This window comes from Melanotaenia boesemani, chromosome 6, assembly GCF_017639745.1.
Source record: "Melanotaenia boesemani isolate fMelBoe1 chromosome 6, fMelBoe1.pri, whole genome shotgun sequence".
NCBI lineage: Eukaryota > Metazoa > Chordata > Actinopteri > Atheriniformes > Melanotaeniidae > Melanotaenia > Melanotaenia boesemani.
In genome coordinates this window covers 12,832,995-12,941,481 of record NC_055687.1, presented here as the reverse complement: position 1 = coordinate 12,941,481, position 108,487 = coordinate 12,832,995, and the positions used below count along the sequence as shown (strand labels likewise).

Here is a 108,487-nt window from a genome sequence, read left to right as displayed (position 1 = left end):
CAATCTGCAGAAGAATAAATAAAATGGGAAAAGACATTGTTGAATAAGATGAAAATACAGATATGAGTGGAAATTCACAACTTGTTCTTTTGATTAGTTACATTGAGAGTGAGGATATTTATGAACAAATCCTATTCTGCAAATGTTTGGAGAAAATCTTTAATGTTAACATTTTTTACATGAAAATGGTTCGAGCTTTTAGTGATGACAAAAGGTTTGCTTTGAATTTAGTGGTGGATTATTGACATACAACATGTTTGAAATATGTGATTTTTCATTTGTTTTTATTTAAATGTATTTAATTTTGTTAAAATTTTAGATAAATTTCCTTTTAAACTGTTTAGATATTAAGACAGATGGCAGAGAATTTCCTACAGCTCAACCAGGACAAAACTGAAGTTTTAATTTTTGGTCCTGAAGACGAGACATCATTTTACCAAAATTCCAACATTTTAATTCTTGTCATTGTGTGAGAAATCTGGTTGTCCTTTTCGACTCAGAGCATTGAAATGTCACAAAGACACGATTTGTTTTATCATTACGGCCCACATCTATCGAACGGTCTGCCAGAGAACTTTAGGGCTGCAGAGACTGTTGGTGCTTTTAAAAAGAGTCTCAAAACCTACCTTTCTAATTTAACTTTTAACTGAGTTGTTACCTTGTTTAAGCAACTCCAATTTATACTTTTTTTTATATATATCAATTTTGTTTTATGTTACTTATTCATGTACTTATTTGAAAACTGCCTGTTTTGTAATTTCCTAAATTCATTTTTTTTTTTGTTATGACTATGGCACATTTTATATGAGCTCCTTTAGTTAAACTTTCATACTCATTTTTATTTTTTCTTATTGTTTTTTTTAGATGTATTTAATTTTCTACTTTTAACATTTTAACTCCAGTGTATTCCTTCTGTATTCCCTCCATGCCTGGACCATTGTCTGATTGGTCTGCAGGGTTGTTGCCATGGGGATGGCTGGAGTCTGGTGGGCTAAGGGCCCTGCATTCAGGCCAAATGGCTGTGGTGTGTGCCCCAGCCTACCCGGACCTGGGCTATCCCTGTGATGGCAGCCTATGTGGTCAAGGTGGTTCCTTGTGTGGACGGGTCCCCAAGATATCATTCCCTCACAGTAGTGTCAAGCCAGATTATATTCTTACTATGTTAAGAGGGGTGGGGCGAGGGGTTAGAAATGGTGCATATGAACTTGGGATTTTTTTTGTTTTTGTTGTGCAAGATTTTTGACAACTCTATTTTTATTTAGTGTAAAAACATGGAAAAATCACCTGCACATGATTTTGTTAAATATGTGGGAACTGTCAATAATTCAAATAAAACAAATGTTTGGCAATACTGTACTTTTTTTTTTTTTTTTTTTTTTTATCAACGTGGGCATTCTATGAGATGACAATATCACTAGTGGCCCTTGAGCAATTTGACTTTGAGACCCCTGAGTTAGAGACAATGGCCACATCTACCTGTCTTACAACCTTAGACCAGTAGGGGGATTTGTGTGAGCATGAAGCCTTGAGACTGTTGACTGGAGCGCTTCAGGACTTCATGAAGCCTCATCTGGTCATCTGAGAGTGTATGTATCAGATACAATCTCAGGTCAACAACAGCAGATGACATATGACACCATGCTATTATTTCGATCGATCAGCATACCTTTGCTCAAGAACAATTAACTAGTCTTCATTTAAGGGCTGGGATATACTTGCTGTGAATGATGGAAGCACTGCAAAAAAAACGCTTAATAGTAGAGGTCACTTCAATAGGGAGTACATAGCACTTGTACTTTTAAATAGTGAAAAGGTCAATCTGCAGGTCACATTGTATTTATGGGGCATCAACCCCCAAAATACTTCTAATTGGTTGCCAGCTGTTAAGGTATGAGTGTTTATTACTGGGCAAAGAGTAGGAAAAATCATACAGATGGTAGTAGTTGCGGACAAGGTTCAAGAGAAGGTTTTCAAAACTATCTGCCATTGTATTTACATTGTGATCATGCTCTTGTTTGCATGAGTACCTCTAGCATTCAAATCAGTATTGCAACTCACACATGCAACATGTTACCTTGCATCAATGCAAGCGGCCTACGTGCCAAATGAACACTAGGAACACATGGCAGCCATGATACGTATGTGGATGTATCACTTAGAGCAAGTATATCCCAGCCCTAACAGTTCCTATGAGCACCCATCCTTGGATTATGGAGGCATGGCTCATTGGTCTAGAGGCCAGGTCTAATGTAATTTGTCCTGTTTTCAGGGAACTTAGCTATCTGTCGGAGCAATACCACTGGAAATTGTGGGGGCAGTGCTGATTAGAATAGCTGACATGTGACCAGCGAACGAAACAAACCAGAGAAGAAGAAGCTCAGATAGGAAACAAAAAAGCTAAGAAGAATGAAGACGAGAACAACTGTAGGAATTGTGCAAGCTTTTGAATAAAGACTTGGGTGGTTGGATACTGTGTCTGAAACTGACGTCGGCTTGCGGGAATGAACTCTGAACTAAGCGCTGCCCACTAGTGAATAAATTGACTCAACAACCCTAGCAATGCAAAAGACACATGAAAGTATGTAAAAGTAGTAAATCTAGTGGTTACAGAGGTGGGCTTGGGTCTGGACGATGGGGGTTCAAGTCTCTGGGCGCTAGCAACTGAGGTGAACCACCGTGGGCCCTTGAGCAAGGCCCTAACCCCCAACTGCTCCCCGGGTGCCGGAATCTGGTCTGGTCCTGGTTTAACTAGGATGGGTTAAAATGCAGAGAAGGAATTTCCCAGCCAGAAAGTATAATAAAATAATAAATAACAATAATGAAAAAATAATAATTAAAAAAATTAATCACAAAATCTGAGTCAGAATGCATGAGGACTGTTTGAAAATCTAAGCACATCGTCAACCACATCAAGAGGGCAGTTTGCAGCCAGATTATGATAATTAAACCCAATTAATTGATGAGCAGTGAGTGAACTTCTGTAAAAAAAGAAGTTTCAGCAGTTTGCTGGTTGTTCTCTTATATGAGCAATTGTTGCTTCCCATCAGTCTTGAAAGGATTATATGGTTGTTTTTAATTACTATGGAACTCATTATTTTACAATGAGAATAATGAATGAGAAATTCACAAGTGAAAACATTCAAGACAGCTGCCAGTCTTCCCAGGAATAGATGTCAAACAAGTTAATCTCAAAGTCAGATTGTGCAGAGAAATAGTTCAAAACCCAAAAGCTACATCTCAGACTCTTAAAAACCTCAGTCGGCATTTTGAATATTGAATTTCATGATGATGCGTTTAGAAAAGGAGCTAAAGAAGTATGGTTTATTTCTATCAGCTGGCAGAAGGTTATGGAACTGAACACTGATCCTAAACACAGCTGCAAATCTACAACAGAATAGTTAAAAAAGACAAGCATTAGGGTTAAAATTACCCCAAGCCCAGATCTTAACACCTTTGCATAAACATATGCTAACAAATGTCAGTTAACCAAAGCAAAGTTGGGGTCAAAATTCCTTTACAGTGAGGTGAGCATGATGGCATAATCTAGAAAAATATTTCTGCCGCTAAAGGTGGTTCCCCACGCAATTGAATCACAGGAAGTACTTACTGTTTGTTTTTTGTTTTTGTTGTTAAATAAACAATGAAACAGTGTAATATGCCATGTGCTGATTACTTCTTCCTTTTAAAATGTTAAACCTTAAAATTGAATGCGAATGTTCTTGTTTTTCATTTAGCTGTGTTTGCAAAAATAAGTAAACTCCAGTCATATTTATTCAGAAACCAGATGGAGCTGGAGCTTCTTAAATATGACTTTATGTGTAGTCTTGCATAATGGAATATGAGATGAACCTGGGAGGCAATGGGATGATTAATGTGAGAGGAAAGAATAAAAAACATAATCTCATAATCAAATCTGATTCAAACTTCGATCAAATCTTTTGTTGAGGGACTAGATTGCTGAATATTTATTAAAGTAGTAAAATAGCAGGAAATATTACTCTGGAATTAACATTAATATGTCTAAAGTGTATAAAACATCATGAGAGGTTGAAAACTGCCTGTTTAATCTTTGAAAAACAAATGTTCTGGAGTAGAAAACACTATTTTAATCTTCTGTGTTACTGTTCAATAAAACATATCAATAATACGTTAAATATATGTAAATACCTCAGAACTTGTATTAAAACAGTACTTGTGTTAGTAAAATGACGTTCCACTTCTGCTACTGCTAGATAGGAAACAGAAATTAAATAAAACAAAACACAAAAGGATTCATTTTAAAGTGTTTGGACAAAAGATCATGTGAAACCGATTCTCTTTCTGTTCTTTCCAACTTCTCTTTATTTATACGTCTGGGTATTTCACACATTTGAGATCACTTAAATGGCAGTGAAACCTTTACTTCAGACTATTTACACTCAATACCAGTCATGAATGACCAGCCTACTTTAGAAATCCATTTCTCACACGAGACTACGAAAGAAAAAGAGGATTGAGAAGTTTTTGCATTTTCCATTCTGCTTTTTGAGCTCTGGTGCACTTTCACCTTGCGACGTGTTTACACTGCCAACCTTTGCAAACAGCCTAATAGGTTGTGTGTAACCTACAGAAGCCTCAATGTGACCTACTTTCCATACATAGCTTACTCTTGATGGGTGCAACCCCCTTTCCAAGGCAGCTTTGCTATGAATTTCCTTCCATGGCCAACCAGCTGTCTAGTTGACATACACTATGTTGCATAACTCTTTTAAATCCCAGACTCTTTGAACAAAGAGAGTTGTATGGACCATGGACTTGAATATTCTTTCAAGTTGGCTGTCTAATTTTTAGTTGACTTGGACCTGCACACTCCCATAAAAGCTACTCAAAGACTTTGCAGTAGGCTATAAAGTTACGGGTCAATGTGCTTAAACAGAAAAGGAGAAACGTAAAACTTGCATTTCCAAACGTAAACTTTAAATAAAAATAAAAAAGAAAGTAGATAGAACTCTATGGCAATGAGACTGAAAAGCTTTTTATTCTCCAAAAGTAAGAAAATATTAATAACCAAAAATAAAATAAAAACTATGCTTAAGAACATCATAAAGTATAGTTACAACTCTTGACATACTTCAGTAGCCAAATTTAAGAAACCCATCAAGATAACTACTTCCTGGTGTTCATCACTAATCATCACGTAATTTATTGCCTCAGATTTATAACATTAAAAAAATTACTTAGGACTCATTTGCATAACTTATTTAGACTTTTGCAACTCCTTGTGGCAGTCCTTATAAAGGACTATTGTATATAGGAAATAGGACATATTACATCAATATTTAGAATTCACCAAGTTATTCATCCAACAAATTTCTTTAAGTTTTATATCATTACTCATGGAACTTTAAATATAACACTTGGCTGTGAAAATGGTATGATGGTGAGTTTTAGTAAGATAATCCTAAGTTGTTTTACAACCAAGACAAATAACATGGGGGGATGGGCAGATCTCAGGCATGATGTTATTTGAGCTCGTTGCAGCTGTTGCATATTTTACCTAAACAACGCACATAGGAGCTCTAAAACTTGGTCGCTTCCTGTGGTAGGAAATGTATAAAGCGTTATGACTTGTTTATCTTGTTATTGCATAACATAAAAACGTGTCTGATATTAGATCAAACCTTCATACTGCAGTGTTTTGTCATGTTTGTGCTTTATCAAATTGATCATTTTATACGTTGTGTCAAGTAGGGGGGAAGTTTCAGTGATCGAAAGTGGTTGTTTTTGTTATTTTCTCCACTTCTCTCAGGACATACCCGAACGAGCTCCAACAAAAGAAGGGGGAGGAGGATCGGAGATTGACGTCATCAGTCTGGCAACAGGAATGAATGCGTCTGCTTCTCTTGATACCGATTGGTTGTTCAGCTCACTCCTGGTTCACGATTGGTCAGATCTATGTGCGGACAGACTACATATCACTGCTGTGGATTCCATTTTGTTGCAATTCAGAGTCGGGAGGGAGAAGTGGTGTTTCTACGACCACTGTTTACATCACATTAAGCCTCGAGGGAGTCGGATTTGTAGGAAATATAGCTTGCTGTGCTTCCTACACATTCCGTTGAGGGATATCTGAGGCTAACTATATATATATTTCTGACGAAAGGCTTCACCAACCAAGCCTGAAGAAGTCGGTAAGAGAACCCGTTTCGTGCATCGTCGCCATATTGAGTTCAGTTTCTTTGTTTTGGTTTGGTGCCAAAGTAGAGTGACGCAAATTGTAAAAACGTTATTTTTTTATTTTTTCAAGTATTGATCGTGGATTTACGTTAAAATTGACTGAACTGTGATTAATAAAGCGTCCCTTTTTGTTCGCATATATACACATATATTAAAAATAACTGCACAAAGCCCAATCCAAACGGCTGGAACTAAGCTAATCGTGCGTCGTACATGCAGAAGTAGGACGGCGTTTCATTCTCTTATGTAACATTGTTTTGATGGTCGGGATTGCTAAAAATGAAATTATGGCAGTCCAAAAGTTTAATGAAGAGATGATGTAATGATTTGTTAATAATCAACGAATTTGTTTGATGACGCACTCTTGTCAAAGTAATCGAATTAAAGTAATTGTATTGCACGACAATATACTTAAACACAATTATATGCGATCACGTCTGTTTTAAACATGTCTAACGGATATTTTCATGATTTAAAGGCCGTCGACTTCTTGGATCATCGTGCGCCGAGGTGAATTAATGTTCAACTCGGCTCCACGGCATAACTACGCTCATTGGCACATGAAAACTTCAAACCTTGCTGGACACACAAGTGCAGCGAGAAGTAGACGAACTACTTCGAGGACCTGGGGACCGATTGGAGGTGAAAGATTGAAGAGGGATCTCTGCTTCGTCAACTTTCTAACAACAAAGAGGTGAGCTGGGGCTTTTTAGCGCTTGGCTGTGTGGGGGAGGGGCGTGGCGGCCCTGGCTGTCTGCTGTTCCTGCACGTAGCGCAATTTGTTTCATGTTAAATATGTGCAAGATTGCCTCTGAGGGTTCAGCGTTTTACCCCGCAAATCTTTTTATTATAGAAAAATAAGTCTTAATTTTGTAATAAAATTTGTGCAATTGACTTCACAATGCGTTCTTAATCTTTTAGGTGACACGTAGCACAGAAACATGGGAGGTGGAGAGAGGTACAACATTCCAGTTTCCCACCCTGAACGCCCCAAGAAGAACCATCAACTTGGCAAGGCCAAGCAGAGAAGCCGTGACCAGAATGGAGCAGCAGCATCTGCTGGAGTAGCAGGTGGCCTTCATCATCTCGGCCACCGGCGGAACGACAAAAGCTCAGCCTACCACAGGTCTCCAGAGGCGCGGCAGGCCGCGTCTGCGGAGAAAAATGCTTCTGTCCGTTTTACAACCAACTATGATCAGAACTGGGAGGGTGCAGTGTCCCACCTTAACACATTACTGGCAGCACAGGGCAGCCCAAGCTATGCAGGGCCTAAGTTCAGTGAGCCGCCTTCACCCAGTGTGTTACCCAAACCCCCCAGCCACTGGGTATCTTTCCCAATAGGTGCCTGTGACCACAGGGAGATGATGGCCTTCCAACTTAAGAGCCTCCTGAAGGTGCAGGCTTGAGAGAGATACCCACACAAAAAGAGCCAATGCATGTACTGGGACTCAGAGGTACTCACCTACCGGGAATGCCCCAGAGCTGTAATAACTTGGTGTTGGACTGAAATTCTTTAAAGTTGGGCATTAACAGCATTGATTTGCTGTTAAATCCTATCTCAAATCAAGATTATTACAGCCTTGCAGTCTTCCTGGTTGGTGATGCCTTTAGTGGAGCCAGTATTTTGTGACTGATGAAATACTGGATTTTTGTTCTTTTGTTTTGTTGTTTTTAGTGTTGGCTGTTAAAGCAGATTGAGTGTGCTTTTTTTCCACCCCAAACAAGGTTTTTCGTATAAACCAGGTGAAATCTCAGAACTTTTATAGTCCATTTTTGTGGACAGACATGCCTTTTCATTCCCACAAGTGTTGAAGATAAGCCTTTGAAGTGATGTTCAAAGCTTAGTACTGAAGCTCAAATTGGTCCTTTACCCAATCTTTTTTTTTTCTTCCCTTAAAACTATCACATTCCTTGTTTCGGGTTTAAAAAGGGCACTCAGTTGCAGTTCTGCAGGGAAAAGAAACCTCTTTTTCTAGTTTTCCTCTTCTTGGATATAAAGAGCTCGTGGGTAAGTAGAGGTCAGAAGAATAACCTCAAACGAGACCATCGCACATGGGCCTTGGATCACCACCTCCTGTATCCCTTTTTTTTAAACTGCGCTGTGCGCACATGCACTATAGGAGGTGGGTGTTGCAAAGGTCCACAACACTCTTATCATAGCATTATTTTGTAGAAAAAAGTCCTTTTTTTGTTGAAGTTGAAAGGTGTTTGAAGCGCTGTGTGTAACCAAAGTAATGTTGCTGCATTTCTTTTGGCACTGTGTGGTTGGCATCATTGCCACTCCTACCTGAAAGCGTCTATGATGAATGAAAGCTGTTCGTCTGTTCAATCAGCACTGTTACTGCCTCCTCCCACAGCAATGGTGTAGCCTTAACTTGCGGAAGAGGGCCTAATTTAAATAATGTGGTCCTGTAAGCTATATCCAGCTGTTCCCAAGGTGAGGCAGACATGAGGGCCTCTAGAGGGAAGTAGCTCAAAGGCAAGACGCTGGTGTTTGTTTACAAATTTGAAAAGGCTGGCCAGCTGATAATCAGCACACTTGCTGCCCACTATTTACCCTCTTGCACTGCAATCAGGCTTTTTTTTTCTCTTTTCCTCCATAAGTAACATGCTAGGATGTTATTGAAATGAAACAGATTATCTTGGATGGAACATGGATTTTGTTTTGGTTCAGTCCTCTATTGAGGTTCTGTGTGTTTTTCCCCTTCTGCAGAGTTCAAGCTGTTAATGGCCAGCATAAAAGTAACAAAACTGTTAAGAGTTAAAGAGCCATGTAAATAGTGACATGTATAAAGTACTTGTAGCATATGTACATTTGCAGGCAGTTTGATGCCTGTATGACAAAAGTATTTTTAGTAATAACACTGAATGTATAAGACATGCTAAGGACATGTCTTAACTTCAATACTGAAGAATATTTTTGTTAAAAAAAAAAGTAAAACATAAACCTGCCTGTAGCATTTGCCAGTACCCCTACACTGTTATCTTTCCAGATATCTTGCACATGTTTTTTTTAAGTTTTTTATAACACAGTGTAGGGTGAAAAATGCTACGCATGAATCAAATAGAACTTCAATAAAATATCAATTGGGCTCATGGAGACTTGCACATGTCGGATTTAAAGCACAAAAGTGCTTGCAGTTTGTAATTCTGGCCCTTATGTTACATTTAGTGTCTCATTTAAAGCCCATGCTGAAACAGATTATTCATTTCATAACAGGTCTTTTTTATAATGCACTTTCAGCTCTCAGCTGTACTTCCGCCAGCTGATAGTTGAATTTGGTCAGTGTTTTTTTTCTTTTTGTCAGTGATTACGCATGGCAAAGTCTCCTCATTCTAAAGTAAAACATTTAATGAATTGGCTTTTAATTTATCCCCCTGACACGTCACTGAATTTGAAGCTATGTGCCCTGTTTAGAATTGGTAATAATTTGTGATCCAAAAATGTAAAAGAAACTACTCTGAATTGATAACAAAGTAAACAAATTAAATAAATCCCTTCCCCTCCCCCCCAATGTTGTTTTTCTCTTGTGTATATCTGCACTATAAGAAGTTGGCCTATTCCTGATTTGGTAAGAAAGGTTGGTTTTACTACCCAGTCTCAAGGTATACTGAACACAATACCATTTGCTCTAGTAATTCACCGCTATTATGACAGTTTAAGCTTCCCAATAGGCTTTAGTTATCACTAAGTCAAGGCATCGAGTTAAATTTATCCATATTCAACAGGGACAAGGAGACATTATTTTATTTTATTTGGTACTAACTAAAAGTACAAATGGTAAATCAAAACCTGTAAGACCTCCCACATTTGCATACACACACAAAAAAAAAAAAAAAAAACCCCTCTACGACGTTGATAAAAGTAGCCCAGGGTCATGTTGTAGTCTTCCCTTTTACAATGACATTAACTAAAATATCAACAGTAGGCATAATACTAGTTAGTACAAAGTTAAACAAAAACACTGGGTACATGTCTCCTCATATAAAATGGAGGAAGACTCAGTGGCCGCCAGATTTGCGGCCAGCCCAGGACCTGGAGCGAGAACGTGATCGAGACATGGATCGAGAGTAGGACCGTGATGGGGACCTCCCCAAAGACTGTTTGTAGGAGCTGGAGGTCGGGTGGAAGTCTTCAGCTGGGCTGTCTGACTTAGACTGACTCTTTTTATCTTTGGGCCTTGATCTGGATGGTGAAGGGGTGTGGCTGTGTGAGCCGGGCTCCTGATGTGTCCTATGGTGGTCACGGGGAGGACCTCTGTACCTGCTAAATTAATAATATTAGTGTTCAGAAGAGAAACTGAGATTTTCATTTAAATAGTGCAAGATGGAAAAATAGCCCACTTCTCATTTTCATAGCTTCTGTTCTGTCTATGTCGGCTGTAGGATCCAGAGCTATAGAGGGGACAGAAAAAAAACTTAAATACTTGGCAGGGTTAGAACGGACCTATGTTACGTAACAATTCCTCATAATAATTATCCACAGCATTGTTAATTTTACGGTTTATTTTTTGTACTTTTATTTTTATATATATATATCTATAGATATATATATCTATATATCTATAGATATATCTATATATAGATATATATATCTATATATCTATAGATATATCTATATATAGATAGATAGATATAGAGAGAGAGAGAGAGAATAGAAATACTTTATTAATCCCTTTGGAGAGCCCTCAGGGAATTTTGGGTAATATGAGATTATATATATATATATATATATATAATCTCATATTACCCAAATTTCCCTGGATATATATATATATATATATATATATATATATATATATATATATATATATATATATATATATATATATATATATATATATATATATATATATATTACCCCGACACCTTTTGTGAGTGTCAGGGTAATAAAAAAACAAAAGTATGAGTTCATACCTACAGATGTAAATACATTGTTCTAACATCATCTAATTTTACACAGTATTATGGTGTAATTGTGATATATGGTGTAATTGTGATATGTGCCAACAGACAGCTACTTATTTTTGTGCAGTTTGAACACAGACTGGCACAGAATGCCAAGTTGGTCCAACAAATGAACAATGCTGCATTTGGTACTGTTAAGGTACAACATAGGGGTGCTCGAAAACACTGATATTGAGTTATATTTACAAATATGTTCGGATACTTTATCTGAAAAATCCTTTAAAAAGGGCAATCTCACTCACTCTCTGGGGCTCTCTGATCTCCGAGGGCGACGCTCATAAGAAGGGCTTCGGGATCTCCGACGATCATAGCTGCGGCTGCGTGAGCGTCTTCGGTAGCTATCCCGATCATCATCATAGCGGGAGGAACTGCGAGGTGAAAGTCGCTCCTTGGCCTTCATCTGGTTTGGTGCTTAATAGAAAAATTGACAAAATATTTAGTAAGAATACACCAGGTTTCCAGCACAGTTTCTTATGTGGCATTGTGGTTTCTATGTTTAAATGGGAATGTCGGTTCATACTCTTGCGGTCTCCCTGGGCAAACTGGATCTCGATCTGGCGACCACAAACCCATTTACGATCCAGGTTGTGAAGAGCATCTTCTGCATCCCGGACATCTTCGAATATGCTGGATAGTTAAGGCCATTCATTTTGAAATTTTGATAGTTGAGACAGACTGGTGCGCACACACACAAACACACACACACAGACACAGACACTTGTGCACAAAAAGACTGGGATATAGCTATTGGATCAATGGGAGCAGGGGAGGAATCAGTTATTCAGTAAAAAATATAATTTATAGTTCTGGTAACATTTACTAATCAGAAATAAGTATTTGGTAAAACAGCAAAAAAAAATCAATTGGGGAATCTGATTTCAGATTATGCAGACAAGACAAGTATGTATGGTGATCAGATTCTGGAGGATACAAAAGTTTGGCTTTTTACCTTTAACATGTTTGACTTCAGCGTGACCTTTATTGTCTTGGCAGAAGAACTTGGGGGGTTCCTGCTTGTCTTTGCCCAATAAACACTTTGCTTTTCGTCCCTTTGGTAGACAAACGGAAGTCTGCTGCTCACATTTTGTCCTCTTTGCATCTTCATGCTTTTCACTTTATTTTCCAAATTCCACTATTGCTTGTTGCCTGGGTGTCTTTGGTTGAATCTACTCTAATATCACCTTTCAACTTTGATGTGGGGTCTCCAGAACTGTATCTTTAACATTCTAAGGCAACAACAGGAAAAATAATGGTTAGAAATAGATGTGATGTCAAATACATATCTCTAACAAACTGAATTACATTAACATTGCTATATATTAATACTGAGATGACCAGTCTTGAAGTCTGAAATTTCTTCAACTTTAGGTTCAGGCATCATGTTTTGCATTTTCAAATCAAAATAAAAAGAATAAAGGATATTGAACGTAAGCAAATCCTCTTGGCCGCCGTGTATAGAAGTCAAGTGGGATGTAGACATCTACAATTGGTCCATAACGACCAAACTCACGTCGCAAATCCTCTGGCCTGAAGTGTCATGAAATAAGCACATTTATTCTGCTGGGTACCATTTAAATTTGGCTGAAGCCCAGCAGACAGGTTATACACAAAAGCTGGTGCCAGCACAGCACATGGCACAACAAATAGCAGGCACATGTTACAAAGTGATTTGAAACCTTAATAGTTTAGACACTGTACAAGTAAAAACTCAATTAAGTCAACTTAATTACAGTAGCCAGGTAAAAAGAAAAACCTGAAATTCCATGCACTATTACTTTCCAGGAGGCTGAAAAGTTCAATACTTATTTTTTGTTAATTACAGTAGCTAGGTTAATTTCTCATTTTAACACCAAGTTTTCATACCAATTAGGCTATAAAAGTTCCTGAGTTTAAATTTGCCAAAGTGCTCCTTATATATTTTAATTGTTTAAAAATAATAATATTAAAGAAAAACAGCTCTTGTAGCAGCTCATATGTCGAGCCCATTAGATGTGCACATGGGGCTTGCGATACAGGAAAATAGAAAAATGTTAAATTTTTGTCGCTACTGCATGGCACTATAACCAATCAGTGAGGGGCTTCATGGACGGACCAATGATCTGAGAGAAGGCTAGACAGTCTGGAAACACTTTCAACATGGAGGAACAGGTCATTTTAGCTGTGTCCGACTTCCACATACTTTACGATGCTTCACGCAAAGATTATAGAGATGTAAAAAAAAAAGGCAGTCGTGGACGTAGGTTCTGAATTTATTTGGATCAGCCTTGATGTCCTCCATCAAATGATATTCATCACACCGTTTCCCTCGTTTGTAAAATAGGATGAATCCAGGGTTGTCTTTCTTTGTACAGTAGGGTCAAAAGCAACATTTTGATTTCAGCAAAATCTTCTGACTCTTCACTCTTCATGCCTTGTATGTCACAGACTGCTTTGAAAATGTCAAAATTCCCTCCAGTTTCATAACCAATCAAATTTCTGTGCGTCTGGTGTGTTTGGTTTTACCAGGGCGGCGATGAGTTTCACCTGTTGCTGTTGTTGGTCGCCCCCCATGTGTCGAGCCCATTACAGCAGCACTTCCTGCAGCTGCCACAACCTGCCACGAGTCTCCACAGCTTTCCAAAGTCTGCTGGAGCTGTTGACAGGCCAGCTAAACAGTGCTAACAGCTCAGACTGATACCGTTCAAGACCACCTTGTTTATGTGTAGCTGAGAATATTCAGGGGGGAAAGTCTTCCACCTCAAATAGGGCTCTGTGGTAACGCTGGTCCCGCCCACTCTCCGCTCACTGATCACCTCAACCCTCCTACCACAACCCTTGCAGTTTCAGACTTTTTCTAATTCAGCAGTCGGTGGAATTACGCAAAAAGTAGGCGTGTGTAGTTACACTTTAATGCGTAGATAAGCCTCTGTGAAACACGTCTGCAGACTTTCATTAAAAATCAGAAATTATAAAAAAAAAATCAGAAATTTGTTTATGGCTAACCTGGTTCAGTTTTGGTCTTTAATAATTTTCTGAAACTTAAATAATACAAACTTTTAAAAGTCTGAATTTATATTTATGCTCATAACAGTACTCACTAAAAACTCACTAAAAATAATTTATAGATATTTTACAATTGTCCACTTGTAAATATTTTAATGTTTAACATGCCTATTTGAATGCTGCCTATAAATAAAATATTGTTTACAACATATCAGTCTGGCTGTTTTTATTATTATTTTCAGATTGGCATTTATGAACAAAATAAAAACAGATTATTTTACAAGTGTAACCATTTACTCAGGCTTCGACACCTAATCTCTGATTCTTGTTTGCTTACTTGCTAATAGCAACGCGTGTGTACTGAGAGTGTGTTAGATAATAATTCTTAATCATCGTCATAAGTAATATTGGGTTAAAAAAATACTTCCAAGTCTACTCTAAACCCGAATCAGACATGAAGTTGACGTAAGTTAGCCATTTGGTGATGATGTCTGCTTTGCTAATTTGCTAGCATAACGTTAGCTTTAGCACATCTGCGTACAATGCAGCAACACGAAAATAGCAGCATACCTTGATTCATCAGAGATGTTTCTTACGAAGAGAGACGTGTTGGGAGGCCTCATATACCTCGCCATTTTCAGCCGTGGACTTGTTTAAGTAGATATTTCTCCCTCACCGTTTAAATTCGAGTGACACGAGCTACGTTGTCACCATTTCCGCAATACTGCGCATGCTCAAATATTTACAGCCAAGGTGCCATATATATGGTGCGTTCGTTGTCTACTCGGAAGTCGGACTTTCCGGGTCCTCAGTCGGAAATACAACGCGAACGCCCCCTCAAGACGGCTATACGACTCGGAAAGTCGGGGCAAACTTATTATTATTATTATTATTATTATTATTATTATTATTGAACGTCTGTACAAAAATGTGGCATGCATTAACACAAAACAGCAGCTCGTAGCCTCAACTACAAGGCACACACAACAATAAGATCCAAGACAGGAACCAGTAAATGTCTCAAAAGGCAGGAGAGTAAGGAGACAAACAACCGGGATGAAAAGGAAATACCTAAAAAACAGTAAATATAAAACGAATACATAACTAGATGACAAAAAAAACAAACAAAAAAAACATAGACACAGGGGAGTTAGTTCTTTTTAAAATCTTCATAGACATGAAGGAGTTGTTAATGTTTTTTTTTTTTCTTTTTTTTTTTTAAATCATTCTTAAGGGACTGAGGTGGTTGTCTACAAGGTATCTTATAAAACTGTTTTTTTTCCCTCTTACATGTGTGAATAAAGACTGTCTTCCATACAGTACATATCTATTATTCCAGACAGGAGTTTGGTGAGGAGTAAAATTGTGCGTGTACATGAGTTTCCAACATAACAATACCTGTCTTTGAACAGAGGATAACTTAACATGAAGTCTGTTTGTACAAAAATCACATGTAAGAACAAATTCAATATTTCCCATCTTTTTGAAGAAACCTTTGGGAAGACCATACCAAATGCTATTTTTATTAATCAAAAAGGATTTTAACCAGTTTAGTGAAACATTCACAAAGTCATTTGCTTGTAAACCCCGATCCTTAAAGTCATTTACCATTTCATTATATGCACTGAGCCAGTGACTCCATTTTGGTTAAGTAAATTCTACCAAAGAGTGTCAGGTCTCTCTGAAGCCATTTATTAAACTGCGATTTTCAGGTCTGGATTTTATTTTCTATGTTAAAATTTTCTCTGAGTTTACATTTACAACATTTACATTTACATTTAATGTTAAACCTTTTTTTTTTTTTTTTAATATATTTATTATTTCAAGAACACAGAGGACTGGTTCCAGATCTTTTAGGAAGATGGTGGTGTCATCAGTTACAGGCTTGGACAAAAGTGTTGGTACCCTTCGGTTAATGAAAGAAAAACTCACAATGGTCACAGAAATGACTTGAGTCTGACAAAAGTAATAATAAATAAAAATTCTATGAAATTTAACCAATGAAAGTCAGACATTATTTTTCAACCACACTTTAACAGGATTATTAAAAAAAAAAAACTCATGAAACAGGCCTGGACAAAAATTGTGGTACCCTTAACTTAATATTTTGTTGTACAACCTTTTGAGACAATCACTGCAATCAAACAATTTTGTCCACGTCTGTAGTTGACTATTTATGATTTGGTCAACAAACACTCTCCATTTTTGTATTTCAGAATTTTTTAATTTAAATGGCTATTAATTCAGCTGACACAATGAAGAGAAACGGGGAGATGTTACATCTTTGTTTTACACCTCTGTCAATAGTAAAACACGGACAGGTACCATGTAGAAGTGCTACTGAGCTTGTACTGTTCTAGAAACTTTCTACTACTGTACAGAAGTTTGGCCCAAAGCCATAAATATGTAAAACTTTGAAAAGAAACTGATGCTTTAACTTATCAAAAGCCTTTTAGAAGTCCAGCAATAGAATAAAACCTTTGTCTTCAGTCCAGTCGCTGTACTCAAGTAAATCCTGCACCAGTCTGATATTATTGTGTGTGGATCTTTCGCTCTTAAAACCAGTTTGTGTCCTAGTAATTACATCCATAAGACCTTTCTTTAGTCTGTTAGTGTAAATATACGTCAATAATTTGTAGTCACAGTTCAAGAGAGAAATTGAACAGTTATCTAGAATCTTGTTGTGTCTTCCTGGTTTTGGGAAGAGTGATGATACCTTGTTTAATACTTTCTGGAAGTGAGTAGTTACTCATTATCTCATCAAAGACCTGAAATAGGAAGCCTCTAAGACATTCCCAGAAATACCTATAAAAGTTGGCAATTAAGCCATCCTGGCCTGGAGATTTATAAGTTTTTAGGCACATGCTAGCATCATCAAGCTCTTCTATAAAAATGTTTTTATCACATTTTCCCTGAAATCTTCAGTGATTTGTGGAATAAATTCTTTGATTTGACCCAGCAGGAGGTCGCAGTCTTGGGCGGAAAAGGATGAGCAATAGAGGTTTTGTCAGAAGCGACTGATTTCTTTTGTGATTAATTTTCGGTTTGTGCACGCTGTGTTATCAAGGGGATTTTATATAGTTTTGTTATTATTATTATTAAACCTTTATTTAACCAGGAGGTCCCATTGAGATTCAAAATCTCTTTTTCAAGAGAGACCTGGCCAAGGTAGCAGCCAAAGTACAAATTATAGTAAGACAAGTACATAGTCATAAAAACATCTAAAAAAACAAGCACATGTCTCCATCACCACATTCTTTCTGAAAGCTTTAAATTCATTTATGGACATAAGTGTTTCTAGTTTAAGTCTAGTTTGTTGTCGCCTTTTCTCAAATCTGCAAAAGTATGCAGAATTTCTCTCTCCTTCCTCAGTTCATCCGGCCCTCGATCTGATAAAAGCTCCACAAGCCTTTCTTTCATAAACATTGTCTAATTTAGATTGTAGGACCGCAAGGTTGTCTTTTTCAGTATCCGTTAATGTTTGTTTAATAAAGATTAAATTCAGTTCTTTAACTATTCTTTCTTCTTCCAGGTTGAGTTTTATAAGACTTAATCTAATAGATATAGAACGAACATGTATTTTGTATTTCAAGTATTCCCATTTTTTAGTGAAGTAAAAAATAATTTTTTAAACTAGCCACCTTACCCTGAGATCTGGCATTTTTAATTTTTGGCCACAGTTCCTCTTGTGCCTGCTGGTCTTCTTTGATGAAATTTTGGATAAAGTGAAGGCCTTTTTCTTTGCACACAGTTTTTCCAGTACGGTAAGATCTTTGAGAGAAGATTTTCCACATTTTCTCTAAGATTTTCTCCTTGTTTTTTGAGGCCTGACATGCTGAATGCAGTGCCAAGTGAGTTTTGCTCGACTCGCTGCGTGATGTGGACGAACATTTCTGGAAATCATCCACCTCGCTATCCAGATTTTTGATTGCAATCAAAACAGCAGCTTAAGAGACCTCGGTCTCAGTCGCCTGTGTTTTAGCAGGTGGGAGGTTTGTTGGAGTTGTTTTCAGTTGCCGTCTTGTACTGGAGGCATTTATTGATCTGTCCATCGGTGTCACGGTGGAGCAGGTGGAGTTAGTAACAGAAGCATAGTTATGCATCTCTAGCTTGGTAGCTGTGTTAGCATTAGCACTCTTTAAAGGAGGAAAATCTCTGTCATTAACGATTGCCATTCTTCACAAACCTCTTATTTCATTGCTACTTGTGAGCATAGTTTTGTGGGTCTTTAAAAGCGAAACAGCTTGTCAAGTCCCAAGTCGGGGCGATCTTACCAACCCCAACTTCACTTAGTAAAGATGGCTGCCCAACAAATCAATGGTTTACAACTGCATAGATCTTATCTACACTAAACAAAAACAAGCTGCATACGTGTAAAACTGTCAAAAGAAGAAGAAACAGACTGAAGTTCCAGTCAAAACGTGCCAAGGTAAAATTACAACTCCTTAAAAAACTCTTTGTCTGATCAGAAAAATTCTTATAACTACAGTCAGAATAGATAACATGAACCTAGTCACACTACCATGTCAGAACAACTGCTCTCTTTTTCATATAGTAAAACACATTCACATTTTTGTTATATGTGAAGTCATGCTTTAACTTCAATGTCTTATATATTCTTTAGTGATAAATTCCACATACTGGTTTAATAAACTTTCTGGTGGTGTACCTTTGGGTTTTGCAAATTTTCCATCTTTGTCAACAAAAACACTCTTAGCTGGGATGTGTCTAGACCTTAGAAAAGAGGTCTCATTTGTGCCCCCCTTTTCCAGTGCCCCTGCCTGGCCCCCATCAAAACTTTTCTAGATCCGCCCCTGCATAGCTGAAGTATAAATCCTTTAACCACCTGTCAGATACTGTGCTAGAGATGGGTTCTACCAAAAAGGATAAGTTGGAGTTAATATGTGATGGTGTGAACCATGAACCACTAGTTCTACTCCTCAGCTGACCAAAAAATCACACAACAAGAGAGAAAAGTCAATCAGCTGATCACAGACAGCCTTAATGAGAGGATGTTGCACAGACACAGACGAACAGAAAGCCACTAGAGCAGACGTCTGTGCAAAATGCAGGAAATTCTTTTCTTTCTTTCTTTCTTTCTTTCTTTCTTTCTTTCTTTATGTATGTATGTATGTATGTATGTATGTGGGAAAAGTGTTGAGTGTTCCTCTCACCAGGAAAAGAGTGGGTGTTAAAACAACATCATCCTCCATGGGGCAACTCCCATGGGCTCCACATCCAAAGAGCCGGCTGGCTCATCTTGTTTCATTGTGCCTCTAGACGTCTCCATCTCAGGACGAGAACTGACGGATGTATTGGGCTTGTGATGCTGCACATTCATTAATTGTGTTAAAAATATTAACACAATTAATTATATATATTAGTTACTGCCATCAATGCATTCATTTTGACACCCTTTATATATATATATATATATATATATACACACACACACACACACACACACACACACACACACACACACACACACACACACACACACACACACACATATAATAAACACCAGCAATTTAAATAACACAGGCTAAGCATTAAAAGGGATAAAAGTCCAATAAAATGGCTAAATAAAATAAAGATTAAAACAAAATAATAGTATAAAATAGACAAAACATCATAAAATAAGACACTAGAAAAATAAAAAGCCAAAAAAAAAATATATTCCAAAACTATCTATTAAAAATCTAATAAAACAAGTTAATTAATAATGTGAAGATTGTTAAGATTATCTTTTATGTGTGTGTGTGTGTGTGTGTGTGTGTGTGATATGGATCCCCCTGGGTCTGAAATAAAAAATAAAGTATAGTGTAAGTAAAATACCAATTAAAAATGCTAAAATGATATTTAATTAAAAGCTTTATGAACATGACTATTGTTGCTTGTTTTTGATCAAACTGTTCACCATGTTGCTATGTCTTACTTTTTATTCCCCAAAGCAATAGCAACTGGCAAAAAAAGTCTCCCAAAGACATGAATTTTAAAGAAAATCTCCACTACCTCATTTTTCATTTGACATATGGCAAACCATCCAAAACATTTAGTGTATACTTTGAATATTCCCATTTGCCTGGTTCACATATCATTGTATTACATTTTATACATAGAGAGCTTTGGCTGCCACAAAATCATGCACTGACATTTGCACAAAGACACAAACCACACTTAGTTAACCACACTTTATTTAAATATACATTGAGTTTATTTTTGCTGCCAAATTTAAATCTTTTTGCTCCTCCTGACAAGAGTTGTTGAGCCCACAGTCATAGTCTGGAGAGGAAAAGGAAAAAACAAACAAACAAATGCAATGAAAAATTCACGCATGTGATAAAGGTCATTACTTAAGTTTATATAATTAAACAGTGAGTACTTTTTTTTAATCATTTTTGATTTCAGACATGTACTGTAAGATGAACAGAAGAGTGCATTGTACCTCAATCATTTCTCCTCCCTTCAGCTCTTGCATGTGACACATCTTGCCAGTTTTGCAGACCAGTTTGCCACCCTCAATATTGACAATGCACTGGGGGTGAGTCAAAGAACAAGACAATAAAGTGCATTTAATGCTTCACTCAAAACAGGCAAAGGCCATTTAGACACTTAACTGAACACTCACATGAGTAAGAATATTACCATGACTTTATGAGAAATTAAACTTCTCATATAGTTATTGTCCTGCCTTAACATAGCTGTGGAGCCATTTCTTGTTAAACAAAAGTAAATCAAAATTAGTAACCTTTAGCTTCTTGCCATCCATTGTGGTAATTTCAGCCTCCTCGCCAATGGTGAAGGAGTTGGTCACAGACTTTCCAGGCGTCTTGGAGGTAATGACAAAGTCATTGCCAGTCTGCTTGATCTCAGTAATTGGCTTGACTTCTTTAGCCATCTTGATGACATCTTCTGAGAGTTCTGTTGAGTAAATGAGTTATTATGTCGTGTACCACTAAATTAACAAGCAATGATGATTATTTGCTTTGTAAACCTGTGCTCTAGGCTTATGGTTAACCAAATCTAAATGTGTCTTCAAGTTATAGCTTTACATGCCAACTATTTTCTCACCCATGGCCCTGAGGAACTCCTCATAGTTCTCCTGAGAATAGACCTGCCATGTTCCACTGAAGTCCATCTTGTTTTTTAAGAGCCTGGGTTCTCCTTCACCAAGGTGGCTGGAGGCTGTGTGAAGCTCAACACAATGTGAGGAAAGGGTAAGGTGCACCCACACCTTTTTATACGCAAACCAGAGGGAGTGCAGTGCTATGTGTAGTGGGTGACAAAGTCCTCCAGGGCAACCACTGCTGTTTGAACAACCTGAAGTTCACTTACTCCTTTTCAGCCAAACCATAGTCTCCACCATGGAAGAATTAAAGTGTTATTTTAATGTTTTGTATAACTTTTCATGCAGAAATGTTTTATTTATAAGTTAAGCATGCAGTATATATTTAGATGCAACTGTTTTCATAGCTTTTGTGATGAATGCAGAACTGGATGCAGAGGGGAGCAACAGTTAATCGACAATTCTGAGGTTCACAGATCTCACTGGAGTTGAAAATGCAAAATTAAAGGCGGAAAATGCCTAACCATTTTAATCCACTTGAATTTTAATTGTTAAGTCAATGATTCATCATGCAGTTTTCAATTAATTTTATTAGCTGCCTGCCCTGTGTGCCATAGAACCTCCTAATACAAATCTACCTGATAAAGTGAGGTCCTGTAGTAGGGTTGATGACACTGCGGACCGTTTGCTTTTAACTCAAAAGACAAGATAAGTCATTGCAAAATTATGGTCAAAGCAATCAAATGTCTAATTTTTAAAAGATTTTGACCATTACGTTTAGTCAGTAAAAATACAAAGAGAAAAGATTATATCAGAGTATTCCAAAAAGAGAAATACAACAAAGATAGAATAAAAATAGCTTTATTCACAACACGTACAAATGACACATCTGCTTCACCAAAAGCTCAGTAGCATAAGGTTTTGCAGTGTATGTGTTGTAACACAAGCACTTAAAGCTGCATTATCTTTGTTTCTAACTGAACAATGGCCACAAATTAATAAGTGCCAGAATGAAGTTCAAAATAAGCACAAACTTAGGAAATTTTAACAAATTGTCTCAGTGTCAGCTATAAAATTATATCTTATCAGCTTAATTTAGCTAATTAATTTTGTTTTTTACTTAATTTATGAGTTTTAACCCATTTCCACTGCATTAGCTGGAGGCTTCTCTCCATGCTTGTACACACTCACTGTCACATCAACAGTTTCTGACCCAAACTGATTGCGCACAAATATGCTGTACTTTCCAGAATCTTCCACATTGACCTTGTTGACAGTGATAGAGCTGCGCTTGGGCTCTTTAGTAATGGTAAAATGGGTCAGATCAAGGATTTCCCTATCATTACGAAGCCAGAAGATCTCTGGAGCTGGTTCACCATCAATGAAACATGTCAGACAGAGAGACTGGGGAAAGGAGGGAAGAAAATACCAAATTACATATTATACAGAAGGTCAAATATGAGGCAGGTATAGTCACAGCAGACAATGTCATACCTTGCCCTCCATGATGGCCACAACATCTGGAAGACCCTTTGTCACTTTGGCACGATCTGAAATAAAAAGTCAACAATAAATGATCAGAAATCCAAACAAAATCTTTTGATTTATGATTAACACATAAAATGTGGCTCACTTTTCTCAGCAATGGCCAGTTGCCTGAGGGATGAAAACAAAGGGTTAAATTACCACAACTTTATAGTGTAGTAAAGTAAGGAAAGCTACTAACAGTTTTCCAATAAAACTCATCAAGTCACATGCATGTCTGCTTGTAACGTATGACCTCAGAGTCTTGAGTATTTCATTTTAGTGACACAGCAAGCCATGCTAGATGCACATGGTTTTGCACTTACTTCAACCTCTGGTGCTCCAGCAGGGCTTCAGCAAAAGCTGATGAAAGATTTAATAACAACCCCAATGAGGATTTAAATGACATCCAATCACACTGGCTGCATTCTTACTTATAAACATTTGTTTATTTATTTTTTTTGTTAGATCCTTTATAGCAAAAAGGCACTTCCACACACCTTCACCAGACAGTTCAAGATGACGTCTATGTGTCTCTTTGCCATCAAACATCTCCAAGGTGTACCGTCCTTTATCATTCTCTGTTGGGTTTAAGATTTCAATCCAGAGTTTTTGCATGGTGCAGCCAGGTTTTGTCCTGGCCTCCTGGTCAATTCTCCTCTCCCTAGGTGGGGAAGGAAGGAGCAAAAGCAAACTGTTTTTATGCTACTGCTGCAGCTATATGATTTATATAGATCCCTGGCTAGATCCTTTACAAAAACACAAATATTAGGATTATAACTAATTTTTTGCTGTTGACCTATTGATATGCAATGGAACATAAACTTGTTTGTGGTTAAAAGAAATCATCTCTGCATCTCCTTAAATACTGCAGCAGGTGGTGCTATTAGTCTTACTTATGAAAAAACCTGCTGTGTGTGTGTGTGTGTGTGTGTGTGTGTGTGTGTGTGTGTGTGTGTGTGTGTGTGTGTGTGTGTGTGTGTGTGTGCACCTAAATTTAGGCCAATGTCAGTTAAGATGCAAGCATCAAACAACAACTGGTGAATTATTTAGCTGGTTAAACACATTAATCTCTGTGTTTGTGTGCTTACAGACAGTTTAGTAGGTGAAGTGTAAAAGAGGCTTTAGAGGCTGAAGATGTTATAAAATAAACTTCAGGCTTTGCCACAGCAAAGAAAAGGGCACCATAATGCTACAGTAAATGGATGCACAGTGATGGGAGAGGTACTCATACTTCACTTATGTTAAAAGTACTAATAGCACAATCCAGTACAATATTGTACTTTTAGTGGATACTGAGGGTAAAAGTCTGAGTAAGTAACCAGTGAAAAAATAGTCCATTTAAAATATTAAAAGCAGTTCATGCATAATGATGGCCTTTGTGACTGTATACTATCATTTATCACACCTGAGTGAATTTTATCTCTCAGTGTTCAGTGTGTGCATGTGAAGCCTGTATTTATGGCATATCCTGTATGAGCTGCAGCTGCGTCTTCTGGCTGACAGTTTTCCTGCACTACTAAAATTTATGTACAATTTCTAGCCCTGTGGATTCAAGTCAATAATGTGACCACAGAGCTACTAGATGGTGCCAAAACTGAAAAAAGAGAAGACCTGCAATCTTATTGATTTAGTAGTGCAGAAAAATAATTTCAAATACTTTATTTCAGCAATAGCTTTTCAAAGGATGTCAGGACTCAGTATGTGGACTCACTTGAAGTACCAGCTGGTCTTCAGGAAGCTAATGTAGTATTTGAGAGAGCAGTAGAGCTTAAAACCTTCAGCAGTGCTCTGGATCTTCAGTGGAGTAGCTGACAGTGCTGCAGAAAACCAGAGTTTGTGGTTTTATTAATGACACTCTTTGCACACATTTCAGTTTGCTTTGCAGTTGAATACTTGCATTTTCTTTCTTATCCGAGGAGCACACCACACTTAACACACCATAACATGGCTTTTGGGTTTATTAGCCTCATCCCAACACAGCACACCTGACATTACATAACGGCTGTTCTTATAAATGTGTGTGACTCACCACATTGCTTACTCAGCTGCTGGAGAAGCTTTTCATACTCTGCAAACCATGATAACAAAAACAGCTTTTTATATTGCTGTTGTAACTTTAGAAACACTAAAATGAAATATTAGGAAGAAAAATAAAACACAGCAACTGCCTCGTGTCTGTTATGGATGGTACACTGAACCCCTGGCTATTATTCTATGTTAATGGAAGGTTACATCTCACCATCGTCCAGTAACGCCAAGGTGCTGACATCCTCTCCTCTCTTGTCAGACACCACAGCTTTGTATAAACCAGCTTCCTTTTTTGTTACCTGAGGGAAAATAATTAGTTCAGTATCTCTGTTAAAAAAAACCCTAATACTAAAATTTGACCTTTTATTTCCAAAACAAGTTAACATAAAGCATTGACTTGAAGGTGAACCCAAGAACACCTCCTTAAAAGACCTGTCAAGACTTAATCCTTTAAATATCACACCTGTCACTGTGTCTATCTCCTTTATTTCTTTACTCCAGTTAAAGTCTATGAACGTCAGTTTCCATTAGCGGGAGCTCTTATCTGAGAACAGACCAGGGAAGAATCAGAATTATGCAAACCTGTGAGATGTTGAGCGAGCTGGCTCCTGATGACGGATCGTACACAACCTGAGTCATTTCCACAGCTTCCTTAAACCACTTGAAAGACGTTTCCTTGTTTGTGTTTGTGACCTGAGTGAGATGAGATGCACAAATCCTGTAAAAACATTAAAGGTACTGGGGTGTATTCCCTCTTTTATAATTGGATTTAATGACTTTGAACAGCTTCTGATTTATATTGAGAAATCAGTCGGGTTGTTTGTAAATAAAGAGAAATTAAGTTACAAAAACAATAAAAACAGGTTGCAGTGAGAGCCTTTTAGGATTTCAGTGAACTTGGAGAAGAGTTGAAACATGGACGAACCCAATACATGCTGATGTGAACTGAACAAAATTTAGTTAACAGCAGACTTTTCAAGCTAAATCTATATATGATTTTTTTTATTCAGTCTTGAATACATATAATTTTAGATGCTTTTGTTTCATTTAGCTCATTTGTAAATGTACCTCAAATAGAGGGAATAAAGGTAGAACACGTACTGAAATTTTCTTAGTTCTGTTGCAAACACAATAATACTGCTAACATGAAGTATTTGGTTAATAATATTAATATTTGTACTGTCTAAAATAGTAAAATGTCCTCTTTTATATGTTGTTAGGTTATTGCCATCAGGAAATTTTAAAAAGTACCTTGCACTTTATGATCAATTCACAATCCTCATTCACGCTCCATGTCAAGAATTCCTGGAAATAAGGTCCTTGGAAAACAAGAGAAATGATTATTCATCTGTACAGAGCTGCAGCAACATTGACTACATGGCAGGTACAATCCAGAACATGTGATAAGAACACATATATTTATGGGATTTATCAGTTGAAATCATGACAATGTGACTCATCGTGTTTCCAGAAAAGCATAAACATAAATTCTACTATTCCACTCGCCACTATTCAGTTTCATTATATTTAGAAAATCTGATTAAAATCTGAGTTTGATGCCAGCAACATGTTCAAAAAAGATTGAAGAAAAAGTAGATTAAAATGAAAGTTTATACAATATCCAAGCAGCTATCTTCTGGAAGATTCTACAATCAGCAGGTTGATAAGTATCAGGTGAAGGTGTCAGGACTTAAAGGGAGCATCCACCAAAATCGCCTGCAATTCTCCAAAGGAAGATGTATGGAGTGTCATGAAGAGCAAAGTCAAATAACGAGAACCACAGACTGACAAGCAGCTATAACTTAGGACAAAAAAGGAAATTTCTTTTGCAAGGCTGCAGCAATTAGTATCCTCTATTCCCAAATAATTAAGAAGTTCCAGTTAAAAAGAGCAACAATGGAGCATAATGGACAGTTTTTGAATGTGCTATTGGCATTGACTTTAATGTTTTTATTATATTTCTTAAATACAACAGAGCTGGTCAGTGAAGACACTGAAAATTGAAAATCATTTCTTTGTACTTGTCTATTAAACAGATGTTAAAAAAATAGTCATGTTTTTGTTGTGCTTCAGCAACCCTGACAACTGTTCAGCAAATGTTTGTAAATCAGAGTTCAGTTATTTTTTAAATGGTATTTTAGGTACAAGTTTCACCCTTTTCGAGACCTACCTTTTTTAAATTATAAAAAACAAAAATAATCTGAAATGGGAGCTATGGACTGATTTAATCTGCATGCTGACAGAAAACCTTATCCCATTTATTATGTTTGCCTTAACCAGTAAAGAATTCTGCATGTAACATGCTCGGTGGAGTCTCATTTGGACTTTAAATAGTGAACATGGGGTAAGATAGTATTGCACAATCAGACATTGGGGCATTGACTTTTAAACATACAAAGGAGTTTGTAGAGTCTTTTTAATCACATTTTAGAGAACTGAACTATCAGACAGACAGATCAAAATGAGACAATAGCGAGAAGGAGCCACTCAATTACTGTATAATAAACTGATGCAGTGCAGAGACCACAATAAATACTTCATTTTTTCTGTTTGTTGGTTTTTAGTGTTTGAAGATCTCTCACCAGCCTTCCTCTGATTGTCCCGTCGGTTTGCATCAGCCAAGGCCAGAGTCTCTCGGAACTCTAAAGACACAAACGTTATCAGAGTGAGATAAAAAAAAAATCAAACACCTCAAAGGTTAATGTTAAGCACAAAAGTGCACATAAAGGCAGAGGATAGTTGCATTTATATAGTTGCATCAACTCTTTAGATAAACATGAACACTATATATAAATTTATAATACAAAATTATAGTCTTTGCATGCAAATAAACATTTATATAGCTGATTTATTTATTAATTGGATGGTTCCATCTATTGTGGTTGAGAAGTGCATCTCAGGAAGACTACATATATATTTTGTTTCTGAGTAGTCTGTTTTTTATTTATTCATGAAGCCTCTCTGGGGAAATGCCAGATTTTTCTGTGCAACTACTCCATGTTTGTTGAGTTCTTTACTTTTCCAGTCAATTAGAGTTGATTATTTATTATGATGTGCAGCATAATGCGGGCAATGAGAGAACTTTGTGGGAGAGTGAATGCACGACTTACTTTGATCCACAAAGACCAAAGTGAACTGATTCTTGGCACGGCCATCCCTCAGCTGAGCCGTGTATGAGCCCTCGTCCTCCTGAGAGAGCTGATCAAACAGTAACTCCACCAGACCTTTGGCCTTGTCAAAGTTGATCTTACAGTGCTGCAGAAGAGCAAACAAATATTGCCACATATATGGTCCTCATCAGCTCATAACCAGACGAATGATCCCAACATGAGATTAGAGATCTATTGCATAGATGGCATGTTGCACAGAGAGAATACTTTATGAACCTTAGTGCAAAGTCTCTGAAATGACATATGCACATTAGATGAGCTATTTCTTCTTTCTAAAAGATGCACACACATAAACAAGCAGTAACACAGAAGAAAACACGCTTGAAGCTCATTTTCATGACTTTTATGTTCATCAAAATAAGTGTATGCCTTGCACGTTGATAGGTCACAGTGGTGGATGGGATTTGTGATGTATGGCAAGCCTGAGGGCCCTAATCAGCTAAATGGCTACGGAAATCACAAACCTCAGCTGTGATCATTTAGAAATAATGTATAATCAGTACTGTTCAAATGGAGCTCTGATAATGGGAAATAATGGAAAAAATGAAAATGAAACACAGGCGATGAATGGGAACTGCTGAATATAAAGCAATGCACACAAAAACAAGACAGCCCAAAGAGACACAGTGCAGCCGAGTTGTAAAACCACAATAAATATTCTGGGTTATATCAGCTTTTTTCCTGTGGCCATCCCAGTGCATGGTTCAATAAACCTGAAGACAGTACAGATAATAGTTTAAACTTTAAGATTCCTGGTGGAAACATCTGCTCTCCAGATTTGTTGTTGCTGTAGCATAAAATCCTTTTGTCATTAGCAGGGTGAGAATTTTATTTATTTATTTTCTTTATATAAAACCAGTTTTTCAGCAACTTCTCTGACTGCCAGCCGGTTGTTTGTCCGCTGATGGCGATGTGTTTGCATCAGGGAGGAAAACCAGACAGCAGGGGAGAAATGACGTGCTGTCATGGCAGAGGAAACACTGGATTTTATTCCCAAGAGCCAAAGCATGGTTAATTTTGATGAAAAGTGATCAATCTGACACTAAACTGTACGCACACCATGTTGTTGTCCAACTTAACATGACACAACTATTTGTTATACTAATTAATCCCAATAGACTAAGAGACAAGGGGCTGGGGTTGCTGATGGTGAGTGACTAATTTGGGAGATATTGTGAAATAAAACAATATTTGCTCTTATCAGGGCAACATTGTGACCACAAAATAAAATATTTTCAGTCTGTAACAGAAAGAGATCACATACTCGGTGCCCTGCGGTCTATACTAGTTATAACAATACTATGGCAAATATAATTAAAATAGAAAATTAACAGCCTTCGCAAAAGTTTGAAACTATTTATTTACCAACTTTTGATCATTTATTATGGAATTTGCATTTTATATTCCAATATGGATTGTTAGTTATTGAAGTCATGGTTAGACGAATGCACTGATGTCTAACTAATATGAAAAACAGAAAAACTTTGAGATTTCCAGTTAACATTTTTTTTTATTACATTCTATTTTATACTTTTCTTGCACCTTATTGCCTCTATTTTACTTTATACCTGTATGTATTATATCTTAGTGCTTATCCTGCTTTACTGTTGGTGTTGTATTGCTGCTTGTACCCAAATTTCCCTGAGGACTCTCCAAAGGGATTAATAAAGTATTTTCTATTTCTATTTCTATTTCTATTTCTATTCTATTCTATTCTATTCTATTCTATTCTATTCTATTCTATTCTATTCTATTCTAACATACCCATATCAATCACTGAAGACCTCTGTGTAATGTTATCAGTCCAGATATTCATGCTGCTGTCCATGTCAGCAGAGAGAAGGAAATTAGGACTTGCCACCTCAGTAATGGCGGCCTTACAAGATGGAGTAACACACAAAGCTTATCTGTATATATGTTTTCTTCTTTAATCTGATGTCCTTTTAGTGTTTTGTACTGTTTTATGATTTATGCTGTATGTTCCATTGATCCATCCATCCATCCATCCATCCATCCATCCATCCATCCATCCATCCATCCATCCATCCATCCATCCATTTTCAGCATATCCAGGATATCCTTGAGTGATCTGACTTAATTAACCCTAACACTGGAGATTTAGGAAGAATGTCAACTATGATTTGTGTTCTATATGATGATGCATTATTGTGCATTTTACTAACTGAACGTGTTGCAGGTGTATTATTGAAGCATGTGAGAGAGTTTCAGTCCTATTCTGTCTATGCAGCACTGGATGTTGTAGTTGCTCTTTACACCAAACTGAAAACAAACAGAACATTGATTATTGGAAATAACTGGGATTTGTCCACATGTCTTAACTACAAGACTACATGTCTTTAGTAGAGTTTTGATTGTCAGGTGCTTTTAATTTGCTTGTTTTTTAAGATGGATGTGAACAGTTCAGGCATTTCTTGATGCAATTTGGTCTGAAAGACAGGCATGATAATTGTTTATAGCTCAGGGGGGGATTTTATTAATAAATTGTGGAATCAAAGTTCTTTAAAAGTCAAAAGGAACTAACTTTACAGTAATCCCTTCCATTCTCAGAGAACCAGACAAACTGCCACTGTCTGCACTGATGCCTTTTTTATTTATTTATTTTCCTTTTTAAGAGAATTAATTAGTCTGGAGGCTTTTTATTTTTTTTTTTTACAGCTAGTGATCTCTTATCTCAGAACCTAACCTGCCTGGAGCAGTTTCCAGCATCAGTTGCCATGGTGATACAACCTTATGAGAGGTAAACCAGCATTGTGATACTGAAAATATAGAGATGAACCTGAAGTTTCCTCGATAAGCCACTAATCCTGCTTCATAGTACAAGCCCCTGGACTGATAACCTGTGTATGAACCTCAGCCTTGAAATACATTTTCTTTTGGATTTTATCCATACATATGTGCAAAGACACAACTTTTGACAAGAAATAGGGAGTATTGGTTATTATTCTCATATGTTTTTCATATCTACAGTTTTCAGTAAAAAATAAATAACTAAATAAATAAACTTGTTCAGGGAATTACTTCATTTATTGCCCTGAAAAATGTTTGTTCAAAGGATGATTTTTGTTTGTCCAAATTGTTTACTTGCTTCTTTCTTTAACATCTAACTAAACATGACACATACACCAGATGTGGGCTCTGTCTCTGCTTTCACCTCAGGTGATCTTCCAGTCTTCAGACTTCATCAAATTAACTCAGCTCCCAGTCTTCTCTGCTGCCTTACACACCTGCTCTTCATCATCACTGACAGCATTGATTTCCAGCCTTACAGGATGTTTATTAAAACACTAATTGCTATTTTGGATTCATGCTGCCTTGTCATGAAGACAGATGCACGCACCTACACCCCGATGATATAGAGCAGCAGGGTCTTATTCATAATATGTGCAAGGTTCCCATATTTAAAACAAAGACAAAAAATGGCTCTTACATTTAATTTTTGTATTCTGAAGTTTTACTTTATTTTGCATAACATGATAGCTATCGGTAGAATCTAGGCTCTTTCCTGTTCCTTTCAGATAACTCCAACTTTAATGCCATGTGTATCATATTTGATATATACTGTTTCTTAGACCTATTGATTCCCCATATGGTAAAAAACCTGCTGTTTTATACAATCTGAAACTAGTTTTCTGACCCCTTGTGGACAAATTTTGCACTACAACAATTCTTTTTTTTTATTTACTACACTACAATTCTAAAATAACACTAATAAGACACATATGCGCAAATAATAATAATAATAATAATAATAATAATAATAATAATAATAATAATAATAATAATAATAATAAAGGGGGGAAAATAATTTTCTGCAGTCAGGGTTTAAAGTATTAACTTACACAAAGCAGATTCAAAGAAAAACTGAGGGGAATCAGAAGAAAAGTTGGGAAGACCAAATACAAATAAACTACATTTAATTAGAAAATATGAGGAAAATCTGACTGATTACAATGAAGTGATGTATCAAATATTTGTTAGAAAAGAAAAACAAGCTGGAAAGCAAACATACAGACACATATATAAACAGAGATATTTGGTGTTAAACCAGAGTTTTTTTCACAACCTAAATCTAAATTTCATTTGTTGGATGGAATTTAGGACAGTTTCTACAAACCACTGATAAATGAGGGCCCAGGATTCTAATGTGATTTATAATTCTCTCAAACAGGAAAAATGCAGTTCATGCCGTTAATTCATCAACATCATGAAAAATAAATCACTCCTAACAGTTCAGAACAGAGGCTGAAAGCTGGAGTTTTCTGAGTTTAAAGAACCTGATGAGGACCAGGACAACACCTCTCCCTGACACAAGTGCTGTGTACTTGTTGTGTCCCAATAAATCAACATTTTTGTCTGGAGTTAAATAAATGGCCAATTATTGGAATCCTATCCAAACAAGCGGAGGCCCCTCTTCACCTTCTGTAGCAGAATTAATACAGGAGAACTTACTGGGGTACTGGAGATTTCCTTGTCGTTGCAGATGAGACGGAGCTCTGCAGCGTTACTCAGACTCTCGGTCTGAAGCCAGAGACGTACGTTGCCCTTCTCAGAAACTTCCACCTGCCAGCCCGACTTCAGTGCAATCACTGGAAAGACAGATCAGGTCTGATCACAAGATCCATACAGAGACTTCTTCACGGGAATATGCTCATCTAGAAATACTAATTAGATTAAATGTGTAAACATCTAAAATAAGTCAATGAACCAGACAAAAGGGAGATCTTATTGTGAAAGGTTTGATCCCCTCTTTAATTCTCATCCTCTGCTACTTACAAGGATTTCTGACTTGCCAGCTGAGCTCTTTGAGCCGTTCAAGGTCTGCAAAAAAGTCAAAAGAAAGCTTGAAGGTTAATTAATCTTTGATCAGTGCTGTTGTGTCATTAGAGTACCAGCAAGTAGAACAACTTTAAACAGGAAAGTTAATTGAGAACATATGCTTAGTTTGACAGGTGACCTTGCTGGAGTGTAATTACTTGCTTGAGAGGAAACCTTCTTAACCCTTAAACCCAAAGTCTGCCAACTCTTTATTAATGATAAAAGCAACTAAAATGCATTTTACTGTTTTTTTTTTAACTTTTTCTTCTGTTTTCTTTTACTATTTCACAAATTCCATCCATACCTTCAGCGGTGAAATCATAGCTGGATGACAAGTGGGGGCTGTCGCTCATCTCCACCGTATAGAGACCCAGATCCTCCTCTGATGGATCTGTGAAGGTGAGAACTGACCTGACAAACAAATAAAAATAACTGTCAAATTGACAGACAGGGATTTTTGTTCATCTGTCCCTGTGACTTTGCTGTGAATCCTTCCTGGATCATTTATACATGCTTAAATGTTAAAATTTCAGTAAGAAATTTCAATTCGCAAAGCAACCCCAGTGATTTATCATATGAGGTTTTGCTCATTCAAAATCCAGGTCAGTTGGACACCTTTCCCTGCCAGTGGGTCTGGTTGGAAAAACAAGAGAGGGGATCTATAACATGGGAAAACCTGAGAGAAGTTAACAGACAGGCAGTCATTTAACTCAGCTGACAGGAAGGTAAATGTACAGTCCATAAACTACACCTGAACAAACCTACCGGTTGTTCTTGGTTTCTACTTTCATTCTCTTGCCATTGATGGGTTCAGTATAATTTTTGCTCCAGATGAACTTGCTCTCATCGTTCATCTCAACAGCCTCATAGCCCAAAAATATGAAGCCATCATTATCCACACCTATCTCAATGTCTTTGGTGCCTGTGAATAAAAGAAACAGTTGGTGAGGCTCAGGGAAAACACCTGAATGAGCAATGTGTGCAATTAGATCATTAATTGCACACATTGCTCATTCAGGTGTTTTAAAAATTTTGTAAAATGACTTAAAAGAAAAAAAATATTGTATAATAAGGTGCTGAAAACTTGTTTGTTCCTTATTGAATACTCTCATCTTTTGTATTATTATATCTTTTAGCACCAAATTAAGTCACATCTGTGTACTAGGGTGAAGCTGGACAAATAAGTGGCATTTAAAGGAGTAGTTCCACATTTTAAATTTCTATTTTACAACATCTGGTAAGCAAACTGTCCTAGCTTACAGAGAGGAAGTAAACCTCCTGGTGGAACGGGGTGTAACAAACAATTTGATCCTGAATTTTGATAACACATGAGAAATTGTTGCAGACTTCAGGAAGACAAGACAAAGCCCCACACCACTCCTCACCAACAACTCAACTGTGGACATGGTCAGCAGCACAGAGATCCTGGGGGTAAAGATCACATACACTCTCTGCCGGTCATCACTGCTCAGCAGCACCTGCACTTTCTGCATCATATAAGGAGAGCTCATCTGCCCCCTCCCATCCTCAGCACCCTCCACAGAGTGTGCTGACCAGCTGCATTTCAATCTGGTCAGACAGCTGCAGGGTCCCGGGCTAGAAGTCTCCAGGCAGAATGGTGAGGATAGAAGAAGGGCCATCACTCCCTCCGTTCCAAGATGTGAAACTTCAAGGACCCCCCTCAAGGACTCCCCATCATAGACTGTTCCTCTCGGCCCTCAAAGAAAAGGCTCTGCAGCCAGATCCCCCCCAAGCCATCAGGCTGCTGAACTCTGTGATCTCTGTACAATATTATCATTCTAGTATTTGACTATATCAATTGTGCAACAATGTAATGTACAATTTTCTGATTCTACTCAATTTGCACTGTGCTATGCTCCTATGCTCTGTGTAAATAATTTTAGTTATGTTTTTAGAATCCATTAAGCTTTTTTATATTCTTTCTCTATTTTATTATTGCACTGTTTCTGGAGCTGCTGAAATGGAATTTGTTCTTTTGTACATTGCAAAGTGAACAATGCTAAATGACAATAAGATCTAGTCTAAGTCTTGTTTTAGAAATTTGCTCATTTGTTGTCTTTCTGAGAACTAAAATAAGAAAACTGGTTCCTCTATGAAGTTGGAGTCTGAAGCAGTTTGTAATAAGCCTGTTAGTTTGCCCCATTTTCAGTTTTTTATGCTAAGCTAGCTTGTTTCTGAACCATTTATTGTAGTATAGATCGTATTCAGAAGTCCTATATAAAATAAAACTTAGAATATCTTTGCAGGACGGCAACAAATGTGTGTGCAGCTTTTTCTGTCATTTCCACACAGAAGTTTGTTTTAACATCTTTTTTATCCAACTAATCATTTTAATTCTAATGAATATTCTTTAGTTGATTAATACATTTTTAAAAATTTAATATTTAAATGTTTTTACAATCCCCCCTGGGTTTAATTAAATCTTTTTCTTTTCCATTTCATCTTTTTTTTCCATTTCATATTTCTCCCATAGACTGACCTGGTTGGGTCTGAACTGTGACTGGCTCAGAGGGCAGAGAAGCACGACCCACTGCTACATCATTAACAGCTGACACACGGAGACGGTAGGTCTGACCTGCCTGAAGACCAGACACCTGCAAGAAGCACATCAAATATTTACTGGTCACTATTAAAAATCTGTAGGATATAGCGGGTGCAGACACAATGAGGAGTGAAAGGTCCCAGCTAGGTGCGGTTTAAGAATAATAAAGTTGCAGCTTCACTAACCTTGAAATGTGTGTCGGAAATTGGTTTATCAGTCAAAGCAGTCCAGTTTTCTAACTGGTCAACCTGGGAGATTTCCAGCAAGTAGCCAATGACAGGACTTCGACCTTCGTACAGCGGAGCGGCCCATAAGAGCACCAAGGAGCTATTCCTCACCTCCCTGAACTCCAAGTCATAGGGGCAACCTGAGGAACAGAGGGTGAAGAAATCACATCACAGACTGAGTCCAACTCCAAAACAACTGCACCGCACCTCTCTGTCACAACGAGAAGACAAAACACAAAATAAACTTTTAAAAAAAAGGTCAAAATGAGCATAGAAACTTCTTCTAATCTACCCTGGCTAACTTCAAGGCAGCACATGATATCCAATTTGCATAATGATTTTCAGTCACTTTTTAATTATTAATGACACTGAGGAAAGCCTATTTGCCAAGATTAATGAGCTGCGCTTCTAAAGTCTAAGATTTTAAAAGACTGTCTCCATTTTCAATATTAGCGGCACAAAAAGCTGGCGAGAGGAGCAGGAGCTGGTGGGTTTTCTACTGAGCAGCCACATATCAAAACTATGACTGTCTGAACCTGTATGTGTGTGGTTGTGCTTGTGTACAAGTAAACTGTCTGAATAAATGATGAATGGCTTAATTTTTCTGGGGATGGTGGTTGTTTTGTCTTCCACACATTTAAAAATCCAGCCTATCTTCCTGGAACAGCAATATCACTGCACACATGCATTTTTGTCCTCAAAGGAAGAGAAATCTTTTTAAGTATTTACCACAAGCTCAAAGCGATAAGCTTAATAAGCAGCAACAAGAGCTGCATCTATCATTTTCCACATTAATCCACCTCTCAAGCTTCATACAGGTTCCCTTACATGTTAACAAGTCGCGTTAAGCCTGAAAGGTGTGCCTGCAGACTCTGCTCTGGGTAGAATAACCCTGTTGTTTTTGTAAAGCAATAAATAAATCAATAAAATATTGTTATTTTATATTATTATTCTCTCACAGTGGCACTTGAATAAAACATTAGAGGCATTATCTATCATTTCTATTTTTCCACAATAACAAAACAGCATAACTGAACGTGTAATTTCCAATTTCCAAAATCCTCACTAGCAAAAATATTAAATGACTAATTATATATAAACAACAATAATAAATACCACAGGCCAGTTCTAACTCAAAGCTGTAATTTCAGATACCATTTTGGCTACTTTATCACGCACTTAACTGCTGATCTCGGCTATTAACGTGCACTTCAGCGGCACAATAAAGAATAGCTTATCATCATATGGGTTTTTCATACCAAGCTGTTTATTTAGCTGTGAAATGACTACATACACTTTTAATGGAGCTGTTTAAATAGAAGTAAAATTGCAGCAAGTGGAAATGGATCCTCCTGTAGATGGATGGTGTTTATTTCTATCTCACCTCCCCTTATGTGGCCAGGGTCGATAAGGAGATTGTAGAAACTGCAGGCTGGGAAGGCAGTTGATAGCAGCTCAAATTCCCAAAGCTCTTAAGTAACTGCTTTTCTTGGAAATGTATAATTATTACAGTTAAATGCACCGCCAACTCAAAAATAGTCTATGTTGCGGTTATCGTTGCCCCATTTGCATGTTTTATTGTGCAGTATGATGCAAGTGAAGATGCCTGGAAGGAATCTCAAGATAATTATACCAGGGTAAATATGCAGAAAGTTCATCTGGCAGCTGTCTGATGCAGCTGTCACACATGCTGATTTCAAGTTTTTGCAGTAATTTTGGATTTTAAGAAATATTTATTGTCACCTGGTTCTGGCATCGTCCACTTCTCACAAAGGAAAGCGTCACTGGGATCAGAGGGTTTCCCCACGCCAGCCACGTTGGCAGCAAATACACGAAAGTGGTAGAAATGTCCACTTTTCAAGTTGCAGACCTACAAACATGCAGCATGCACAATAATACTGATCAGCTACAATACAATTGGTGGTTAAAAAGAGAAGCAGATGACATTTATTGCATGAAGAAGAAAAGTATTAAATCATTGAGGATAAATGAGCAGAAACTGAAAGTTTTCTTTTAACATTGCTCAAATTTAGTCCTTCAATATTCTTATTTGTATTTTAGAGAGTTCAGGATCTCTCTCTATAAATCCAGGGTTCTGTGTCTTTAGCTCCAATAAAGGAGCTAAACTCCCCTGCTGTATTCTGCCCCTCTCTAACTAAAGACTTATAATTCCAGTGAAACAAATGCAAAAAATTGTCTGTATAAATAAGTGCAATGTTTGTCCACTAGATGGGGATGTGGCTGCGTTTCACAATATGAAAACTGTTTTTAACCAACAGTTTTGTGTATTTCACATAAACAACGTAAACATTTGAGGTAAAATTCTATCATTGCTCATCATTTTCTACAACTTTCTGGTGTTATTTAATATTGTAGAGCCAAATGTTCTACTTTTTCTCCCCTGTATTAATCTAAGAGCCATAGTTTCTCCTTCTAATTCAAGTTTAGAGATCAGCTAAGAAGTGATTTTAAAGTTTTTAGATGGTCTACTGAATGCAGCTGTTAGAATTTCAAAGACGTCAAGTTTGGGAAACAGGTTTTTTTTTTTTTTTTATTGCTTTCCTATCATTTTATTACACTGCAGACTAATTTTGTGATCTACTGACCTGACTGACTGAATGAAGGCAAAATATATAAGAAAATTAACTCAGTCTTGGCCAACTACTACAAAACAGTGATAATCAGATGTTAATGCAGTAGTATTAAAATATTACAATCACAATCTGCAGAGCAGCTTATTTTTTCTTACTTTTTTTTGATATACCTTTGTCTTAATCAATGATTTAGTAATTAAATTGTAAAAATTAAAATCCTGGTTTTGCTGTAAAGTGAAAGAGAGAAGGAATTTTAGCTGTTTTTGTTCTAATAAAGCAGGATCAGTTATACTTTTGTCACAATGTTGTGTACAGTGATGGAGATTCGAACAAGCTCCAGAAGCAAACAGGTGTAACATACCTAAACTTTACTTGGTGAAAGAAAAGCACTGAACAAACTGTGAGCATGGCTTGGCGAAGAAAAACAACATAACATATTACTAAGAGGACACAAACCTGACACTGAACAAAGACAAAAACAGAACTATATGAAAAAAAGAAGAAAACTGAAAAAGAGGGGGGGACTCAATCAAATAAAGCAGAAAGTGATGTTATTTAGATGCTGGATGTAAATTGATGAGAAAAGTTTGAGGAAAGCTGGAGCATCTCTCGGCTGCTATCAGGTAAGAGAAGAAGAACTGGGAAGGTCGCCAGTAAAGTCAGAGCATGGGAAATATAATGACCACACTAAAGCAAAGAACAAAACACAACCCATGTTGAAAAACTACAAACTGCAGTCCAGAAAAGAAGAATGGCCTTTACCAACAATAGCTACCTAATCGATTCCAAATTCCTTTATTTTACTTCTAGGAAATCAGCAACTTAATTAAAATACCAGCTTTTGCTGAAAATGGAGATTGCATTTGTCGAGGATGGCACATTGTTGACATTTCTCCCTTTGCTCAAAAGGAGGCACTGCGTGTTCTCATCAGAGAGTTCTGGGACCTCCAGTACTCAAAGCTCTGCACTCCACAACATGGACTAATCTTGATGTACGGCTGCACAGTCCATGTTTTCTCCCAGGAGATAAAAAGAGCCACTCACATGTAACATATTTGCACAATGTCTAATTATGAGCTACCTGTAATCTTTGTTAGACAAGTTAAAGATTTTACTTTCCATGGTCTCCATGGACACTACTTGTTGCCTAGTGATGCAGCAAAGTGAAAGAAGGAGCTTCAGCTTTTACTGTCATTATTTTGAACACCAAAATGCAGAATAATTGTATAATTACATTAAAAGTCCTCAGTGGAAGGTGAGGATCTTTGCATGTTTCTAAGTTCTCAAGCTGTTCTCAACGAATACTCAATATGTTCCTTTCAAAGGTAAGTTCAAGTGCATCGTGTACAATAATGTGTACAGCAGTTCAGAGAAATGATGAGAGTCTGCATCTAGATTGGGGATGCTCCGATATATCAACCCAACATCAGGAAATATTTATCTGATAATAGGACAACATACGCATGGAAATTCACCTTTAAACTGACAATATATATTTACATTTAATTTTTGGGAGGCATGTGAGCACTGAAGAGTCGTGGAGATCTGTTTGTTTTTTTTTTATTTTCTTTTACATAATAGAAATGATCTATTTAAGTGAAACTTTATTATAAAGGTTTTAAGTACAGTATGTATGCAGGTATAGACTAAACCCCTTTCTTTCAGCTAATGGTGAATGGCAGCCAACTTATTATCTTGAACATTTGTGTTGGCACTGGCCAAGAATTTAACAACTGGTGCATCAGATAAAAGATTTTCACCTGATATCTCGACAATTCATACTAAGAGGCGGTGTCAGGGAGCAGCTAGAAAAGCATGAGTTATGTATTGACATGACTAAAATAAAACATTCAGTGACAGTTTCAGAAGAAAGATAAAGCAATTCAATCACATAAGAATGAAAATGATAATTACAAACTGATTACATCTAAAATTGTGAAATATTTGGCAAAGGGCACATCTTAAAATAAAGGCTGAAATTACTGCATTTTTATTACTCTGTTCCACAAAGATTCAGCTCAAGTTTCAATTTAAAACTTTCCTTTTTGTTATGCTCATCATTAGGATTGGTTCACTAATTCATCCAGTCAGCTGTGGTATGACACATCTGATCACTGTGTGCGATGCTCTCAATAACTCTGTAATGTTACACACCCTCATAAACTCTGGGAATTGTGGTTGTCACTTTCTGCTGTGAATTATCTTTTTTCTTTTATCTGAACTTTTTTTTATTAGTCTTTATAACATGGTCTGGGTGAATACTCCATAATATTAACATAATAATAATTGATTTAATATTTATTTCTTTTGTAAGTGACCATGGTATAAGCGAGTTAATGCCCTTCGAGGTGTCCATTATCATAAATTAATGGACGATGTGAAGGCGTCCGAAGGTTGCTTCTGCGAAGTCCATTAATTTATGATAATGGACACCTCGTCAGATATTATCCCTTACTTATCTCGTGTGTATCTTTTTGGAATCTGTCGTCTCTCATAGGTTGAAATTGTTGCCCATAAATTTTTATGATTTAATTTTGTGTGTGTGTGACTTTCTGTGATTATTGTGTGCATGAATAAATGTTTGCATTTTAATTTTCTTCTTCTTTACTGTTCTTATCATTTTTGTTTTTGTGAAGCACTTTGATCTACAGATAAAGCTGAAGATGATTTACACTTCATTCACAATTTCTTAGCTCTCTCATCTGGAATTGATTAGGGTTATATCTAATGGACAGGGTTAGCTTGACATGATATAAAGGACATAGTCAGATCATTACAATAATGTCCATAGTTACAGTTTATACATGGATGCCGTTTCCATCTTTACAACAACTTATCTAAAATACTTAAAACTTGTACACAGGTATTCTTATTACATTATTCTAGTAAGACTGGCTTGCACCTGAATGTACAATTTTCCTTAACAATAGACTTTACTGCTGCTTTCCACCTTCACGTCTACTTTTAGCATATTTCCTGAAATATTTTCTGACAAAATGTTCCTGAAAAAAATGCATATAAAGCACCAAACTTAAGATAGTTCACAAGAAGCTGCCTCTGTATAGACATGCTCTATTCATTTGGCCGTAAACACTCATTTTCTGAGAGCTGTTTGACCATCTGTTAAGCTGTGCCAAAGCAGGTGGCCAGGTAAACTCAAGAATGTTTGTCTTGAAATTAGAAAAAGAGCATTACTGCACAGTGGAAAATTCATTCACCTGCAGGGGAAATGTGGGTCATATTGAAATGCTCATTGAAAAACCCAAAGAAACAGTTTGAAGAGGGTTTGTTTAGTCTAATTTAATTACTTGAATAATTAGTTTGATTAATTCATTAAAACACCAGAATTTTTAAGGTTAACAAGTAATCAGTAAAATGCAAATATGGACCTAACCTTGAATAAAAATCAGGCAATTACTGAGTAGGTAGAATAAACCTGCTCCAAAATGTGGGCCAGTTAGTATGTGAGTTGTCAGGATGTTTCCATAATTGTTTAAAATTGGATAGCTGCTGGTGGTGTTGAAAGAAAGACCTTAAGTCACTAAAATCCATCAACCAGGCAGTTTAATATCCGTAAGTTCCTGTGAATTGATCCAACTGTTTGAGCATGACTGACCTTAAACTGCCTGTCTTTGGCAGGTGTGACGTTGACCTCTCTCCATGTTTCCATGCCCTTCTCCCTCTTGTCCAGGTAGTACCCACGTACAGGGTTTCCCCCGTTAAAAGACGGGGCCCTCCAGCCCAGCACCATCTCAGACCCAGTGCACAGCAGCAGAGCGATAGCAGATGGAGGAGAGGGAACAACTGGACAAACAGAAAGAAGTTTCAAAAGCGAACAAATAAGTAACTAGAAGTACTCAAAGGGCGCAGAGCTCCACCAAGCCATTTTTACTTTTTGTTTGTTTATTTATTTATTCATTTGCCAGTGATTGTGGACATTAGCTTTAAATATAGAAGCTCTTATGACACAATTATCCCATCTCCCCATGGGCAGACACATACCTACGTCACAACCCAGTGGTCACGTGACCATGAAGAGATTGTCGGTTAAAACTAACCCCACATCATACAGGCGTCCGTGTTGAAGTGTGAAACTTGCTGTCATAGATTTAAATTTTCTCCATTGGTTTTTGATAGAAAATTATCCATAATGTCATAAAGTTACATTGATAACCAGTCTTTTAATGGTATTTTTGGCATCTATAAAAACACAACCATAAGTTTTAAACAGTATTTTCATGGTAAATGTTTTACTCACCAGTCCCAAAATGATCTGAACAAATAATTTTTTCTAGGTCGCTTTGATAGCGTTGCAATGCAATAGCCAGTTATCACATGTTTCTGGGCTTTTGTGTCTTTTCAGTAGTTTGAAGAACGATCGCTTGTTGTCTGTGGAACAGCTATGTTTATGTCAGCCAACCACAACACAACTTTCTGACATATTTAAAGGAAACTCTGTGAAAATCAACGAAGAAATTTATGAGGATCAATGCTGAAATCCAGTGGTGTTACGTTTAGTAATCTTTTGTGTATACCAGCGAAAGAATGATAAAGTTCCCAGATGTTTGCGCCTGCTCTGCGCCTGTAAAGAATCCTTTAAAAAAATTTCCTGGATCTAAAATGTAATCACTTGTTCCTTTTTCCATTTCAGAGATTTCCTAAAAATGTAATCAAAATCCATCCATTACATTTTGAGTTGTTTATAGACAGACAGACAGACCAGTGCCACCAAAAACATAACCTCCGCCTTGTCGGAGGGAATAAGTGATAGCTGAGAGAATCGCAGCAGGCTCAGGAAAAGAAATGCCAGACTACAAATTTTATACGACTCTGGGTCGACTTTAAGTATTCAGAGATTAAATATTCAGCTCATGCTCTATTTGATAAGAATGTATTTCCTCACAAAGACCTGTACCCGTGCCATTATTCCCCAGGTGATGGCAGAGTGGCAGAAGAGATGTGAGATTTTGCTGGCAGTGAGTGGCAAGCCAAATGAGTCATTACTGTCCTGTACTGCAGGCTGCCAGGAGCATATTATATTATCTGAGGCTGGGTGGGAAAGTAAGAAGGGTCAGCATTACACCGACTGATAAGTCATTTGGTGGAAGCTACATAACAAATCATACGGAGCCTGATGAGAGGAGGTGGTAGAGTTCCAGCTGAACAACACCAGCAGAACTGAATATCAATGTGGTGAAGTTCTAGTTTTTTTTTTTAATTATTAATTTTTAATACTCTGTTTTGAAAAGTGTGGAATGCAACTTTTGTGTTTCCTGAAATACTGGGTAGCTCTGATTGACAGTTTTTTCACATTTGAAAAATGTAAAACGTAGTTGCATTACAGGCATTATGCAACAGAAAATTCTGCCTGTAGAACCGACTGCGACAGCAGTGACTTGAAGTAATTATTTCTTCATGATGTTATCAGTCTCTCACATCATTGTGGAGGAATTTTGTCCCACTCATCTTACACAGTTGCTTCACTTGATTGAATTTTGCAGGCATTTATTTATGCACATCTCTTTCAAGGTCACAGTGTCAGTCAGTTGTTGTATGGAACATTGCATTGTTTCTTTCTCTCTCTGTCATTCTCTTACGGATTTGATGTGTTTGGGATTGTTGTCCAAATTTTAGCTTAATTTTTATGCTAGAATATTTCCGCCTTCAGAGGAGTTAATGGTAGACTCTGCAAGGAGTCCATGTCAATAAGCTAAAAAACAAGCCCATAACACCAGACTTCCACCACAATGCTAAACAGTTAGTATGAGGTGTCTGTGCTGATGGGCTGTGTTTGGTTTTGGTCTCACCTGGAACACTCAAGTTTTCAATGAAAAACCTGGTGGTTTGTTCAGATGACACTTTGCAAATTTAAGCCATGCTGACATGTTCTTTTTGGAGAGAAAAAATCTCTCTGTTGACAATTTTTCTAAATATTTGCTCAGTTTTCTCATGATTGTACTGTTATGACATTTACATTTAGCATGCTAGTCAAGGCCTGTAGAGTCTGAGATGTAGCTCTCCTGTTTTTTTTTAAATTTATTTTATTTTTATTGATTGATTGATTTTTTGGCAGTTTCTTGAGTGTTGCATGGTCTGACTTTGGAATGCTGGGACATCCACCTCTGTTTTCCACTTCTAAATAATATTCCTTACTGTAGAATAATGGACATAAAATTGTTTGAAAATGACCTTGTAATCCTTCCCAGATTGATGGTTTGCAACAGTATTTTATCTAAGATAAATGTTAATATCTTTCCTCCTCTTTATTCCACTTGAAGCAGTGAGGGTACACTTAGTACCTTACCACTTACTGCTTTTAGAGTATTTTTGTTAAATGAATAATGATATCACATAAAATATTATGTGATGTTGTTCATATTTACATCATTTTAAGACCTGTGAAGGACCAGATTATTATTATTGTTGGAAAAGCCATAAAAAACACACAAAATATCTGCAAAGTCTTTGATATCTAACTTGCACTTACCAATGGCTGATTTGACCACAATGGGGTGAGACTCATCTGAATATCTGCTGTTTCCTGCCCGGCTCACACACTTCACTCTAAACACATATTCCCTCCTAGTCTTCAGGCCATGGACTGTAAACCTGAGGAGAAAGGATGTTGTGTTTACACCTTCTACACATCATAATAACCTTGAAATGATTGTTCTGTTTGACAGAGAGTAATGTTACGAAATTCAGCAACTAAGAGCTTTTACCTGGTTGTAGTTACAGGCTTGTTGTTAATAGTCTTCCATTCCTGTTTCCCAGCTTCACTATAGTAAAGATAATATCCCAGGATGTTGTCTTTGTCTTTGGGCTCTTTCCACTGCAGCAGCACTGAGGTGTCTGTGTCTCTGATAGCCATCACAGAGTGAGGTGGAGCAGGTACAGCTGATGGGAATAAGTTGAGACACAGGAAAAAATATTAAACTAAATAAGATTATTTTTAAAATAAATAAATAAATCTGCAATTTGACCCTAATAATTACTTAAGCTAGGAAGGAATGGGACATTGAATAGGAGGATATCATTAAATAAGTGTTAAGAGGTACACTGTGATGTTTCTATCATAAAATGTTTTCATTGAGCATGTTTTTTTATGAATGGGTTCTTGGAGGAAGGATGAATAAAAAGATAAGAAGAGTAAACAAGAGGATGGATATATGGGTTAAGGGATGGGGCTAAGACAATAAGACAATCAAGGCTGGATGAACCAGGTATAGACGGTTTACCGGGTGATTAGTGGTGCAGTTGCTCCAAAACCTAAGTGAACAACTTAACTTTATATATAGAAAACCAGTTTACACAGTGGAAACCATTACGTTTACAGGTGTAAGAAATATTCAATGCATTGTTATTTCATTTTATCAGATTTTTCTGCTTAATCAGGATCCCTTGGCATCAGTTCTCAGCATGATGGGTGTTTCTTTAGCATGTCGGTAACTGATATACCAGCCACACTCACTATAAAAGCTAACAGGAACTGCTCCAAGTGTCACACAACAGCTTGGAGGAAGGTATAGTTGCAGGAAATATAACGAAAAACAAACATGGGAACATCCAGAACCAGCCTTGGGGCAGCAATTTCTAACTTCCTTCTTTTCTGTTATTCCCTCGACTGCTACTTGGATAGATTCAAGCAACAAAACTACCAGATTAGAGTTTAAAAAACATCATGATTAGTTGTTAAAATAACACAATTATTGCTGAAAGCATTTTATACATCTTTGACATTGCCAAGGCAGTCCTGCAACACAGCTAGGTCACCAGCTGGGAAATACGTTGCACATAAAAAATTTATAATGCTATATCATATATCTCACCTCACCTTACTGAAAAGTTAAGTCTTTGATTGTATTTGTGATTTTTGCATAAACATCAGTAGACCTGCTGCTGTTTTTAACAACTTACCATTATTTTTAACAGTTTATTGCTAAGCAGATAACTAGCTTTTTCACACAAAAGACAGAGATTAAGCCTGCATGCCTAAATTTGAAGTGTCTTTTCTATATATACACATGCTACTGGTATCAAATCAGGATGCCCTTGGGTTCATGAACTCCAGAGTTTGATCTTTTCCTTTCTTTCTATATTATAACATAACTATACAACTATATTATAACAGCATCTATACACTACAAAAGTCAAAAGTAAGTTGTTCTTTTAAATGTAGGTGACCTTTACAACAGGGGGAGTAATTAATGTGTGCCAGTACATCTTTTCACACCTTGTGGTTTTCCAAGGGAGATGGGCTCACTCGGCTCAGAGGGGTCACTGACACCATACTTGTTGATGGAGCGCACCCTGAAGCAGTACTGCTTGTCCTTGAACAGGTCAAAGACTGGGAACCTGGTAGAGTTCACCAACATGTCCAGACTGGCCAGTCCCCAGCTGCTGCTCCCTGCCAAGGACTGATCCAAGAGCAGCGTTAGATTACACCACGGTTCATTTCAAAAGCATCATGTATCTCAAGAACATCCTCTTTATTCAGTATCCTTCAAGTTTCCCAGAGGATTCAGCCTGATCAGGATTAATTTCCTTCATAAAGTCTCATAGTTTTTGTACTGTGGGGATTGTTAAGTTTTGGAGCAGACCACAAAATATTCAGACAAGGACAAGGAGGAATAAAGATTGGCAGTTTTGTGCAATTATACATGCAGGCAGACATACAAACTGATTATTATTATTTAATGAGACAGAAATAAGAAAAAATCAATACAGCTGAAAATGTAAATTAACTGTAAATGGTTTATTTTATTTTTAATGACTCATTTAGACTTAAGCTTTATTTTTCTGTTATACTACCCTTCACTGTCTACTTTCTTTAAGTCTGTGTTTCAGGTAGAAATCCTAACCATAGAGTGTCAGAGGGACCAGTAATTATAAAATGCTTGCTCGAGGACAAAAAGGATATTTGAATGTTCCCTTCATTATATAAGTGGAAGTAAGGCAGCAGACTTTAGTAATTTCATATACTTTTGACAGATTTGACAGTTTTATTACCTCAGTAACTTATAAAGCTCTAATAAAAATCTATTTCCTGTGGCAGTTTTCTGATTATTGGAGCCAGGAGTGGTTGGGTGTCTGAGTTGATATTGGAGAGATAAAGTCTGTTATTGTTGTAAAAAGAGGTCAGTCCTACCTTTTTGATAAGCCTTTGCCAACATTTTGAACTCTGCATCTCGAAAAGTGGTGACTGGACTGTTTTCCAACATATTTGTTTAAAACATTTCTGAAATAAATTAATCAAAACTTAAATGTCTTACTAATCTTAAACCTCCAAAAACTTAGGAACTGCCTGCGGCATCAGCAAGCAACAACTTGGGCTGTGCAGCTATTTGTTTATGGTCTCGGACTTGGAGGTGCTGATTCTCATCCCAGCCGCTTCACACTCGGCTGCGAATCGCTCCAGTGAGAGCTGAAGATCACTGCCCGACGAAGCCAACAGAACCACATCATCCGTAAAGAACAGAGACCCAGTTTTGAGGCCACCAAACCGGATTCCCTCAACACCTCGGCTGCGCCTAGAAATTCTGTCCATAAAGGTAATGAACAGAATCGGTGACAAAGGGCAGCCTTGGCGGAGTCCAACCCGCACTGGAAACTATTCTGATTTACTGCCGGCAATGTGGACCAAGCTCTGACACCGGTCATACAGGGACCAGACAGCTCGTACAAGCGAGTCCGGCACTCCATACTCCCGGAGTACCCCCCACAGGAGTCCCCGGGGGACACGGTCGAATGCCTTCTCCAAGTCCACAAAGCATATGTAGATTGGTTGGGCAAACTCCAATGCCCCCTCAAAGACCCTGAAGAGGGTGTAGAGCTGGTCCACTGTTCCACTACCGGGACGAAAACCACACTGCTCCTCCTCAATCCGAGGTTCAACTATCCGACGGACCCTCCTCTCCAGCACCCCTGAATAGACCTTACCGGGGAGGCTGAGGAGTGTGATCCCCCTGTAGTTGGAGCACAACCTCTGATCCCCCTATTTGAAGAAGGGGACCACCACGCCAGAACCTGTACCCCTTATTTAATTTAAAATTATACAAATTTACTGTGCTATCTGTCAAAGATAGTCACAGATTCAAATCAATGATGTACACTACTCTAATCACTCTTAGCGTTAACACCTGGATAGCAGGCATGCCAGTTTAGTCCTGGATTTTTTTACTTCTGAGCAATGACTAATAACACGTGCATCATATTTTTGTTTGGCATTGTGAAATAAGCTAAGCTGACCCTGAAAGCAATGTCATCTTAATGGGAGCATATGTTGCTCCAAAACCTGTACTACACTTCAAAGGTGTCCAAGATACTCAACTAATGCACCTTAGTCCACCTTGAATCAGCTCAGATTTAATTCTTTCTTTGTGAGATAAGAGTTTTAACTTATATTGGTGGACGCAGTGATGAACTGTGGAATGGTGGTTTGAAGAAGTGCTCTCAAACCTGTGCAGAGATTTTCACCACAGCATCATTTTGATTTTAACGCAGTGCTGCCTAAAGGCCTGGAGGTCACAGCCAATCAGATGCAGTCATGTAAAGAAATTAATTCTTCCCCACAGTCCATCAGAGGGTGCTGAACTGTCATCTTAAAGCTTCTTCTGCTCAGTGTTATTGATATGCGGCCAATGAACCTAATTATCTGTGGATTTTCCAGCAGTTGTTTCAAACCTTTTTCTGCCTCCTGCAGCAATTTTAACAATCAGCTAAAGATTTGTTGTTTATCTTTTTAGATATTTTCATAGTTTAAGTTTCAATTCTGAATATCAGCTTCTGCATATTGTAGCAAAATTATTGTTTTTGTAAAGACAAAATTACTTAGTGATTAAAACTGTGTTTCCTGGCAACCCAATAGAAAAGTCTTGAATATATTTGCTCTCCTTTTACCTCTAGCTTTTAACCTGCTAAACATTTAAATCTATTGTCTTTGCATCCTGTTTTACATGGAACAAGTACATTATTTTCAGTTTTCAGAGTTTGTATTTGCTAAAAACAGCTGCAGGAAACAATGTAATGAAAGATCTGGCTTTAACAAAGCTTCTGTAAAACCAGTACTCAACATAATAAGAACAAACTACCAGATTTTTCCTGGTGTTTAATTTGTGCACAGCAGTCAACTCTTACATTTTCAATTTGCTTTGTTCAATAAATACAACACCAAAAAGAGAGCGTTGATACACCTTCCCAAATCCTCAAAGTGAAGAATTGTGTTTTAAAGTGTTAGAAAGAATATTTTTTGCTGATTTGAAAATAGTCCCACAGGATGAAGCTGCTTATTATTTTGGGTGAAAGGTTTGGGAGCTGCTGTAATATTAATATTTGTGTATTTGTGTTTGTCTCGGGAGATGTGTGGGAGTTAAAACTGACCCGCTCCACATAGAAGGTCAGCGGCTCCCTGCCTCTGGGTTCAGGCTCAGTCCAGCTCAGCACCACGTAGGTGTCGCTAACCTCGCAGGCGTGGACGTTTGTGGGAGGGAACGGAGCTTTGACCTGACCTTCAGAACAAACAGAAGAGGGAGGAGGAAGAGGAGGAGGATGAAGACAAAAGAAAAAAACAGGGTCGGTGAGAATGAAAGTGTAGCTGAAACAGTGCCAGCTGAGATTCTACATTTTCTTTTTCTTTTTTGTTGTTGTTGAACTGCTGTTATATTTGCTGGATTTGATGGAAACACACAGAGAGTGAGACACTGCTAGAGTTTCACTTCTATTTCTAATGTGCAAGTACACCAGATGCCTTCAAAAAGCTTGAGTCAGCACACTTTTAGTAACACTGCAAGCAGTTCAAGGACTATGGAAGTCTTTAGATTTAGCAAGAAGTGTTCTTTTGTTATACGTTTTTTACCTCTGTAAGTCTCTGTGTTTGCATCCCCTTAAGAGTCAGCAGAGCTGCAGTGTGGATCAGAGAGGAACTTCATAGCAAAGAGTTCAAAGATTTGAAAAATGCTGATCTGGTAGAGCTAGCAAGTTGCTGTATGTGTGAAGAGTAGTGTTTGTACACAGCATGACTCAGCGGTTCTTGTTTAATATGCAGAGGACTGCCACAGTGACCAAGAGAAGATCCGGTTGGCGATATTTTCTGAGGACAGAATCTTTGTAAAACTTGTTAAAGCACAGATGCTGAGCTCTACAAAACATTTTGAGAACTTTGATGAGAAGAATGTTTTTTGGAGATGATAACACTAACTGCAGATGACAAGATGACCACATCATGATGCAGTCACTACCATGCTTCACTGTGCCCAGGGTTTGTCCCACATTTCTCTAGATAATCAAAAATCCAGTTATAATTTAATCTGACCGGCAAATATTAGATAATAAGCAACAGTCACTTTTTAATGAGGATTATTTTTGTCGAGTGTACAACTTAACATTAGCTTAGGAAATTTTGCTTTTGTGTTTCAGGGTTACCTCCCTGGTCTTCTATGTGCTGCTTGCCTAGTGGAGTAACATATTTTGAGATCTTTCACAGGCAAAATATAAAAAATGAGATCATGTGACCCTTCTAATGCATTCAGGCCAAATGAGTAATCAACTGTTCTGAACTGCACAACAACAGATAAAGTCAAGGGAACAACACAAATAGATGGTTTTGCATCATGCAATCATGCATGTCAGTTGAAAAGTCTTTCAAATTGAGTGAATAGTTTGTGCACAGTACTGAGATTCTACTGAGAAGGTTGTCTTTTTAATGCAGATGTTTGTGGATTTTCCAGAGCTCTGCACAGATGTTAACATGTTAAATGTGTAGCTACACGACTGTTCTCTGGTCTGTATGTCCAGTCTCTGAAAAATGTTTATTTTATGCTATTTTTTTGTCTTCATATTTCATACTAAATTTATCAAATGCCCTTTTCCATTTGAGTAATTTAGCTTAAACATTAGTTTCATTGCAAAATAACACCCAGTAAAACAAGTCTAATAGCTGGGAATTAAAACGAGCAAACATTGCATTCAAAAACAAAGAGGTAGCAAGGTAATAAAATGTTAAAGTAAAAATAGACAAAAGTAAAATTGTACCCTTGGCAGTTGGCTTGGCAACAAAATATAATGCTGCTAAAATTATCTGCTACATATACTCAGAATTTGTTCTAACTACTGTTTAAGCACCAGAATCACATTACAGCAAGTGAAAAACAATAAAACAACTTGCCAAAGTAAGCTGTTCTTAAAATAAAACTACAATATCGGAGAAGAACAGGATTTTTGATGATGAAAAGTGCCATACGATGAAGGTAACCACTGACCCTCTTATATTATTATTTGTTTATTTATTTATTGCAAAATGCTGCAAGAGCATCCCAACAGCAAATTTTACGGCAGTAAAATGAGGCAAATAATCACTTTGTGTTAGGTCCGTATGTATCATCACATTGGACAAAGCTGAATCTAACATGAAGATATAGCTGATATAAGAGCAAATATATAAGTACCACTATTTATCGGGATTTTGACATTTTCTATTGCCTCTACATTTGATAGATTTGCATTATTACATAGCTTTATTACATTTGATCTAAAATCATTTAAAAAAAAAAGTTACAAGTGAATGCAGCAAAACTGGAAAATGCCAGGGTTGCACCATTTTTAAGGCACTTTATGTGTACAGCAACAAAGTGTAAGTCAGTTTTGATAAAGTTCATTATGTTCAGATTTATTCCAGCCATTCAACCAAAATAAAAGGTTTATCTTTAACACTTGTATTGTGCATTCTTCTCTTCCTAAACTGCATTTATGTTCTTCTTATTTTCTCACTTCAAACACAAATCTCCCCTCTTCATCTTCTTCTTCTTCCCTTTATCTCTCTCTGCTTGTGAGTTACATTGTCAAGGTTATCAGCAGCCTTCACAGGCATTCACTCTACCTCAGGCCATTATGTGCATTTTACCAGGACACCACCAGGGACTATTCATTATTTTCACTTCTGTAAATGGAGCAAATTCTCATTGCCTCAGCCATAGAATTACTGCAGCTCATTCTTAAATATAAATGGAAGATGCATTAAAGCCGAAAGCCTGAGGCAACCTACAGCCGAGGAGGCAGCACCATGTGTGCCAGTAAAACATAAATGCTGTGTGAAAATGTTCCTTTTATTACAAAAATCACACACAGGTGTAAAAGTATAGAATTCTCACCTTCCAGTTCGTCTTTTGTAATGGTGATGGTCCTTCCTCTGTCCACTTTGACCACTGAGAGAAGAGAGACATAGACAAATGGTTATGGGGGGAAAGGGAATAAAGAGAGAAAAGACATGAGGGTGATGAAGTTACATGAGAGCCCATGATGACACTATTTTTGTAAATATTAGAGGAGCAGTCAGACACAAAGAGGTGAACCAGAGCAACATGGAAGGATGGAGAGAAGACCAGAGGCAAGTCAACCTTCTGTCTGCCCTTCATCTGTGTTTAATGATCCACAGCATCAAACCACAGTCCATCTGTCCTCTCCGTTACACACAGACACACACACATCTCATTTATCACCCTCATCCCTCCACCATACCAAGTTTTCAACCAAGCCGAAAAGCTTCAGAAGTCATCTTTTAAGAAACAAATCATTTCACTCAATGATGTCATTAAAACCTGTCTCAGAGACAAATGTAGAGCTGCATGAAATGAGATCTAAATCTACGTCCCTACATCTGTTTTCTCTGGCAGGGCTAATTTCTTTGCAGGTGTAACTGAGGCAGATGACGTGAATAAACAGCAGGAAGAAGTCATTAACTCATTGCTGATGCTCTTTGCTGTGCAGTGAAGAAGCACATGAGTAAGAAATCAAAAGAAATGCATGAGTAAATGAGAAGGTAGAATAAATAGATTACAGGTTTAAAACATACAAAAGCTTACATACAAGGCATGCAGAGCCAAAGAGTCACATAAACTTGAAGACAAAGTAGAACTGAAGCTGTTGATGATTGAGGAAGAACATTTGTGTATTCAAGTAAGTTATGCTTGTAGGGATTATTAGTTTAGAGCAAGTAGAGTTATTCTTTGTAAGCATAAACATGGCTTAAGGCTTAAAGACATTTAAAAAAAAAGTCCTTGTGTGTGGTAGGGGGCATACGTGAGGAACTCTCATCAGTTGTTCCATCGTTCACGTGATTTTAGAAATATATATGTAAGCTAATAATACGTACATATTTACTACCAGAATTTTGATTAATATATCCAGACTTGGAATCCATCTTCTTAATGGTGTTTGTCTGAATAATCTGAAGTTATAATCTGAGTTTGATGTTTCAATTTGTATCTACCAGTACATTGGTGAAACTCATTATCAAGCATTTGTTGAAATCAACAGATCAATTTATAAAGCTAAATTTTATTAGCCACATTAAAACAATAACCAACTCAGTCTTTTACCACCTCAAGGATATGTACAGAATAAAGAGACGGATGGCTTAACGTGATTTAGAAAAATTCATGCATTTGTTTTAGTAGGCTTGACTAATGATAAGGAGTTTTTACAGGTCTCTCTAAAAATCACTAATACTATCCCTTTTCCACCGTGTTGGTTACAGTGGTTCGGAGCCAGAGCCTGATTTAGCACAGGGTCTTTGGTTTTTTCACTGCCAAAGCACCTGCTCCTGGCTCTCAAATCTCGTTCTTAATGGGCACCAACTCTTTGTTGGGCCAGAGCTACGAAGCGCTTCATGTTGGTTCTCTCAATGATTGGGGGCGGGGTTACCGTTTCTGATACCTTTTTGGGGACTTTTCTTTAAATTAACCATCAAGCTTTGAACAACATTAAAAGGGGGTACCCATTGTCCTGGTGTGTTCCAGAGGGTCTGCAGTGAGGACAGGCTGTGTGGCTTTGGATGGGCGTCCTACTCCTCCTCGGTTCATAGCACAAACCCTGAACTGGTACAGAGTTCCTTCCTTCAGTCCAAACACTGGGAAATGGCACATTTTTTGAATATGCTCATTGCAGCGCACCCACTCACTCTGACCGAGGTCGCATCTGAAAGAGAAAGAAATAAATTAATGTTGTAAAAGCAACATTTATGCAATCATATAGAACTAAAGGGGAAGAAATTTGAATAAGAAGTAAACAAACAATTCACCACATGATGTGAGCTGTCTGCAGGGGTGCAACATTATCAAGCCCGCTGTAAAACCTTTAGCCCACACAGCAGCACATGTCTGCATATAACCTGCCAAGATCTGCAATTGTGAGAGATGCTCTAGTGAAAATAACAAGTCTCCAAACACATTGCAAGAATGTTTTACAAAGTACAGTCAGAGTTTACATTATACACCATAAAACTATATATTTCCCCTTTTGGTAAACAAAGGCAGAATAATGCAGCTTGTTATTGAAGCGGTTGCTAGGGAACTGGGAGGTATCCCTGTCTTCAACCATTAACCAAACACATTCAGGAGTTGCATCTTCAGCAGCAACTAAAGAACACATCACAAATAAAATACACACAAAAACACACTCAATGATAAATGAAGCCAAACTTTCTCCACATACTGACACTCAAACACACACATGTAAACACACACATGGACAAGTTTGATTGATAGGTGTTGGTGATAAGAGCAGCACCTTTTCCCCTCTGGGAGTCTTTGACTCCACTCTTAACGTAGTTTTGAGGGCTGATAATTTCAATGTGTGCCATCCATCTCATGTGAACTAAACCAAATGGATATTACAATATCCAATCCAATTATCTCACCAGCAGCACAGAGAAAGACAAAGTTCAGCAGTGCAGTCCTACTGTGGGCCTATTGTTACACAGAAGATGATCGAAAGAATGGTTTAGACTTTAATAAAGACTGAATCAATAAGAGTTTTCTTCTAAGCATAAACACTTTTATGTGGACATACAGCCTCCTCGTCCCGTTCAATATTCAATTAATTATCTGATAAAGTGACTTGACAATCACAAACCGAGAACTTAATTGGTTCGAAAATGTCCCCTTTATAAATAAATGAGGGATTTATGATTATGACAGGCTTATATAATTCTGAATTTATTAAATTGATGGATAAACTGGCCTGAACACATGTTCTCATTGTATTGTCATCACACTGATACACAGATATAGATGCAGTAGAGTTTATACAAGCGAGGCTCTGAAAATGAGTTGAAACACACTTTTAAGAAAGCAGAGAGAACCTTTCTATTTATCTGCTTTACTAGATTGATTAAGCACTGAATACTATGCCACTTGGTCTTGCTTTGCTATTTGTATTAAGGATGACATTGGAAGAGAATTTACCAGCAAGTGTGGCCAAAATAAAAAGATTTCTTTATATGAAGGTATGAGAGTTTACTTAAAAGAAAACCATCTTTACAGGACCCCACCTATCAGACTTGTAAAGAAGCTGGGAGTTCCATCTTATAACCTACCTCTTATCTGAGAGCTCGCTACAGACTGAAAGCTCTCTATGGACTCTACAGACTGGATTTAACAGTAAAATCCAGTCTGATGTTGACGTTTGTCTTATCTCTTGCTCTGTTCCTTTGTCTCTTTCTTTCCCTTACTTCCTCCAATAATGTCCTCTAGCATTTTGTTTGATGAATCAGTCATGGTGTGTATTCAAAATGCCCCGTGTGTGGATATCCATTTGCTAGCATGTGTCGTACAGCGGAATACTGCTGTAAAGTGAAACAGCATCCCAGGAAAAAAGTTGTGAAATGAGATTGTATCACCCTAGGGATGCTGCTAGGCAGCGACAGCTCCATGAATGCGCTTAAAAAATGTCACTGTGCCATCAAGGCAAGTCAGAAACACATACTTTTAAGGTCAGAAAGTAACATAGTGCTACTTTAAGATGGAGTGAACACACAGAAATCATCCCTCACCGGTATGATGAAACCTGAAAGACCTGATTTGTATAGGTGTCAAAAGTAGCAAAAGTTTGAATTTCAGCAAGACCGGACAGGTTTAGCTTTGGGGAAATTTCCTGCAGTGACCCTGTCAGAGTTAAAGTAGATTATCATTGCTGTGAACTGATGATCTCCATCCAACCTGAACCTGTTGGAATGAAAGAAATGTCCAAAGGAAAGGTGTGCAAAACTTGTAGGAAAATTCTCAAAAAGTCTGGAGGTCTTTGTTGCTGCCAAAAGAGATTTACTTCTTAAATAATAAATGCGGAGTCTGTATGCTTTCTGCAAAAGGCACCCCCAAACATCCTTCTCTTTGTGGAGAGACTGAGAACATTTTGTTTTAGAGTTCAAGAGTCAACTTCAATTTGACTTATAATTCATCAGATATTCTAACTAATGAATAAATCTTAGATGATGGTGGTGAATCAGGCTAACTCTCACTTTTCCACATAGTACCCCTCCACAGGTGACGCTCCGTCAGCACTGGGTGGCTGCCAAGTCAGGAAGACGTAGTCCTTGTTGACATCAGACACCTGCACTGCCAGAGGAGATGCAGGACCCTCGAGCACTGCAGCTGCTGCATCTAAGGAAGAACAGTAGAGTCCGTTAGGGGGAAAGGAAGCTCAACAATGAGGTGAAGACATTGACCCAACACAGAAATAATCTGGAGGGGAAAACAATAATGAGCCTGGAGGCAATGAAAGGAGGAAGGAACATGATAAGGAAGTAAGTAAAACATGCTAAACTGAAGTGAAAGGATTTGTCATGTTTTCAAACCTGCTCCTCAGATTATAAATATATTTCCAACAAAAGGCTAAAATCAACATCATCCTTCTGCTTCACTGTTGTGCCTGTTTATAATGCAAACATGCAAGCTGAATAAAGGAGAAAGCAAACATGCAGGGAAGTTCCCTGATTCGATAATTATTGCCTCCAGCGCTGATAAAGAATAATGTGAAAGAGAAAAACACAAGCCAAAATTTTAAGAGTCTTTGCAGGGAGATTTATTTGCGTGGTGTACATGTGTGTATTTGGACTTGCAGTGTACACGCATAGCTCATGAATGTTTCAAAGCACTTTATGTTATTTCTACGGCATGAGCACTTGCATTGCACTGAATCATACTTTGTACATGTGCCAAGAATCCATGCAGTCCAGATTTAAAATGTTTAATGAGTCAGATGTGAGCTTTTCTCTGGCTGATATACATGCTGCAGACAGAGTATTAGACCAAACAGCAGTCCATGAAGAATATATACTTTCACCAAACAAAGTTAACAAGCCCTCAACTGCAGAACAGTTTGATTGATGGTGCAATTTCAGCATATGAGTCACTGCAGTTTTCTGATGGGAAATGAAAGAAGAACCAGAAATCTATTGAATACAAATAGTGTTTTGGGGGTATTTTTGCACAGAATGCAATTTCTCCAGTGTGGGACAACAACAGATGATTCCACTCTCAGAGATATCAAGGTCACTCCAAAGCATTTGTCAGTTTTTCAAACACTAAATGCAACACTTCAAAGAAAGTATGTGATCTCAAAGGCAGACTGGCAGACTTTTTAGAGATCTGATTGCAATTTAAAGGCATGAAATAGTTCCCATGAGTTGTACCACACTCTCACAGAAACAAGAAGAGCCAGACAACCCAAGTGCATGCCAAAGAACGTTTCACAACACCCCTGCAAAAATAGCAGCTTTTAACACTTTGGTTTTTCCAAAAGTGAAACAAATTATTTATTTCTCAGAGGAAAGGTAATTATGGAGGCACAGCACTGGAAAGCATACTGGACAGTCTATGTTACAGACGCGAGATCTGTATCAGTTTCCTGTAAGTAAGACCAAAGGTAGGTATATTTTCTTTAACAATTCATTTTATCCAAATGGCCCTCTTGAGATGTTCTACTGGTGCTTTCATCCATCTCATAATTTAAAGCAGCTGACTGAGTTTGCTCAGCTGTCATAATGTGACCCAGAGGAGCTTTTGTCGGCATGACAACTGGACACACATCTGCTAAGCTAGACTGAGGTTATAAACTCACCCACACCATTGTAAAGCTTGCAGGTGTTGCAGATACACTTCTATGCACACAGAAATCCAGCGTTCTTTTTTTAATTAAGTTTGATTGCATTTTTAGAACTTGCCCTTTGATAATGCTATATGATTGATTTGCAAAACAAGCTAAAGTTTTCACATTTCCCTCATCAATGTGTGGGTTTTTTATGCTGTGAAGCAAAATGTTGAGAACATTTCATCTTGGTTTTTTACCTTTGACATAAAGAAAAGCCTTGTGCTCCTGGATCCCGTCCCAGGTCCTCAGTCTGGCAGTGTAAACACCTTCATCCTCCTTATGTGCAGCCCTTAAAGTGATGGTGGCCTTGTTGTCAATCGTTTTAATCTCCACACTGCTGGACTGATGCAGCTGTATGCCTGGAAAATTACTTAAAGTGTTTTTAAACGGTCTAAAATCAGGCTAGTGTGACACCACCCCTCCCCACATGCTACTTACCATCTCTGAACCAGCTGACATCCTGCTGGAAGGGTAGCAGAGCTGAGGTGAAAGCACACTGCAGGGTGAGGCTTTTACCCTCCCTCACCCAGGTTGGGGGGAAGGAGATGTCAAACTGCGCTTCTTCTTGCAGCTGCAAGGCTTCAAGAAAAAGGAAGAGGACAAAGTGTCAAGAGAGCAAATGAAAAGTAAAGAGGAGAATGTTGGATCAGAAATGCAAACAAGAAATTGAAGGAAATTGGCAAACAAGGTAACAATTTCAGGTAGATGTAGATCTACCTGTAGATGAAATGATGTTGACCTCCTTCAACTAAAACAGGAAGAAGTGCATTGAATTTTGATGGAAGAATACCACCACTGTGTGAGCTCAGCAACCAGAAGTAGTTGGGATGTGACATCGATTTGTCAGTTTCTTTGTAATCTAACGCACACTTTCTTTCACAAGTGAAGTAAAACTAAGCAAAGAAAAATGAGAGTATATATATATATATATATATATATATATATATATATATATATATATATGTATATATATATATATATGCAGCCTGGCAAAGCACTATAAAAAAAAGATTCTTCTCTTATCCAAGAGAGCTCTGACACAAAGGCTAGCTTCAAGCAGCATCCCCCGAGAAAACAACAGAGGAGAGCAGAAAAGCTGACGATGTGACACCTCTTCTGAAAGTGAATAGTTTCTGACAAGTTATTCCTTCACATATCATTCATTCTCTGAATTGTCAAAGAAGGTGCAAAATCAAACCTGGAAGTGAGATATATATGTGGCACAAGGTCTTGTCAAATCCTATTGTTAGAGATAAATTTGACAAAAAAGAGACAGTGGGATGTTTCTTATGATGAATCTATTCTGCTCAGAAGTCCACCCTATCACATCAACATGTGTGCTTTTGTTTAAAAAAGAAAATACACACTGCTTAGATATTTGCTTCAGATCATTCAAACTGTGATGATTATGATCAATTTGCAACAGTTGTGCTTTTGTTTATTGAGTGATTTGTGTTGGAAAAAATTATCTGCTTCATATGAGATAATCAAGTGTCAGTTAAATAAATATGGCTGCATGAAATTTTTCAGCATAGTTTGCAGCAAGCTTCCCCTGATGCTATAACAAGCTGATAAAACTTCCTTCAAAATGATTGCCACTTAATTTCCGAAGTGTGGGGAATGATTGCATCGTGTTGCACCTACTCAGTGCTCATGTGGATACAACAGTGTATACTTATACATGATCTGTATAAGTAGTTTTATTTCATATTGGCCGTTTTGATCTTCAAGATCATTTTAATGGATAATAAAAAGTTAGCATAGATAATTCTTTATTATTTGGCAGGTATTTTAAAAGCTGATTAACTGTATACACAAGATTCACGGCCAAACGAAACAATTTTACAAGATGTATGATGTAAAATTGAGAGAGAATGTTAAAAAAAAATGTACGGAAAGATCTGATTTCTCCTTTCACTTGAACATTAGCATAGGCAACAGGAACTGCACATTCAAACCAGAGGACAGTTTTATCTCTGCAGGATAATAAATATGATAAAAGTAATAGCTATGATCATATGTTCTCAGTAGCATCTGTAGCGATGTGGACTCTGCATCGGTCTGTCAAGGTGAAGAAGGAGTTGAGCCTGGGCATCTGGTTAGGATTTACCCTGGATGATGGATAGATGGATGGATGGATGGATGGATGGATGGATGGATGGATGGATGGATGGATGGATGGATGGATGATGGATGGATGGATGGATGGATGGATGGATGGATGATGGATGGATGGATGGATGGATGGATGGATGGATGGATGGATGGATGATGGATGAATGGATGGATGGATGGATGGATTGGATGGATGGATGATGGATGGATGGATGGATGATGGATGGATGGATGGATGGATGGATGGATGGATGGATGGATGATGGATGGATGGATGGATGGATGGATGGATGGATGGATGGATTGGATGGATGGATAGATGGATGGATTGGATGGATGGATGGATGGATGGATGGATGGATGGATGGATGGATGATGGATGGATGATGGAAGGATGGATGGATGGATGGATGGATGGATTGGATGGATGGATGGATGATGGATGGATGGATGGATGATGGATGGATGATGGAAGGATGGATGGATGGATGGATGGATGGATGGATGGATGGATGGATGGATGGATGGATGGATTGGATGATGGATGGATGGATGGATGGATGGATTGGATGGATGGATGGATGGATGGATGATGGATGATGGATGGATGATGGAAGGATGGATGGATGGATGGATGGATGATGGATGGATGATGGATGGATGGATTGGATGGATGGATGGATGATGGATGGATGGATGGATGGATGGATTGGATGGATGGATGGATGGATGGATGATGGATGATGGATGGATGATGGAAGGATGGATGGATGATGGAAGGATGGATGGATGGATGGATGGATGGATGATGGATGGATGGATGGATGGATGATGGATGGATGATGGAAGGATGGATGGATGGATGGATGGATGGATGGATGATGGATGGATGGATGGATGATGGATGGATGGATGGATGGATGGATGGATGGATGGATGGATGGATTGGATGGATGGATGATGGATGGATGGATGGATGATGGATGGATGGATGGATGGATGGATGGATGGATGATGGATGGATGGATGGATGGATGGATGGATTGGATGGATGGATAGATGGATGGATTGGATGGATGGATGGATGGATGGATGATGGATGGATGGATGGAAGGATGGATGGATGGATGGATGGATGGATGGATGGATTGGATGGATGGATGGATGATGGATGGATGGATGGATGGATGGATTGGATGGATGGATGGATGGATGGATGATGGATGGTCTTGTAATCTTCTAAATTGGTCTTCAGCAGAAGTTCTGCAGGCTTCCTGAAGGCCTTTGAACATTTTTCTTTTATCATTGGTTGCTGTTGTTGTAATTTCTTTCTCTCCAGTCCATGTAGCTGATGAGGATTTTTCTCATTTGTTCATTTCATGTTTAAGGCACTTCACACTGAGTTAGGAATAATTTGAGATTTAAAACATCTAACTCAAGGGATGAACCAATGTTACTTCTCCACATAACAGCCAAGTTAGCAAAGACTCAGTTTTAGATTGCGTCTTTTCACAATCTAAAACTGTCTTTACTAGCATCTTCTCAAAAATACACGGAATGTATTAGCATTTATTTAGTTCTATTTTTAAGACTTGTCAAATATAACAGTTTTACTGGCATAGAATAGTATTGTTTTACAAAAAGGTTACTCCTAAAGTGCTATTATCTAAAACTTTGTTTACTCTTGGGGCAATCAGGATGTAAAAAGTGATAAGCCTAAAACACATATGTACAGGCAATGAAAAATATCTGAAAGTTATGTGTTTCAGAAAAAATGTGGGAAAAAAATATACCCAAGATCTGACTCAACGTCAGAGAGATACATCTGGAACTTCAGTTGGTCCATCTGTTTAGTAAAGCTTAATCAGAAATCTCTAAGGAAAGGTAACTGTCAAAAAGCCAGTTTTATAGAAAAGGAAACAGGGAGAAAAAGCTGAGGTATAACAAATTACTCAAGAACTAGAGTGTGACAACAGGTCTGATGGAGTGATGAATCCTCCACAGAGCCCAGACCTCGATATTATTGTAGCAGTATGGGATTATCTTGTAAGAAAATGGAACAATAGGCAGCCAAACTACACAGAAGGGATTTCGAAAGTTCTTGAAGAAGCTTGGAGAACTTTATAAATAAAAAAAAAGAACAAAAAGGTCTAACAGGATTCAAGTTATGTTAAAAAAAAAAATAAAAATAAAGGTGGTCATATCAAATTTGATTTTCAACCTTATTCAAAATGTACAAATTCTGTTTTTGCCCTTTGCAAGGTATTTCGAATAAATGCCTAGAAATGTATCAACAAATCACTGCATACTTTTCCTTTCTCTCTTTTATTTTGGCAATCAATAAAGAAGAAGTCTTTTGTTCCTGCACTCCTGTTCTATCACAGATGATGGCCTTTGGACTTTTAGCTGTTTCCTCTCCTCTATGGTCTGTAGGAAATGGTGCCAATGATTTGGATTAAAAATCCAGCTGGACAGAAACTGCTTTTTTATATTAAAGTCATAGCTATTATTACAACACAGACAACATATTAAATACCAACATCTAAAAGTTTTTTTTCAGTATGTGTGTTTTCTTTCTGCCTTTTCTTTTAGATGTCATAATTTACACACCAACAGTTAATCCTTGACTAATTAAAGAAATATCCAATGTTGTCTTCTCCTTATTTAACATGCTCTTCATTCTTTAAGCTAAGGTATACTAGTGTAGATCATTTAACTGCATGGACAGATACTGAGCATATTGTAGAAGTTTTGGCTGAAGAAGTCACACATGGTGGAAGTTATATAGGGCATAGAGTGCAACAGCCACAGCTTGGAGCAAAATGGGATAAATCTCCTGCTGTCCCTGAAATGAAATATACATGACTGTCATTTCTGCTCAAATGGAAGCAAGTCGTTTTATTCCTACAGCAACCATCCCACATCTAATTAACACCCCTACGTTCAGACACCCACAGAGAAACATAAATCCCATAATAAACAAACACCTTCAATGCTCTGCTCTTTTTTAACACACCCATATATTTCCTTAGTATGTACGGCATGCACAGCAGCTCTGAATGTTATGCCACAGTCTTCAAAGCCACCCCAGCTCGCTGACTGGTGGAGGGAGGAACTTCAAAGACTAGCAGGAAAAATGAAAGAGGACACTTTTTATTAGTCCCTGGCTTGAAACTTACTGGCGGTCTGCAAGCGCTGAGAATCAGCCACGGCTCCTCGAAATGCTGAATCACAGAGAGGCAGAGCAGGACAGATTGACAAAGCCAGGGAGGGTCAGAGATGGAGAAAAAAACAGAGTGATGTTGTGAAATTGAAGGAGAAAGAGATGGAAAGACACAGAACACAAATCAAACCTGGTAATGTTACATTTATTCAGGTCACATCTAATATTCCTTTTAACTAAGGCTGTAAAAAATATATGTAGAAAGAAGAAGTCTTGAAGTGTCTCATCAAAGCCCTGATGGCCTAATTGATCTACATTATAAGAGAGATTTATAACTACAGTGAGTCAAGTGATAAATTGAAGGGTCATTTAAAAGGTGAAAATATTTTTCTTTCTTTTTTTAAATCATTTGAGCATATTGTGCAACAGTATTGCTCATCATTACATGAGTGTCTCATTTATTTATAAATGACTGCTACAACTAGATTTTTTTTTCTGATAGCTTTAATCTAATGCTGGCTCTATTACATACATTTTATCTAAGAAATCTGAATATTAGGAACTTGCCTTATAAAAGGATAAGCTGAGACCAGATGATAGAAAGTACATTGAGTCATTTAAAAGGTACTTTAATTCAAAGCAACTTGCAAGTGAAGAACAACATTCATGCTTCAGTGTAATCAGATCATGGCATATATATATATATACTAACTTTTCAATCTATTTAAACCCATTTAAATTACAGAGGTCAAGCAGAAAGAGTTTTTTTTAAAAAAAGAAAGAAATAAGCATATACTGATGCTGTTTCTTAAGCCATTTCAAAAATTGATAGTAATAGAAAGGTGAAAGAAATGTAAGATTAAATGTGGCCTAAATGATGTCCGCCCAAGAGTGAAGCAAATGCTTGTGATCCAAAATTGATTAAAATGCTCACTAAAATGTCCCTTTCATAGTTGATTAAATTAGTTTAATTTTGCATAGACTAGAGTAGACCAATGAGCAAATAGAACAAAGATTGATAAAATGCCCAAACTGTAAAGAAAACAAAACATAAAAACAAACAAACAAACAAACACAGGAAAGATGTGTCAAGGACAAGCTAGCTTGAACTAATTGTATCTCTAGTTGCCTAGCAACAGCCAAATCGCCTGCAAAGAAAGGGGGCGGGTCTTCTCTAAATTGTGTCGACAGGAGACCCAGCTGCGGAATGCTAATTAGTTTACTACAAAAAGTGTCTTGGTAAGTTATTTAACTCTTTCCGCTGCTATTCTCTCTGTTTTTGTCGTATTCTAAAGTCGACTTAAGTTATAAAGAAAAACAAGCAAACTGCTGTGACCAAAATGAGAGTATAAATAAAATAAAATAAAATAAAATAAAATAGTCAACCATTGATAACTCCTCGATGCCACGCATGACTGAAAGCGTAAAAATTGAACGTGCGTAGACATAACAGTGTTCAGGATGAATGGTGACTGAATGTAGCCTCTTATTAATGTCAACAAAGGTGAAATTAATATTGTATGTAATATGAGGTGCTGTATGTTGTTTGTAGAGGATGTTGTGCAAGCAGGACCCACGCGCCTCACAAGCATATTGGAGATCACGCTACTGGCCCACGGATTTCGCCTGCAGAGGTTCTAATAATGACAACGTCTGCCAAGTCTCAGCCAATAGTAAGTCAGTTAGTTTACTTAGTAAAACCCAGTGTAAACGGATCATTCCATCTTAGAAATCTGGAGCTGGATTTTGATCAATATATCTTTTTTTTTAAACCCCAGTTGTTGATATTGGGTTGGCGATTCAAACATTTATTTATTTATTCCCCCTCTTTTGCTTTCTTTACTTGAAAAAAAATCCTGTTTAAGCTTTATTTTATTTTCTGTGGCTTAGGTATCTGGTTCAATGTGATTTTGCTGTTTAAAAAATATATCAATGCCTTTTTAGAACACACTGTATGCAAAAAGAGAATAATTTGTGCAATTAAATAGAGTTTTGGCATAAGCGGATAAAACACTCAAGCACAAATATTTTTGTCCCTCGGGGTTCAAGTGCTTTTGGTAATAGCCATGAGCTTCTGGGAAACTTGCATAGTGTCACTAAAGCTGCTTATTACTTTCCTCCAAAAATCACAGGTGGTAAGTACTCAGTATAAACCCTTGATCAGGTGTAATGTGGCTGAGTAAATTTCTGTTTACAGTTCCTTCCTAATGGCTGCTTTTCGAAACGGTTATGCTTTCTTTTGCTATTCTTGCAGTTTATCCGTTTTGCCAAACTGATGTCCTAAAGTTTTTTTATGTTTAGAAAAGATGCAAACATGACCTATTTATTTATTTATTTATGGACCTTTTACTTGTACTACATAGCCACTAGGAGGCAGTGTTATCAATGGATAATAGCTGAAGAAGTGTGTAGAGTATGTTTTTTCAGATGGACATTTGTGCAATTGTTGATATTGGCCATTGCATATATTTTTGGTGAAAAAATGCATGTTCACCACATTTGTCTGTCATGTTTTCCATAAACTTGCAGCCAGTCACATTTATTCCCCTGATAAACCAGTCGGTCAGTGACTTAACACCAGTATAAAGCCTGAAGCTTGACCCTTTAGTCCTAAGAGTTTCATTGTGATCCATTATTGTTTTGTAATGACTATTTAGCTAAATAGAGCATACATGAAACCGGAAACAACTCACAGTTTACCACAAGTGTTCCAAAGGTCATAGCTTCACCCAGGGAATTCCTGGCCACCACTTTATACTCGCCAGCATCATCAGGACAGCACCTTTTATGGAGGATATAGAATATCATTTAATTGTTAGTGAAAGGTAAAGTTTGGCTTCAGTTTTGATTCCTTGTTGTTCCTCTAGCTGCAACAGATTGAAAAATTATCCCCAAAACAACATGGAAAAAAAATGCAATGCCTTGATTGACTTTATTGTTAGATTCAACTCAAACTTATAAAACAGTGAAAGCATGTATTTTTCAGTTCGACTTTTATGTTTCACAATATCTTAGCCTAGGAGCTCTTTCAGTTATTGCAACCACACATCCCTTGTCTAATTTTGATTTAGATTCAGTTTTCTGCATAAAGATTTTCTGTCCTAATTAGAAATGTGAGCTAGTGACCCACCTCCTGATCTCAAGTGAGTTCAGTCCAAAATTTTGTTGAAGACTGTAATTCCATGGTCGGCAAGACATTATCAGTGGTTCACCGTTCTTATACCTGAGGAATGAGTAGATTAATTGTTTAAAAAATATTCAAACAAGCGAGTAACAGGATGCACTTTGGTGTTTTATGCTCCTGCTTTCTGGCTACTCATGCACAACTTTCTAAATGTACAAGCCAGAAGGGCCCTTTGATCTCTCATTCTGTCTTGTGCTGAGTATTGTTGATAGCAGCCCTTTACAGCTCATTGGGCTTGATAGGTCCCATATGGGGTAGTGAAACTCGTGGGCCACAGGTTATCTGGATATCAGGGCTCATGAATACTGAGCACAGTCAGTCCTTTCATCAGCTAGTCTCACAGCAGCTCAAGTGTCAAGGTCAACAATGTGGCACCCTGCCTGAATTTACACAGGTGATTTCATATTAATGCAGAGTGTGATATTCAGCTCAGGTTTCAGAATAATAGTGTCATGACTCTTTTCTTTGCTAGTGACTCAGACTTTGAACTTTATTATTATTATTAGTAGTGGTGGTGGTGTTCACTCACTTCAGCTGATCTAAGCAACTGAATTTAATAATAATATAATAGATCAGTGAATACCATTGTATTGGAATAGTATGCATTCATACCATGTAACCTTTGGGGGTGGACAGCCTTGGACAGTGCAGGAGAGTTTCACTGTCATTCCCTCCCAGACAGTATGGGCCCTCAGAGGGATTGGGAAGTCTGGAGCCTTCTGACTCAGTTGCTCCAGAAACTTCATGTGGGCGGATGCCTTCTTTTCTGCCTGAAACACACATTGATAACATTAGACTTTTAAAGTAACAAACAGATTTTGCAGAGGAAGTAAATTATTATTTTTATTTATTTATTTTTTTTAATAAATATTTATCAGTTATTTTTTGGTAAGCTGCTTCTCTGGACAGTAATCTGAATAGGCAGCAGTTATTTATTGGAGGGACATCTTTTTAAAGCATTGGTCACACCTAACCATGTAGTTGATTAAATAATATTGTCCATATAATTTTCTTTTTTCTTTTTTTTGTTATAAAATAAGGCCACCTTCTGAGACAAATGCTTAACTGTACCTGTTTTCGAAATGCCATTTTGTCAGCGCGAGTGCGTAAGACATGCTGGTTCCTTATGACATCTTTCTCTAGCTTTTCAGTCTCATTTCCAAATAGTGTCCACTTTTCTCTGTAGTACTCCTCGTCAGAAGCCATAGTTTCTTGCAGGATTTCCCTGATAGAAAAGTATGTAGAAAAAGCATTTGAAAACTGGTCTCTTGGGAATCTTCACCATAATATACTGTACCTGACAGAGAATCATCTGGGGGGTTAATAACCTTTGCAATAAGAATCAAGATAATCAAAGCTGCTGGAGTTTTGCTGACGGTCTTTACAGCAAAACAGCAATACTGCTTGGCAGTTGTAGCAACTAAGCCAGTATTCACAATGGTTTGTCAGAAATATAGTTTGATTTTAGATATGAAAAAACATTTTCATCCAGTCAGACAGAAAGCATTTGTAGTTATTTTAAAATTGACTGCAGGATCTGAAAACACCCAGCTTCCATTAGTGGAAGAGACATGAGATGCAGAATTCAGTGTATTGTTTATTGCAGCAGCGGCTGACCTTAGTTTTCTTTGCATGTTAATGTTGTAAATGTTTCACTTTGTTCCAGTTCATTTTACAAGAAAATGTAAAATTTATGATATTTGGCATCATTCTCACTCATGCACAAGGGTTTTGAGAGGTTGGTCCTCTATGAGTGGAAAATAAAGCCTGGCTGCCACTGCAGCTTCACATCACAGTGACAAGATGTGACAGAGCTACCCAAAAATCTCTGACATTATGATTTTCACCTCTCCAGGAATTCTTTCGGTGTAGACAGGTAAAAGTGATGCTGTGTTGCCAGCTGTGAGCCACCCTTGACTTCTTTGACTTTTCATGAAGCTGGTTGTCATGGAGATTTCAGGTAGTTGTGCTTCTCTGTGCAGTCAGAGGATGCATGTTGTATGTTTCCTTTTTTGGCAAGGTAACCAGCTTTTGGGTTTTGTCGGCATGCTGTTTATACAGGGAGCCAATCTTTAATGAGGCCGCTGTAACTCAGGACGTAGACGGATTGCACTTCGACAACAGGATTGCCATTTTAATCTTCAATTTTCCTCACATATTGAAATATCCATTGCTTGCTAATTTGTTGTTCACGTTTAAGTTGCTTTGGATAAAAGAAAATGAGCCTAATGATTTCTTTCATGTGATAAAATTCCATTATTTGATAACAGCAAATGAATAAAAGTCCAGAGGAGTTCAAACATCTCATTCAGCAGGAGTTAAACTGTAGCATACTTGCACTGAAGATGTGTGTACAGTCACATTTTTGTCCATCAACCTTGTCACATAATCAGGGGCCAGTGCAAATTATACTATGGCAATTGTCCCAATTGATCACTTATTGTAAATATGGCACCTATTGTTACAGTTTGAAATAGAGAGTTGAGGCTTATCGCTCTGCAGTGAATCAGCACAAGCTCTGTTGCACCTACACATGTGCTCTGAGTTCATTGTGAAGGCAGCTAAACAAAGAACAGCCCTTAAAAAGATCAGTGGAGCCCCAGGGTAATTTATACGCCTGAGAATAACTTGTTGTAGCTGTGAATATCGAGCATTGAACAGCTCCTGTGTACATGTAATTCATCTATATGCATGGAAGTGTACACACACTAACTCACATGATCATAGATTTTGCCTGCAATTTAAAGGCAACGTTTTAATAATCCTCTCATCACCAGAGGGGTGTGTATCCTTTTCCATCCTTTGATTGGCAGTCCCCGGGGCTTAATTATTTGAGAACATATTTCACACACACATAGATACACAGTGCCAGAAGGGAAACAGTCGTCTGTATTCATACAAACACTCATTTTTGCCTGGAAGGCCACTGGAGCATGAACGCACGCCCAATGGTTTTAACTATTCTATAAAATGCACAAGCTGGATGACTGAATATGCAAATAAATACACATGCATGGATGCTTATGAAATCCCAGGTGCCCCAAAACATGGTTTTAACTTGTGATGCCCCTGGCTAATTTAGTGTGTGTCAGTGTTTTTAATCTTGATGGGCCCTGAGACTTCGTGCCTTGAGGGGATGAACCACGAGATCTCTTCATGTCATCTTGGAGTGTGAGAGGGTTTATGACTTAATTATTGCTCCAAATGGAAATTTTAATGCTGCTTGTTGATGCAACACAAACCAGACTTACATTAGCAAATTGACAGAATTTCTTGTTCCAATACACAAAGGTAAATGGCAGAATGTGCATTTTGAATTAGATTTTAATGTGATTGGAGCCAAGCTCAGCAGCACACAAAGACCTAGCACATTCTTGTCCAGAGAAATCTAAACAAATTTCTCCATCTTCCATCTTGTCAAGCTGAGGCCAATCCTAGAGCTTTCAGCTTCATCTTCCATTCTTTCTGTGTTCAGCGTTCATTCTAAAGAATCCATTTACACCATTTTCATCAGCACATCAGAGGAGCAAACGATTTGTGAAGGCTTGGTAGAGAAATCGGAATGGACATTAACCTGCTAATTCAGGAAGGAGAAGAAGAATTTATTTGGTGAAAACAGTCTGAAGGTGAGAGAAGACAGATGAGTTGTACACGGATGAGATTGAGGGTTATGTTGCTGGCATGGAAGAGGGCACCCACAGGGATGCTAAGCTGACAGGGTCAGATCAGTGCAGCTGAGGGCCAATAATAGTTTTGCCTTTCAAGAGGGCATGGCTTAATCTCCCTATTTTCACTCTACTTCCTTGACAGTTATGTCTTCTAGTGTTACTAATCTTCTTTAAAACTCATTGTGACCTCCATCTGTAACTTTTGTCAGCCATTTGCCAGACAAAGCTACCCTTTCTGGCTTAAAGAACAAAAGAAAAAAACGTCTCATTTTTAGCATTGATAATGAAGTCCACACACACTTGAGATGTAACATCCTTTTTGGCACAAGTCTAATTATATTCTGGAAGAATTAGAGGACTATAAAGACGCTGCTGCTAAGCCTCCATATATGAGAGTACTATTGAATCCCGACACAGACAGCATGTGACCCAGACAGGACAAGGTGCCTTTACAGCAGAAGAGGGATTTTGGTAAAGCAAATAAAGACACTTGAGGCAAGTATCTCCAGGCTTCTGTTCTCTGTGACCTAAGCCTCTTTATTCTGGGACTTATTTTTAGATATGACATCCTCTTTCTGACAAGTGAACAGTAATCCTAGCAACACATTCTTAAAACACTAAGGAAGTAAGGAGTGACCTCACGTATTTAATCCAATTTATTTATTTTTATTTATTTGTATGTCCTTAAACATTTTCTTTAACCCATTGAGCATGTGCTGGGCAAACTAACCTAAGTTCTGGCTTAAGGTCTGTCTTGCATATTGAAGCCAAAATTTCGGTTGACCGTTTCATCTTTCCAGAGTTCTTCCTAAGACACTTTGTTGTGACACTTAAAATAACCAAGGTGACCCTTTTAACTTGAGCAATTTCAGTGGTAGCTGATAAGATCGCTGAGCATTTTGTGTGCTGTAAAAAATGATAAATTTCCTATTTGTGTTACATTTAGTGTCCATTTACCTACTTGAGGAAATAAGTTATGATTGACAGGCAAAATGAAAGTAGATGACGGGACCTAATTTATTACAAAAATACCTTAATGATCAAAAGTAAATTAGCTGATCAAAAGTAAATTAGCTGAACTCTTGAGTACAAAAAGACATTCTGTTGAATTTCATCTGATCCTATTTTCTGTTATGTACTTTTGGAGGAAAAATATATGGAATGCTTGGTAAAGGAACAAAGGTGACTGGATGATAACAAGCAATATGCAATATTGCTGAATATTGCAATGTCAAAATGATGGCATCAATGCACTTTTGCTTGTACTATTTCAAGTTAAAGTGTCTTTGTGGTTGTCTTTACCATACTCGTATAACACATTGATAATAACATAATACATATTTTACATTTTTTGCATCCCCTTATTTTAAACTTGCAGTGTAAAACTTTAAAGATAGTCTATTAGACACACAATATAATATTCATTACCAAATTATTTTATTGTGGACTTATGTAAGAGCATGGATTATTGTCTTTATTTACTTAAAATGAGATCTTTAAATCCTGAAATTATGAAGGTTGCCCTCCCTTTTCCTCTGCCATGTTTTGCCATTATGCTGTTAAATCAGCTCAGAAGGATCAGCCAGACCTTTGTTTTAGAGCAGTCCCTCCAAACTTGGTCACAGTCACCATAGTTTGGTAGTAGATGACTAGATTTCAAATGGTAGAAATTTACAGTTAATATGCTAGATGTCCCTACATTCTTCACACTGGACCTTTTTCTCAGCAAAACCTTAGCCATTTATACCAGTTAATCTTGTCTTCCCATTTTCTATGGCATGGTGTTTAACCCCATTCTTTTCTTCTGATATTCCTAGGTCGTTAGGGTTTGATTGAAAATGGCACCGCATGAGCCAATGAGTCTGATTAGGGCCTAGTCTTAGAACAATAGTAATAAGCTGAGACAGCATGCTTGTAAATGGCACCAGAACTATTCTGTTACAGATGTATACCTTCTTACTAATGTAGGAGATATCTATCTGATCTGTACTCCTCAAAAGCAAAGTATGCCATCACTGGTGCTTGGAGGTAATTTTCACTGTTTTGAAAGGACAGACTTTTAATAATGTTTTATCAGTTCAAACCAAAAATTAAATCGGTTATCTGCTTCATATGACAAGAAAGCAGCTAATTCTAATTAACCAACATATATTTGGGCCTGCACTTGTTTCCAGTCAGAAGATGCTCCTATTTCCTCTTCTTCTGTACAAAAACAAATAAAAAGCTTCGGATGTATGACTCAGTTGAATGATTGTGGCTTATTGGCTTTGTGACATCTGTAAGACAGTGAATGAAGGGACCCAGCTGGCCTTTCAGACAGTTGGATGTGAAGGAAAAAGCCCTGATTTCAGTTCTATAATGGGACTTTTTACTGCTATAAAAACACTTGTTCTGTATTAGGTTGCAGGAAAATCATCAATGGAACTTTCCCCTCTCTTCTTTTTCAAATAAAATGGAGAGAGAGGATGTGGTTGGTGAGTTCTTGTGGAGAGGCAGAGTTTTATGACATGCACAGATCATCTAGGAAGGAAGTCATCAAGAGAAAAGTGGAGGCCTGCTGACAGTCTTTGGTTCAGTATGAGAGGGGGACACTCACAGTTGTTTTCTTTTCATGCCCACAAAAAATTCATCCAACATGAAAATTGAAATGGTCTCCCTTTTAGTCAAAAGCTGCAGCTGGAAGTTTGATTTTTTTTAAATGACATATGCGCTCCCTGTCTATTTGTTTCACTATTACTCACTTATACTGGCTGGTGGTTCAGAAAATCATCAACAGACATGAATATATTGTCTTACCATGTCCTGTGGCGGGGGAGGCTACTTATGTTAAGTAGCTCTTTGACAGACATCAGATTAGCAGGGATGATGGGATAGAAATCAGCGTAGGCAGCTTCCTCATCACTAAGACATCCAGAGCATGTTGGACAGAGAAAATGAAACAACCTGATTAACACACACCTTGCATATGATCAAATGACACAGGTAAAAGAAAAAACAGAGATCTGCTCACGCCTGCTCTTGAGGAATTGAGCGTTCATATTAGCATGCCTTTTCATTTTGTCATGGATTATGGCACATTATCGAATCTCAGGTTCATCAGATAATTTTTTGTCTTTGCCACTAGAAAGCAGCACTGGCTCTGCTACTCACTGTCTGCACAGTAGAGGCAGTGCATAAGGGAAAGCTATGCATAATGTACAAATGTAACATACAAGACGGTTCACTTTGTCAAATGCTCTGGGGATTCAGTTTCAAACAGCCAGCCATTCTAGATAAAGAAAAGGGCTTTAATGGATATTCTCTGTTGTGAAGAACTAGCAAGGTAAACATTGATGCTAGATACAATGAACTAAGAATCCATGAAAGACATCCATCTTTGCAAAACGATGTCAGTATTGTTTGTTACACTAATACTCCCTGTCATGCTGCAGCTCCAAAGTAAACCCCAAATGCAGTTCATTATGTTCCACTGTGGATTTGTGTCTCCGCAGTGTAAACTACTCCAGTGCTGACTTACATACTACAGTGGAATTTTATGATTCAAATTCAACTCCAATTCATAGGAGGAACACAAGATATATTCATATTTTTTTAATTTTTTGTAATTTCAATAATCCTGTGATGAGGTTTAAATTAAGATAGAAGTTTTATTGGGAGTACTTTAGTTCTCAGTAAACTAAGTGCATCCCATGTCTTGTGCGAAAAGCATAATCTGGCTACTCAAGCAGTGCAGCATACTGTATGACCTATTTTAACTCAAGTGTGAGATAGAAGTATTATAACCATAATCAGCTGCTTCTGCTTGGTCAGTGTTCCCCTTTTCATCACTGGTGTACAAACACACACGCTATTGTCCTTAGGGAGCTTATGTAATCAGGATCCTAAGCCAAAGGATTTTGGATCTGTTTAATGATTTGTTTACAGTACGGTGGTGATTTTATAAATTATGGTGTTAAGCATAGAGTCATCTACAACTTTCAGTTTTTAACAATGTGTTTGTGTCAGCTGGTAATTAAGTGTTTGTGTTCCATTTAATGAGTTCGAACACAAATGGGATGAAAACAGCAGCCTGTGGACGAGGACAGTGAAGTGATCGTTAATCAGAAGCATGGCCTTTTGCTCTCTCTTTCACAAGAGACTTTAAGTTATCTCTGTCATGTGTGTGATACATGCGCACACATGATAGAGACATACATGCAATAGACACTCGTGAGCATACACTGCAGCACAAACCCTCTGTATGGAGCACCAACAATAAACTGAGTTGACCTTTTCTGTGTGCACCCCTATTAACAGGAGAGTGCCATTTGGTGGTGACAAGGTCTCTTGTGACACAGGGGTTGATAGACATATTTGTAACAGGAGGAGCAATATTTCAGCTCTCCCTTTTTATCCACAGACGAGTGCCATTCTTAACAAGAATATTTAACAAATATAGTAAGAAGATATACTAAGTTTAGGGTTTTGTTCATTTTCATCTATATTTATAAACGCACCTTCAATGCCAGGGGTGGGTAGGGGGATTAAAATTTGTGGGCTTGATGTGTATGTTTACCCAGGTGTATGACACAATCCTTGACTACCGTTGCTGCTAATATCTGGCTTAAGGCATTACTTTCAACAAGCCATTGTATAAACTGCATGAAAATTGACACGACTTCTCGTTTTCTTTTGTTTGCAAGCAGGGGAATTTCCATATTTCACTGTGCTTGCAGAGCAACTTCTGCTTTTCCCGTCTTATTTTCCTCTGCTTTGTTCAGGTTCCCTCTGAGAGTGTGCTCAAAGGCTTGCACCGTTAAATAATGTAATCACAAACCTGCAGCTGGGCAGTATCTGGGATCAGTCCAGCTGCAACCTTACCTGGAGACACAAATGCTCAGGATATGCATAAAAACACACAACCAGTAAAACCAAAGAGTTGCTTGCACTCTGTGCTGGTAAAATGCCAGGTAAGTATTTATGTTTTTATAAACACCAACAGACTTCCTCAAAATGTTAACAGGAGGAAATAAAAAAGAGGAAAAACTCAATAGTATGGCTGTCCTTATTGTTATATGAATGCCAGCATGTTGACAACAACAAAAAAAGTACTACAAGCTATTGTACAAATATGAAAAATGGAATCATTGTTTGCGAAAAGGTCAACTTCTCCGTGTTTGCTAAACCTACCCAGACACTTTTTGGTTTAATCTAACATGAAGATAAATCTCTTGCTCCCAGTGATGATCTAAATATAGATTTAACAATACACCTGCTTAGTTTTTCTTTTTTTTTTTCTTTTTTTTTAAAAGATAGACGTGTCCTCTAATTTCAAGCTGAACTTAGTGTGATGGAATAATTGCTTGTTTTCATCATCTCTGAGGATAAAAATGGGTCTAATTCTCTTTATTCTAAAATGGAGATTGGAGACCCATGGGTTAGCCTAATTTAATAACACACAGCAAAGCAGGCTGTGAAAATGAAGGCAAATATAAGAAGACCATTACCTCAGGTCTGGATTGATTTCTGTTAGATTTTATTGAAATCATCTGGGTGCAGTACTGTGCGTGCTGTGTAATATCTTTTCAGCTGTAGAGTAATTTGATAGCCCTACTATATTATAGGTGTGGGAATCTCTAGGCACCTTTTGATTTGATTAGATTACAATTCACTGTTTATGGTAAGCCCTATGACTACAAGATGTGGCTAATTAACTATAAGGCACAACGGCTAACAATTTCTCAACACCAAAACAGGAAAAGTGTAGCAGCATACTTGTGGTGAACTAATACAGATTTCAGCACGTTTTAAATCACTGGCAAAAATAACAGAATTCAACCAACAAAATTTTATTTGCCATGAAAAGAATAATCACTCATTCTTTGCTCTTTTCTGGAGAACACGAGAAACTCTGTCAGTCATCTGTGAATGTTTTTTTTTTTTAAGGAATGTGATAAAGGATTTGGTCTTATCATAGGGTGTGGGGATCACTGCATGAATAAAGTCTATTTAAAGGTGTGTGTTACAGCTGGATGTTAGAGAGCACAACACAAAGTCCTGGCTTTATTAGACTACATTCAGAAGCAAATGTTGCAATAGTTTGTAATTTACTTGACCCTTTCTGAATTAAGATGAGGCTTTGACATTTTTTGGTCCTGTGGTTAGCAGCTGCTATAACTGGATTTTACATTTTTCTCTGCTGGAAACTTATGATGTCTAGTGTATGTCCTTTGTCCAAAATATTTAACTTAAACTACATAAGACATACAGAGGCCATAAGTTAACTTTTAATGGATGGTTCCGGTCAGAAAAATTGTATCTTTAAGAGCAGGTTGAAGGAGAGAGCAGAAGGGAAGCTATTGCCGACTTTCTGTTCAGCAAAGCCTAAAGCTCATCAGAATCAGACGTACTTTACGTTCCCATAAAATGAGGTCAGTTTACTAGTGGACCCCCCCCCTCCTAAAAAACAAACACTTAGAAAAAAAAAAACAAAACAAGATGACAATGCCAATATTTTCAGTCTGTCAACTGTTAAAAAAGAAAAAGTAAAAAAAAACACAGGTCACCACAGAATCCATATCTTATCCCTAAGGAGAATCAATTGGAATATGTGGAGCAGGGTGCGAACCACAGGGGAGCTGGGGGAGCTATAGCACCCCTTAATGAAACATGAGCTCCCATAGAAACAGGATTTATGAAATGTTGGGGGAGCTATATAATACTGACAATAAAATGTATGCTGATTGCTCACAAATTCACTGTAGCCTAAAGTATGACTATCGATGCTATAATTATTGTGACCACTGAAGCGTGGGGGCGCTCCAAGTTAAACTTCCTGTAGATCTACGTTAAATACAAAATAAAAGAAGTAAATGCGTAAAAGGTAAGGTAAGACCTGCTTTAACTATTTACAATATGGGAAACTATCATTGCTCATTATATTGTCTATGGCAAGCATCGCTGTGTACGTGTGTGATATGTGGGGAATATTAACTATGTAAGTTGATCTTCGCAAAAAGAGTGGTAAAAATTTTTTTTGCAAGGGACATTTGCACCTGTTATGTATTGTTGCATAAGAGTTGTTAACCATTATGTATTGGTACGCTTATGTTCTGTGGGGCAAGCTGTAATATCAGCTGGCATCATGTTCTTACTTGCCGAAAAAAGATAGGAAATGCAAAAAAGCGGCTCCCCCTAAGCCCACGGTATGGTTCGCACTCTGATGTGGAGTATACTTAACACAACAGCCTGACCTTCTGTTAGCGTGCTATATATGTGCATGTGTAAGCTTGAGGTTTTTGTCACAGAGCTATGTGGGTCTCAGTGACATGTGTTTGGGGACATTGTATGTGAATGTGTGCTGCTAACAGCTTCCTTCTGTAGTCCACAGAGTGTAGTTGAGTGGATATACAGTAGTAGCGGTTTAAAAGTTCCCATCCAAGCTGAAAGCCAGCCGAATACCTGCCGGCTTCCAGCCCAGTTCCATTCCAGTTCCAGCCAGCTGCCTTCCAACTTCCAGCCGCCAGAGAGGCCCCCTCCTTCTCCTGGGAGTGTCGATGTTTTAATCAAACTCCACCCATTCCTTGTAATATAGGGTAGACCCAGAAGATGGCGCTTCTCTCACAGACTTCTCATCGCCCGTAGTCTGTCAGATTTTATCTGAATTTACACTGACAGGCAGAGGCGCCACTCAAAGCACCTCTGATGGCCAGTCACAATTCATAAAAATGCATAAAACTTAATACATAATCATCGTTTGACGTGGAATGTGAAATTGTAACATGCTTGTGCGCTGCCAATTGTTTTATTCAGAAATGAATGCTAGTAGGTTAACCTTTCAAATACTGGATCACAGCCCCTAGCTCTATTCTCAATAGGATGTATTTATCATACTGATTAATCTTTTAATATTAGCATTATTAACATAGACAAATCAGATTTGGATCAAGCAACACAGAATCTGTTTGAGGTAGCTAGGAAGGGTTATTTTATTCTCATATTATTTATTTCACCTCCATAAGAAGACAGGGCGACAGATAAAAGCCCCACGCAGGATCGGAGATAATTTCTTCCACTTCAATGTGTCTAATCGCGGGGGGACATCCAACACTCGCTGTGCTGCGACTTCCTGCTCGCCGGGAATCCCGATTACGTCACCCCTCCAGGTGGGCTATTCCCCGACACGCTCTGATTACCATTCCAAAAGGTACTGTATGCAGCCCCCAACTTGAACATGCGCCTTCTTCAACATTCGCACTTGCTCCAGAAAATTACCATCTCTTAGGCTCCTCCACCACCACTTTGACTGTGGATTGATACGTAAATGAGCCGCAATGAGGCAGCTGAACAAGTGACCCAGTTTTGTGATTGTTGCACATTGGGTAAGAGTGGTCAAACGAGTCCAGTTTGTGTTGTCATGCTACCAGAAATTCAGTAGGCTAGTCGGTCCTAATGCAGTGAATTTCCATGTTAATGTTGCCAAATTCAATAGCATAGCAAGAGATGAAAAAAGAAACAACGATATTTCTTCAACATGTTAACCAAAATATTTACCTCTTAAAGCATAAACCAAGTATTTACAACAAGCAGTGTGCTTTTTAACGTTAACGTGTGCCATAGCCTACTGCACCGCTGTTCCTCCTTCCAAGTCTTCTTTTTATTATATTGTTGTTTTATCATCTGAATATACTACAACAACACAGAGAAAATATATGAAAGTTTATTTTACGCTGGTATTTGCGCAGCAGAGTTTTCTGCCGCCGGATTTGTAGTCCAGGAACGGAGAACACAGCTGCTGCCAGGAAAGGTGGATTACATTTTGTTAAAGCACAGCAATCTCCGAGTAGCCTATTATAAATACCCTCTCAGTGGCAAAATAAAACACACTGGTCTGGTTTAGTCTTCACTCTGAAATGGTTCAGTCAGAGGAATATAAAGCTGTTTTAAAAATGTTGAGCAAGCTTAAAATAAACATTCATAGGCTATCTATGTGTTTTAGATTAACACAATGATAAAACAACAATAGGCTATAATAATGGAAAAGAAGCGGTGCAGCATGGCAATGATGCGTTAATGGCTCGGGTCGCGGGTTAAACATCAGTCTGGTTCGGATTTAAATGGAATAAATACATTGGTGACGAGTCGGGTTCGGGAGTCATTCTAACGGGTTAGAGCAGGTATGCGTAGCAAAACGGAACCGTGCAGGACTCTGCTCTAAGCAGTTCGGACTTGGTTGACCTGGAACCATTTGACAATAAAATCTGGAGCCATCCTGCAACGCGCTCGCTTAGGCGTCCAGTTAAACCGTGTTTATTCAACCAGTCCCTACTTCATTGCATTCATTCTTTCCTCATAGCCTACGTGCACATTTTTTTCAAGATTGTTTATGTCAGTTTTGTTTTGGAAAATGAAAAAGGAGTCTTTGCGCAGAACTTATAACATTATTCTAATCTTGCCACTTGCCTATTTTATTATTGTGTATTTTTTGTAATAACATGTAAATTCACTGCATAGGAACCAACTAGTCTACTGAATTTTGTGTGACAACACTAACAGAACTGTTTTGACAATGCAACAATTACAAAACTGCGGCTCATTTACTTATCAATCCATAGTCAAAGTGGTGGTGGAGGAGCCTTGGAGATGGTAATTTTATGGAGCAAGTGTGAATGTTGAGGAATTTAGCCTTTGTTCAAGTTGTGGGCTGCATATATGCAGCCCACAACTTGGTATACCTTTCAGAATGATAATAAACAGAACAAGACACACCAAACCAGGAGCTAAGACCACGAAGTTCAGCATCATGCTTATCTATCTTTGGCGTTTTTACACCAACATTTTTATACACTGGATAATGATAATAATTATCGATTAAAGTCACGGATAAAACTGCTGTTGTTAAAACACACCCATCTCTTACAAAATCTAAAATGTAAAACAAAATAAACAACAAACAAAAAATCTGGATCACTGTAGAAATATCTTTATTCATTGCTGATCATCTGGCCATTGAAGCGTTTTTATTTGGAATTGGGAACAAATATTTTCCACCCTGTTATATTCTGTTCCACTCTGTTATGTTCCATTCCACCCTGTTAGTAAGGTGTTTTTTTAATTTTTTTTTTTTTTTTACTAAAAACATTGAGGACTGTGAACCTTGTTGCACCATATTAGGAAGTGAGGAACATTAAATTGATTTTGCTTTTCTGTTCCCAGGTCAAAAGGAATGTAATTATCTCTCATTTGAAATACTTGATTATGCTTTCCTTCTTGCCTTTGTGGAAACAGAAACGTGATAATCTCTCACTTGAAAGCAAGCTGGGCGTACAATAGTGTGATGACGATGAAAACTCACATGACCAATGCTCAATAAAGGGTACATGAAAATGTGAGAAATGGTCAAAAGCACAAATACCGTTTGTGGTGAGTGAAACTATACAGCACAGTCCACAAGGCTCTTTTCAAGCACACTCCTCCCCCCAAGGAGTATGCTTGAACAGCTAACGGCAGGTAATGGCTGTGTTTACAAATGTAAAGGTGCTAATTGTTGGCCATTGAATTGTTAATTTCAAACCGGGCAGCCTTTTGGTTGTACTCTGGGCATGGTAGAGGGATAAGAAATCTCTGGGTTTTCTAGTGTTAAACACTGGAAGCGTCGCCAGCGGTCTTTTGATGACCGCCAGTCACGCTACCATGCTTATAGTGTATTAAAAACTAAACGGCTGAACCTGGTATTTTAGGACTTTTATTATATAGTTGTTGTCTATAGTTTTACCTGCTTACTTGTTTGGAAAAGTAAACACATCAATATTTACGAGCAGTTTAGCACGTCTAAACTTCCACAGAGCCGCTCAGGGAGACTCTTTCTCAGCCAAACTGTCGTATATCACGGCTATGGAGTTGTAATAAATGGCCGCCCTACTCTGCTTCTGATTGGCTGTAAGATCACAAACCCTGTGTGATGATAGGCTGCTGGTTCCTGTCATTCCTACCAGCCTTTGCGCATGTGCCTGCTTCAGACAGCGGGCAGGCAGCTGTCCCACCGCTGAGACACAGTTGTATGACGTTTTATCACGTTTTATCACTAGATCGCTATGAATAAAATCCAGGGACACTTCATTTCACAGTATAAACCATTTATTTACTTATCTACTTAGGATAATAGCACTTTGAGGCCTAATTCAGAATATAGGTTGGGCTGGGTCCGGACTTTTGTGATCCCTGCTTTACACATTATCAGTATTATGTTATTTTTACCTGCCGATATTACGTTATGATTTTGTCAATATTCAGTTATGCAGCAGCTGTATCAACCCCCACTGTGAATAACTTACGTTGCAGTCAAATGACCGCTGGCAGCGCTCCTCGGGATGTTTAGAAAGCTCGCTGCTAGTGACATTCACCACTTAGCCGACTTGAGGAGGTTGTGCTTTGCCTCATAACACCATTAGCTACACATGTCGGCTTTTTTGATACATTTATTTGACGCCATTTTCAAATCAAATCATTTTTTAAATGTTGGCAAAAATGCAACAAATGAGCGACACAGCTCATTATAAACTGTTTAGAGAGCAGCAAGATCAAATCACTGCTCCTCCCCGTGGACAAAAGAGGGATTGCAGCTGTTTTTTTACTTGGGCTGCTTAGGGGCAGAGCCTCGCTGACGACGTCATTGCGGGGCATTACATTACCCCCACAGACCTGTGAAGGATCGGCCAAGGATCAGTCAAGCACCAGTCAAGGACCAGTCAAGGACCAGTCAAGAACCAGTCAAGGACCCATCATGGAAACAGGGGAACTTTTAAACCGCTACTACTGTAATGTCTCATTGTGCTTAAAATAAGCAGGATGCCATATGGTTCTTTCCATAAATACTTGATACCATTTGTCAACTGAGAACAAATCATTGGTTATTGATCAGGACATCTTTGCCCATGTTATGCAGCATAATAGAAATCAGACAATGTCTAATGTATATGTCTGCTCCACTGCAGAGAATTGCTTTCCAGACACACACCAGTATTTTACTGCTTGTGTTTCATGAATTTTAAAGCATCGCTCTTCTAATACCAGTTCAGTGATTTGGTGTTTGTTTTCCTTTTTGAGATGCTAAAAATTGCCTCTAAGAAAAGGCGCTTCATATAAGTGAGTTTTCTGAACACACCAGCTGAATCTTGAATCTCGCTGGTTCAAGCGTTGGCCGGGGGGAGGTTCGAAAAGTTGGCTTTCTGTTTGGAGTTAGCATGTTCTTCCCTATGTATGTGTGGGTTCTCTCCAGCAGTGTTGTTTTCGTCAACAATGACCAATTTATTTCGTTGATGAACCTTTTTTTCATGACTATAATGTGAGATGACGAGCTAAAAATGGCTCTCCGATGACGAAAACATGACGAGACGTTTGTGAGATTTTGTTGACGAGATGAAAGTGTTCAAGGGCTGATTGTCCGACATTAAAAATGCACATTTCTGCCTATTGTGAGCGCAATCTGTCAGTCAGCAATGATGCTGCACCTTGGCCATGCCCACCACCAAACGTGCAGCGCACACAGACAAGTAGTTTATTCATTCATATGTTAACCTTTCCCATTTTCCTCTTCTGACCGTGGTCGGAAGACACGGGGGAGATCCTTCTTCTCCAGGGCCGAAGTAGCATTCGCTTCGGGGTTAACTCCCTACGCTCCTCTCTACACTTGTTAACCAGGTGAAACACAAGGAAAGGAAGGCAGCGGCTGTGCTGAGAAACGGCTTTATTACAAGACCTTGTTCATACTTTTTACACCACTTCTCCGCTCTCTTCACTCCCCATGCACGTTTTCCTCCACGTGCACGTGCACGTTCACTCACACTCACACATGCACTGAGCTGGCTGAACCACACACACGGCAGTTAGACAAATCCCATAACACATAGATGAATCATGACAGCAGCGTCGACAAAGGGGTTTGGTGGAAGCGACGAAACGATATATGGACATATTTAATCCATCAGAATTTCACTGGCAGACCAGGTCAAGTTGAGCATGTGTTCCTCATCCTTTGCTCATATTTTGGGCATGTGTATGTTCAGGGCATGTGTATGTTCAGGGTGTAGTATTGCACTTCAGAAAATTCTCAGAAATAAAGCCACAGTTACCAAGGTAAGGCTGTTGTTGCTCTTTGCTTTTTTTGGAGTAATTGATTACAGTATTTGCTGTTGGTTGGGAAACCTAAGTCTAAAACCATTCCTTTTAATTTTGTAATCATTGATGAAAATAACCAAACAACAAGCTCACAATGTGTTGCTACATGTTGAACATGTAGATCAACTATTTTTTTTGTGTGACATTTTTGTATGATGAAGTAGGGCATCAATTCATGAAAAAAGCTGAAATATAGAAATAAAAGGTTTCTGCCCAACAGCAGTTGAGTATAGCACGGCAGCATTGCATCCTTGTTGATGGGAAAGTCTTGGCTAAAGCTATCAGTATGGTAAAGGATCTGGTTATTATGTAAAAGTATTAAAGGTAACTTGTTTTATTTGACTAAATCTAGACTAAAACTGAGATGCCTGCCAAAAACAACACTGCTCTCCAGGTACTCTGCCTTCCTCTCACCGTCCAAAGACATGCATGTTAGGTTAATTGGTTACTCTAAATTCTCCCTAGGAGTGAGCATGAGTGGTTGTTTGTCTCTTTGTGTTGGCCCTGCGATGGACTGGCGACCTGTCCAGGGTGTACTCTGCCCCCTGCTTGCTAATAGCTGGCCTAGGCTCCAGCTTCCCCATGACCCTCAATTGGACTAAGTGAAATAAAAGATGGATGGATGGATAATTTCACATCTGGATTGATACAAGGATGTATGTTGAATATGATACAAAATAATCCTGAGTGCTATATTTATCATAATTACGAACTTGGTGCAAATGCTTTAATTAGATTTGGTGGCAAATGAGATGTGTGGCACAGAAGAATAATGTTTGACTGCAGTGATAAAACCTTTAGGACCCCTTTGTGTTTGACTTTGGTCTTTCTGTCAACTTTGTAAATAACAGAATTACAGAATCTGAACAAATCCTTCATGACAGCTGAAATTCTCAATAACAAAGACAACCTTTTTATCCAGTATGTATGTATGTATGTATGTAAACTGTTTGCACCTGGAAGTGAAGGTCCGCTTCTTGATCTGAGAGGACATCTGCATGCTGTGAGTCATCTGGGACGACTGCTCCTCCTGTTCACGTTTCATCACCATCCTGGTTTCCATAGTAACCGACCCCAACTGGCACCTGTGGTGGGAGGGGTTGAGTCAGGAGTGAGTTTGTGGAGTTGTGTAGGAGGAAGTGGGAGTTAATGAGAATTACACACCAAAGGCACTGTGGTCCAGATTGGCAGGTAACTGCATGAGGAGTCACATCCTGAGTGGCCTAAAGCTGTGTGTTTTGAGACTGAGTTCAGATGAGTAGTTAAGTTGGTTTATATTTTGATTTTATATGAGACTTTATAGGCACAGTTTCAGCTTTCCTATTTCATATTGTCAGTGTGTAGGTTTATAAAAAATTCAGCATTCTTATTTGAGGTGAATTAAACCCAAAGTGCAAAGCATATCCAAAATGTAAAATAACACTCTACTTATGCCAACCAAATTAACTAACCACTGTTTGCGTTCCAAACAACGCAGAACGTTTGTCAGTGCATGATTTCCTGGTACACTGATTACACTAATGCACACGTCAGAGCTCAGCTAACGCAGTGTTGCCAACTTAGCGACTTCAGCGCTATATTTAGCGAGTTTTCAGAACCCTCTAGCAAAAAAAACAAAAAAAACAAAAAAAAGCCACATAGGGACAAATTTAGTGTCCTTTTCAGGTGTTATAGGAGACTGATGTGAAAGCACCTTCTCAATGAGCCACAGGTGTTGCCGCAGGCCCCTCGCCCATCCAAAAACACTTACAGACCCTTGTCCACAGTTAACCTTATTATCAGCTTAATACAAAATTTTGTTTTTTTTTTAAGTTAAATAATTCAGGTTATACCAAATGCTGTGAATGTAAAGTTTTACGTTCTTTGTTGTCCAATGTAGTCTGGTTTAAGGTGCTGCCATCTTGAAAAGGTGTGCAACATTCCCATGTTGAATGAATCACCCTTTTGTGGGCCACCGAGCCACTAATACTCCATCAGCTGAGGTTTGCCGTGCTTCTGCCCACACTCTGCCTGTCATTAATCATGTGGCTGCTCTGGGGAAGTGAAAGCAGAATGCGCCCAACAAACAGAATCAGGTTGCATGTGAGTGATAGCTTCATTCACCCATTCCCAACAGAACCCACCTGTGTTAGCACCACAATGTGGTATTTCTCCACCTCTCTTTTGATTACCTTGTGGAAAACATTGGAGAGTTAGAGAACTGGTTAATACGCTTGCGGGCTAGCTGATTCCCCCTGCCGCTTTTTTTTTATTTTTATTTTTTTTGATGTGCAAAGAGATTTATTTGAGCACTGTTAATGGCAGGCTGAAGTATGGTACATTAAAATTGATCACTCCATAGGTAGGCCAGGATCATGGGGTTCCTGTAGGAAAAGAGGAAAAGCAAAGTGGTACAACTTGTACACACATTACAGTTTTTATTCTCTGGAGGACATTACACAGCTTGGTTTGGTATATAGAAAGTGTAAAAGTGAAGGAGACACAGTGATTTACCGTTCTGCTCGCTGAGGAAGAAAGGTCTGAACATGTTAGGAGTTTCCTTAATGCCATCCCCCGAGAATAATTAAAAGCTACATCCACTAAGGCTATCAAAAGAGGAGACTATAAAGAACTCAACTCGCTGGAGAAATGAGCAAACACTCTTAAGAGAAACAACATGAGAAACGAAGCCTCCCTGAAGATGCAACAGCAGACTAATTAAAAGCATTTTGCAGATGTATTGGAACAGTGTTATCATGTAAGGTAATATAACTGGGGTAAGGATAAAAGAAAAAAAAAACTTGCTTGCTGTAGATCAAGGTGAAGTTTGAGTAAATGGAAATCCCACTCACTTCTTTTTCAAAAGGAAAACCGGAGAAGTCTTCAGGATATCAGTTCTTTAGCATGTATATGTCCCACTTCCTTTTCTGCCTGTCTCTAAGATCCTGTTCAGTCTTGGTGTCTCACCTCTCTTTATTACCTCTCACTTTCTGTCTATGTCCACCTCACTCTATTCTGTCACTGTTTATGAAGCAATGAGGGTGACCCTCAACACAAAGTGTCCTTCAGTGCCAAGTATGTGGACAACACAATGCTCTCTCATTCTTAAGTTGGTAAATATAGATCAATGACAACCCCTCGTCCCCATGCACGCTCAACTTACTCCTGCTCTTGGTCCTAAATGGACACACAAAACCAACACAGGCAGACACAGTGGCAGAGATCATCATCAACAGCCGTATCGATTTAGAGACATCTCTGTGGACAAGCTGCTAAGAGATGACACAATATATCCCTGTACAATGAAGCCTGAGCAGCTGAGAGTAACAGCTGGAATGGCCTCAGTTCTGCAAGCCGCTCTATAGTTTCAGGCCTCTCGGTGTGCTTCCATCTGGTACAAATGTTAGAAATTTCAAAGGCCAGGAAATGACAAGCAGAGTAAGCTTTAAGGGGGAGAGGGAGAATACAGGGAAAATATGGGAGAGAGAATAGAAAGCTATTAATGGGAAAATGAGGAGGAAAGAACATGTCAATTAAGTAAAATGAGACTCAAACCATCTGGCTCGTTCTCCTTGAAAATATGACCTTCATCTTTGTCTTTGAAAAGAAGGTGTTGATAATGATGTAGCAACACCTGAGACTCTCCAGCTGATCCTTTTCAGGGTCAGACTGAAACATATCAATTGTAGGTACACAACAAACTTACAATGCTTACAGTCCTGGCCACGTGTCTTGGCAGTGAGTCTTTTTTTTTTATTTTATTTTTTTATATTGTTTTATTACTTAAAAAACAAACAAAAAAACCAAGTACTGAATAATTAAAACCTCAAGGAGACATGTTCAGCTGTGGGGAAGAAGACTTCAGAGCCAGGATCATCTGAGGAGTTGGGTACAAATCAAGTTGGCAGCAGCAGACAAAGACTTGTGGACAATCGCCCATGTTGACAGGCAACATAGAAGCCATTTCTATAGATAGATAGATGGATAGATAGATATTAAAAGCAATGAGAAATATAAAGAAATGCTGAAATGGCAAAGTTAGTAATATTTTAGTCAATGCCAAACATTTTGGCTGGGACTGAAGGCAAGTTTAGTTGTATAGCACAATTCCACAACAGGGTGATTCAAAGTACTTTACAGAATACAAGCAGCATAATTTAACATTAAAAACAAAAGAAAAAGGAAAAAATAATTGATAAAAACTGTATTAAAACATGATCAACGTAACGATGGACGGATCAGGTTACCAGGTTTTAATGACAAAAGGATTTTAGAGATGAGTTGGCTTACGCAGAGAAAGCAAACACTGGTGTAGCAAAAATCCACCAGGGAGTCAAGACCGGGAAGATAGTGAGGAATAGTCCAACAATATTGGATGAGGTTCAACAGGTAGTGAGTTCAGTGCTGGAGTATATATAGCCAGGTGAGGAGACTGGTTACAGGTGTGAATGATCACTATGATTGACTGTGGTGTTGTATGGCTGGAGTGGGTGTGTCCATGGCTGAGCCTGGTGCAGGTGTAACAATCAAGTTTAAAAATTCAAACTTACAAAGAGAATAAGTGTTAATACATATTAACCTAATGCTGCCAAACAGAATAATAGAATAAATTAGGCCTGCAACAGTTATTACATTGTCTTACAAAATTACCATTTTATATAAGGGACTGAGAGTAAACTTACCTTATTCTCCCAAATGGGTAATTTTTTTTATTTTTTTGTCTTCTATTATTGTAGCACTGCATGCAGTGCATCTGTTCAGCCTCTCTCTGTCTTTTAATTGTCTACAAACATTCACATTATCAAACACTCCCCTCTATGTACATGCACAGATGCAACAAATCAATCTGTGCATTGCAAAGCTTTCGGAGTGACACTGCTGCTACCTGAACACATTTGTTGTAACATCTAAGCCCAAGTCTCATCTGTAGAAACTTCTCATGAAAGCATTTTGCAAAAACTATATCACATTTTGGCTGAGAGGAGGAAGAGCTTGCACTATTGCAGACAGACTCCAAATACATGTGCAGCTGATTTTTGTGAAGTAGAAGTTGTGATGGGCCTAAGTGCAGTCTGTGGAGCCGGCACAGCAGCTCAGTCAGGCGGTATGAAAGCATGAGGTTGCTTATGTAACAATGTGTAATAGAACTGTCATGAATAAAGCTAAAAAGGATTGATCAATATTAAAGTATTGTGTTAAATTATTGTTAAATAAATTAAATGTTTCATTTTTTATGTGGTTTTCTTCTGAAATAGTTTGCATCTTTTAAATGACATGATCTTGTTCTGCATCCCCATTAACACAACATTTCAACCATCTTTTGTTCACAAGGCCATAAAAGGAAATTGAAATATGAATTTACTTATGTTTCAGCATTTCTGGCAATAAATTGCTGTTTTTCTTTATAAGCTGTACAGTCTATCCAGTGTTTAACATGTTGATATGGTGTAATAGTGATACACAGACAATAAAACCAATAAACAGTTATTTTATGGTTATTAATGAACTTCAGTTGCATAAAAGTCACAGCCCTTATTTCCCATATCCATTGATGTATGTACATATGTCAGATTAATGGCATTATGTTACCCTAAATGTGACTTTGTGTTGAAACTGATTTATTAGTACTTGTATGCTAAAGTGGTAAAATAAGATGAATGTGTTTAAATACGGTTTATATAATGCAGTTTAATTACTATGGAATAGCTCAAATTCTGGTACATTGTTTCTCTGTATTGGTACATTAGCTATTATAATAGATTTAGTCCTGCTTCATTTGGCTAAAGCTGGTGTTCACAGAAATATATTTTTCTTCTCCTTTCCCTTATTCTCTATGATGATTTAGCTCCTAGAATTTGTTCACTGTCACATTAGACTGTTTGGTAGAGATAAATAGATCTGTTCAGTCCTGTTGTTTTTATTTAATTTTTTTTCTCAGAACTTACTTTTGTATATTTATTTATTTATTTATTTATTTATTTATTCTTTTTAATGATTACTATTATGGTTGCTTAATTTTTTTAATGCATCAAGTGTACAGTGTCTGCATGTCCAGTGGTGATTGGATAGACAAAGACTAAATGCTCATTGGCGTTGCAATGAGAGAAGGCATCATTCAAGGCCACAGTATTGTATTGTATGGAAAGATGAGAGGTTATTTATAAGTTTTTAGTGGCCACACCTGCCTCTGGAATATCACCGCACAATACAAGCTCAGGTTGCCAGGCCCAGTTCTCTCGTCATGATTTAGCAGTGACTTTCAGACTAAGAATAACTGCTACAAAACAGCTGAGAGACTCATTTATTCATTCCTCTTTGATAGATTCAAGTTCTGCATTCAGCAGAGGGGGCTCATCTTTGTATTTGTGTACATATATATATATATATATATATATATATATATATATATATATATATATTTCCTTTACTGTGACTAGAAATCTTCAGAATTTTGGGGGTAATCATTCATCAAAACAATACAGCTGATACCAATTACTGCCCAGACCATCTATTTTAGGTCTACAATTCCTCAGGATCTTTTATTAACCTTTCTAACATTTTTATAGTAGCACATAAAGGCTGATTAAAAACCTGTGTAGAGATCAAGAACTTGATTGGCCCAATTTTTTTTTTTCCTTTTAACTATGTTTTTATATTTAATGTTGTACTTCTTAGAGCCTGGCCTTTAGGCCTTAGTGGTTACCTTAACAGCCATTCCAGCCTAAATTTGTAGGTCCAGATAGATAGTTATGTCAGAGTTGTTCGTTCGTTCATTCGTTCGTCCATTCGTTCGTTCATTTTCTTTACTGCTTAGTCTAATTTAGAGGTTGCGGGGAAGCTGGAGCCTATCCCAGCAATTAGCAGGCGAAAGGCAGGGTACAGTCAGTCCATGTCAGGGCCAATACAGAGACAAACAACCACTCACACTCCTAGGGTCAGAATTTAGAGTCACTGGTGGGAGGAAGCTGGCATACCTGGATACAAGATACAACCCATGCTTTCCAGGTTTCCAGAAATACAAGATAACCCCTCTCTACTCCTGTTTTCCTTTTTGGTTGATTGATTTGGATAGATGGGGGCTTTTCTGTGTGGAGTTTGCATGCTCTCCACATCTATGTGTGGGTTCTCTCTGAGTACTCCAGCTTATTTCCACAGTCCAAAGACATGCATGTTGGGTTAATTGGCCACTCTCTGCTCCCAAGGAGTAAGTGTGAGTGGTTGTTTGTCTTTCTGTGTTGACCCTGTGGTGGACTGGTGATCTGTCCAGGGTGTACTCTGTCTCGCACCTGTAAAATGATGGGTTAGGCTCCAGCAGGCTCCAGCTTCCCTGCGACCCTAAATGGACTAAGCAGCTATAGAAAATGAATTGATTGATGGATGGTGTTTGATAAATTATCACAGCAGCCCACTCTTTGCAATGAAGAGTAGCTATACAGCATTCAGAGATTTAAAGTAATCTCTGTACTCTCTGTACTAAGACTCGATTATCATTCTACTAAAGGGAATTGTCTTGGGTCCAACTAAATATTGCAAAACTTTTTTCCTGTCCTCTCACCTAGCCGTTGTGCCCACAATAGACCTTAATGGACACCACAGCCTCAGAGATGATCAATCATTTTCTGGCCAGCCTTGACAGCTGTTTCCATGCTTTTTTCTAATCAAGAACCCATTAAAGATGATTAGAAATGCAAGAGAGGAAAGGGAGGGGTGAAGTGATTGCATCCAATTACACAGAGACTTCTATTTATCATATAATTGGGTTTAGGGAGGGAGGTTGGTGCCTTTTCAAACAGAATGGCACTAAAATGGCTGCTGGTTCTGATTTTCTTATGCTAAAGTGGCAAAAAAGCCACATAATATATATTCACACCTAACCAGAAAAGACAGCAGCACTAACTTATCCTCGCTAAAGTTTCTAAGCCTCTGTGGCAGAATCTTTTCCCTTCATTTCATTATCATGCTGCAAACTATATAGACTATGATTAACATAGCATTGAACTATATAAAAACTAGAATATTTTTCTAAAATACTTTGTTCATATTTTAACCTCCGAGAAGCAGTTAAACAATAATGACAATCTACTGTTATACTTCAGAAAGAAGAGCCATGGACATCTGTCAAAAGCATATTGCAGCTTGGGCTTTTTTATTTATTCTGTGGAATCAAAGACTGTCTGGATTTCCAACAAGCTGTTAATTTAGCTGGCTGTGATTGAAATTAGTATTTGACAAATGTCAAACCTGGTTGCTTCCATCGATGCTTTTCTATTCCTAGAAATGACTGAAGTGGCCGAGACTCAGTCCATCAATGTATTCATTGATCCAGGGCAGACATACACTTGTGGTGGTGATTGAAATTCTGTTTGTGCTGACACACTGGGTTCATCCAAACAGCTATTCCCTGTCCAAAGTTGTATCATGGCTCTAGCACTGGAGGGTCGGCTCTGCAATCTCCCATTCAATTTTCTCCTGACTTAGAGATTTTGACGAGGAGAAAGACAGCTTTCTGGCAGACAGAAGGAAAGGAACCTCTCAGCGCTGCAAGCCAAACACCTTTTGTTGTATTTGTTTTTCTGCTCTTTTTCGACGTCTGTCCAAAGATTAACTTGATGGGAAGACTGAGGGGAAGGGCATGATGGAAAACTTGACATTGTTGCTTGTGCCATGTATATTCTTAAAACCCTCCAGAAACAAAGAAAACGTTCTCCTCTCTTCTCTGCAGTGTTTTGTAAGAATGATTGTTTCAGCTTGCACTTCACCTACTTTACTTTACTCTTGATCTTAAGGTACTATATCACATTCTTTTTTTTATTCCTATGTAAAACTGGATCTTGCCCATTTCCTTTCTCCCAACCTCCCTTTTACTTTTCATGTAATCTTTTTTCTAAGCATTGTTGAATTTAATTCTTATATTTTCTTTTGCAGTTATTAACTTTGGCAGATTCTCTGCCAGTTTTAGCCTTGTACTCAGATTGAGTGGTCCTTTCACTTCTTGCACTGTTCACTTATCAAACATATTTTCACTTCAATCTAAGAGCCCATCCGTATATCCAGGGCAGCTCACCTGACTCAACCTCAAATAACAAAAGCACATGTTCATTTAGATTGTTGGGTTTTCTTAGGTTTACAGAGCATCAGGAGTTATTAAATAGAATAGAAATACTTTATTAATCCCTTTGGAGAGTCCTCAGGGAAATTTGGGAATGATGAAATGAAAGATGAAATGAAAGATGCCTAATATTTTTGTGAAAATTTGAACATGAGGGAAAATTTATCAGCAAGTGGAAGGAAGTTCTAGATGTACACTTGCTGTTTTATTAAAAGTTTTAAGAAAGTGCTACTTTTGTAAAGAATTCAGAGAAAAGACAGGACCATAAAACCCTCACGAATCAGCTGTCTAAACTTTGCAGGCTGCTTTTACCTTTGACATGACAGCAGATTGTGTGAATTAAGTCAGATAATCCGTTTGTTTTCATGTAGCTATCTGGCTGTTGTACACGTGTTGTGCATTGACCATGAATTGGGGCAATTCCCACGAGGTAACTTGGTAATAAATCTGCGCTTTTAGCAGATTCCTAATCTAACTGTTCCTAAATTAAGTGTTGATATTAAGAACCAGGATGTCTGGGTTAAAGGTGTAGTTTTTTTTTTTAAGCATGTATTCATTGCATTTTGACACCAACTTGTAAGATATACTATCTTCACTGGGGGTTGTATGAGACAAGTTTTTTTAATTTTTGTTTTTGACTTTGATGAAATTGGATTTTGGTGGAAAAAAAGATGTTGAAAATAAGAAAGTGCAAATGGATAATGCAGGTGACTTGAAACAGTAACAGTATCTGTTATTTCTTACTTATCTTTTTAAAGGCCAGACTAACTAGAAAATAGCTCAAAAGGATATCTGGTAGCAAATGAATAACCAAACTCAACAGTGGAGATGGAGATTAAACATGAGGTCCAAGCAAGACTTATACAATCCTTTAGAATAGATGACAAATATGACCTAGTCACACTTCACGGTTGTGAAGGGGTTTCAAATGGGTTGCAAATTGTACACTGCAGCACTGAACATTTGTACTGTTAATTGGTTCAGATTTTTGTAGTTTAGCTAAGTAGAACTGCAAAATATCTTTTAAACTGTTGACTCACTCCTTTACTAAAACAACATACACAAGTTAGCAAAAATAGTTGAACTTTGGTTTCTTTGCTTTATCCACCTCCCCTTCTTTATGACAGTTTATGTAAATGATGTTTATCAGGCACAAATTCAATTGTTACACAATAAGACATTTTCTTTTATTCCTCATTCAGTGTGACCTTCCTTAACCAGCACTATATTGCTATTTTATTGGTAGAACAATAGTTTTAATAGTTTAAACAAATATTACCAAAAATGCCACGTATATTCATTGTTTGGCTTAAATATCTTTTCACAGAATGCACTCAAGGTTTCAACTTTCTAAAATAAATACTGAATTTGAATCTTAAGTTTTAAATACAGAATGAAAACAAAACTTCCATCCCACAGAAATGAACCTACATTGTGTTTTATTTATGCGAGTCATAGCACCTTGTTTCAACACATGGAATGTTTTTACTTTACGGCTGTATAAAGATTGCACCGAACCAATTAAAAGCCAAGCTGTTATCAGTATTGCTCATCCTGTACCATGACCCACCTTCTTATATACTGACTGTAACACAGTTTCCTTTTCCTTCTACTGGAAGAACAGCAAACAATTAGAACAATTATGAGTTAATGAACATTGTTTTTTTTTGTTTGTTTTTTTTAAGGTGCAGTTGCAGTTATCACACATTTTTTATACACAATAATACAAAAATATGATTAAGAGCATAAAAGTAGGTATATGTTTATTTCTGGTTGGTATTCAGTCATTGTATTCACATTCTAAATGGCTCAAAAACTCCACAATGTGTGGCAGGATTATTGAACTTTGGATTGTGGCAAAATAAACCATCCAACAGTCAGACTTGTTTTCATACCTGATCTTTGAGGCGGACTATTCATATTAAGATTGCAGTGACTAGAGCTAATTTGTGTTTTCAGGACATGCAATAAGTTAAAGCAATGTGTTGCCATGGTGATGGCAAACAAATGCAAACACTAACAGTGTGTGGGTGCTTGGGTAATTATTGAAGGTGTACAGTAAACAAGTACAAGTATCTGCTTATAAAGATAGCCTAGATCAGGGGTCTGCAACCTTTACAATCCAAAGAGCCATTTTTCCCTCGGCCCAGCTAAAGCAAACTCGTTTAGAGCCACAGATGTTATGAGACCTTTTTAAAAAAGACAACTTAGAATTTTTCATAAATATCTACTATTGGATATTTGTTGCAGAACCACATTTTTATTTCTATTTTTAGGTTTTAAAATAAAGAAAAACATAAAACTTTTGCAAAAAGAAGATAGACAGACTTTCTTCGATCGGATGCAGGAAAGAAAAAGGCTCATATATTCCAACCCTATGACAAGAAAAATAGATAAAATATTACTGGTACTCTTAGTGCCATTATGTTGTGGACATTCAATGCAATTTATTCTACAACAAAAAGAACACAATAAAATAAATAATAAAAAAAAAAAAAACGCTAAAAAAAACCCACCTGCATTGGTTATATATCTATATTTTAAACAATTATTTAGTTCTTTATTTTTATCCATGTATTAAGCGCTATTGTGGAAGGTCCAGAGAGCCACTTGTGGCTCTGGAGCCACAGCTTTCAGACCCCTGGCCTAGAGGTTAATATTTTTGTTTAATAAATAATTTTTACATTTATACATTTTTACAGTTTGAGTTATTCTTCTTAGAGGAATTTGTGTTGTGTGTTCTCCACATGAACTTCACCTTGACAAAAGTGTCAATGAGGATCCATGAAGGTTTCCAGACATCCTGTTTTGTTTATAGCTGATTCAAATATGGCATCACAAGATGGTTCAGCCTGACATCCTTGGTGAAAATCAGTAATGATTCTCAACACTCTCAATCTCACTCTCAACAACTCTCTTGTTGAGAGTGGTGGTAATGTTGGTTGCAGTATGGGTTGGTTGGTGTGGTTGTAAAGCTATTGTCACATCCAGAATCTGTGCAGTCTGAGCCATCGAAGCTCTGTGGGGACACCATTGATAGTCCGTCCTGGCAGTCGATGAGGTCTGATAAAAGAGGTTTTCTCTCTGGGTTCATTGGTGATATTGTGTCACCAGTACTGCTCTGTAACTGAAATGCAAATAAAGGCAACACAAGTTGTCCGTTGATGTTGCGTACAGTATTCAGCAACAGCCGCTTGGCTGGATTAATCTCACCAGAATCAGAATCCGATAATGGTGTTGCTCCACATGAGTTGTACTTTTGAGCCATTTCACCATTTTCCCAGCTTTCTTCTCCACTAGAGAACAAGAAGATTCTGTGAGGAAAGTCTTCATCCGCTTCAGGTGTGACATGGACAGCAACTTGACTGTAGATTTCAGAGGACTGGGCACTTGTGCTTTCAGGATCTGGGGTTGTACTGCATGCACCCGTGTCTTCAGGCAAGTCAGCATTTTGTTGGCAGATGTAGCTGGGGATGTTCTGGGGGGAATAACCCCCAGACATCTGTGAGGGTACTTTTTGCTTCTCCTGGATCGCAGTGCAAACCATTTCTTCACTTGGAGTGTAAAGCAGTACTTTAGAAATTAGAATTTTCCCATCTGGATACAGGATCGCTTTATTGGGCTTGGAGAAGGTTTCCTGCTTTAAAGATAAAAAGAAAATTCTTTATTTTCTGTAAAACCCCCAGACAATTAACAAAGGCAGCGTACATACAAAAAAAAAAGAAAACAAACAAAAAAAAAAACAAAAACAAAGGCAGTGTACATACAAAAAAAAAACAAAACAAAATACAATACAAAGGCAGTATACATACAAGCGTAACGGCAGAAACCACCATGACTCACTGGGTAATGTTTTCTTTCACTTTATGAAATCGTCATACGAGATGTAAGTGTTACTTTTAGGTTGCTCACTTTGTCAAGCTGAGCCTGTGTGAAGTAAAGTGCTAGAGGGCTTGATTTTTTTCCCCACACGGCAACATTTCCTGGTTGCATCAAAGAAGGACTGATAAAACATGATCTTACCAGTGCTTGTGGCTCCTTTGGCTTTCCACCATTCACATAGCTGTACATACACACAACTGATATTATGAGCATGGCTCCCAGAACAGCAACACTCACAAGAGGCCATTTCAAATTAACAAGTTGATCATCTGAAAGAGAAGAGTGTCACAGACATATTTGGGCTTAAATAAAGGCCCTGCTGTAAGACCAAATCACCTCAAGAGCTTTAAAATGACATGCCTGGGCATGGTGAGGGGTAGCAATGTACTTCTGTCTACGGTGGCCCTGAAGTGTCACAGAAATACAAAAGCCACAACCCAAATACAAACACCACGATTAGCCCCAACGCCACACAAAAGCTGCATTGGAAGTGACTCTGCCTTTTTTTTCTTTTCTTTTTTTTTTTTTTTTTTTTTTTTTCTCTTCAGAATTTACACTGCATGTATTGCTTTGACACTTCAGGGCCACTGTACCTGTCACACAGGTATGGTACTGTGACTGCTTACTTTCGAGAAGTACAAGCATGTTAGTCAATAGGATATTAATTCAAAGACTAATATAAAAACAAGTGTTCCCCTTGTCTAGTAGGATAGCAGTGGCTTTGAATAAACTTTTTAAAATAAAAAAAAAATGCTTAATTTCTACATTTGTTACTATTGTACTGTACGAGATGAGAATATAGAAAAAGACCAGGCTAAGGTGCAAGTTATTTTTTCTTTTAAAAAGACTGCATGATCTTTTGTCATTTCACTAGTTTCATTGGGGGGGAGTGGTAGCCTTATAGTTCCAGAGGTGGTCTTGGGTCTGAAGAACATGGGTTCAAGTACCTGGAGTATCAACAAAAGCTTTAAGCCTCCAAAACTGCTCCCCAAAATGGCAATATAAAACATGGCATCCCACTGCTCTCTAGTACATCTAGATTTTGGGTCAAATTGAGAGGTGAATTTCCCAATTTGGATTAATTATTATTTTTGACAATGACAGGTTAGTGAGAAGTTTCTTCTGAAACACTTTTTTTAAACATTTTTTTTAGAAAGGCTCCTTATTTATTATAGTGATTTTACTGGTTTACCCCTTTAAAACATATGGATTCCCACTAAAAATGGTAGTGTTATTTAGGCTAGAAGTATTATTTCTGCTGTAGACTTGCAATGTAATCCAGAGAAATGGCAGTGCATTAAAATAGATTTATAGCATATGATCTTATTTATTAACACTGCATGGTTTCATGTCATGCCATCATGATCAGCTTTAACTAATGGAAGTCAAATGCAAAAATGCCACTCTTTGAAGTTTCTTAATAAATGCATTTTACTAACAGCAGGTGGGCAGTTCGAAGCTAATCAGTAAGTTGTTAAGCATCACACCATTACACTGAAAATAGATTTCTGTAAATATTGTGGCTGTAGATCGGCTATAGAGAACTTTTGTAAAGGTTCTCAACAAAATTGGCATCAAATTCTTGCATTAGTCAGAAGGTGGTTGTTTTTGTTTAAATGTATTATAACACAGCTGCATGTAAAAGTTGGTCATTCTTATGATTTATGTGGTTGTCATTTTGCTCACCTGTTAGTCTGAAGCAGAATGAGGCGTTCTCACTTTCTGAGGAACCCCATTCCGATTTTGGTTTGTAGACCACATAACCACAGTATTCTGTCTGGTTGTACCTCATCTTAATGTCAAAATGATTAGTTGTGCTTTCGTAGACCTGAAGATACAGGGGTTCAAATAAATGACACATGCTCTCTTTAGTCCACTACAGATCGGATAAACACATTTCCATGCCAATTAGAGCTGACACAAACTTTAAACAAGAAAACACTGCAGCAACATTTTTTTTAAAACTTTTGTTAATGCCAATCACCTGTTCGGCCCACTCTGGTTTAGTAATTTTTAAAATGTATAGCGGTACAGTTTTGGAGAAACCATCTTTACTCTTAGTGATGATGTCTGCAATGGACTCTCCATCCGGCCCCTGCGGCAGGGTGACATCGACATACACAGAAGATGCTGTTGTGTGTGTCGACAAAATGGGTGGACCAAGGATGGCTATGGACACAAAGAAAGATGAAAGGATGAAATCAAAAACAATTAATTGCAGAGGGAAATTGCAATATTGCAACAGAACATATCTGGTTTGGAATAAGAAATATTATATGGAAGAGTATGGAGATTCTTACTGTCTCTTAAAGGTTTAAATCTTGTTGAGAAGCCACAAGAGGTATCGTTAACACACACTTTAGCAACATAGTGAACATCATGCACTGATGGGGTTTCTGCAGTCAGGTCACATGACAGGCCAGCCATGTTCTGGCACTCCTTTTTTATCTCGCATTGCTCGTCAAAATCACTGAAATGAGTGCATATATGGTTGAGTGTTGTCATGGAAGCACATGGCAATATTTTGATGCTGATTTACTGATACCAAATGCAAACATAAAGTAATGAGGTTTAACTTGGTAAATAAGTCCACGGTTTGATACCATGTGAGAATTTTAGTGTGAATTACACACTAATGAATTCAGTAATTCATACATGTCAATGTTCTGTAATGGAAACCAAACAAACATCATCCTAGTCTTACAAAACACACCATGAGTTCAACACAAAAACCTATTGTTTCAGGAAGACAAATGATAGCGTTTTGTTTTAACAAGAAACCAATTTTTTTAAACTAGTGTTTCTGAGTGGCTGATTTGATGCTGCACGTCACTCAGCAATTTCAGGTGACAGTAGCAAGGAGAAATGTCAATAGGTATAGAAGTAGCACTTGACATTTGTTAGAGAAACTTTGCCATAAGTAACTAGTTGATGACATTTTGGCTTTGTTGAAGCAATTTGTAGTGATTGTGTAAAATGGATAAATAATTCTGGTTTAGAACCAAGAAAATCAACTGAATGAAACTGCAACAGAGTGCAGAACAAAGAAATCACGTAGAACAAGCCATAGCTATCCTTAAAAACCTCTTACAAACATCACTTAAAGTTTATTCTGCCATGAAAAGTTACCAAACCTGCTTACTTGAGTTGGATTTGCTAATTTTTTCCTAGTATATTCTTTCTATAAACACACATAGCCCATCTGGTGACAAGGATTGAATTTCTCAGAGATATTCTCAGAGGCTGAGCAAGTGTTTACCCTCCAACATTTTCATTTTTCTTCATCTTATATCAAACTTTGTTCAGAGGCACATACATTCAAGAGGTGCAGGCACAGAACCAGGCATTAAAACCAGGCATAATAAATCCATAATCTTGGTCTTACTTGCAGTACTGCACACTGTAGAGCACCTTTTGCCCAGGAAATGCAGGCTTCACAGGATCCCAGCGGAGTACATTGAAGAAGTTCTTGGAAATAAAATAGACCTCACTATTTCCAAATGAGAAACATGCTGTTGGAAAAGGGCGAGAGTGTGTAAAGTTTGTGGCAAATATAATTTTTTTCAATCAGTGTGCTTCATTTATATATTTCAGAAAATTATAGCTGTTTTTAATTTTTTTTTGTTTTTTTTAAAGCTGTGAAAAGTCAAAAGGGATGTTTTTTTTAAATATTTGACATACACCAGTAACAGTCCATGTGTTCTTGTCTTTGCATAAACACACTTTTTTTTACCACTTTGAGAGGATTTAAAATATTTTATCCTTAGCCAAAGGTACATTCATTTACTTCTTAGTGTACCTGGCTAGGCCTAAGCGAAACTGTAGACACAGGATTTAAGACCGTAGGGAAATTTTAAAAGCTGAACTTTGCCTCTGCCGCTGTCTTAAACACAAAACTGCTATTTAACTTTTCCCATCAAATCTTTGATACAAGAAAATAAATCTTAGTGATGAAACTCTTTTTAGATTAGATTTAAAATAAAGGTGTAAAAATTGCAAAAATGCTTTTATCGTTTTTATAAGTGATACGATCAGTTATGAATCAGCTTGTAGAAAAGGCTTGTTATTCTGAACAGGGACTTTTCTACAGCTAAAACATTTTTCACTGATCACTATCATTACAAATAACCAATGTCTTGATCTGGGAGTCTAATTCATTTTCATTTTGAAACAGAGGGAATTAATTTTTCTCAAATATATTATTTGGCTTTTTGACTTCATTGTCTTTATTAATTTAATTTTATTATGGCTAATTTCAAGAAAAATGTTTTAAAAATCAAATTAAATTGTAGTTCTAAACAAGCTCTTATGTACTTACCATAGCAGAACAGGAGAAGGCTGATCACGTTCATCGACCTCATCATCCTCAGTTATGTATAGACTATAAAAAGTACTCTGAAATTCTGCTCTCAACTTCTGGTCAGAGCGCAGTCTGAATGGTAGCAAATTCTATTTAAAAAACATGACACAATACAAAGAAAAATAAAATTATCTTACTACCAGAGATGATTCCAAGCAGAGCCAGAATTGGCTCGAAAAGAGATATTAAATGTTAAAGTTGTCAGATTTCAGAGCTGTCTCCTGTCTCCGCTCCTCAACCCATCGCTGTGTCCTGGGTAAGGAGTGGCTTTACTCAGGTGTGGAAGTGTACTTTGGCACATGTTATCACTCTGTTCCTGTTTTTCTGCTTACTGCATGTTCCACCCACAAGCATGTTTTCTCCAGAGTATCTACTTCCCTTTTCTTCCCTCCTTCATGCTGTCATACAGGTCATGCATATCTCTTTCTCCCTCTGCAGTCGTCCTTCAGGTTATTTCAGTTTTTTCAGCTTTACTGGAAATGTTCACAACTTGAAGACAGAAAGTGAAAGTGCTCAGTCATGGTCTCAAAACATTGTACTCAAGCACAGAACCATCCAGTGTAGACATTATCCCACAAGCCGTTTATACCACAGTGACATATAAACTGTGGCAAAATATGGCTTAATGTAACAGTTAGTACATGCCAAAGTAATTACCACAAAAAGAGATGATGGGTTAGTGACGAGCAATAAGGATCAAACATCTGTAGGATGGCAATGACTGCTACCTTTATACTTCACTACACTCTACAATGTTTAAAAACAGCACACATGATAGTAGCAGAAACATTATTGGTTGTACAGGTAAAATATTAATGTCTTGGGAGAACAGGTAGAATTTCCCAGAGATCTTACAACCAAACAGGACAGGAGCAAACAAATCACAATGGTCATTACTTGTTTTTCACAACATGTTTCAGGGTTAATTATCAACATGTATCTACTGTTTCTTTTATTTCTTTGAATTTGCCAGCTCACATCTCAAATCTCCACCATAAAAGTTCATATTGTAAGCTGAACACAACTGTTAGGAATACATCTTACATCATAGTGAAACGTCTGCATATGACACATCCCCTGGGAAATGTCACTCGTTTGAACATATGCAGTGTCTAGAATAAAATAGTCACAAATGATATATTAGAGCTCCCAGTTGGATAACCCATATGGTCATAAAAAAGTAAATATCCAAATGTTTTCACTCCAAAATACATCTTGCCCGTTGGTTGACAATTTCATCTCATGACTTTGATGTATTGAGGAAATGTAAGTGATTATTGTAAATGGCTTGTAAAATTGCTGAAGGGATGACATCAGTAAAAAAACATGTGCTCTTCTTGTCTCAGGTAAAGTGCACAGTTTAAAATAAGAAAGTGTAACTAAATTATGTTTTTAATTGGGTTTAAACTGAACTGTTAATTCTTCTCAGGGTGATTAAACTGGTGCATCTTATTATACTCCAAGTTCACAGCAAAACCTTTCGATTAATGATACATTGGGCAAAAATACAGCTTTACGTTTAAACATTTTTCTTTAAGGAAAGCTTGACTTTTCTTGCAAACTTTGCTGCAACAAATACTCACATACACTGTCTCATTCATGTCTATTTAGGAAGAAATGCGTACACTTTTGTAAAGAAAAAGTAGAAGTGGGAAAATATATAACCTTTAGTCAAGTAATTGTATATCATGCCATGTCATTATGACATATTTCAGTAAGAATCCCTTCTACATCTTCAAGTGTATCACTTAACTAAAGCCACGGATGAGGATTAAGTTGCTGCTTTGAATCTGCTCTGTCTATAGTGTTGCCTTGTTCATTTTCATTCATGTTGCTAATTATTGGCTCTTCTTGGACATTATGCTGCATTTGACATACTGTGAAAGCGGGTGGTGGGAACTGGCAAACGCATTGTGTAAAAGTATTCACCTATATTTTTGTAAATTTTATAACATTTCCCAAAAATCCATTTAAATTACAGGTTGTAATAAAAAGAAAAAAAAAACAATAATAAAAAAAAGTAATGCCAAGGAGATTAGTTGTTTTGCAAGCTGCTGTTATAGTTCGCTTTACATAAACCAAGGTTGTTGAGGATCAAGAATAAAAAATGATTTAACAAAAGTCAGGGTTGACTAACCTTAGAGTTCCTGACTAGTACATTTAACTTTTGATGGTACTTTTTATCTACATATTTCCCAGGTTGAAGGTATAACTACAGTCCATAGTTGCTTTTGAATGCAGCATTAATTTACAATTTCCCTCTGGATTAATGAAGTATTTTTATTTGATTTATTTCATTCCTCGCTCTTGACAATTTGTCATTTTGTTACATCAGCTTACGTCTATTTTGTGCTGATTAATAACAAAGGTTAACTGTTTCTGTTCCTACTGTCCCATCTCTGTAGATTTAATACTAGGAAAACACATAATGATAGAAAAAAAAAAACAGTTAAAACCAGTAATGCCGTATAGAAATATTTGCACTCCATTATTTGCAAACTGTGTTTCTGATGCTTTGCAATAATATGTACAGCTTATCCTGGTTATCCAAAGATAAGACAATGTACTGACTAATCCCATTGAACTCTGTATTAATTTATATCTCTTGCATCCAATGATGTGTACACAACCTGCCTATCATGGGATACTCTCAGTGGGTTATGGTCAGTGACATCTAATTATAGTCAACAACAACCTCCTGTCAGTGATTTTCTTTATGGTGGTTTATTTTAATTAGATGCTATTTGCTTCTCTCCTGTAACTATTTACAGGAAGCATTACAACACACCACCTGGCTTTAAAATGATAGTCTGTCTCAACTGTAAACCTTTTGAGATCTTTTAAACTGAACTCTGTAAGAAAAATAGACAATGTATTTTTAATGGTAATGATTTAAAAAAAAAATCACTAAGCTAATTTTATATTTTAAGGAAATTTCAGGGTCACTTTAATTCAAATTCACAAAAGCCCCTACAGTGGATGTTTATTTCAGACTTATTGTTTTCATGACCTCATTTGAAGGTAAAATAATTTTCAGTAAAATGAAATTCCACCAAGCCCAGAGGAGTAAACACCTCAACAAACAAATGTATTAAAAAGCTTTGAGTCACTTCTGGGTGTGTAATATTTTAAGAGAGTGATTATAATGTGAGATTGTTTCTAATAAGACAAGATTGACTGGTTTTGTTTCTCGGAGAACAGACTAACAAGAAGTTTGCTTATCATGTCTTCAGTCCTCAATGTCTCTTATATACCATTCGAACTTGATTTACTTGAGCTGCAAGTAAAATCACAATAATGAATGGGGCCAACTCTTTTCTGCATAGTTAGACACGCTTTCCAGCAGAGCAACTGTTATTGTGCAAAAACCCTTTCCTTTTTCCTTTGTTGCCAAATTAATTCACTGTGGAGGCATCCCTGAGAGGAAGGAAGGCTTTGATGTTGTTGGACACAAACTGAGAAGATGATATACTTCTATGGGTCCCTGCACTTCAGTGAATCATCATCATCAGTGAATCATCCTTTGCTCTGTCACAGCAAATCAAATGTTTCCTGCATCTCTTACCTTACCAGCGTGTTTTGAGTCACAAAGACTGTGGACAACCTTTGATCTGAGTCAGTAAACACAGGTTGGACCAGACAGATTCTGACTCTGGCTCAGGTTGCAGAGAAGCCACAAAATTGATCCCTATCTGAAATCTGGTGCTGCACAAAATATCGTGTCAATTACATTTTTTCTAAATTGGCACGTAATACTCTATTGTTCTCTGCTGATGGAATGATCTCTCGCATTTTCTTTATCTCCACAAGAAGAAAATGTGTCAGATTTTAAAGTTGATAAACTAGAAAATAAATCTGCAGATAATGAATTACTGCCAAAATTGGAAATGTTAATCTTTTTCTACTTCATTTGGCCAAATGATAATGTTTATCCCATGAAACTGCTAAAAAAAAAACATCAAAGTTATGTTTTTAAAGTGTAATAAGGTGCTTACTGTCATCCTGATAGCTCACTGGGAAAATGCACAGCTTCTCATCAATATACAGACCCTGAAACAATAAGTTCATTTATTATATTTACTTATTTTAATTTTTTAATGAAAATGAGCAACATCATTGATATAAAAAAAAAGTGCAAAAACCTGCTAAAATGTCCATGTGTATTATTAATTTGAAGAACCAAGCAGGAGTAGTTCATGCTAGTTAAAAAAAGAGCAGCCAAAGCAGGCTAGTGACTCATCTGTTTACTTCTCGCTGGAGGGGCCATATCTTGCTTTCATGGTGGTACTGAATCACAACTAGTTTATGACTGTTGAGTTGTACAGTTAAGTGAGGTAAAAAAACATCTATTTTTAGATTTGGGATAAACATAAAGCTTTAATACCACAGATGACCTTCCCCTCGGGTGCAGCTTAACACAGTACTTGTTGGTGATAAAGCGGAGCTGCTACGTCAATGTGTGTTATACTCCTTTATGACCAAAACTGTGCTGGTGTTGGTTTAGGGTTTATGTTTAAATGTTAGATCTTAACCCATTTAGTTCTTGTGTAGCACCACTTTTTTGGGGGGCTGGACTTTTTGTGACCCAAATAGATGGAAAATAAATAAATACCTCAATCCCTGAAAACTCTTGGTGGCTCTTGGTTTTAAGCATTGAAACCTAATAATAATTGTTGACATGATGGCGCTGAACAGATTAATTTGTTCATGTAATCCAACAGATGAACTGTACATTGCAGGTCTGAGTGCTACAACAACTTGAACCCTTCCTCCTGGTCCAATGATTGCTATTATTTATATTTAATTGTTATAATTTTAGCTACGGTAGCTGAAACAATGAAATAATTCTTCCTCCTATGCTTTCCTTTTTTTATTGACGCAGTATCATATGATACATTTTATAAGAGAAACTAGGTAAAGTTGACAACTCTGGATGGACTACATGGTCATATAAGAACACAGCACTGATTTATAACAATAATACAGGTGCAATAAAACAGGGCCTTAGATAAATGTGATGTTAAAACCTGAAAATCTGTGGGGTTTTTTTTTTCTTTCCTTTTTTTAAACTTTGTCTACACCTAAATAAAAAATTATCTGATTGATCTCACCTTACTCTGCCACTCTTATCCATACTCCCATCCTCTCAGTTCCTTATGCTAAAAGCCACTGCTGAAACTGATCAGTCTGAGAAACAATGCATTGTCAAGAGATAAGCTGCACCTCAGCAATAAGATGTCTTCCTGTTCCTTTTACTTCACTAATTTGTAGTAGTTTTTATTGATTTATTTTACATAAATCCCTGCAAAAATCTATTTGAATCACAGCTTGGAAGACATAAAAAAAAGAAAAATGCCAGCAGGATGAATACTTTTGCAAGCCACTGTAAATAAAACTGATTAAGATTATATGCTTTGACATAAGCCACTCTCTTCAATGCATGAAGCTCTTGCAGCATTTGTGCCACATTGGGAAACACTTTACTAAACAATAACAGCGAGGTGAAAAGATCATTTTAAAAGAGGCATGAAATTATATGTTCTGAACAAGTTTTATTAGAAAACAGATTAATTTGTCCAAACAACATGCTCTTTAATAGTAACAGAATGATGTTGTGAAATGTGCCCTTTTCATAAATTAATGAGAAATTATTTTTTTTATGTAAAACTCATCTACAATATGTCTTGGGGCTAAGACCTTTGATTTGATCAGTGATGTTATTTGTGTGGTGCATGCTTGGCCTTATCCCATGGTATTATCCAAAGCCATCAATTAACATCAGATCATTATAATTTCAGCAGGAGGTGGAGGTGTTTGTCAGGGCAGTGAGTCAAAAGGAGAACCTGACTGATGGAACGGCATAAACAGATGGATGAGAGAAGAACACATAGATTAAATGTCAAGGCTGTGCTGTTTTGCATTACAAGCACACATTAAAAAAAACTGCTATACACGGTATAAGTTTGTTGAGATGTTCTCACATGGAGCACTTTTAATCTGTTCGAACATCCAATCAGAATGAAAATGCATCATGTAAACACCTCAGCTTATCCGATCTGCCTCGATCTGAAAGAATTTTTAGGGGGGGGGTTACGTGACATAATGAGTTTCAGAAAAGACTTGGAAAAAAACAGGATGTGACTGGGATGGATACGTTTTTGTTAGCAACTGCTAGAGTTAAGGATTAATGAGCATTTTGATGGTCAAAAAGTTATAACATTTTTAAAAAAAGTACACCCTTCTTCTTCCAAACTAGTACGTATGCATCGCACATGTGTCATTACATTCAATCTGTCCCTCATGTAAACAACATATCGGATAATTTTACCCAGCATCCATGTAAACATGTCAGCTGGAATCTATGTTCTTATCGGACAGATAAAATATTTCTCCATGTAAACAAAGATAAATAATTGCCAGGAGGGCTGGACAATAATTTAATTTATTGATTACTTTGAACACGCTATTAATGACGATTTTGTTTTTCTGATTTTATTTCCCCCTTTTTTTTAATATACACCACCAATGCTCTTCCTGGAATTTTGTAGTTAATATTAAGCTTACCCCTCCCCCGCCGTCATCCCACAGAAACAAGCACATGTGAACAATACAAAGTATGAGAGCTTTGTATTCTTCATTCTGGAAAAGATGAGTAAAACTTCAAAACTGGTTGTGTTTTGCAACATCAGACTAAGAACAAATAATTTCCCTTTGCAAATTTTTTTTAAATGTGCAGCGTGTAACAAAATCTGTTGCCATTTGTGCCACCATTTTTACTTTGCTGTGTCTGAATGGACAAACAACTGTGTGAAGTGAGAACTTTTTGACCTTTAAAACGGGTCTACGGGCTTTGTTTAATAAGTGCTAGAGCACCGTTTGGTAGAAATTTTACCAAAAATTCCTGACAAGGCACATAGACAGTACACATGTACACAGTTTTAGTTACCTGTAGTGCAGCGATTGCTGCCCTTGAGGACAAATACTCCTTTAGCTTTAGTTTTAGTGGGTGGGCAATACCCACTGATGTTTTCTTTTTTTTTTTTTTTGGCATGCTATTTAAGTTGGTGACAAAATGAACAGAGAGCAAAAGTAATGTGGGATATAGTTGGTATACTGAATTAAACGCAAGTTTTTTACTGCTTTTCTGTTCATGACTTATTGAGGGTTTAAAAAATCATGTTGGTATCTGGTAACAACTAGTCAACTCTCCAGTTTCTACTTTTTGTATCATATCAGCCATCAATTACACAAACACAGGACGGTTTACACAAAATGCAGAAACATTAGTAAAACCTTGAAGTTATGATAACAGAAGTTGTTCTCTGGTCATGTATTTTTTTTAAATAATGTTATCCTACCTTTGAAGCCTCTTCAGTGGTATTCATTACATAGAGAGAGATGAAAAACCTGATTTCATTGTTAGTTTCATAGTAGATGTGTAGGTAATATTACACTTCCTGATACAGTAAGTAATAAAAGCTGTTGGGTTGACATTATTACATAATGTTTTTCTTTATTTTAGATTTTCCATGAATTATTGGGATTAATATAATAACTACTTGCTCAGTTATACATTTCCTCAACAGTGTTACTTACAGTATAAGTTGGAACATAGTGAAGCTGGTAAAATTGGTGTCATTTGAGTGTTTTGCATCCAAAATGAGACTTTTGTAACCTCATCCATCTCACTAAGAAAAATACTGAGATAAGGAAACACAACTCATGGGAAGTGGTGGAAAACGTGCTCAGTGACAAAAGAGGTAGCGTGACTG

At 37.6% G+C, this 108,487-nt stretch overlaps 5 protein-coding genes and 1 long non-coding RNA gene across 8 annotated transcripts; 2 read left to right on the top strand and 4 right to left on the bottom strand.

The window, feature by feature from the left end:
- Nucleotides 1-5,971: 5,971 nt before the first annotated feature.
- pnrc2 (proline-rich nuclear receptor coactivator 2) lies at nt 5,972-9,731 on the top strand. The gene is made up of 3 exons (XM_041988874.1): nt 5,972-6,170; nt 6,695-6,910; nt 7,138-9,731. The coding sequence occupies exon 3, from the start codon at nt 7,158-7,160 to the stop codon at nt 7,620-7,622; it is 465 nt and encodes a 154-aa protein (XP_041844808.1). The 5' UTR covers nt 5,972-6,170; nt 6,695-6,910; nt 7,138-7,157; the 3' UTR covers nt 7,623-9,731.
- A 221-nt stretch (nt 9,732-9,952) lies between these two features.
- Nucleotides 9,953-14,900, bottom strand: srsf10a (serine and arginine rich splicing factor 10a). Of its 2 annotated transcripts, none has more exons than XM_041988871.1 (6): nt 14,737-14,900; nt 12,607-12,711; nt 11,705-11,808; nt 11,427-11,595; nt 10,561-10,611; nt 9,953-10,483 (listed from the first exon to the last, which is right to left on the bottom strand). In XM_041988871.1, exons 1-6 carry the CDS (start codon nt 14,799-14,801, stop codon nt 10,219-10,221), a joined length of 759 nt encoding a protein of 252 aa, XP_041844805.1. In that variant the 5' UTR covers nt 14,802-14,900; the 3' UTR covers nt 9,953-10,218. The 2 variants fall into 2 exon arrangements, with proteins under 2 accessions (XP_041844805.1, XP_041844806.1); XM_041988872.1 differs by having other exon boundaries at nt 9,953-10,480.
- On the top strand, nt 12,629-16,185 carry LOC121642260. The gene is made up of 3 exons (XR_006010863.1): nt 12,629-14,091; nt 15,121-15,126; nt 16,174-16,185. It is a non-coding gene; the product is annotated as an uncharacterized LOC121642260 (long non-coding RNA).
- Nucleotides 16,186-20,346: 4,161 nt separating this feature from the next.
- fabp10a (fatty acid binding protein 10a, liver basic) lies at nt 20,347-21,387 on the bottom strand. The gene is made up of 4 exons (XM_041988505.1): nt 21,241-21,387; nt 20,918-21,090; nt 20,615-20,704; nt 20,347-20,451 (listed from the first exon to the last, which is right to left on the bottom strand). The coding sequence occupies exons 1-4, from the start codon at nt 21,305-21,307 to the stop codon at nt 20,401-20,403; spliced, it is 381 nt and encodes a 126-aa protein (XP_041844439.1). The 5' UTR covers nt 21,308-21,387; the 3' UTR covers nt 20,347-20,400.
- Nucleotides 21,388-22,083: 696 nt separating this feature from the next.
- On the bottom strand, nt 22,084-84,448 carry myom3 (myomesin 3). Its single transcript, XM_041988499.1, has 36 exons — nt 84,342-84,448; nt 73,027-73,131; nt 67,634-67,787; nt 67,175-67,332; nt 66,509-66,601; nt 66,072-66,160; nt 63,395-63,439; nt 58,539-58,679; nt 58,298-58,459; nt 56,470-56,611; nt 53,950-54,149; nt 52,325-52,378; nt 49,560-49,687; nt 46,414-46,597; nt 44,903-45,077; nt 44,668-44,789; nt 41,797-41,984; nt 37,330-37,456; nt 35,545-35,726; nt 35,297-35,411; nt 33,562-33,718; nt 33,101-33,207; nt 32,755-32,799; nt 32,431-32,567; nt 27,901-28,045; nt 27,373-27,432; nt 26,042-26,109; nt 25,373-25,483; nt 25,002-25,089; nt 24,792-24,830; nt 24,474-24,579; nt 23,260-23,423; nt 23,086-23,122; nt 22,869-22,891; nt 22,730-22,785; nt 22,084-22,639 (listed from the first exon to the last, which is right to left on the bottom strand). The coding sequence occupies exons 1-36, from the start codon at nt 84,446-84,448 to the stop codon at nt 22,370-22,372; spliced, it is 4,284 nt and encodes a 1,427-aa protein (XP_041844433.1). The 3' UTR covers nt 22,084-22,369.
- Nucleotides 84,449-95,007: 10,559 nt separating this feature from the next.
- ifnlr1 (interferon lambda receptor 1) lies at nt 95,008-100,990 on the bottom strand. 2 transcript variants are annotated; one of them, XM_041988503.1, is made up of 7 exons: nt 100,674-100,990; nt 99,741-99,867; nt 98,656-98,825; nt 98,340-98,524; nt 98,042-98,183; nt 96,497-96,624; nt 95,008-96,113 (listed from the first exon to the last, which is right to left on the bottom strand). In XM_041988503.1, the coding sequence occupies exons 1-7, from the start codon at nt 100,717-100,719 to the stop codon at nt 95,379-95,381; spliced, it is 1,533 nt and encodes a 510-aa protein (XP_041844437.1). In that variant the 5' UTR covers nt 100,720-100,990; the 3' UTR covers nt 95,008-95,378. The 2 variants fall into 2 exon arrangements, with proteins under 2 accessions (XP_041844437.1, XP_041844438.1); XM_041988504.1 differs by having other exon boundaries at nt 95,008-96,110.
- Between the last annotated feature and the right edge of the window lie 7,497 nt (nt 100,991-108,487).

Bases quoted from the DNA above. Each gene is read 5' to 3' on its own strand.
- srsf10a (XM_041988871.1), bottom strand. From the start codon at position 14,801: ATGGCGAGGTATATGAGGCCTCCCAACACGTCTCTCTTCGTAAGAAAC. The intron at 11,809-12,606 runs ATATCCTTTATT...ACTATCCAGCAT, and splicing joins AGAGGATTTGCTTACGTTCA to ATTCGAAGATGTCCGGGATG. The intron at 11,596-11,704 runs GTATGAACCGAC...TTTTCTATTAAG, and splicing joins TGCCCAGGGAGACCGCAAGA to CACCAAACCAGATGAAGGCC.
- pnrc2 (XM_041988874.1), top strand. From the start codon at position 7,158: ATGGGAGGTGGAGAGAGGTACAACATTCCAGTTTCCCACCCTGAACGC.
- ifnlr1 (XM_041988503.1), bottom strand. From the start codon at position 100,719: ATGATGAGGTCGATGAACGTGATCAGCCTTCTCCTGTTCTGCTATG. The intron at 98,826-99,740 runs GTAAGACCAAGA...CACTCATTTCAG, and splicing joins TACAGTGTGCAGTACTGCAA to TGATTTTGACGAGCAATGCG. The intron at 98,525-98,655 runs GTAAGAATCTCC...TTGTGTCCATAG, and splicing joins ATTTAAACCTTTAAGAGACA to CCATCCTTGGTCCACCCATT.
- fabp10a (XM_041988505.1), bottom strand. From the start codon at position 21,307: ATGGACTTCAGTGGAACATGGCAGGTCTATTCTCAGGAGAACTATGAG. The intron at 21,091-21,240 runs GTGAGAAAATAG...TTTACTCAACAG, and splicing joins GGAGTTCCTCAGGGCCATGG to AACTCTCAGAAGATGTCATC. The intron at 20,705-20,917 runs GTTACTAATTTT...ACTCACCCCCAG, and splicing joins TGGATGGCAAGAAGCTAAAG to TGCATTGTCAATATTGAGGG.
- myom3 (XM_041988499.1), bottom strand. From the start codon at position 84,448: ATGGAAACCAGGATGGTGATGAAACGTGAACAGGAGGAGCAGTCGTCC. The intron at 26,110-27,372 runs GTGAGAGATCTT...TTGTTTTCCAAG, and splicing joins GGACAATCAGAGGAAGGCTG to GACCTTATTTCCAGGAATTC. The intron at 22,786-22,868 runs GTGAGCCACATT...TTTTTATTTCAG, and splicing joins ACTGGCCATTGCTGAGAAAA to ATCGTGCCAAAGTGACAAAG.